Source organism: Musa acuminata, chromosome BXJ3-10 (genome assembly GCF_036884655.1).
Source record: "Musa acuminata AAA Group cultivar baxijiao chromosome BXJ3-10, Cavendish_Baxijiao_AAA, whole genome shotgun sequence".
Taxonomy (NCBI): domain Eukaryota; kingdom Viridiplantae; phylum Streptophyta; class Magnoliopsida; order Zingiberales; family Musaceae; genus Musa; species Musa acuminata.
The window spans coordinates 28,070,943-28,187,512 of NC_088358.1; the positions used below are offsets into that span (position 1 = coordinate 28,070,943).

The 116,570-nt window shown below is 40.7% G+C and overlaps 20 protein-coding genes, 1 non-coding gene and 1 pseudogene across 36 annotated transcripts; 10 read left to right on the forward strand and 12 right to left on the reverse strand.

The window, feature by feature from the left end:
- Positions 1-1,322: 1,322 nt before the first annotated feature.
- LOC135583991 (subtilisin-like protease SBT1.8) lies at positions 1,323-4,400 on the forward strand. Of its 3 annotated transcripts, none has more exons than XM_065170749.1 (3): positions 1,323-3,164; positions 3,260-3,930; positions 4,013-4,400. In XM_065170749.1, exons 1-2 carry the CDS (start codon positions 1,526-1,528, stop codon positions 3,922-3,924), a joined length of 2,304 nt encoding a protein of 767 aa, XP_065026821.1. In that variant the 5' UTR covers positions 1,323-1,525; the 3' UTR covers positions 3,925-3,930; positions 4,013-4,400. The 3 variants fall into 3 exon arrangements, with proteins under 3 accessions (XP_065026821.1, XP_065026822.1, XP_065026820.1); XM_065170750.1 differs by having other exon boundaries at positions 4,027-4,400; XM_065170748.1 differs by having other exon boundaries at positions 1,324-3,164; positions 3,260-4,400.
- Positions 4,401-4,541: 141 nt separating this feature from the next.
- On the reverse strand, positions 4,542-14,893 carry LOC135650984 (exportin-T-like). 5 transcript variants are annotated; one of them, XM_065170745.1, is made up of 15 exons: positions 12,989-14,893; positions 12,801-12,896; positions 12,625-12,714; positions 12,379-12,483; positions 11,748-11,807; positions 11,486-11,548; positions 11,313-11,408; positions 8,705-8,869; positions 7,865-8,038; positions 7,538-7,603; positions 7,328-7,426; positions 6,394-6,540; positions 5,882-6,061; positions 5,737-5,787; positions 4,542-4,735 (listed from the first exon to the last, which is right to left on the reverse strand). In XM_065170745.1, exons 1-13 carry the CDS (start codon positions 14,666-14,668, stop codon positions 5,972-5,974), a joined length of 2,931 nt encoding a protein of 976 aa, XP_065026817.1. In that variant the 5' UTR covers positions 14,669-14,893; the 3' UTR covers positions 4,542-4,735; positions 5,737-5,787; positions 5,882-5,971. The 5 variants fall into 5 exon arrangements, with proteins under 5 accessions (XP_065026817.1, XP_065026814.1, XP_065026818.1 ...); XM_065170742.1 differs by having other exon boundaries at positions 5,882-6,064; positions 12,989-14,892; XM_065170744.1 differs by lacking the exon at positions 4,542-4,735 and adding an exon at positions 5,471-5,609 and having other exon boundaries at positions 5,882-6,064; positions 12,989-14,892.
- A 2,050-nt stretch (positions 14,894-16,943) lies between these two features.
- LOC103968515 (uncharacterized) lies at positions 16,944-25,363 on the reverse strand. Its single transcript, XM_009381763.3, has 15 exons — positions 25,029-25,363; positions 24,623-24,886; positions 24,363-24,487; positions 23,733-23,946; positions 23,340-23,462; positions 23,005-23,261; positions 20,652-20,759; positions 19,537-19,678; positions 19,304-19,466; positions 18,642-18,799; positions 18,089-18,412; positions 17,894-17,968; positions 17,611-17,680; positions 17,372-17,529; positions 16,944-17,266 (listed from the first exon to the last, which is right to left on the reverse strand). The coding sequence occupies exons 1-15, from the start codon at positions 25,302-25,304 to the stop codon at positions 17,117-17,119; spliced, it is 2,607 nt and encodes an 868-aa protein (XP_009380038.2). The 5' UTR covers positions 25,305-25,363; the 3' UTR covers positions 16,944-17,116.
- Positions 25,364-26,338: 975 nt separating this feature from the next.
- LOC135651236 (protein NODULATION SIGNALING PATHWAY 1-like) lies at positions 26,339-28,406 on the reverse strand. The gene has a single exon (XM_065171180.1). It carries the CDS (start codon positions 28,068-28,070, stop codon positions 26,475-26,477), a length of 1,596 nt encoding a protein of 531 aa, XP_065027252.1. The 5' UTR covers positions 28,071-28,406; the 3' UTR covers positions 26,339-26,474.
- Positions 28,407-33,339: 4,933 nt separating this feature from the next.
- Positions 33,340-34,223, forward strand: LOC135651239 (uncharacterized). The gene has a single exon (XM_065171182.1). It carries the CDS (start codon positions 33,407-33,409, stop codon positions 34,025-34,027), a length of 621 nt encoding a protein of 206 aa, XP_065027254.1. The 5' UTR covers positions 33,340-33,406; the 3' UTR covers positions 34,028-34,223.
- A 36-nt stretch (positions 34,224-34,259) lies between these two features.
- Positions 34,260-39,156, reverse strand: LOC135651237 (GCN5-related N-acetyltransferase 6, chloroplastic-like). The gene is made up of 9 exons (XM_065171181.1): positions 38,919-39,156; positions 38,417-38,684; positions 38,263-38,315; positions 38,106-38,142; positions 36,636-36,701; positions 35,047-35,151; positions 34,810-34,963; positions 34,581-34,657; positions 34,260-34,505 (listed from the first exon to the last, which is right to left on the reverse strand). Exons 1-9 carry the CDS (start codon positions 39,017-39,019, stop codon positions 34,422-34,424), a joined length of 945 nt encoding a protein of 314 aa, XP_065027253.1. The 5' UTR covers positions 39,020-39,156; the 3' UTR covers positions 34,260-34,421.
- Positions 39,157-41,899: 2,743 nt separating this feature from the next.
- Positions 41,900-42,669, forward strand: LOC135650896 (uncharacterized). Its single transcript, XM_065170568.1, has 2 exons — positions 41,900-42,185; positions 42,267-42,669. Exons 1-2 carry the CDS (start codon positions 42,015-42,017, stop codon positions 42,342-42,344), a joined length of 249 nt encoding a protein of 82 aa, XP_065026640.1. The 5' UTR covers positions 41,900-42,014; the 3' UTR covers positions 42,345-42,669.
- Positions 42,670-43,568: 899 nt separating this feature from the next.
- Positions 43,569-47,294, forward strand: LOC135586090 (uncharacterized). The gene has a single exon (XM_065170567.1). It carries the CDS (start codon positions 44,750-44,752, stop codon positions 45,062-45,064), a length of 315 nt encoding a protein of 104 aa, XP_065026639.1. The 5' UTR covers positions 43,569-44,749; the 3' UTR covers positions 45,065-47,294.
- A 503-nt stretch (positions 47,295-47,797) lies between these two features.
- On the forward strand, positions 47,798-49,257 carry LOC135650636 (transcription factor MYB1-like). The gene is made up of 3 exons (XM_065170127.1): positions 47,798-47,992; positions 48,064-48,193; positions 48,447-49,257. The coding sequence occupies exons 1-3, from the start codon at positions 47,860-47,862 to the stop codon at positions 49,018-49,020; spliced, it is 837 nt and encodes a 278-aa protein (XP_065026199.1). The 5' UTR covers positions 47,798-47,859; the 3' UTR covers positions 49,021-49,257.
- Positions 49,258-50,576: 1,319 nt separating this feature from the next.
- On the reverse strand, positions 50,577-55,567 carry LOC135650857 (stress-response A/B barrel domain-containing protein UP3-like). The gene is made up of 2 exons (XM_065170493.1): positions 54,742-55,567; positions 50,577-50,867 (listed from the first exon to the last, which is right to left on the reverse strand). The coding sequence occupies exon 1, from the start codon at positions 55,418-55,420 to the stop codon at positions 54,761-54,763; it is 660 nt and encodes a 219-aa protein (XP_065026565.1). The 5' UTR covers positions 55,421-55,567; the 3' UTR covers positions 50,577-50,867; positions 54,742-54,760.
- Positions 55,568-57,501: 1,934 nt separating this feature from the next.
- On the reverse strand, positions 57,502-58,945 carry LOC135650858 (protein ELF4-LIKE 3-like). 4 transcript variants are annotated; one of them, XM_065170496.1, is made up of 3 exons: positions 58,813-58,875; positions 58,545-58,620; positions 57,502-58,001 (listed from the first exon to the last, which is right to left on the reverse strand). In XM_065170496.1, exon 3 carries the CDS (start codon positions 57,955-57,957, stop codon positions 57,628-57,630), a length of 330 nt encoding a protein of 109 aa, XP_065026568.1. In that variant the 5' UTR covers positions 57,958-58,001; positions 58,545-58,620; positions 58,813-58,875; the 3' UTR covers positions 57,502-57,627. The 4 variants fall into 4 exon arrangements, with proteins under 4 accessions (XP_065026568.1, XP_065026566.1, XP_065026567.1 ...); XM_065170494.1 differs by having other exon boundaries at positions 58,779-58,840; XM_065170495.1 differs by lacking the exon at positions 58,545-58,620 and having other exon boundaries at positions 58,813-58,945.
- Positions 58,946-58,962: 17 nt separating this feature from the next.
- On the reverse strand, positions 58,963-63,605 carry LOC135650856 (uncharacterized protein At2g37660, chloroplastic-like). 6 transcript variants are annotated; one of them, XR_010501645.1, is made up of 10 exons: positions 63,377-63,604; positions 62,834-62,917; positions 62,688-62,746; positions 61,802-61,897; positions 61,588-61,668; positions 60,633-60,695; positions 60,360-60,533; positions 59,817-59,912; positions 59,346-59,471; positions 58,963-59,101 (listed from the first exon to the last, which is right to left on the reverse strand). XR_010501645.1 is itself a non-coding variant. In XM_065170491.1 (9 exons), the coding sequence occupies exons 1-8, from the start codon at positions 63,561-63,563 to the stop codon at positions 59,825-59,827; spliced, it is 861 nt and encodes a 286-aa protein (XP_065026563.1). In that variant the 5' UTR covers positions 63,564-63,605; the 3' UTR covers positions 59,195-59,471; positions 59,817-59,824. The 6 variants fall into 6 exon arrangements, 3 of the variants coding, with proteins under 3 accessions (XP_065026563.1, XP_065026562.1, XP_065026564.1); XM_065170491.1 differs by lacking the exon at positions 58,963-59,101 and having other exon boundaries at positions 59,195-59,471; positions 59,817-59,941; positions 63,377-63,605; XM_065170490.1 differs by lacking the exon at positions 58,963-59,101 and having other exon boundaries at positions 59,195-59,471.
- A 12,598-nt stretch (positions 63,606-76,203) lies between these two features.
- On the forward strand, positions 76,204-77,877 carry LOC103968526 (protein BIG GRAIN 1-like). The gene has a single exon (XM_009381776.3). It carries the CDS (start codon positions 76,577-76,579, stop codon positions 77,609-77,611), a length of 1,035 nt encoding a protein of 344 aa, XP_009380051.2. The 5' UTR covers positions 76,204-76,576; the 3' UTR covers positions 77,612-77,877.
- A 1,507-nt stretch (positions 77,878-79,384) lies between these two features.
- Positions 79,385-80,203, reverse strand: LOC135651447 (uncharacterized). Its single transcript, XM_065171519.1, has 3 exons — positions 79,819-80,203; positions 79,489-79,742; positions 79,385-79,405 (listed from the first exon to the last, which is right to left on the reverse strand). The coding sequence occupies exons 1-3, from the start codon at positions 80,201-80,203 to the stop codon at positions 79,385-79,387; spliced, it is 660 nt and encodes a 219-aa protein (XP_065027591.1).
- A 3,210-nt stretch (positions 80,204-83,413) lies between these two features.
- LOC135651612 (zinc finger protein 8-like) lies at positions 83,414-85,187 on the forward strand. Its single transcript, XM_065171825.1, has one exon. It carries the CDS (start codon positions 84,043-84,045, stop codon positions 84,859-84,861), a length of 819 nt encoding a protein of 272 aa, XP_065027897.1. The 5' UTR covers positions 83,414-84,042; the 3' UTR covers positions 84,862-85,187.
- A 548-nt stretch (positions 85,188-85,735) lies between these two features.
- Positions 85,736-88,410, reverse strand: LOC135651611 (pentatricopeptide repeat-containing protein At4g21065-like). The gene is made up of 2 exons (XM_065171824.1): positions 87,647-88,410; positions 85,736-86,841 (listed from the first exon to the last, which is right to left on the reverse strand). The coding sequence occupies exons 1-2, from the start codon at positions 88,192-88,194 to the stop codon at positions 85,992-85,994; spliced, it is 1,398 nt and encodes a 465-aa protein (XP_065027896.1). The 5' UTR covers positions 88,195-88,410; the 3' UTR covers positions 85,736-85,991.
- Positions 88,411-88,659: 249 nt separating this feature from the next.
- LOC103968529 (uncharacterized) lies at positions 88,660-89,404 on the reverse strand. Its single transcript, XM_065171826.1, has one exon. The coding sequence runs from the start codon at positions 89,347-89,349 to the stop codon at positions 88,909-88,911; it is 441 nt and encodes a 146-aa protein (XP_065027898.1). The 5' UTR covers positions 89,350-89,404; the 3' UTR covers positions 88,660-88,908.
- Positions 89,405-92,343: 2,939 nt separating this feature from the next.
- Positions 92,344-96,846, forward strand: LOC135651682 (uncharacterized). 2 transcript variants are annotated; one of them, XR_010501907.1, is made up of 2 exons: positions 92,344-93,176; positions 96,616-96,846. XR_010501907.1 is itself a non-coding variant. In XM_065171980.1 (2 exons), the coding sequence occupies exon 1, from the start codon at positions 92,503-92,505 to the stop codon at positions 93,121-93,123; it is 621 nt and encodes a 206-aa protein (XP_065028052.1). In that variant the 5' UTR covers positions 92,345-92,502; the 3' UTR covers positions 93,124-93,144; positions 96,616-96,846. The 2 variants fall into 2 exon arrangements, 1 of the variants encoding a protein (XP_065028052.1); XM_065171980.1 differs by having other exon boundaries at positions 92,345-93,144.
- LOC103969795 (metal tolerance protein 4-like) lies at positions 96,615-102,901 on the reverse strand (annotated as a pseudogene).
- On the reverse strand, positions 102,760-102,841 carry TRNAS-GCU (transfer RNA serine (anticodon GCU)). Its single transcript has one exon. It is a non-coding gene; the product is annotated as a tRNA-Ser (tRNA).
- Positions 102,902-103,350: 449 nt separating the features above from the next.
- Positions 103,351-103,950, forward strand: LOC103968531 (uncharacterized). The gene has a single exon (XM_009381782.3). It carries the CDS (start codon positions 103,401-103,403, stop codon positions 103,674-103,676), a length of 276 nt encoding a protein of 91 aa, XP_009380057.1. The 5' UTR covers positions 103,351-103,400; the 3' UTR covers positions 103,677-103,950.
- Positions 103,951-104,679: 729 nt separating this feature from the next.
- On the forward strand, positions 104,680-109,612 carry LOC103968532 (transmembrane 9 superfamily member 3). Its single transcript, XM_009381783.3, has 7 exons — positions 104,680-105,036; positions 105,596-105,636; positions 105,728-106,310; positions 106,645-106,782; positions 106,980-107,136; positions 107,377-107,861; positions 109,141-109,612. Exons 1-7 carry the CDS (start codon positions 104,897-104,899, stop codon positions 109,358-109,360), a joined length of 1,764 nt encoding a protein of 587 aa, XP_009380058.1. The 5' UTR covers positions 104,680-104,896; the 3' UTR covers positions 109,361-109,612.
- Positions 109,613-116,570: the final 6,958 nt, after the last annotated feature.

Consider the following 116,570-nt stretch of genomic DNA (forward strand, 5'->3'; position numbering starts at 1 on the left):
AATGACGCCACCTTGGAACGATCGAAGCTTAAATCACATCATAAATAGCTTTCACGTATTGCATGTTTGTCGAGTAAGAAGGTGAGACTCTCAAAATGCATGAGGTCTAAAACAACACTGCCATTGAGGAGGGCATGCAAATTATATTGCAATGGGGCCATGGAATGGAATGTGTGTTTTGGGATCTAACAAATAGGCCACGAGACCAAAATTAAATGACTGTAAAATGATATGCTTTTTTGCTTGTAATTACTTAATTTATTTTATTTTCTGAAAAAAAATGAAGGAAACTTTTTGTGAATAAAAATATGAGAATAGAAATACTCTATGAGTGAAAAAAGAATAAAATGAGACTTTTAAATACAGTTAAAGTAAACGAATTCTCGAAAAAAATTCTCTTTTTAGGTTTTTTTTTTCCTTAAGAGGTATCCGTTTCCATATTTTCCAATTGATGTTTCTTTTTGTCATATTTCTCATAATATCCTCTAATTAGAGGCGTAAACAACTTTTGTCATTTTTGATAGACCCATCGATAGAATGATTTAATCGGGTAAAATTTCTAGTTATAATATTTTTGAATAAACTCAGTGCTTTGAAAACACTATATGCCTATTCAAAAACATTGATATAAAAAATCACCCTATTAAATTATTATTTACTATTTTTGTTTGTGAGATGATTTCTATCGAGTGTTGACGTAATTCATCTCAATTATAATATTTTTGAATAGATTTATAGCGTTTCGACGAAGGTATTAAAAATATTATAAATATAATTAGCGGTATAATCTTATACATGGAGGATTGAGTCGATTTTTGGGTGTCATCTCCGACTCTCTTAATTTATTTTAGTGGTTATGACAAATGGAAGAAGAGAAAAAAGAATATTTCTTAAAAAAAAGGAAAAAAAAAAGAGAGAAACATTTCCCAATATTCTTTCTAATTGGAAAGTTCCACCGCGTGGATGGATCTATCCATACAAGTCCGTACACGGAAAAGGAGAGGAAGAGCTGACACCCTTGGGTTCAAAATCTTCCCTCCACGAAGGCTAAATCTTTAATACGATCTAGAAATGCGTATCCAACAAAACAAAATCCAAGAAGAAGTTGACGGAACGGAGGAGGACGTCTGCAGATTATATATTGTTAGGTGCGAAGGGATTAATAAGGAGACAAAACAAAAGAAAGAAAAAGCTCATTACCCGACATGGGTCAGTCGAGTGTGTGTGTTTGTGAAGCTGTCCCCTCCTTTTGTTTATCCGTTTGAATCCATTCAAAAGCTCTTCCTCTGCTTGCCCTGCGGCACTCCTCTGTGACTGTGAGCAGCGCAGATCGCCACCACGACATCAGCACCAATATTGCCTCTCTCTCTCTCTCTCTCTCTCTCTCTCTCTCACTCTCTCTCTCACTCACTCACTCACCTTTTTCCGCCTATATTATTTGAAACACGGCAGCCTTCCTTCCACCTCATGGAGACTTCATAGAGAACAACTGAGCGTCTTGCTTCCACCTTCGGTAACGAGGAGTATGGCAAGTGTTACGGCGTTAGTGATGCTGTTCTTGGCTTGTGCCGGAGGTTTGGTTTGCGGCAACCAGACCTACATCGTGTACATGAACCCGGCCCACCGGCCGGCAGTCCACCCGAGCCACGCCGACTGGTACGCTGCGCACCTTCAGTCTCTGGACATCGACCCCGGCCGCCACCTACTCTATACCTACTCCGACGCCCTCCACGGCTTCGCGGCCTCCCTGCTGCCGCACCACCTCGACCTCCTCCGCCGCTCCCCCGCCGTAGTCCAACTCCACCCCGACCCTGTACTCACCCTGCACACCACCCGCTCCCCGCAGTTTCTTGGTCTCGCACCCGACGCCTCCTCCTCGGCGACCGTTCCCCGCCCCATACAGGCCGTCGAGGCTGCCTCCCGCGACGTCTTCATCGCCGTCCTCGATACCGGCGTATGGCCGGAGGTTCCGAGCTTCTCTGCCGCCGCCGGCCTCCCCGAGGTCCCCTCCCGGTGGCGCGGCGCTTGCGAGGCCGGCGTCGACTTCTCCCCCTCGCTCTGCAACCGCAAGCTCGTTGGGGCCAGGAGCTTCTCCCGGGGCTTCCGAGCTGCTGCTGCGGTTGCCGGAGACGGCACCGTGCGGGGGAAGCCCAACGAGTACGACTCGCCGCGGGACCGGGACGGGCATGGGACGCACACGGCGTCGACGGCCGCTGGCTCCGCCGTGGCCAACGCTAGCCTCCTCGGGTACGCAACCGGCACCGCCCGGGGCATGGCGATTGCCGCTCGCGTCGCCGCCTACAAGGTCTGCTGGGCCTCCGGGTGCTTCGGTTCTGACATCCTCGCCGGGATCGACACTGCCATCTCCGACGGCGCCGACATCCTCTCCCTCTCCCTCGGCGGCGGTTCCACCCCCTACTTCCGCGACACGATCGCCATCGGCGCCTTCGCCGCCGCAGAGCGCGGCATCTTCGTCTCCTGCTCCGCCGGCAACAGCGGCCCCGGCCCCGCCACCCTCGCGAACGGCGCCCCGTGGATCGCCACCGTGGGCGCCGGCACCCTAGATCGCGATTTCCCGGCGACCGCCCGCCTCGGCAACGGCGCGCGGTACACAGGAGTCTCGCTGTACAGTGGGAAGGGGATGGGGAAGAAGCTGGTCCCTGCGGTGTACGGCGGCGGGAGCAGCAACGCGAGCAAGCTGTGCCTCGCGGGCACGCTGGACCCCGCGCGCGTGCGGGGAAAGCTGGTGCTTTGCGACCGCGGGGTGAGCGCCCGCGTGGAAAAGGGGGCGGTGGTGAAGGCCGCCGGAGGAGCGGGGATGATACTGGCGAACACGGCAGCCAACGGGGAGGAGCTGGTGGCGGACAGCCATCTGCTGCCGGCAGTAGCAGTGGGGAAGAAGGAAGGGGATCTGATTCGGCAGTACGTCACCACCAACCCGAGACCAAGGGGAGCGTTGAGCTTCGGGGGGACGGTGCTGGGGGTGCGGCCGTCGCCGGTGGTGGCGGCATTCAGCTCAAGAGGGCCAAATCCGGTGTCGCCGCAGATACTGAAGCCGGATTTCATCGGGCCGGGGGTGAACATATTGGCAGGGTGGTCGGGATCGATCGGGCCGACCGGGCTGCTCAAGGATGGCCGGAGGACCCAATTCAACATCATGTCGGGTATGTGTTTGCTCTGTGAGTCATATCTGCTAGCTTTAGAATGAGTGTATGCTGATCATAACTTTCTCTCGTGGTTGTCGATCTTATTCATGTAGGAACATCGATGTCATGCCCACACATCAGTGGAGTTGCTGCATTGCTGAAGGGTGCGCACCCTAACTGGAGTCCTGCTGCCATCAAGTCGGCCCTCATGACGACTTCATACGTCCTCGACAACACCAATTCTCCCCTTCGCGATGCTGCCGGTGGGTCATACGCCACCCCGTTCGCTTACGGTGCGGGCCATGTGGATCCACAGAGAGCCCTCTCCCCGGGCCTCGTCTACGACATCACGGCAGACGATTACATCGCTTTCCTCTGCTCCCTGAACTACACCATCCCACACATCCAGGCCATCACGAAGAGGCCTAACGTGACCACCTGCTCGCGGCGGTTTTCAGATCCTGGCAACCTGAACTACCCATCCTTCTCGGTTGTGTTCGCGAAGAAATGGAGAGTGGTGAAGTACCGAAGAGAGCTGACGAATGTTGGCTCGGCGTCGTCAACCTATGAAGCGAAGGTAAGCGGGCCTGGTGGTGTTGCTGTGACGGTGAAGCCGGCGAAGCTTATGTTCAAACACGTCAATCAGAAGCTCAAGTACAGTGTTACGTTTGCGTCGAAGGAAAGAGGGAGGTCAGCCGGCACGGCATTTGGTTGGATCACTTGGAGCAACAAGCAGCACAAAGTGCGAAGTCCCGTAGCCTATACATGGAAGATGTGAACGATGGTTAGAAATTGTTCTCCTTCCTTTTGTGGTCTGAATCGTTCAATGGAATCTTTCCTGCTCCAATTCAACCTAATCTCTGCAGAAAATTCGATTCAGGGCGGTGATGTAGAATAGAATCTGGGCTTTTACCATTCATCGGCTTCCTCTGCTGGGAGACGTCAAGCTGTTCTGGCAGATACAGAGAACCTGACTTAAGGCTCTTAGGGGTTTTCTTTACTTGTGTTTGTGGTTTTAACAAGAATCAAGAGTCTGGAGAGTTTCAACATGCCATCTTTGCAAGAAGGATTGGTGGTTTGAGTTGGGTGTTCGGTAGGCATAAAATTATCTTACAATCATTCTTATCTGAGCCTCTCGTTCGCTAGTGTTGGATGTCACTGTTGGTCGAGCATAGTGCAAACATGTCGAGCTGCGGTGTTCGGTAGGCATAAAATTATCTTACAATCATTCTTATCTGAGCCTCTCGTTCGCTAGTGTTGGATGTCACTGTTGGTCGAGCATAGTGCAAACATGTCGAGCTGCTTGCTGTGTTGTCTTTGAGGTACATCTGATCATATACATTATGATGTGACCAGAACAGTTACAGGAAGTGGATAAAGAGTCTCTTTTAAGGATATCCTCAACACATCCGGATGCAAATATTTATGGATACGAGACCAGAAAATAATGTGTGAACAAATTGACTCGAAAGAAAGGGTAGATATTAATGAAAAATAATTTACAGCATACATTATTGTTTATCTCAAAATTAAACAAATAGAATAGGACTCTTTTTCCTTCTTGAAGAAAGCATACCCGCAACATACACCTGCACACACAAAGAACCAAAGGCAAATGGTGCAATCCAATTTAGCAATCCGACAAAATGTTTAAAGGGGATGATCTAATGCTCATTATTAAATAAATATATTTATCGTAAGAGGCTCAAGAACAAACATCATTCCATGAGTTGTTAGGTACAGCAGAAAATGTCAGCAGTGGCATGGGATGTCTTATGAAGTCTTTATCAGATTAGTCTTATAGATACATCAGCATATATCTTGAAAAATATAAGCAAGTCGGAATTCTACACCTCTTAGGAAAGCCTTATTCAACAATGGTATGACATACAAAATGATCAAATCAGTCATCAAAGCAACTTTTTTGTTTGTGTTCACATGAAAATAAGATTCTAACAATCTTGCAATAGTTCCTACTCATGGTCTCTAGTTTTATTTTAAAAAATTGAAAATGGAAAATTTCAACCTTGCAAACAAAGCATCAGCGAAACTTGGATACAACAAATTTACCAAGCATCAATAAGTATTACATTGAGCACAAATTCTCACTTGAGCATCGTAAAGTTTTAGTCATCTCTTCAACTTGTTATTTTATATCTGCAATATCAGAATTATGTCATATGTTTCTCTATCAAAAAATTTAGGTATTGGCAGATTAGCATCCCAATATCAGGTCAAGGCAACTGCGTCAAGATCAAACTGACGTTTATCTCAGAGAGAGAGAGAGAGAGAGACAGAGAGAGGCAGCAGAACAGGACAGACTCTCAAAGGGAACTGCTTTTCTCATACAAACTCAAAGAACTATCATTCTTCTGATACATGATTAATATACATCTCCCAGAACATAACCAGTCTGTGTTTCAAAGGAAAATGACAGTGGCCAATGTTATGCAGGCATCAAATCTAAATAGGAGGCATCAATAAAGTATTTGTCAAACTGATGCAATCACATTTAGTAGAAATTTTAATGGAAAAAACAAAATAATCATAAATCATGGTTAGAAGTAAAAATAATGATGCCAAAGAATACCTTCTCAATCTTCGAAACATCCCGATGGTAATGTACATCAACAAAACTTTCCTGAAAGAATTAGTAACAATAACATAGGAAAGAAACCAAAAAAGAAAGAAAAGAATTAAAATGACACTGTATTAAGAAGAAATTTTCTGACTACCTGCATTTGACCAGCAGATCCTATAGAAAAAAATTATTAACCAATCTAACACGTTGACTCCATTTCAAGATGCCATCAAATATTGCAGTGCTATCTGAAAACAAGACTTCCATTTTGCTGCTGTCTCAAATTCTCAACAAGTAATTGATAAAATGATTTCAGAGCTTTGATATCATTGGCCTGCTGGAAAAGATTTGAGATATCAAGAAAGTCAATATAAGGAAGGTGTAGCAGCATCTGATGTTCCATCTAGTTAGACCTAATTATGTCCTAGAGCAGATGAAAAACCTGTTAGATGAACTACGTGTAGGAAAACGACAGGACAATACAAAATTTCTGACACAATTCTAGATAAATTGACGATTTCCATACATTACAGATCTGGATAATTCAATTTTGCTCAAAATTCTGCAATATCTTGTTAATCTTAGCTGGTAGTTTGTCAGATCAAAGACCTCAACAAACAATTAAAGATACTGCAGAAGAATAAGGCATTAGCATAGTTCTTGTACCTGCAACTTTTGATAGTATTGTTCTGTAAGTTCATGTGGGCAATGAGCTGCTTGGAGCCCTTTAGACACAAAATGGATAATGAAGTCACTACCCAACTTCTCGTACATAACCTTTTGGGCCAGCACAATTTCTCCAAAAAGAAGCAACTGTTGATGGAGGTATGTTGTTAAATAGTTTGTAGAGTAAACATCAAGAGAAAAGAAAACTGAGATGGGAGAGAGCCATTGAAACACTTTCTTCATGCCTAAAATACATTTAGAAGAGAAAAGGTCAAAGGGAGAGTTATACAGGCAAGGCTTGGCACGCCGATCAGCACAGATCATAACATGCTAGACAGGTACTAGAACATGCAATGAAAGTAATGTCAATAGTGCCGACGTACACCACACCCCAAATTTTGGCTTGTGCTAACCAACACGGTGCCCAACTAGCCCAGCATCATGAAACACAACCCATGCTGACCAATGTCCAGTAAGGCACTTGGTTATTAGAAAACAAATGGATAAGTAACATCACGGATAGACCTCCTTATTGGATCAGTGCAAATTTCTCTCAAATAAAAGTGTATATAGACAACTTAGATTATTCTCTCATTTGCAAAAAGAACCTTATGTTCTTAAGACCACTACCTTCTAGTGTATTTATAAATCTGCATGAAGAATTTCATGTTACTATATCACCTATGGGACAATGGTCAGTAGGGATTTGTAAAAAGCACAAGTATTGTAACAAGCCAAAGTTGTATGCTAGCACACAAGTATTATATACTGGAGGCCAGTGCGTGTCTAATTGCGAGCCTGATGGGGAATTTTTTTGTAGGAAAACTGCAGATCCATCTTGCATTGCAACTATGAAATACTAAAAAGTCATAAATGAATATTTCATGCATTAGCTGAGCATAAAGAGTAAAAGAAAAGGTATTGATGACTATACGGTATTTGCATCGTGGAATTCAAATGACTTATCAAGCACGCTGTACAAGCAGCAATCAGTTGCAAACTTCTCAATTATAAAGCTGCGGAATCCAGGAACCTGGAAATTTTTTTTAGCAAAAACCATTATCTGGAATCACAAACTTTGAAAAAAATGAAGAACACGTATTTGGTTAGTCATGATAAAAATGATTAATAGCAAGGAGAGTACCTTATCATCAACATTACAATTGGTGCACCAGTCTTTGATGAGCTTCATGAAGATTTGGACACACAACTGCCAAAATAAACATGAAGTAGGTGTCTTAGTTATTAGTTAATTTACTTTGCTATTTCGTTCTAAGAGCTAGGAAAAAGGGCGCCACAAGGCACCTAAACTCCATCCAGAGTGAGGTTTAAAACTTAACTTGAGCATCTTCTTACATAACCAAGAAAATTTGCAAGTTTCCTAGTTCTGAATTTAACATAACTCTATTACATTACCAACATAGAAGCTTGCAAGAAACAATAACTATGCACCGCAAAATATTTTCTGTACCTTCCTAAGAAGTACATCTTTGTGACCGCAAGCAGCTAGTAAAAGCAACTGCATTAGTGCATCCAAGTATCCTCTACAATTAGGGGCAAGGAAAACTGATGAAAGATTGTGGTTGGCCATCAAATGAAGAAAAGTATATAATATCCGTTGCAGTTCTTGAAGTTCACGCACTTCCTACAGAAGCCAAGTAGACATGGAATCAGGTACATAACCAATGGATCTTGTAATAATTATTATGTTTCATGGCAGCATTTAAAGTTGAGTCCCAAGAAATTACTAATCATGGGATTTCAATAACCATACACAATAATTAAATTCTTCATGTTTTAGTAGAAGAATAGTTCACGGAAGTAGGAAAGAAGTTTTTTAAGAGAGCACACTAGAGATGTACACCTATGAATACCACCTAAGCAGAGTTCACAAAATATCCAGCTAATAAGTTATCTCATTGACCAAAGCTTTGTTTTCTTTGCATGAGTCATTACTATCATAATAATGCTACTGTTATTTTGCTAACATCCTTAAAAAGCATCCTCTTTTTGTTCCTTTAATTCAAAAAATAAAAGCTCAGTCAACAATTCAATCTGCTTTTCCCACAAGTCTTAACCTGTATCAAAGACATTTGCCAAAAATATTTGAGTTCTGGCTCAAGTATTCACCAAAGTCATTCTTTCATTAAGTGCACATCACAAAGAAAGTATGATTAGGATCCAAGTCGGCCATAACTATCAGAAGGAAAATTTTCAGATCATTTTCATAATTGTAAAATCTCACAGCATTTGTACCAGAGAAATTAAGGGCATGCAGAAAGACCTTTGTAGAGGGTTTGAGCTTCCATACCTCCGTGTTGCATCCAGGGCCTGAAGGAAAGGCATCCTTTGAAAGTATCACAATCAGTCTACTAGCAACAGCAGGAAATATCTCTTCTAGTATGCTCTCTACAGAAGTACTGAATTTGCTTATTAATTGATTGACTAAAACAAGAAAATCCACCATGTCCTTTGGCTGCAAATCATGAGCTAAAGCGTCAAAACAAAAGGAAATTCGCTGAAAGAACAATTAGCTTATAATTGTATGCTTCTGAATAAAAAAATAGCACCTTCATGGTGGAGGAAGAAAAAAATTCATAAATGACATCTTAAAAGGCATACCTATCCTTAAAAGTGGCATAAATATGTTTCACAAGTTAGTTATTAGAGGAAACCGTGTTACTTCAAATTATTTCATTAAAACCACAAATTTATGAACAGTCTTACATGTTTCCTGTGCATGATGACATTTATATCAATGAAACTGGTAAAACAGTCATATGTACTAATGGGCTTTGTTAATCAATTACAGGACCATTCACCAATGAACATCAATTCAAAATTTTCTTTTATGTGATTATTCACAAATTATCTAAAAGTATATTGCTAACTTAAAGATAATATTTATGCACACTAGAGAAAAACATGGTCGAGAATATTCAGAGATCAGAATGAGACTAAGAGACACCAAGTTAAGCAGGACAAAAATTTGGGTAAAGATCAAACTGATGGTCTCTAAACAACATTGTGTAAAATGAATTAGGAACAAATATAGGTAAAATGGAATCAAGATGGTCACAAAAACACTAATCTTTCAGTTTTCCATCCTTCTAAAAATGAAAAAGAACAACATTAGTGAGTATCCTACAACAGGATCAATTGTGAGTTCCAGATAAACATTTGATTGGTCCACTGACCAAAGCTGATTCTTCTGCACACTGCAATGATGACTTGATTCAACCCTTTGCTTTAGGTAAAAAATCTCAATAGGAAGGCTCCAGAGCTTGATAGATTTACTATTGAATTTTTCAAAAACATTAAAACTAGTTAGGCCATGATATCCTTGCCACTTTCCGAAGATCTTAAACCCAAAATATCTTCCCAACTCCATGGGGAAAGACCTTCCTCACTTTCATTATGAAAACTGAACCTATTAAAGATGACTTACTATATGTGTATCTCCCTTTAGTGTTACTTGTAAGCCTCTTGTCAAAAGTCATGGTCAGCAGATTAAAGATATACAAATGATTTATCAAGTCCTGCGCACAGGGAACTTGTGACAAGCACACAAATGTATGATTATTTTTTTCTTGCTTAAGAGGCAACACAGAGTTTATGAAATTATGAGTAAAAATGTGTAGTTTTTATCAATTTTTAATATGGAAAAGCCAGGTGAGACATATTCTATGGAACTCCTAGGTGGACATTATCAAATTTTGATATGGAAAAGGATTTTGATACCATTCCTATTATTTGTGTATGTTGTGCAAAAATTATTTTCATGAGAAGTTCATCAAATGGATTTACACGTGTCTCTTCAGTTTCCTATTGATGCCTGGTCAATGGTAATAGATTTGATTAGTTGAAAGCCAACAAGAAGTGTGCCATGGGGAACATACATGTAACACAATCAGGATTTAGTCTCATATCAAAAGCAGACAAATATTTAGATTTACTTATAAGGAGTTGATGGATAAACTATCACTAACTTAAGCATTTTAGACCAGTGGTTCAGGCTTAACAAGTTAATGGGTCACTCATCCTATTAGGTCGGATAATAATAATTCATATAAGAGTCGATCTAGTATTGGCCAAGACGAGGGACTCGAATAGGAAAGGCCTCCCTATGGACAGAGCCTCATAGTACTCCTCGTGAGCCACCTAGACCTCATATCCACCATATTATGATTTGATCTAGGCTATGTTGGTAGTCCCATTTCAGAAAGATTTGGATTGAGTCTAATAGATGTATTACCATTAACTTGATTTATGCATTTTAAGCTAGTAATTCAAACACAACAAATTAATGGGTAAGTTATCATATCAGGCTGGGTCATGACACCTTAGCCATTTTCCTGTTTAACATTGATGTCCAGCTTCTTAAGTCGGTGCAAGCACAAACATACAACAAGGTTTGTTGAGCTTCCTTTTGTTTAAGTTTACTTCTTTCATTTAAATATTACATAACACACATACTACATGCTTAAGCAAAATTTGAACCCTTGGCCTCATGACCGCACAGTGTGTTAAATACTGAGATGTCTCCTCAAGGACATCCTGTTATAGTTAAGCTATTGCAACCAAGAAGGAAGCTCAACAATTTTCATTTCTGAAATTTTCAGATGAAAGACAAAGGTTAAAATAGAACTTAGATAGACTATATAACAAGTTCTTCATTCAGAGTTAATCTAAAAGTCAAAAATGGAGAAAAGACAGCTGAAACATAGACATCACAAAATTTCTAGCATAAACCACTCAATGTAATGTGACACCAGTCTCCTAATCATACAAATAATATATGGAGTAACCTCAGAATAATAAATGAAAAGGAATAGTTGATCAAATTGAGTTACCCTGGATGCATCACCAAAGGCACAAGATACAGGCAAAAAAAGCAAAAGCTTGTGAGAAGAAGGTACCTCACTTTCCATGAGCAATTGCTTTAAAACAACCGGAAGACATGGAAAGATAGATCCTCCTAAAATATCAACCATGCGATGAATGAATGATGTAATCTGCATCCACGAATAATGTTACTGTACATTTCAGATACAAAAGGTATCGTGGAAGAAGAATGTATAAGATTTGTCACCTTATTTCGCAAAGTCTTAATGTTTGGAAATGCAGTTAGGATTTCCAAGACCCCACTTAATGCCTGCAACACAAAAAACAAGAGAACTCTTACATGTGTACATAAAACACAAAAAATATAAACTATTCATCTACCTTCAATCACATAAAAGCTTGCCATCTAAAGGAAACTGTCCTATATTATATAAATGCACTTGAAGGAAGCCATGCAAAATCAAAGAATATCTCATATATAAATCACCATGAAAGATAGCTCAACCGACCTGCTTAAACATAATTCCAATGGCCGGACAGATACTTGTGGCAAGTCGTGCATTGAATCCCTGTCCATAAACAATACACAAACATAAAGATAGGGAGTCACTTCCACAACAAATTGATGTTCTCAAGACGAACAAAAGATTGAAAAGATAGAAGACGAGAACATTGTACAATTATAAGTCAAGGGAATTGGATAGTGAACATTCACCAAATATACATAAATGACTAATAATACTTTAAAAGATGGCAGTTTCCAGACCCATTTGGCAGAAGTTTATTGTTTTACAGAAATGCTGCTTGAATTATTTTATTTCTTTTCTTAATGGTACTTCCATTGTTTTTAAAACTTTTAAGAGCAGTATTATCTATTTTTTTATAAACCAAGAAACCATCTTATTACCCAATAGATCCTGTCATAACTATAATTGGATAACAATTCTCCTCCAGATCATCAGATGCAATGTGTTCCTTTTTTTAATTCAATCAACTATAAGTTCTGATAATTAATAACTAAAAACAGAACAGAAATGACATTTTTATTACTTTTCTTAGAAACAACAAAAAGTAGGGATTATGTCAAACGGGCTCTTGATTTATCAGAGAGAGAACATATCAGCAAAGAAAAAGAGACACCTTGCTTAAAGCATTCAAAGCCATGATAATTTGCTGTAGGGTTAAAACTTTTCCTGAAGATTCTTCTAGCCCCTGTGCCTTGGAATCCAAAAGCACCTCATTGAGCTGATTAGACAAGCACAAGTAACAAGTCAACTTACTAATTATTCACCATATAAATGCTGAAGCAGTTATGAGAATCAGTAATCGAGGAAGAGAAGGCAATTGATGGGAAAAAAAGGAGAGACTCTCAAATTCCATCTTTACCTTTTGACAAAGAGGTCTGAGAAATGCTGCCACATAGTCAGATTGCTTTTCTGGGGATACATCTTCCATGCCAATCAATAATCCAATTGCCTAGGGCCCCCATCAAATTGAGGAATGATAATCAGTATACACTCAATGAAGTTGGAGCAAAAATATTTTGCATCACAAAGTAATACCTCAAATATCTGACTGCCATCTTCAGAACCTGAGCACTCAAAATTTTTAGAGCACCAATCTGAAGTTGTGAATTGAGTGATGGTATCCTGCAGTCCCTGTATCCAGATAGAACAAATACGATATACCACTTTGGGAAAGGAAAAAAATTATAAGCATATTCCATAAACAAATGGTAAAGGATGCATACTCTCAGAATCATATCCAAATATGGCACGAACTTAGATTTCATTAACTTGACAGCTCTCATGAAAAGATAACCAGCCCGTCTGCTCACATTGAGATTTGGATGGTGTATACCTCTCTGATCCAAGAATGCAGCCAGCACATAAGGTATGTACTGAGGATTATCCTGGACAAACTTCATAAACCTCATGACAGTCTCCAGGTAAATGAGTGCCACCATTCGATGAGAAAGGCAAGGAAATTGTGACGAAAGGAGTATTTGGACCAGCTCACGCAACAACCCACTACCAGTTCTCATTGCTTCTTCATTTACTGTCTCGCCTAACCGGTGGAACAAAGTAAACGTGGCTTCTACCTCCTCCACGCTAGCTTCCGAAGAGGACAGGGCCCTAATTAATAAATTTTGGATGAAATGCTGTGTGACATCAGGCGCAAGCCGGCAAATGCTACAGAAGAGCACAAGAAGGTCCTTCCGGCGTTCACCCATCTGGTCCTCCTCCTCCCTACCAATCTTATCTGGGATATCAAGATTATTCCTGTAGGCAGGATCATAGCATATCTGCACTCTAATAAATTCTAAGATATGACCAAGATACACTGCTTGTTTCTGCGAGGGTGTTCTCATGGTGGTGACATAAACCGATAGGAACTCAACCACATTACCCAATTCAACTTCCTCGCTTTCTTGCATCACATAGAACACTGAAGGCAAGGCCTCTTCGAGAAGTTCCACCGGAGATGAACTATCTATATCTGTCAAACCTAACTTCTTGCAACATTCTAAAACCTCAGCAGCATACCCAGTAACCAAATATGGAACCTTTATGACCAAATTCGGGTCAGCAAACACCAGGCTTACTGGTAGACTACGGAGAAGTGCGACCTTCTGGCGTGGATCCATCCTCTTCTGGAGGATGGCAAGAACACATCCAACGGCGGCAGCTCTCAGTTGCTCGATCGAGTCAGGTGCGAGAATGAGTTCAAAGAGGAGGGGGACGAATGCATCATTGGCAACAAGAGCGATGTCAATCCAAGTGACATACCGCCGCATGGTGTCAAGGGCTGCGGCGACGAGGAAAGTGTCCAAGGAATGGTAGAGGGACACGACATCGAACCAATGGCGGGCGATCTGGGGGACGCACTGCTGGCGCATGGCGTCCTTAACCCGCGTGGCGTCGGCGGCCTCCGCAAACGACCGCGGGTAGTCGAGGCTGAGGAGGTCATCGTCTAGGGCGATTAGGAGGCGGGCGAACATGTCGATTGAAGATGGGTCCGCTGAGGGGAGGCAGGGGAGGATGCGAAGGAAGGGGTCGGGCCACAGGGAAGGGTACTCGAGGCGGATGAGGGCGGCGAGGGTCTGGGCGAGCTTGTTCCTGAGGAAGGGAGGGGAGGCGGCGGGGAGGGGGCGGTCGGAGGCGAGGGAGAGGAGAGCGGAGCGGAGGATGGGGAGGTCGGCGGGGGGGATGGAAGAGTATCGGAGGCGAACAGCGTCGTGGAGGGCCTGGAGGCACCAAAAGTGGACGGGTACGAGGGAGGACCGGTGGAGGCGGTCGAGACAGAGGCGAAGGAGGGCGGAGAGGTCGGCTTTGGCATGGTCGCAGAAGGCCATGGCCTGGGCGCGTAAGGTCGGGTCAGCGGCGCCGGGCTCGTATACGAGGAGGATCGCCTTCTCGAGGTCGTCCATGGCGGCCCCTCCTCCTCTCCCGACGTCCGATCGGCAGTTCGATGTGTTAGTTCTTGATAGAGAGATCTGCAGCAGTAGTTTGTTTCTTCTTCTTCTCCTCTATAAATAGAGGGCGGAGAGAGAGGGATACACTTCGTTGCTGGGTTTTGCGGCAGAAACAGTTACCAGAGAGAGAGAGAGAGAGAGAAAGAGAGAGGGGGTGGTAGTGGCGGAGAAGAGAGAGGAGACAAGGGTTTTATCAATCAATATATCAATATATATATATATATATATATATATATATATATATATATATATATATATATATTCTTATGTTTTTCATATATTTACAGACTAGTGATAAAAGACCAATTACGATCTTTGGAAAAGTTGTTTTCGTTCATACACAATATATTTTATCTGAACAAAAAAATATTATAAATATTATAAATATAAATTATTATCAATGAATATGGACATAATTTATATTGCTATATTACATAAAAGTAATAAAAAAATTAATTATAATGTTTTAGAACGTCATTCTTTTTTTGTTAATATACAGAAAACATTATACAAAAACATTACAAATGGGTTACCAACTCATTTTTCTTATTCTTTCCAACGCATATATTTCCAATATTACCGAATTCTAATTCAAGATATATGCATTGCATATATGAACATATATTTTTCCATATAAAATCTTGTGTTAAGAGAAAAAAAACAACCATGACAAAAATATCATAAAAAGAAAATTACACTTATATGGAACTCATGGTAGGGTTGGACGTTGATAAATCAAAATAAACATGATAAATCCAATAAAAATATTTGTGTTGAAGGTCATAAATACTAAATATAACCCCTTCCATGCCTTACCAAAAGAGATGTGATAAATACTATTAAATTCACTCACGATATGGACTAGATCATGTTATGATATGGATTGATCCATCCATTTGCACCAATGCATTGTATGGATCCATTCATATATGCGAAACTATTCCATTGAGACTAAGGGATATTTTAAGATTATGAAAAAAATTATTGGAAAAAATTAAAAAAAATAAAATGATCTTATAACAATAACATGATTATATATATATATATATATGCAAATCAAACATTAATTGTCAAAATATTCCGTCTTGTAAGTTAATGACTTTGAAGATTCATTCCATAAATTTAAAGTGTCAGTGTATTTATGACAGTATATAAATATTGAATCGTTGTAACTCAAACATTTTATGCATTGATTGACACTTAAAATGTATAATTTATTAGGTAATCGCATACATCATCGTCATTATCCTCACATGTGCCATTTAACTATGATTAGTTGTGGTTTAGAACAAGACTTAACATCCTATAAATAAAAACCTAAAAGGGTAATAATTTTTATTATGCAAAGAAAACTATTCATTGAACATATCAATGTTGTGTTTAATTTTTCCTTAATCATTATCCATTCAAACATCTATATTTTTTTTAATTTCATATTGGTTATATTTTCAACTTATTGGCTAAATGGTTAAATTTATTATTTATATTATAACTAAATTACTTTTTACCTGTAATTAATACTTGAATAAATTTTTTGGGTATTACACTCAATTACAAAATCAAATTCATTTTTGGCTTGATTTTGCAAACAAGTATAAGACCTATAATTTGGCATATTTTTATAGTGATGTATAATAAAATTGTCATCATTGAATCGATTTAAATGCTAACTTCTATCAGGACAGCTATTGACGTTAGAGAAAATGGAATGAATTGTTTCACTTTCATAACTATAAAAATCGTTCATCATATTAATAGTATCTAAATATATGAGATAATTTATAATTAACCATAAAATATAATCTAATGCTACAGTTACAATAATTGACACATGTATATTCTCTAGCTTTAAGTATTTCTTCAATCCTAATTTTGGTTGTGTTAATTAAGTGTAGTGCAGATATTGATGTTGTTTCCATAACTTACCACTCCATGATTTCAACATCTATAGGAAATTAAGCTTGATGAAAGTTTTGGATCACAGCAATGGGAGAGAGACAATTTTATATGATCCGAAAAGAAAGAATACGATAATATCTTTCGCAAAATAAACCAAAAGGTGAAAAACAAATATTTATGATCAACTAAGCCTAAGTCTAAGAAAGCGGAATAAGGTTTGACCCTGTTCATGGGAATTACATAAATATCTCATTCTAAAAATAAAAAAAAATGAAACAATTAAAATTTTTTTGGAGATTGAAACAGTTGACAGTTTTTCTAAGATTGGATGCAGTTACTAATTCATGATCTGTCATGTACAACATGAAAACTTCATTCTCGATTCTAAGCTCTGCCAAATGCATGTTTTACTAAGTAGTTTCATGTAACATCATTCACCCATTCACTTGCTTCGATGACACTCAATTGAAAATGTTTCCTTTGCCGGTGAACAAAATGGCAAAGTTAGAGTGGTGTTACATGTGCGGTCTCGCCAAGAAAGAGGCACTCGAAGACAGTATTGAAGAAATCACGTCCTCGGAAGATGCCCCCATTTCCCACAATAGCTTCGGTATCGTACTTGCATGCTCTGCCACAGTCTGGGCAATATGTCACCTGCATTTTGATGAGTGATTCAATGTGTTTACAGTTCTAAATCTCGAGATTAGTGTCGTTGCTGAGTCAATCAGGTGTATATGTCAGCTAAATGAATAGGATTACCTCCAGAAGTTTTGGCTTGAATAAATGATCAAGCATGACATCCACCCCATACATGGCTCTCGATTGTGGATTATGCATCTCTGGATGAACCGCTGCAGCTGAGTCAAACACAGATCGGATCATATCTTGGATTCCTTGATGGATTGTTTGCCAATTCACTACAGAAGGGGACACTATATTAGCGCTTAATTTTAAAGTGCAATGTAGAGATTGCAATAGAAAAAAGAATAACAATCAACCTAGATGTTCCTCTTCAAACTCCCTAACAAATTCTGGTGTATTCATGTGATTCAGTCTTCCCCTGTAGTTCTGAAGATGCACAATGTAAAGTATCATCAATGGTCTCAAAGTCTACATTTGCAACAGATCCATCAATTATATGACAAAATCCACTACAAAAAGAAATGCTTCGAAAGAGTAAACTTCACGACATGAATTGATAAATTTCTCTAGTTGATTGGGGTTGTTTTTGGCTATCACAAGATTGTGACAGTGCCTTTGCAAATAGGAGAGTAAAATTACCATCACAGTGAAGTGAGTTTCATACTCAAAAAGGCTGCTTTTCTCCAGAGTGTATGGATTGTTTGCTAGCCTGACCTGAAAGAATCAATAAATTGTTATATCTGTGAAAGGCTGAATTTATCAGAAGCTGGAAGATATCAAGAACAACTATGGGATCATTGCTCTAATAAATAGCCAAGGGAATTCACAGCGTACCCAAAACACATCAAAAAGAAATATCTGTACAGGATCCATACTGCGAACCAATACGATGTAGCGAAGATCAAACTTCCTCCCTTTGAATAATGCAGGGTGCTCAATATACTTTTGGCATATCTTAGGACCAGTCTCCATAAGTCTGATGATTGCAGATAAATCTTCAGTAACTGTTGTGTCGATTGTTCTTGCCATGTTCCATGGTTTCAGAATCCATAAATTGTTAAGTGCATCTTGTTTCCGGACAAAATAGTCACCAATGAGTTGAGATAACTGTGTTTCTAAGTTATAAGTAGGCTGAAGCCATTCAGGTCTCCCCTGTGCCTGTGTACATGGACGGTGAGTGAGAACAAATTCACACAAAATTCTGTGAGCAAACTTGACAATCTTTTTGTTTGGGTTAACATATGCATTGGAATACAACTTCATTGCAACCAGTGCAATTTAGCATTGAATCAAGAAACAATGAGATGGTCATTAGATAGGCAGCCTCGAGGATATGGTATATAAAATACTGGAAGATGCATAAGCTCTGAAGGAAGAGTTTGCATACCTTAAGGATTGTCTCTGCCAAATGATGTTTCATGACAAGGCAAGCTTCGAAAGGGAATTGGTTTGTGTAATGAAGATCAGTTAGTTCAAGGGCTTTCTTCACTTCTGGATCCACTTGCATGCTTGTCCAGATAATATCAGCATCCTTTGGATTTGTTACTGAAGATAAAATACACTTTAAGCTAAAAATAAATATGTAAGATGAATCTATGAATGCCACAACAAGAACAGAGTCTTGCATGCTGGATGTTCTACACGCAATTGCATTGCCAGTATGACAACTTTGGAGGAACGAGTGCAAAGATCAACATTTTTACCTATGACCTTTCACCAAAGGAGTTTGGATGTGAAATCAGGTCTCATAAAGGGCAAAGGAAAAGATTGTGTTAGATAAAGGAGAGGACTTTGTCTGGATTGCTCCAAATCCTAGTGCAGCTAAGGGAAGCTCTTTATAAACCAGAAGCAATTACAATTCCAGATCCCATTTCAGGCTAGTTGATATAATAATACAAAAGATTATAATTTCCAAAGGACGCAAATAGCATGATTAGAGTTATTCAATCTATTAATTCATCGACAACATCTCCATAAGAAAAATCCAGAGAAAGTCCTGCAGACTACAGAGAAGCAGAAGTATAGAGAGATAATTGCACACATACTTACTAAGAACAAATTTAGGGTGCGTCAAAAACTCTTCTACGTGTGGTATATCAGTATAGACTTGGAGTGTATGCCTGTCATGTTGAAGAATACTTCTAGATATAGGGGCCTCTTTAGGAGCAGGAAGACTTCTTGATGCAAGCTGCTGCTGGTATTTTTTGAATTCCTATGGAGGAAATTGAAGTGATAAGCCGTGTCCGAATAGTTTTTGCATTAGCAAAGAAGAAATAAAATACCTGAATAAAATAATTTTCTGGTGTATCGAACCAAGCTGTAAGCCTTGCGGAGCGTTGTTTATCCTCTCCGACACCAAACAAGAAATCACGAGTGCATTCTTCCCCATGATGGACATCCTGAATTGGCCACAGCACTGAAAAACTGAAAATAACTTCCCTTGAGTGTTAACAGGTTTTCAAGTGTTGCCAACATCTATAACAGGAAGCAACAAGCCCAACTTAAAACCAAATGAGACGCATTTCATGTCAATCCTTTTTGCCTCTATTTTCTTGAGTGAGGAAGGACTTAAATTCCAGTACACTAGTCTGTATATTACCCAATTAGTACAAAATCTTGTCTCAAAAAATAATTATAGAAATACAAGGTGACAACAAAATATTGCTACATTTATGCATTTACTAAAATAAGAAAACAATCCAAACTGCCTCACGTCTCATCATCTTGCTGTTATATGAAAAACAACTCTTATAGCTGTCATTCAATCTTGCAAAGCAACATAGCACTCCTTTTCTATTACTGAATTGGTATATGAGGATATCTTGTCTTTCTTTTTTTATTTTCTTTTTTAAGTTGTCAATAAGGAAGTCATCTTATACAGAATAACCTTTTTAAGAAGTGAACCATCATAACTACTTGTCTGCATGAACCATGAAAATATCTTTGGCGAATGTTGCTCGCAAAGTTATCGAATAGAACAAGAACATCTTAGAAATGAGATAAAATGATCCATCAATATAGCACAATCCATCTCCATAATAATAAGATTAATAGCAAAGTAAAATACCATACGAGGACAGGGACATATGTGGAAAAGTTGAACATGTATATCCAAAAATACTTGTCACCCTCAACCTTAGAGCAGAAGAACATGCAAAGCAACTAAAGGAACACAAACAGAAGCATATTAAATATTCAAAAGTAAAAATATTAGAACACATCTTTATGATATAAGATTAAAAGCATGTTTAAAAACCCATATAGGAACAGAAACATATGTGGAATAGTTGCATATACATATCAGAATCCTTGCCACCCTCTATCTCGTAGCATAAGAACATGCAAAGCAACAAAAGGAACACAAACAGAAGAAAATTAAATATTCAAAATCAATTACCTTACAGCTGATGCCAGTTTCCCATCAGGCATAAAAAGAAAAGGAGCCACCCTGAAATTCGCATCATCACTGTGACGTAAAGCAGAACCCAACTCATCCATGACATACCTAAATATTTAAGGGAACTATTAACAGCTATCAAGGTAACAATTAATCCGTAATAAACACTTGCACATACATGCTACTACCAATGAAAGTACCAATATGCTGCCAAAGAAAAGGAGAAACAAAATAAGTTGCTTAAAATGGAAAACATGTTAAACCAATCCAATCTAAGTTTTGCACCAATTCAAAGGGATTCGGTTGGCATTTCTTCTTTGGGCACCTAATGTAGACATGGAAGATGCCTTAGTTTCCATCCTTTGAGGTTCATGACAACATTGAAGAGTGTCATCAGTGCAATGAACAGAAGGAAGCCCATCTCCCCTCTAATCCTTAAGATCCTGTCAACTGCCAACAAGGAGGATAGACCAAAGAAGAGTAAAATTGGAAGGAAGTTGAAGAAAATGTTTTCTCAGAGATGTCAATTCTTTCAGAACAATTCAATTCAAATCCAAAGTCCAGCAGCTGATCCTGATCATAATTTTGAATTTAGAACTGTGGAGGAAATAAGGCAGAATGAACAGGATAGACATCTACAGGAATGGATTAGTGAATATTTGGTTGAATGGAGCAGGGATCTTATAGAACAGGGACCAATAAGTAGGTGAGGAAAGAGTGTATGAGTTATCATGGATAGTTGGTTGCTATTGGCGTAAACACCATGCAGACTATGAGATGCCTACAAAAAAGGGAGCTAAGAAATATTCGAGGTTGTACCATGACTACTGTAATACATCTAAGCAAAATAGTTAGATTACTAAGATATGCAAAACGTATTTTTCTAACTGCAGATACAATTCATGTTTTAAAAAATAACCCAACCATAGAATCAGGATTAAACATCCTGGAGCTGAAACACGTCAAAAGATTGGTATAATTTTTTATGAGCTAGAAAGAGCACAACACATTCTGCAAGATAATCTACAAATTAAATAGTAGAATAGCAGGAACAGAAAATAACAAATGTGTAGTAAAAAATTGTATGAAATAAGGTTCGTAATTTCATACCGTACTACAGTATTGAGCTCAGCTCGATACGATACAGTACGGTATGAGTGTACTGAGCGATACGCTCTCACATACCGCTCGGTATGTATACATACATGTATACATGTATACATACATGTATACATGTATACATACATGTATACATGTATACATACATGTATACATGTATACATACATGTATACATATATACATATATATATATATATATATATATGTATATATAATAATAATAAAGTTTAAAAAATGAAAAAAGGGCGACATCCTCGAGGTGGTGCCACCTCGTTTTCTTCTCCTCGCGAGCTTCTCCCCACGTGGATGAGGAGAAGTCACAGACGATGCCGAGGCCTCATCACCTCAAACGTGGAGGTGACATCTCATCTGTAGCGTCCAACGAGGGAGAGCGACGACAGATCAAGATCGTCAAGGGAGAGCAGCACCGGATCTCTAGGTTTTCCCTTTTCTTCTCCCTCTTCTTCCTTCTCCCTCAACTAATACCGCTCGGTAGCGGACGGCGACAGTCGAAATCAACCGTTACCGACCGATTTCAAGTGATAACGAGGCGGAAACAGCCTCAATCGACAGTACCACCCGATAGCGGGCGATCCGCGTACCTGTATGTGGGCGGACCGGTACGTACTGCCTGGTACAAACGGTATCATTCGAAATTAAAATTCTTCGTATGCAATAGCTTTTAGAAGTCATACGATAAATATAGACGATATAGAATAAACTATGGAGTAAAATAAAATCATGAAATAGTACATTTGTGAATTTAAGATAAAAACATTATCTACATAAAATTAGTAACAAAGGATTTTAAGAGTAAATACATCATGAAAATATCATAATAGTAATCAAGGATTTAAAATGTCAATTACAAATTTAAAATAAGTTGAAAAGTCAGACTAAACAACTATAAAGTTTTCCAAAACCAAATATTATGATCCATTTCATTCAATCAAACTGATGTGATCAGATACAACAGCAACAACGACAGCAACAACAAAAAAGCTGCAAGTCCCATCCGTTTGGGGTCGACTATATGAATCTTTTGTTGTCATTGAGATCTATAAAAAACTTAATTAAGTTAAGAGTGATCTGATCTTGATTTTATTTTTTTGATTGACTGATATCATTTCCAATCATACTTTTTTAAAATCTAGGGACAGTTCTATACCAAATTGACAATAAGTATAAGATCAAACTGAAAACATCAGAGCAATACATAAAAATTATGCATACCAAACTGGTGTTTCATCAATCTTTTCTTCATCAGCAAGTCTATATGTCATCAAATATAACCACATTGCCCCAATAACCCTATCAGGAAGAGTTTCTGAAGGTGCCCATTCTGGTAAACGCGGTTGGAGTGCGGAATCAATAACATGTTTACCAGTTTCAGTTATAACTGATGCACTAACACCATTTAGAAAAGACAGGTTAGGAAGATATTCCAGAATTTGTAACGCACTGTTTCCAAGAGGACCAGGTATATCAACCTGCAAGGTAGCATATGAAAGTGTTCCAAAGTATGCAGCCTTCAACATAAACTTAGAAACTAGTTTTATGGAAATTACCTCCAAAGTTTGCAAAGTAAAACTCTTTAGAAGTTGTAAAAGATCATTAACAGAAATCTGGTCTAGTTGATTTCCTCGGATATTCAAATGGGAAAGAGATGGCAACATGATTGGTGAAAAGGCCTGGAAAAATAAGGACATTAAAAAGATATTACATCTCACAGGAGTAAACTTCAGTTCGTTCAAGAGTAAAATCTGACATAGAAAGGACAGTTGAAAAGAATTAAATAGTCTCAGAAACTGCCCATAGCATAAGAAAATCAATTCAAGAGTAACTAGCATATCCAGATGATCTCTTCTTTAGAAGCATCATCCTTCTAGTATTCATCTGACCAAATTGACAAAACTACAAAAAAGAAAGAGAAATTGCACCAATTTTATTCCTTGACCTACCTTCGGCAGGCACCGGACACATCTATTTGAAAGATCGAGTGTGGTAATACTCGCCAATGAACCACTACACTCTGACAAACAACCTGGATTATCTGCCCCCAAAATGCTGCCACAAAAGCCTAATGCCCATTCGCCAAAATTGCTAGTAAAACATGAGTTGTAGATTTCCAGTCCAGGAATACCATCAAGAATCGATTTAGAAATCCTGTCACCACTGAAAATGCATTATACACATCAGTCAATTACTAGAAGAAAAGGGGTGTTGATGCAAGAAATTGGCAACAAAAATCCTAGAGCTAGAACAGTTTCATCGGAAAAAATCAACTTCCAAAATATTTCCTATTAAATAGAGCTTTATCGCTATCAATGAATCATAGAACCATTGATTCTTTTATTTTGTAGAGTAGAAGGACATCACTATAATAGATGGAAAGCAAATGAGATAATGTGCTTACATATGCTACTCCTGCTCATATTACTGAAGAATCTCAGGAGGCAACAACACACTAAAGATGAAGAGCAAATAAGAGCTAAAGACACCCTCATCTGCCAAATGAGACAACATCAACTAGCTTGATGTTCTGAAGCTTGCAGGGCTGCAAGAAAAAGTTAAAGACACTCAAAACTTACCAATCTCGCAGAGCACGATTATCATTCAACCAGATTGCCTTTAACCTTCTGCATTTTGTGACTTCCTGAATAATTGTTTCTGCATCCTCGAGTTTGTTACCCCAGAGATTAAGAGAAACCAGGTTCTGTTGTAAGGTAAATAATTAATATGATAAGTACAATATAGTGCATGATATAGCGTCTCTTTAATCATTCTTAGGTTGTTTGCTCAGAAAATATAAGCACATTGACGACGGCAGTGTTCATGAGGTGCTACCAACCGGAAACTTAGTAGACAATTCTAGAGACTTCAGCATCTCATCGTCGATGCCCAACTCCTCCAGCTCCAACCAAGTTGCAGCATCCACTCCTCTCTCCTTCACTTTGTCCATCTCCTTTAGCAAGATTTCCAACACATTGTCCAGGCTTCCACTCTTCTCCTCCTCTTGGGTTTCTGACTCCGGATTTTCATCGTTGGATTTCAGATCAAGATCGACGCACATCAACGTTGCCATTCTCTCAGCTAATCCGGGAACCTCCCTCAGCTGTAAAAACCATCCAAGATTCAATTTTTTTATCCAATTAATCGATCAAAGAAGCAAAAAGACCATCAAAAGGATGCTCCAATGCCGAATTTACCCTAAACCTAACGTTAGATATGGTTCATTTTATTGCTCGAGCTCTCACCTGTTGGAGAGCGTCGGAAAGGCGAAATGACCATGCGTGATCGACAAGGAAAACGTTCGACTCCTTCCCGAGGAAGTCAGCCGAGAGGAGGAGGCGGCGCTGGCGGCCTCCCTCGCATGGCTCGATGGAGAAGAAGTCGCCGCCGTCGAAGGTTTCGCTAGAGAGCTTGCGGAAGAGCTGGCGGTAGAGCGGCAGTGGGACGCCGGAGGCAGCGAGTAGAATCCCGTGGACCTTGACGAAGTCGTCGAAGTCCCGGATTACAGCAGAAGCGGACATGGCGGCGGAAGCGGCGTCGGCAAACGGTGGATTTGTCGCGAACTTTGCGTGCGAGAAGCGGGGCAAAGGTTTTGGTATGTCGTTGCGAAGAGAACCATGAGATCGGACGGCTGTGAAGCTCCGACAAGCTTAATCCTTGATCGTTGATTCATGCTAGGCTATGGCTGTAATGTGGTCAGCCAAGCTTTGATACCGGGTAGAATTTGAGTTACGTGGTATCGGGTGGAATTGAGGTCAGATCCATCCAGATCCGAGTCCGACATGCTTATGGGTCGGATATTTTGGAACACTTCCTCGCATAAGTCTTCTCATCTTTATTTCTGGTAAGCTTTTTGTCTTGATGATGGAGTTCGACGCTCTAAAACAATGTAATGATATATTATAAATGTAATATAAATTCTCATTTTTGGATATGTTATGGGAGACTGATTTGATTGGCTATCGTTGTTTTATCGATACCTTAGTAATACTAGATCATTAGCTTGGTAATATATAATGACACTTTAGCTCCTAATAATAGATAAAACTGAGATATTTTGATTTTTAACGGATGAAATAATAAATAAATCCATGATTTCTCAATCCAACAATCGAATAAATTACACAACCATAATTATACATTCGATTCCTCTTGTCACAATTCAATTCTCTATAGTTCCTCACCAGGCTATAAAATATGTGGTCCAATAAAGATTTTGGACACGATATTACTCGGATTGATGATGGATTGCATTACGAATTTTTAGCAATCAATTGGCTAAAATTAAGTGCATGACCTAAGCTCCTAAAAGTCGTTATTCTAACATCAATCGTCGATATTAAAGTCATGTGGCGAGCCATTCATTAATCATGGCCTTAGAAATAAGCTGCACAATAGCGATGCCACGGTTAGGAGGGGTAGTCTCAGTAGGTTAAGCTGATTCGAATTCGATAGTTATTCGAACTAAAGATGGATCCCTAAATATAACATCGAGCCTAATTGAACATGGAGAACTACGGCACATGGTCTGGGCCACATTATGTACATCGAGCCACATTTGTATTTTTGGGACAGCTTCTATCGCTTCATCTGCCCTCCAGCGTCGAAACAACGCGCTCCATTTTCCGTGCTAAGAGATCACCAGTCGGACGGTCACGATCCGATCGATTGTTCATCACAGCGCTAATTTTTTAGTTTCTCCTGTGAGGCTTCCACAGGGAACAGAAGGACACCGGGTGCCCCTTCCACCGCAGCCCCACCGCCGCCTCCGCCGGCGCCGCCCTCATCTCCCAGTTCCCGTCGTACTTCCGCAGGAGAGCCCTCCCGGCATCTAGCGCCTCCTCCCCGAATGCCTCCTCTCGGAACCCCACCGCAGCCATCCTCTCCCGCCACAGATCTCGCCCTTCGGCCGCCGCCGCCTCAGCCGTCGTCTCCAGAAACCTCGCTGCCTCCCCCTCCAACACCCGCCTCTCAGCGCTCTCCCTCCCCTTGAACGCCGCGCTCGTCGAGTCAAGGAACCTCCACAGCAGCTCTGCGTTCCTCGCGAACCCAGCCGGGAACCCTACTTCGCCGCCGCCGCCGCCGTCGATCTCGCTCAGGACCACGAGGTCGGGTTCTAATTCCCGTATCGATCGGAGGAACGCTGTGCGATCGTCGGCGCTGCCATGGCCCGCCCGGAATTGGACGCAGACGACTAGGGTCTCGCCGACGGTGAGAGCCACGGACCCCGCGCCGAGATCTTCGGTGTGGTCGATCCGTAGGTTGAGATCGATCGACCTGGCGTAGCGGAGGAGGTGGGACTGGAAGTCGTACCCTGGCGGCGCCACGGAGAATGGTCCGGGAGGCGCCGCCCCGCCGGCGACAGCGAGGCGGACGAGTTTCGGCGCGCCGCCGGGGTTGCGAGCCAGCGCGTCGAGGAGCGTTGGCCACTGGACGCCGTGGGAAACCCCGATGTCGACCACGTGGAGAGACCTAGCGTGGCGGCTGGGGTCGAGTGTCATGGTTTGGAAGATGGACGCGTTGGCGAGAGCGCTGGGGAACGCGAACCAGGGGCTGACCTCGTGGAACTTGATAATCGCTGATCGGAAGAGCTTCGGTTCCGTCGTGGCGAAGGTGGCGGCGGAGGTGCCACCGCGGTCGGGGATGGCGATCCCTGCAGCGGAGGTATGGTTGGAGAGGGCGCGCAGGCCGTGGGCCGCGAGCCGGTGATTGGCATCGCCGGAGAATGATTGGAGCTCTCGGAGGACGCAAAACAAGTGTCGGACCCTCGAGATGTTTGCTGCTTCGATGGCGGCAGCGCATGGATTCAGCAATTGCTCAGCCCATCTCACTTCCTTGCTCACGCCATTGCTTGAGCTTCCCGCGTTCCCTTTTCCATGGCCCTTCCTCCCTGTCGCCGCTGGCTTCTTGTTTGCTTCACCTTCCTCCTCAAATCCTCCATCACCTTCGATGGCAATCCTCTGACGGTTTTGGTGTGTTGGGTTCTTGTTCGGAGTGGTTGGGTTCGTCGATAATTTCCTCTTCTTGGAGAATTCAGCTTGAGGAAGTAATGGAGAGTTATTAGACGTGGCGAGAGTGGAGACCAAAGGATTGTGTATCATGTTGGCCTGGTCCTCTTCTTGAGTCCACCATTCATAGTTGGTGATTTGATCGGCAGTGTTTCCAGCGTACGAATCATCGAGGAAGGAGGAGAGGAAGGACACAGAATCCTCCAACCAGTCCAGAACATGATGGTGGTGGTGGCGATTGGGTGAGAGGTTTGGGTCTGGTCCTCCCTCGAAGGTCATGGTGGATCAGAGGTATAATACACAGCGAGACCTGGGGGTCTTTAAGCATTGACTTCAAAGAGTAAGCAAGGAAAACTAGAGGAAGTTGAGAACCATAGTAGGGCGGGGAAGATGGGGAAGAAAGTGAGCTGCAGGAGACAAAACAGAGGAGGATGGATTGCCAGACAGTTCAAAGGTTTTGGATATTGACTTCACAAAGTTGGAGAAAGAAGTGGGGGCTTTAGAATGGGATGGAGAAGATAAGAGTGGTTAAGGATATGAGAGAGATGGGATAGACAATGGCATGGAAGTTCACAAAGTTGAAGGGGTTTTGAGCATTGACCAAGCAAGAGGTGGGAAAGGGAGATGGATGCTTGGAGTCTGCATTGTTAGTCCATCAGATTTGTATTGTGACTGAATCTTATAAAATGGAGATGAGATGGTAGGAAGGGCGGTGGATTCAAATATTTTAAGTTTGTGAATGTTGTTTGTCATTGGAGTGCAGGCTTTGTACTTTGCTGCATTTATATTAGAGAGTGTGAAAGAGATGGCTGTTGGTTGTTAGTCTGTATGGAAATTCATCACTTGTTCCCATCTGTATTATATGTGTGAATGATTGAGATCCAAATGACAACAGGAGAAAGAAAGCATAATATTTTTGTGCACAGAGGATGAGATTTAGGTCTGGATCAACAATTAAATATTGAAGGCCTTTTCCTATTGGATATAGGCTGGTGAATACAAAAAACGAAGTTCAACATGTGTCATTTACTGGTTGGTCAAGAGTGGAGATGCCCTGCACTAGCTGGACTCATGGTTAGATCCAGGAGTCCTTTGATTATGGTTTTGGCTGCCATTACAGCACCTTCTAGTATTCGTGAATCAAAATTTTATCATGGAAGCAGGAAAAATTGTAGTTCTTGACCATTATGTTCTTGGTTTCCTTAGTGAAAATCTGCTGTCTGTCTTTAGATGGTATGTGCCCTTATGGCTGTTGACTATAATAAAGAAGTCGATGAATGTATGCCCTGTCGGCTTGTCAGAATTACTTCCGGTGGAGCTCGTAATATAGGCTTTTACTACGGTTTGGGTGCTCTTATTATGCTGAAGAAATTCCTCCAAGTGAACCCCTAATGCTGTATCCTAAACAGACACTGCAAAGGTCCCTTTTCTATATTTGAATCGGCTAAACTTTTATATGTTGATTGTCTTTTACTTGGGCTTTTGGCATCTTGTGTCTGCAAAAGGTCTAAATGGCTTCTGGGGTTTTGGTATCATATAAGGAAGTAAAGCTTATATATTTTCAGAAATTTTAGCATTTTTAGATGAGCAATGCATTAACATTTGTGAATTGACCCAAGAAATGACACTGCTCATCTTAATCTGTGGATCATAAAGGGAGAAGATGCCATTCACCTGCAGATCTGAGTCATTTCTAAGACTCTAAAAAATAATTTAGCGCTACAACAAATATTCATATTACATTATCCTCCTTATTGAGTGTTTATTGGATCCCTATTCCAAAATTACTTACTGGTACTATTGTTATTATATAATTGTTGTTGCCATTAACAGCAGCAGAATTGTGATTGTTGTTATTATTGAGGACTTTCTGTTGTTCTATGAATCCGCTTATTTTTTAGTGTCTCCAATTATTCTTACAATTGCTTCATGCTAACATGTCTCATGAAGACCTAGCCGTTTCCCATAATGTTCCTTTACTATTTTGCATGGCTTTATACTCAGCTTCTCAATTAGTTTATTCTTGATAGTTTTATCTATAATGTTATGTTCCATTATATTCTATTGTTTGTAATCTTGTGCTTTCTTGTTCTATAAACTTAACCAAGGGTAACAAACAAGATGCTGGCTAAGGTAGAAAACGAGTAGCCCAACATGTTATATAGAGTAAACAGGAATTTCATGTCCGTGCTTGACATGAGTGATGATTCAAAGCATAAATTTGAGAAACAAGTTTATCAGTTTCTCTCTGCTTATTGGTTAGGTTGATCATATTTGTAGTGTTTAGTCAATATCTAGGTTGAATTACTGGGCAGACAAATTGAACTGCAATTTCTTGGATGACCACACTGTAAACTGACATAGAAAAAAGATGTCTGCTAATCATCTCAAATTGTTGTTTCATGAACAAGGCTGATTTCTAACCAAAGACACTTGGATTTGATATGAAAGAAAGTTCTTCCAATAATCTTTATGAAGCCAGTCTTAAATCTCAATGGTCAAATAGATGGTCTTGGATGAAGAGATGGCTCAAGTATGAAAGATCATAATGTGTGGCAGTCCAAATTGCTTTTAATGCATTGGTTTCATCAGAAAACAAGGATGGTTATAGCCAATAGCTTGCAGTCGAACATAAGGAACTCCTTTTCTTTTGTTTTTTAAACATACAGACAACTCAATAATACCATTTCTCAAGAAGCTTTAGAGGCATATCTCTTTGTGTGCGTGTGTGTGTGTGTTTTTTTATTTATTTTTAGTTTGGCATTGTAGCAAGCTAGAGCTAAAATAGTTATCATTGTTTTTCTCAGTGATGTTAGAGAAGGTTAGGAAATGCATGACAGACAAGGGAAGCTTTAACCTATTCCTAATTATCTAAACAAGAAAATAACTAATGGCTATTAGGTGAGCGGAGATCATCAAGATATGCCTCTAAGAAAACCTTATAAATATAGAAAAATACAATTTGCCACTCTCTCATCTTTCCTGTTTAGGATGCCAGTTGCCTTCTTGTTCATTTGACAGTATTATCTGCAAGAAAACAAATTACTTGATTAGGTACTAGAAACATTCAATCTTTATTTAAAATCATAAAAAAGACTGGATAATTAATTGGGTATAGAAGAAAATGTAGCAAGTACTAGAACCTTTTCGACCATTTTCTCAATCATTCTCTTTTGTTGTGGATAGGAAAGTTATGTATTTCTTTCTTAATTTCTATATAATTGTGAAACATTTCTAGACAAATATACTAATAATTTTATATATATTCACCAAATCTGATGGGCCTTTGCCTTGGTTTTCTTTTACCTATTACTATTATAATTTACTCCTTTGTCATCTGAAGTTGATTGCAAGTGACCTGCCCTTATCAATAGAGTATCTTTGTTAAAATAGTGCACTAGTCCAACTTCATACCTATTATATATTGAAACTTCCAGTGGCTTCTGCTTTCCACTTTCACTTGCATTGTCTAAACCCCTAATCATGTAGCAGTGAGCTCAGCATGCATGCTCAGGATGATATGACCCTTTCTTTGTGTAGTTTTCCTTTTGTAAAATAGGCTTCTATATTTTTATCATCTCGAATGAGCTGAGCATGTTAGCACCTGATTTACTGTAATCACGCAAGTAGTTATGGTATTAATTTGGTTATCACTTTCAAATCTTACTCCAGGGAATCTGCAAATAGTAGTCAAACCTTAATTTTTGAAATGTACTAAACAAATGTTAAAATATATACTTATGGTTGATGACCTATTTCTGGGACTTGAATGGTTGACAAGGGATGGAAGTATGATGCGGACTCTATAATTCTTTTATTATATTATTTCAAACTTTTAAAGATTGATCTAGTTGTACCTGCTATGATTAATAGTGTCACAATTGACTCTACCAGTTCAGGTCTACATTCTAAGATATGCAGTTTATCTGAGATTTTTGGCTGTTGATTTAGATGCTTGCCTGAAATGCATCTTAAAACTTTGTGTTCTATACTTCAAACTTCGCAGAGATTTAGATTTTTTATGATCTAAATTCTCCATCTGGGATCCATTTATGGGCCACATTGAGTTTGAGTAGCACTTTCCTTTCGCATACAAATGCATCAAAAGTTAAATTTAGATGTAGAGGCAATTTGCAATATGTACACGTTAAATATTCCAATCAGTCATTGCACTTTTGTAACTACGAACACATGTAGGGGGCATTTGGTTGCCTGCAACTGAAAATTTCTGTAAATAACACTTGCAGGTAGAAGCAAAATCTGCAAGGAGTAACTGCTGGCACAGCTGTTTGGATACATGCATATCAAGTTGCTACTCGTGGTTGCAAGTTGCAACTAAGGTAGAAGACATGCTATCCAAACTGGAAGATTGACTGGCCAGAACAGCTGGGGCTGTTCTGCTATGATAAATGGTAACTTTGAGTCTGCATGATTTCAAAGAATTGGCAGGAGATGATAATGTATGCCTTTAGTATTTTTGTGTTTGATTGTGTCACTGGATTGCGGAACTTACTCTCTTTGCCGTAGACTAGTATCTTGATTTGGCAGGGATAAACTATTGTGCCGACAGGGTATATGGCAGGTAGATATGCTTTTCATGGGGCCCTGAGGGAATAGAGAAAAAAGGTATATGCTACATTGTTCTGGTATTTGTAGGTGGCTAATAAATTCGTGCTTTGGTGAACAATTATTATGTAGATGTGTGTTTGTACCTATGTCTGAATACGTCTAGGTACAGATGGATGTTGTTTCAATTAGCTTGTGGGTCGCTCTTGATGGTTGATGCTAATCAAGTTTTCAGGATTGTGTTCTCTGCTTCACAAATTGCTGACAAATATTTATGGTGCTCTAGAAGTTGTGCATGATAATGGTGGGAGGGGGATCCACTACCATCGGGAAGGGGACTGTAAGATGAGAGGCTCTTTGTTCCTCGTCTCTTCCAAGAAGATGAGTTCCACCATGCAGCCCAGGTACAGATTCAAAGTTCTCTCCCAAAGATAACATGGTCATCCTGATGACCTATGATCCTCATGTGTCTGCTCTATGAGAGAGTAGGAGAATTGGTTTGAGGATACAAAACATTAGGCTTTGCCTTATAATATTTACCTAGCAAGATTTCAAATATAAGTTGGATTGGCATGTATCGATTGGTATTTGTTGGCCCAACAAAGTAGCAAAACCTGTATATGATTCGGAAGGAGCTCTGTGTTTGTACTCTTAGTAAGCTCCTCTTAGTTATCGTTATAGTTAAATTTTTATGTTATGTTGTTTAAGATTCGTATGTGTCTGTCTATCCTAAATGGTTATAGGATAATTATCATACGATTTTATTGTTGTTGTTGTTATTGTTTAATATTCTTTTGTGATGGATTCGAGTTAAGTTAAAACTGTGTTACAGCCGATCCAGTGACAGTTATTTGAACTATGATTCCCGCTCATCCTTGTTTAAACTTCCGCTGTTCTGACAAGGCAAAAAGGAGACAACAAAAGACAAATAAAACCTAGCCGTTAAGCTGACGCTCCAACGTTCGCAAACTAACTGATAAATTGCCACTTCCAAATCCCCTTAATGCATCGAGAAGAAGAAGAAGAAAGCAGCACAGGGGTGGAGAGAAATGGTCTGTGACATGAAGCTTAGGAGCTCCTCCTCGCTCCCGAACCTCCTCCTCTCCTCCCTGAACCTCCTCCTCCTCGTCCTCGCCTCCGCGTCCTTCGCTCCCGTCTTCCTGCTCAGGACTTCCCCAACCTCCTCCGGCTGGGCCCTCTTCACGGTCTCCTCCACCACCGTCCTCTCCTCCCTGCTGGGCTTCTTCTCCCAGCTGACCCGCCTCTGCTTCGTCACCCACGTCTCCTTCATCCTCGCTTCCTCTGTCGGTCAGTCGCTCAGCTTCCTCGCCCTTTTCCTCCGGCCCGAGCCCAGCCTGCGGCTGTTGGGCTCAGACAGGAGCAGGAAGGAGCAGAGGGTACTGATGAAGGTGGAGGAGGCTCTGCTGCTTGGGATGTTCCTGGTGCAGTCGCTGGCGCTAGTCTCGGCCTGCGCGGTGCAGCGGTGGTGGCTGCGGCAGTACGAGGAGGTGGAGGCCGAGAGGGAGGCGTCGGCAAGGAAGAGGAGCCGGAGGATGGCTCGCGTGCACGAGGAGGCCATCGCCAACGCGGAGGCCGTGGCGAGGGAGTTGGAGGAGAAGACGAGGAGGAGCAAGGAAGGGCGGTGGGCGAAGAACGACTTCGAGGGATGAGGAAGAGAGGCTTAACGTATTGTAGATTGTGTTTGATGCAATCGAGCCTTTGGTTTGGTTGATCACTATGGGGTGGCCACCAAATGCAAAGTTCCAGCATTGCGTTTCTACATAGTGTCCTATATATATATTGGTTTTCTCCTTCATGTTTGTGCTCTTATATGTTGCATTGTTACGATATAAACTGATTCATTCAGAGAGCTCAAGTTCCAAAATGCAGGATTCACTCAGATGAAAAAAGAAGGCTAAACTTGATTCCATGAAAACAAAGGATGCCACTATGTGTAGACAAAATACAACAAGTAGCAGTATTTTTCTGTCAAACTATACTTGATTCCATGAATACAAAAGATTCACAGCTTGTGTTGAAGCTGACTTTTAAGAACATAGGAAGTCAACTGCTGGAATCAGATTTAACCTTCAAGCACAGTAAGTGCTTGTCGTCTGCCAGTAAATGAGGAACAGCCTTTTTGACCATCTGCGGTGGCATAAAGTAATGTTAAGTCAGGAGATGATTCAAGCTATCTTTGCAGTTAGAATTAGGATAAGATACCTGAAATCCTATTCGATCATAGAGTTTCTGAGCCCCCGTGTTGTTCTTGTGCACATGTACAAATATCCTGTGGGTACCTAACACAGCAAAGCTCGGGTAAGCAAGCACACTATAAACATGAAGACTGGCCTGTCATGTATAAGCATCCTTCTTCAACCATGACCACAGTTTCACAAGGACTAAATACACCTTTTGGCATAAAAACACTGAATAGAAGGTTGTGTTTTACCATATGAAACGGCTGCATCAATAGCTAATAATAACATGTTTGTCGCAATGCCTTGTCGACGAGCATGCTTGGCAACACATAAGTTTGCGACATATGCATATCTTGGTTGATCTGCTCGGTAGAAATTGGAGGAAGCTGGTGGCTTCAAGCACTCCTGATTAAAATTTAATTCTTGAGTTTTGGGAGAGAAATGAAAAAAAAAAACTGATGAAAAAAGGGATTGAACATGTTGCATACTCCAGGAAATGTCTCTCCACAAAGAAGCTGTCGTACGCTCAAATCCAAGGTCCCAACTATGCTCTTCAACACAGTCCGCTTGACATTTTTCTCATCCTTCCTTATCTGAAAATTTTAAACACAAAAACAAAACAAATTTGAAGATGTGATCATTTGCAAAAGCCATTTCTAACAAAACACCCGTAGAAGTTGACAAAGTCATTTGTAAAAGGTAATATAGTCTCTCAAAAAAATTCCTGAATATTAGATGACAGGAACAGGATAAGTCCAAAAACTATATAACACATATCTCCTGTATATCGATTAAAAGTTTTTGCAGATTTAATAATTTCAAGTAATTCTCTGCCCAAGGAGAAGCTCATCAGTTTTCATGAGAATAGTCAATTTTTATTATGTGGATCAGGAATAGTTTTGTGCGGAGTAATGTCTAGCCCAGAATTTGCTAGAATTATTCCAGTGGCCCTCCTATGATGAACAAAGAAGGATCCTACATAAGACAACATGGATGCGGATCTCCTCGTATGGCAGTGATCCAACTAATGATTTTGATACCAGTAGGACAGCTACAATCATGGTAGCTGCGCTGAAGTTGGCGTGCATATCACCATTTCTTACATGAAGTTGGCTGAAGCCATTTGCAAAAGATAATAGTCTCCTAAAAATTTTCCTGAATACCAGATGACAGAAACAAATAATTCCAAAAAATGGCATAAATTCCAGAATTAAGGACCGCTTCCAACACATTAAGGTTCTTTCTTTCCTAAAGTCCTAACTATAAAAGGATCCTCATCTTAGTTATCAAAGTTAGAAATATCAGCAACAGAACTTCAAATTAGCCATATTATCTCAATCTTAACAAGAAATCTAGTGAGAAACAATCGAGAAACTGATTCCCCAATATGCCAAGAATATTGGGTCATCATGCAATCTTTATCTGCATATTGTAGTAAATTTACATCATGGATGTCCGGTGGTTTCTTTTGCTTATCATCTTCATGCATAGATAAAAATCTGTATTATGAACAATAGCATGCACCAATGAAATTAATGCACAGAGATCTCATACTTTAGTTCATGGCACCATCCTCCAACTTCATTGTTTGCTCTTCATTACAAAATTATCTTGTCAAAGAAGAAAATAAGCTTCTCTATAGGAATGATGATTAAATAGCTTCATAATCTATAGATCAGTACTTGTCAAGGTAGAACTGGAATTTTTATTCTCATTATAAGGTCTTCACATGTTGTTAATGTTGAAAATTTTCATCTCAGGAAAATTTTGAAGGAGAGATTAATTATTAGATCAACTAGATCGGCCGTCTCATCATTTAGCATTGTTGTATGATCAATAATACAGACAACTTCCTATAAAGAAGTTCGGTTTCCTTTCACATTATTGCTACTTAGCTAGTTCATTCTCTTTCACCAAGAATTCATACATTCAACTAATGAAACAAAGTACCTCAGAAACCAACATAAAATTTCTTGTGATACAAGTCATATAAGTCGATCATAGTCGTAAACTAAACCGTAACAAGACATAATGCCTGCAAATCAAACAGCAAGTACTACATAAATTTTGCATATACCGCAACAATGCAGACACACTTCTCTGCATGCTGCCTACCGCATCTCTTCTTTAAAGCATTAAATTCCTGCATCAGATTGCATATGAGGTTGCACATTCACTTTATTATACAGCAACATAAAGATTATAAAAAACAAAACATATCGCATGGTATATCGAAAGCCTCAAGTCATTCAAGGAAATATATCTATGTATGGAAAGTTTGGTTAACTTGTTGAAGGAACTTGATAACCTAGTACCTAAATTCATATATGTGCATATGCTCATAACTATCCATGTTAGTCAAGCTTTGGATATATCGTTATGTCAGGTACCTCATTACTAATTAACTTATAGGTTATGAACTTGTTACATAATTAGACTTTTTTTCTTCCAAAAGCAACTCCACTCCATCACAAAACGTTAAAATGGGCTTTATTGTTTTTCTAAAAATGTGTTTTGTTCATTCAATATCAAAGATAAATAATTTCATTAATGTTCTTCTAGTAACAAGTCCTATCTTGGACAACAGGTGGAAGTGTAAATATTGATATTTCCTTTTCCTATGTGTCCACTAGTCTTATTTTGCTCCCTTCTTAAGACAAAACACCTTAACTTCATAATTTCTCTGTGATACTCAAAACATCCTTTTTTTTTTGCTAATTTACCAGAAAAATGAGTTTATTAAGAATTAGTGAAAACGATTGCAAAAAAATCCCAAAACCATCAAGCTCAAAAATTCAAACATGCATCAGGGATTGAGCCAACCCAAATATGGTAATCCTGATTCACCAGTCCAAAACTGGCATGCTAATTTGCTTCGTAATTAGCTTTCCCAAACATGTTGGCCATCAACAACCATGATCCACAAAGAAAAGATAATCACTCGATATGGTACCTTTTTTTTTTGTCTAAATGACGGAAAAGAAAACACACAAGCCTTGTTCCCAAAAGCATGTTGTTGGTTTTATCTCAAGATTCATGTGCCTCTTCGTATATGACACATTGTACAAAAAGGTTTTATTGGTCTGTTTCTTGGAATCAAGACTTGACAAAATAATCAACAATCATTAGGAAAGGCAACAAGAAATTACCTAAAAGTCAACGAGACCACTTCGAGTGAATTTTAGTAACAATAAGGCTCATTTATTTGTTTCTATATGTAACATTTGTTGCTTTTAGTACCAAACTTTTCTAAGATTCAATTATGGCAAGATTTATACATGCTAAGAATGGATTTCTTTTAATACAAGGCAAGACATGTACATCAATTGAGATCACATTTCAGGAATTTTTAGCCACAGTGGATGCATCGAGCTTCTTTATTCAGAGCCGCATTGTACTACTTCTTTATAACCATCCTAAACTTAGATTCTCTGTTACAACTTTCCTTAATTTTTGTATGTTTAAAATAGGTCTATCTTTTCACTGCAAAGGTATCTGCAACAGTTTACAAAGATGTCACATACATCCATGGTAAAATATTTCATACCTGATCAGCAAATTGGCGTTTGTAAGTCTCAACGTAGCTACATTAACACATTGAAATATCCAAAATTAGTGATATCAATCGCATTCTCCCATTCTTTTCCTCAAAAAAGGAAAAGAAGAGAAAGAACGAAGTTAATATTGGATGTGGATTTGCTAACCGAACATCTGAGCGATCCTCCCATTGACTCTCTGCCCTTAGCCATGCCGCCGTCTATCGTGAAGAAGTACCAAAAGTAGTAATAATGATGATGGTGATGATTTCAAGAAAGCAAAAGAGTTCCAATCTATCCTACAACCAAAGCTTGAGATTACCCAAAGTTCTTCATCAAGAAGGGCCTCCCGTGCAACAAAACGCCCAAAGGCCCGTCTGTGCTCGCAAGAGAATTCTTCATCCGAAGGCTGCAGACGGTCGAACCGAAGGTTTGATCCATTGGAAGAGGCCTCGATTCGAGGAATTCTCGGCGCCAGGTTAGGCTGACTGGAAGATGTCTCAAGCTGAGGGAATCTTGGGGCCGGACGAAGCTCAACGGAAACGCCTTTATCCTCTTCGGCCTCCGAGGATGTCGCCGACCCATCTTTCCTACAAATTCAACTCGAAAATTAACCCCCCAGAAAGAAACATAAACTCTCTTTTTTAAAGAAACTGATAAGAAGATCCCACTTTTACGAGAAAATCGATTTTAACTCCAAAAAGAAATGTGAAAAAAGGCGAACCCAATTCTGTTTCTTAGTTCCAAGAAGAGCGCAGACAGAGCAGGAAAGGTCGTGGTTTTAGGTCTATATTCTTGAGAGATGGAAGAAGGAATCTACTCACGTGGCGGCGGAGGCGAGTCTTTTCAGGGGTTTGCGTCGATCTTGGACGCGCAAGAACTGAATCCGCCGGAGACCCGACGACGGAGTGGCCACCGCCGCCATCGCCTCGCAAAGGGAAAGAACGCTCTGAGTAGCAATCTTAGTCCAGCGAGAGAGAGAGAAAGGGAGTCGTGAGCTACGGACGCAAAGAGAGAGGCAGGACGGTGGAAGAGAGGTTGAGAGACAGTTGTGTTGATGGTTGAGTTGGGTAAGGAGAAAAAGGCAGCTGCTCTCTTTCTCGCCCTTTTCCTCCTCCTGTTGAATGAATGAGCCTCCACAATTATCCATTTGTTTTTTTTTTCTCTAACTTTAATTACTATTAAACTTATTTTTCCCAAATTTATTTTTTTAATTAAATATTAATATATTTTTTTATATTTTATATATAATATTTTTTATAAAAAATAAATAAAATAAAAATAAGATAATAAAAAAGTATATGAGTCTGAGTCTGAGTTCAGAAAGCAATGTAGTCATAAACAAGTAATGTTCTTTTTCATGTTAGTGAGGCTGATATAAGAGAGTAATATCACCCTCATTAATTTTATTTTTTTATTAAATTTAAATAATATTGAGTTATAACTATAGAATTTAAAATATATATATTTATTATAACATTTCTATTAGTTCCACATCGGAAATAAGCAAGATTAAGACTGACTTATAAAGATATAAATAACACTATTATTATCTTAAATATTTTAATTAATAATTTAAATCAAATAAAGTATCAATTAATTCATTCGGACCATAACATTTATAATTTAGATTCTAAAAATTAGTAATAAAAAAATTATGTCAGCAATTTAAGAATAGATGGAAAGCAAATTAGCATGCAAAAAGGTATGAGGTCGTACGTGAGGAAAGCAGCGGCGATGCTTCCTCGGTGCGTGATGGCAACACACAAACACACAGTTAATCTTGCTTTGTTCGCATCACAGAAGCCAAGCAAGTCGACGGTTTCGCTTTTTAGTTAACCTCTTGTGGAATGAATGATCCACGAAGCGCCATTAATTTTGTCCTTTTTATTGTTATTATTACTTTATTTACTTATTTATTATTGTTATTATTAAGAATTCCGTTTTGGCAATCAGTTAGTCGTTGGACTAAATCTTCAGATAAATTTTTTCTAAGATAAGAGTATATCATACGAAGAATTTTTCCATAATAACTTTATTTGATTAATATTTTTCTAGTTCGATGATAAGTGGTATTGATATGTTAATTGCCTGACACATCGATAACTTGAGTTCGAACTCACTTATTATTTGATATCGAGGAGACGAGATTTGACAAATAATCGTATAAAGAATATATTACGAGTGTATCTAATATTAGAATAGCCATTTGGTTGATGAGATGTTTAGCAAGATATGACATAATTCTCGAATTGCTTACCTGTTAAATTATCTAATCGATTAGTGAAAATGAGATTTAATTTTGGTGATTTTTACCGTTTATTTTTTATTAAAATGATGAAAGATAAAGGTGAGATTTTGATCCATGAATTTGCTATTGAGATACCAAATAAATCAGATTTTTAAAGAAAAATGTAGAATGAAAATCCAAACACTCAATTTGAGTCGGACATATCAATTTTTTAATATATAAAATTATAAGATGTGATTTTGAATCTCAATAGTCAGATATGTCATCGTCAATAACCTAAAAGTTAATTATATATCATTAATATTTCTGAAAAGAAAACCTTAATACCAAAAGTTATAAGGATAGTTTAGATTAGGAACTAAATCTCAATCCAATCTTTGGTGGGACCAATCCAATCTAATCCATTTGGCGTGTCGATCACACAAATCCGATCCACCGATAGGTGAGGAATAATGTTATTAGCTATAAATGGGATAACATGATCCAACTCGACCCTCCTAATTATCGAATTTGCTCTGACCTTCTCATCACATAAACCGGATTTTGGATCACTGGGTTGACTTGTTTCATTCCAAAAAGTAAAAGTTACTCTCATTCCACCTCAGCTTGACCAGCGCAGAACTGCCTTCAAATCACCACCCATTGTTTGGGTCAACAAGAGCACATGAAAAGTCCACGGCTATAAGGACCTCAAAAAGATTCCTTTTGTTATGATATTAGATACAATATCGAAGGATTATGTTCTTTTTTTATGATATTTAGAAAAATATTTTGCTAAATATATTTAAGAAAAAAAGATGTAGAATAATTTAACTATATATTATATAATATTTTAGATTAATTTGGCAACCCTTACAAATTATTAAGCATAAAATTTAATATAATATTATTAAAAAATATTATTGATGTCTAAATTAGTCTGATGTGATTCGAATTCGAGGTGTCACTTGCATGAGGATTCGATCTTTAGTAATCTTATATCTCCAAATATAGATTTGGATAGTTCGAAAAAAAAAAGTCTCTCCCTTATTTAAAATATATTTTTATATCTTAAGAAATAAGAAGAAATATATTTTTATATCTTAATAGATGAGAAGAAAGTTTAGATTTTTTTTTTTCATAAAGAAATAGAATAAAACTTATGATTATATTCCTTGTTAATAAATAAGAAGTTTATATTTCGTCATATTGAATATTCATTCACAGTGGATAGAGAGTCATTTGAATTTTATAAAAAATATATATTTTATTTTTCTTATTTGTAGATGGTAGATTTTCTACCAAATATTTATATAAAAATATATTTATCGTTTTTAAAACTTTAATCCATCTAAATATATTTTTTTATCGATTTAAATATGGCTGTCATTTTATTATTTAGTGGCTGAATCAGCCGTGGAAACTCGCACACGGGCGTCGGGAGCGGACAACATCACCCCTGGAAATGATCATTGGTGATTCAGCCATCCTAAGTAGGGGTTTCCTATTCTAATTATAGAATGAAGTTAATATTGTCACGCGTTGGAAACCAATTTGGGACAAAAAGTAACTAAATTAGAACGCGTCGTGTTACCTTTTTGGCGTGTTTTGCTGACCGTCGGTGTCCGAAAGCCGCCGATCCTTCGTGTTGACCTTCCCGGTGGGTCGGCGTGGGGGAACACAGTAGACGATGTGCCCTTTGCGTTTCATCCTCGTGTTCCTCTCCGCCGCCCTCGCCGGGTTCCTCGCCTGGAAATCGATCCGTTCCTCTCCTCCCTCCCTGGTCTCCGATGATTCCCACGAGATCGACACCCCCCGTGGCGACTCCTCCATCAAAGCCCGAATCTTTCGAGCTGGAAAGGTAGGATTTCTCAACCAGTATTCTACCTTTTTCGTTTGGAGGGGATAGAGGCTTGTTACCATGATGATTTCTCGCGAACAGGCGATTGAGAATGGGTTCTGGGTGTTTCTTGACATGGCCAGCGGGCGGTACTTGTGGAGGGCGATGAAAGAAAGGTGAGAAGTTGGGCGTACTCGATGATTTGGGGGTTTTTTTTCCGGAGTAATTGTTCCTTCTCGTGTTGAATTCGAACAGTGTTCCGTGAATCGGGCTGTAATCTTGTTGTTGCGTGCTAGAATTCGTTTGAAATTGTGGATTTTTGGTTCCAGTGGTTGTTGATTGAGATGTGTCGATTATGTCGTATCCACGTTGATTTAGATGTTATACACAGAGCATTGATGTATCAAACGATTGTTTGATTTGGTTATGTCACGGCACTTCTTCCACAGTGAGTATGAACAATCTGCTAAATGGAATTACCAGTTTAATTGTCTTCTTTTACTTATGTGATGTAATCTTCGTATAAGAATGAGTATCATCTTGTACTACTGGCGTACTTTTTAGTCTGTCATAATTCATCAATTAGAATCTGGTCATACTGATTGATAACATCAGCAACAAACATGACAAGAAAATAATAGAGGAGAAATGAGCATGATGATCGAAGGCATATACAAGTGAGTTGGTTCAATATGGTACAGCAAGAAGGATTAGCAACCCTGTGCAGCTATATGCCTACACACTCGAGAAAGATTTCATGAAGCCAAATCCATTGGGAAGCAAATTTGAGAGGTCCATACGGTCAACATGCCCAAGATTCTATCTTTGTTTCTCGATAGACTTTAAAGAGGCATCATTGGCTTCCTCTTTCGGTGATCAAGGTATCCAGAGAAATATTTTAGGGCACCTCCCCGCTTCTCTTTTTTGGCAGAGAATCAAAGAATCTAGGATGATTGTGTTGATTATCTTTTGCTTTATAGTAGATTTGATGTCTTGTGAAATAAAAGTGACAGGCTAAAAGTAGTGTACATAGAGTCCAGCCAGTGTTTTGATGAAACTTTTGTCGTGTTGAACTTAGAGGTTGGTGATTTGGTTGCTAAAATCAGTCATCTTTTTCTTTTTATTTTACGTTTAGTTTGACGACAATTACTATACGATTTCAAAGGTTCATTACTCGTATATGCTATAGGAGGTGTGATTTTTGTGGCTTCAATATATTCCTGGCAAGCTTCTATTTTGGACTTTTCAAATTATAATTCAATCTGATTTGAGAACATTTAAAACTCTGGTCGGTAAAAATTGCTTGCCGGTCGGTTTATCTTGATTTTCGTTTGAATTGTGTACACATTGAAGACAATGGGAGTTAGAACTTAACTATCATTTCGTTTAGTCTGAATGTTTTATTTGGATTGTGCACACATCGAGTATTTTGGGGTCGAATGATAACGACTTTGAAACTCTTCATAGAATTTAAGCTAGGAAAATATAGGGACAGATTGGTTGATTTTAGGTTGATCCATGACAATGTACAGCTGAAATCCATGTGTTGAGTTGAAATTTCATTCATAAGCCAACATGAACATCAGAACCCCATGGGCGATGTCGAACATGCGGTTTACGTTCGTCCTAAACGAATCGTAGCTCCTCCAGTAATTGCTTGCCGTTTTTTGATGTGAAAAATGATTTCCATATCAAGATCATATCTGACTGTTTCTGTGTGAACTATCAAGCTAAGGCTTGAGGAACAATGCCACATATCTGTGTGAACTTTTATGAAATATTTACTGATATTATCTGTGGAGAAAGATGATCCTGTTTTGTTGTGTGTCTCATATGATGTCAATTAAATTGCCACTAAGCAAGACTTTTGATGGTATCATTTGGAGATAAATGACAGGCATGGAATGAGTGATTCCAACCTTCTAACTTACACTTGTTTTCTAGTGCATGGTAAGTGATGCTTGAAGACCTTTAGGGAAAGGATGATGTCAAAAGATAACAATCGAAAGAATTGGGATGCTTGTGCTTGGTTGAGGCACATGCCCTCCAGAAACCATGAACTGGCAATTTAGCATCATGTCCATGCCTTGATACACTTTCTTCTGGAAAATATTTGTAGCTTCAGTCTCTAGATTCTAGCAAGCTGTTGTTGCCACTAGCCTATTGATGATAGCTAACAGATTGCCCTATCAAAGTTGCAATAAACTACATACAATATGATCAAGCATCCTTGACAGTCAAGTTCTTTTTGATTTTTTATGCATTGCACAGGAGGATAGTGAAGTTGATTTCTAGTTGACTTGCAGAGTAGATGAGGTAATTGGCGATCATTTGCATTTCAGATTGCTTTTGTGGGGGTTTCCTCCCCACTCGGTGAAGCATCAGATTCCACCAAACGCTCATTCATTTGGTTCATGCAGAACAATCTTTTTCACACAACTGTATTAGTAGTCCTCGAGAATAGATTCTCATCTGTTCCAAGATAAAAAAAGAAGGTGCTCGTATTATCTTTAGGGGATTCCTTTGCTCGGTGGCATAAATGCACCAAGGGAGGCCCGGTTGCACGGCCCCAAGAAAGCAGCTGCATGGGGGGGTCGTCTTCTTCCACTCAGAGACTTGTTGTCATCACGGTGGGGCTTCTCGCCGTGCTGTCGCCGCTGTACGTGGGCAGGAGAGGGCGGGACGAGCCGGACGACGGCGGTGGCGGTGGAGCCCTGTCGCTGTGGCTCCTGCTCCTGCTACTGGTCTTCGTCATCAACCTTACGTGCTGCGCCGACCGCAGGATCATGAGGTTTGACCCCTATTGGATCCATAGATTTGGAGGGTCTTCGTGTGGGATCATTGTGCTACTTCTGGTTCTTGGAGTTGTGCTCAGGTGCAAGGCTTCGCTGGGCGGTTGATCTGGATGCCATCGATGGAAGCAATTTTTTGTGGAGGTGTCGATGTCTTGCTCGTTGATGATGTCGAGTGCGGTTTAATGTTGGGATTTGACATTTTGTCAACCCCATGAATCCACTGTCCATTACTCAGCTGAATGAGGAAGCGAGATTAGTGGAAGAGAGGCTTCAATCTTTTCCTATTTAAGATGTAAAAAAATAGACATTATTTTTTTAATTGCAAGCATATGAACACTAATTCATATCTTTTTTGGTTGAAATTGTTAGTGATTTAAGCTAAATATTATCGGGAAAAGGATTATTTAATAGTTTGAGGAAGATATAATTAGGAAAGAACGACTGATCACTACAGAGAGTCCCACCCAACGTCATGGCGAACACCGCACATCCGAAGCTCCTCGCTCTTCTCTACGCTTCCACTGACACTCCGGGTGGAGGATTTCTGGGGACTTGTTGATGCAGTCGATGATGACCCTACCAACGAAGATTCATCCAAGAGCTTCTCCGAAACTTGCATGGCATCGGAGCATCGCTTCTCCTGTGGGCAGACAATTATAGGGTTCCTCACGAGTCTTTTGGCGGAAAGCTGCCGCAGGGACTAATTCTCGACCAGCAAAACAGCCCCACAAGTACAAGTAGGCAAGAGAGACGAGTGATGCGTGCAGCATCGGCATGGTCAATGGTCGGTCTCCCCAGTTCTATCTAATTGCTCGAGGGCAGAGGAAGCAGTGGTCCATGATTGGGTTGGCTTTTGGGTCAGCATCTGCTCTCCACTGGACGGGTCCAGCCTGAGGAATATAATCCTTAGCTCTCGTCAATGAAACGATGCTGCTTGCGAGTGACTGCAGTCTCGCTTCCACTTTGTCTTCAGCTTTCATGGTGTGGGGCATGTCTGCGGCTCTGTGTTGCAGGCCTGCCTTTTTCTGGCTCCCATGTACGGGATCACAGCCTGTGATGCTTGCCCTCCTTTGTGGCCGATGATCTTCTGTTTCACGGAAATGGGAGTGCTGTTGGGCTGCAGCAGTCCCTGCTGCGTTCCTCTGCTTCGGATTTGACAGAGGTAGATGATGGATTAACATTTAGTTCTGGGTCAGATCCATTGTCCTTGTTGGGGGTTGATAGTCAAACCCATCACAAGAACTCCTGCAAACCATCAGATCGTTGATTCTGCCTATGCCCGTGACTCTTTCCTGCAGAGAAGTGTGTTTAATGTTCCATGGAGAGAAATAGATACGATTAAACGCCTTTCCAGTGGCGTTGGGCCGACGAGTTCCTCTCTATTCTCTGAGCTCGTCGCTTCCTTGTCCGGACGGCAAAAGTTGGAGGAAGAGCTTCCCAAAACAGCGGCAGATCATTTAGCGAGGAAACGGGAGGGGAGCAGCTACCGCAGCCTCCGGTCCAAAAGGGAACACCTGCAATTCCCTTGTGCTATTCCTTTTCAAGTGTTGACAGCGCTGTACGTGCGTCTGTTTTCAGAAGGAAGATCATGTCATTGTTCTAATGAGTTCAGCATCACACATGGCTTCCGATGCATCAGAGCCCGAATTCATGTGCAGGCAGGCCAGTCACCGTGGATCATCAATATTAATTGGCCTCCGCAAACATGAGTGTCGCCTTCTGCTTCTCACAGACAAAATGGAAGAAGAAGAAGAAGAAGAAGAAGAAGAAGAGGATATGGAACAAGCTGAAGCACCTGTTCAAATGTTCTTGCCTTCATGATGTAGGCTGACACTTGTCCATGGTTACCATGGATTTCCTTGCACCTTCACACAAACAGCTGCAACCATGAACCGGTAATCAACGATGGCTCGAACAAGCGGACAGAAACAGGGGCAGGGGATTTGGTGCTTTCTCCATGGACCAATCTCCAGCGAGAGAGATGCAGATTCCGGGTGCGCAAACGATGGGCCAAATGGGTCCCGACCATTCATGTCGTCGAGCAAGCAGATCTAGAGCGCCATGGCTGCCGTCCCCGCCACGTCTCGGAGGAGCGGCTGCCGTCCCAAATTGGATCGCAACCCGCATCCGACAACTTATCGGATCCTCGGTTCGGATCTAAGTCGAGAATCCAATTTGCATGTGTTCGTTGTTTACTGGACATGCACGTGAGTGAAATATGTAGGATTATACGCCCCTTAAACTATGGATTTGTAGGAAACATAACATTATAGCATGACTTGCCATTGTAATCCGTACCTTATTTATTGGTAACACATCCTTTTATCTTTTCTCACCCTTCTTCTTCTCTTTCCTTTACTTGGGAAAGAAAAAGGTGACAGATAGGAATGAGATTTTGAAACACAAAGAGAACAATGACAGTTACTTATACGATCACATTTACAGATTACAATATGAGACAATTTCGAGCTGAGTTGAGGAAGCATAGCCAAGTCACATCATGCCACATTTGCAAATGCCTTGTAACATCAATCGAAGAGCTTTACACTATCATACGTAAAACTAGTTTGTCACTATGTATGACTTGTGTTCTTTTAGAAGTCTTTAGTATGGAGGGTTTTATCAAATGAGGTTATACTAATTGATTTTAATTGGGAAAAATATTTTAGATAAAAATCAATTAGGAGGATCATTTGTTAAAAGCCGAATAATAAAGAAGATACTCTATTTCTTTTCAGCTTTCGCTAACTACCTGTCAAACATCCCACGTCAAAGCAGCCTTGGAAGCTATAAAGGGCCATCATTCTCCACTTCCGGTTCACACCTAAGGCCTTGAGAGAGAGAGAGAGAGCGAGAGAGAGAGAGAGCGAGAGAGAGAGAGAGAGAGCGAGCGAGAGAGAATGGGAAGGAAGCCTTGTTGTTCAAAGGAGGGGCTCAACCGAGGTGCATGGACTGCAAACGAAGACAAGATCCTTGTCACCTACATCTCAACTCACGGAACAACCAAATGGGGATCTCTTCCCAAGAGAGCTGGTGAGACTTACCTACTCACTGCCCTTGCTCTCAATTAAGTTCAACGGTGCATGGCTGCCATGGGGTTGCAGGCTTGAAGCGATGCGGGAAGAGCTGCCGGCTCCGGTGGCTCAACTACCTGCGGCCTGGGATCAAGAGGGGGAACATATCGGACGACGAGGAGGAACTCATCATCAGACTTCACAAGCTCCTTGGCAACAGGTCAGTTAACTTTTGCGGAGAGTAATTACGGTAGCGTAGCCGTCCATCGTTACTGTGTCTTTAACATGCGGGCGATCGAGGCTCCAATAACTATTATCATCTGATACGGTTCGTGTACTTGCATTAAAAACCAGCTCATTTGATTTCGAGGCTAATTCTAGCTAGATCGAGATGGTCAACTCTGTTGGATCCTTGATCTGTGGTTTTCTTGAGCTTGTTCTGGACACGTTCTTTCTTGAATGGGGGACCGTAGATGGTCTCTAATCGCAGGAAGACTGCCAGGGCGAACGGACAATGAGATCAAGAACTACTGGAACACCACCTTGGTGAAGAGACTGCAAGGTGGGTCGTCACAGCTCCCGAGTAATCCAAGCCCCGCCACAGCCCAATCCAAAGGGAAAGACACGGCGGTCGCCACGCCGCCGCCGGTGACCGGCTCGAAGGTGATCCAGACCAAGGCATTAAGGTGCACCACGGCGTTCTTCGGCCAAGATACAGCCTGCATGCCTCCGCGCTTGGCGCCAGAAGAATCCGATGGCTGCTCCAAGATCTCTCCATTTGGCTCTTCTCTGGACGTGGTTGCAGCCTTCCCTTCAAGCTCGGATGCTTGGAAAGAGAGAGACGACGGCGTTCAAGTCGAGAACCCTGAATCAAAAGAAGCCGATGACGCCGCGAACATGGGCTTCTATCCAGACGACTTGATGTCCCTCGATGGAGCACTGATTGGAAACTGGATGGAGAAGGACCAGTTTCAGCAAGACAGCATGTTAGATGTCAAGCTTTTGGCTTCCATCTTAGAAGCTGACGAACAGGGGTATTGGAGCTGAGCAAAGGAGTCACCATCTCCAGTTTGCAGCGTAAGCTTTCTACATCGGGTGGCGAAACAGGGACAAAACATAACCTTGCTGCTGGTACAATACTGGAGCTGGAAGTGTAGGTACAAAGCAATCACGTGTGGTTGTTTCATCTTCAATCTCGAACGCTTTGTGCTTCGCTGTAGCAATAAGCCGCAAGAATTGTTCTCATGTTTCACCAAAGAATTAGCTCTCCTAGCAACAGTCATAGCTGCCCTAAACACACCGATGATGGTAAGCTAATAATTTAAATGGGGCACAAGAATTTGAAGCCATCACTTTGTCTATCGAATATATTTGTCGGAAGGGTGCTTGTAATCATAGCACTCCACATCCACAACATAAAGTGGAGGAAAGCAAAAGGGAATACCCACCTGAAGAAGACGGCACGAATGAGTGCATTCATGACTTTGGATTGTTGCGAGGCGGAAAACACATATATGGGAGGAGAAAGAGGGAGAGATTTCACGTAAACAGACGGCGCAAACAAATGCGAGGCAGAGAACAGTGCAGTGTATTTTTCCTGTATCTGCCTCCTCAATTATTGTCGTGAAGATGACTACGAAACTAGCAGAAAGCAAATGTGCCCTTTATGTGCAATTATATCCAAAAAGCACTGTAGTTTGGATTCATTAGGCAGTAAAATTTCAGCCTTAAAATTATACCCACATGAATCGTGGACAATAGAACATTATATTGAATCCCAGGCAGTGTCAGCTTTCCAATAATTGAAGTGCAGTCGCAGAAAGTAGAAGAGATTTTATCCACAATGGAAGCCATGCACATGGGATCCTCAGCAAAATTAATAGGGTACATGGGAAGAGTCTGCAGGCAGGATGATGACAACGGGAGCCTTTACAGCGTGAGCCTGTGCGGCCTAACCTTCCATGGACGAGTAGACGCAAATTGTGAGCTGCCCAAGCAGAAGTTTAGGTGCATTCTGTGTGTGTGCGGTCGAGTGATCGGAGTCGAATTTTAGATAAACCGGCTCACACGAACCGGTCCATTTTTCATCAAGATTAAAGCCCACTCTCTCTCTATGATTATGATGATGATTATTATTGCAGTAAATATAAGATGGAGATTTTGTTGTCCCATTTCTGTCTGTCTTTATCCTCTCCCTCGAGGTTATGTTTTATATTTTATGTTTATTATTACTGTGTGCCAAAATATATTTTTAATCATTGCTCTGATGATTTCTTGGCCTTTCATTGCAATCTTGCAGCAAAAAGGAAAAATCCTAGATTTGTTATATACGTCATTTTGAGGAAATTTTTATAGAGACATTAATTATACAATTTAAATTTGTTAAACTTTAGCATTTAATGTTTTACAATTGTATCACTTATGTTATATAAAAATAATTTCCAATATTATATTTCCGAATATGTAATTGAGTATTTTTATTTTTATTTTTACTAAACCTATGGTTGGATCCATACTAAAATCATCACCACCTGTGTCATCATTATCATTTTCATACATCAACTGTCTCATTAAATACAATATATATATAAATGATCAAATAATAAATGATAAATTCAGCATGTAAGCTTTTATATATACCATGATATGTTACAAAAGCTTGCCTGCACTAACAAGTGTGCATAAGACACCACTTGTTCGTGTTTTTATGTATCCACTTAATTCATTCACCTCAATAGATGGGCAAAGAAATCAAAATAGCTTATTAATGATACTTTGTTCACCATCTTGGACTTGCAGCATTGTTTGGCTTGTCACAGACACATGATTCAAGGATTGATCATATGATCCACATACAGTCAGTCCACCCGAAGCCTGGTATGACCATGGAGAACCTGCAAAAGGAACGTGCCATGAAACTTGGTTAAAATTCTTGGCAGACTCTCACAGTTTGGCACATCTTAAGATTTTTAAATGGTTAATTCAGAACAACTGAACAACATTTAGTTATTGATAAAAGCATATAAACTTTTCGGTAGAAAGAGGATATCAAGACGGAAGTAGTCCAGAAAAAAAGGAGCATTCTATCCATTGAAAAGAACCCGAAAAGGTCAAAAAGAAAGCAGCAGGTGAATTCTGCACTCTTGCTTATGTCAGATAAACAAACAAACAAACTGAAGATTTCAACTTAATAGCTATGTGCATATTTCCAGCTGCGACAATCGATGAGGAAAATCGAGAACCAACAGCTCCTGCGAATAATGTAGGATGGAGGACACAGCACCAAGGAAACGATAATATTTTTTTCCATGAGCTTGTGTGCACAGAGATGTCGGAAAGACTTCATATGAAAGATGCATCGAGACTCTGTTGAAGAATTCTTGTCATTGGAGATCAGATCATCTTCTGGTTAACAATAGGCCCTGAAAGAAGATAGGCCAAACTAAACCTCTTTAGATTGGTTGTTACCAAATTCCTATGCCCATCTGAATCCAGATGCCGGAGGTATTGGTTGAATTCAGCCAATACCCTTTCAGTTTTCTGATCATGGTTAATCTCAGAAACAACGTTAGATGCAAGGTCTCACATGCAAGACATAACAAGACCTACTGTTTATTCCATAAATTAATGTAAATATCAAGATTTATCGTGTGCATGTAGTTGTGGGACGTGACACACCACACATGAACTTACAAACCATATGTGATCCTTTCTCCAAGATCGAGGATCAATACATTAGATAAATACAATTTTATATTTGTCCTACACATTCTCTTGATTGTCAACCACCTGATGATACCCTTCTATTATCAAGCTCAAGTTCTACGCATAGCAGAAAAGAGCAAATGGATACTGAAGTGGGTTGGAAGGATCTAGCCATTAACATCTTCCTTTCAGAAGGTCTTGTATCGTGAGAGATGGACGATGTTCCAGATGGGAGAAACAAAAGGGTGAAGGACACCTACCCTTTGCATTTTCTTCATCGGAAGATGCAAATCAGAAAATAGAAAGTGACTCGTTACAGCTCGTAGTGGTGTTGCCCCTAGAGAAAAGCAGGAATAGATCGTGGGTGATTGACGACATCATTATAGTTGCATGGAGGACAGACAGCTTTCAAAACCAATAGGACACAATATACAAAGTTACAGACATTGATTGGTGTGGTTTTTCAAGGATAAGAAATCTCATGGAATTAAGACCAACCCCATGCTAAGCTGCCATGCCTTTACAGTTAATAGGTTAAAAAATGCTAGTAGTGAAATAGCATTAGTTGAAACATTTGCCATATGGATCCTACAATGTATTAATAAAAAGTAGCATTAAGGTCGATTCATTTGTTGTGTCAGCTAGTAAATGTCCAAATAACTTCTAAAGACTAGCAGCAGCGAGAAACTCAGAATACAACAATAAGCCATGAAGTCCCAGTTATATGAGTGTGAGGTTGACAAGCTACATGGATCTTTTCCTATCATTGAACTCAGCTAAAAGTAACATCACTATTCAAACTAAGAGTCACTGACAAATTTATGCAAAGATATGCATGCACGTAAAAGGATAGCACATTAGAACAAAGGTAGAGTTGCTGCATTGCTATGCATGGATTCATAAGCTGCAAGGATATATAACCCTCATAGATAATGCATTAGAGAGAGTCTTATGCAATTTATTGCTCTTCTATTTAACACATCAGCAGCCCAAGTAATTGCTAATTGGCATTTTTAAACAATCCCCTATTCTCCAACCTATTGTTCCCATTTATTTCTCCCATTCCAAAACTCTTCCAACTTGAGCACTGCTCTCCCCACCCTCTCAGCACTTTTCCTATGCATCCTCTCAAACTTTTCCCTAAAGTCTGTTCCGACCAACTACAATCAATTACCAACTTTATCTTGCCCTCTAATCCCACCATCTTGTAGCCCTTGAAAGATGCTATTGATGGCCTATAAACTAACATCAAAAGTTCATTGCCATTTGGTGAATCTAAATTCATGACATCTAAATTCAATAGCCCTTGAAAGATGCTATTGATGGCCTCTAATCCCACCATTTTGTAGCCCTTGAAAGATGCTATTGATGGCCTCTAATCCCACCATCTTGTAGCCCTTGAAAGATGCTATTGATGGCCTATAACTAACATCAAAAGTTCATCGCCATTTGGTGAATCTAAATTCATGACCACATAAAGCTAGTGGAACATGAACCACCCCCATGTCCCATAATGCACAAATCACTGGCAAAACCAAGCAGAGATCCCCAATAGTTGCAGGCAGTCCTTCCCCAGATCAATGGCAAAAGAAGACCCACGTAGTGACCCAGGCAATGAGAACGAGCATTATGATGTTCGCCAAAGAAATAATTATGCTCAAAGAGTCTTCAAAAATTAGAAATTTCCAGAATGTTTCCATCCAATGCACGTTAGAGTATAAAATAACTCAATAGTTAGAACTATTAACCTACCTCAAATCCATCATCTTGACTTAACCAAACAAATCAGGAATTTGCAATAAGGCTGATTTGCTAGCTCATACATAGTTTGGCCGATGACATTGAAAAGTTTACCCAAATGGTCAGGACATTACAACTTCTTGTTATTGTTGCTGGTAAAAAATAAAACTTGAAAATATTGAAAAGTAAAAAAGAAAAACTTCCAACTTATTGAGAGCTGCAGAGCACTAACTAGGCAGAAGTTGACAGTACTGAAGAGCGTGAGAAGAGAAAACGAGGCATTTGCACCTGTTTGAACAAGCCAATTAGTCACTGTCTATTCAATCCACCCGAAGCAACACCTAAGGGATAAATTGAACAATTTGTAGGCTGCCCATGCACTGATTGAAAAACTTGGGCCACATATCAAAAGGTTAATAGCGTCTTAGTTATCTCAGCAAGTGTCAGCTTGTGCCCTTAACATCATTACCTGCAGTCGTCGTTACTAATGAGAAGTATTATTACCAACTTAGACCAATTTTGCCACATGTTTTATGGAACATGAACCAAGTCCAAAGTCATATAGGACTCGACTTCCAAGAAGAGTAGAAACAGATAGAATAGTTCATGCCTTGATACACATCAAGTGACCTATCCATTGTCGACCTATGCATCTTATGCAAGAGCAAAGAGTTTCTCTCTCTCTTTCTTTCTCTTTCAAATGTTTTCAGTCAGGTGGGCTATAAGAGCACACTACTGGTTGAAAGGTATATCAAACAACATCTTTCTCAGTACGAAAGCTCTTCCTCTCACAGATCTTCATCTTTGTAGCAGAGTAGTGACATTGAAGATTAGTGCAACACTCTTCACAAAGCTTCTCCTTCTTTGTGAAGATCATTATAATCAAATCTTGAAGTCTTATCCACCTAGTTTTTAATGAGAACCTCCAGATCAGCAAAATCTAATCAAAGTGACAGAACACAACCAAAAAGAAGATACCACAATTTTTTATACAAAAATGCAGGATTCAACATACGAAAGTAGCTGATGTTAGTACAAGAAAAATGAAACAGATTATGCATACAGAAGTAGTTCATGATAGTAAGTTCTTTACCAAATTATTCCTGGAAAATCTAAGAAGCAAATGACATTATTTCTTCGTGAAATTAAATGTAGATCAGCTGCCAGGAACTGATTTAAATCCTCCAATCTTCAACTTCAATCCAATAGCTAACATTTACAAATCGTTGCAATATATAGAGAGCACTCGCTCCAGCACGCCAATTTACAAAGAAACCTATGAATTGTGAAAACAAGTAGTAGTCATGGGAGTTTGGAGTGAACCTCTTTGGAAGAAGAACCATCAAAGGGTAGCAGCAGGCGGTGGTGGCACCTCGAAATCAACAACAATGAAGCTCTCCAGAAGCGGCCGCACCTTCTCCTTCACCGACTCCACCAAGTCCTTCTCTCCCGCATCCATCGCCTCAAGCTCCTCCAGGTCGCGAAACACCGCCAGAAGTCCCACACCGTATCCCTTCGCCCGAGCCGGTGAGAAATTCTCTCCGTAGGTCACCTGCGTCACCGCCGCCGGCGCCGACAACTTAACCTGCGCCAGCGTCGCCGTTAGCTCCGCCGTGGCCCCCTCTTTCGGCTTCGCGAGGGTCAGCCGCATCGCCGACCCAGGGGGCGCCGCCGTCGGGCTGTCAAGGTCGGCGACCCAGTCCATGGCCATGATATCCTCGCAGACGGGGAGGACGTTCTCCGCGACGACGGCCACATGGGATGGGTGGGTAGAGTAGGCAGCGAGGTCGGCCTTGGAGCGGTAGCGACTGTGGAGGAGGTGCGTGAACCCGGTGGCGGATCGGTGGGGGCGCGGGAGCACGGGGCCGGCGGCGAGGTGCGCGACGACGTCGAGGGAGGCGAGGGATCGCAGGTTGGAGACCATGGCGTCGACCTTGGACGGGTCAGTGGAGTCGCGGACCTTGAAGAGGACGACGTGCTCGATAGTGGCGGCGGCGGCCATGGAAGCGGCGGCGGAGGTGGAGGAAGAGAACGATAGCGTCGCGGCGGGGCGGGGCGGGGCGACGGGGAGATGAGAATAGGGAACGAAGGGAAGAGGAGAAGAGGGCTTTGAGGGATGAGGGAGAGTAGTGGAGATAGACGACGGTTCTTAGACACGACATCTCCCTCTAGTTTTCTTGCTCCTCCATCGACTGGTAATCGTCGCCGTTGGACTTTCGTTTGACGGCTCACGTTGATGCTTAGATGCTCTGCCGGATTAAGTTACTGTCAATAAAGGTTAATTCCGATCAGTTCTGGTGGTACTGCAGAACAGTGTTGTTTAATGTGGGGGCGACGAGTTGAACCAAACCTGCCGAATCAAGCGGACCGGTTCGACCCCGATAGGCTCGGCCCGTTGTAGTTAGTTAACAAGTTTGAGGGTGACGACGTGCGGAATCTTTCGCCCGGACCGGTTCGGAGGCCATAGGTCCGGCCCACTAGATTGGTGGGCCGGGTCGAGATAGCATTACAAAATTTTGACCACCGGTCAAACAGTATTCGAGTTATTTATTTTCGGCCCTGAGAAAAATACTAACATGATTTAGGCCCTGTAGAGTGGGATTGTCTGTATCATCAAACACCAGGAAAAGTCTTTTGTCCAAATGGATGAGGCAGATTCCAATAAAACCAAGCTATTAGAAGAGTGAAATGAGTGCAGCAGGATATTCGACTCGAATGAGAGAGAACACAATAGAAGCTATTTTTTAGTTTTCACTTTATGAAGACCATTTTGTTCATTTATTTTTCAGAAAAAAATCAATTAAAAATATAAAAAAGATGCAAATAATTACATAGAAAAAAACTTTCCAATGTTGAAGATGATAAATGCAATATTATTATAGTAGTTGAAAGCAAACATAGGAGGAAAAATAGGATAACAGCTAATAACCACCACACAAAACTTTGGGTTGAGGGGACGGAGATGATCTTTGTGTTCTTGCAATAATTTGATGCGCTGGTAATCGGTATAGGACTTGCGCTGCACTGGCATGGCACGGAACACATGTCCTCCACAAAGGGGATCTGGACATGGCTTTGTCCTTGACACTTTGGTTTCTTCTGCAGTAGCTGCCAGGGGTCCTAAAGGCACCAAATGCCGTGTAAGACAGATGAGTAAAAATGCCATTTGGAAGCTGAAAGAAGATGATTGGGAGGATGAAGCTTTGGTACAAAACATTGTTATTTGTAGCGGGATACACGAGTCGACGCTATCGATTTGATATGACACCATTAAGAGGAGACCGAGAGCATGTTCTTTTTGGCGAGTCACACATACCTAACAAGACATAACTGGATCGAAAGGCCTTCACCATGGTCTATCTGATACGTTCTTCCCTACCCACTGTCATCCCTAAAGTTTGGTCAAAGCAGCACTCGATGAGCTAACAGGGGACCATACATACTTTTCATCAATGCAACATCTTTTGTTTCTTATTCCAAATACAAGTTGTCAGCAGGTAAACCACTGGATAAGCTTCCAAAGCATGCATGGTTAGCAGCCATGGATTGGATCTGACCCATCTCATTCTTAAAAACTCGGCATCTGAGCAGGGAAGGAGCCAATGGAGGGAGATGACCCCATGTGGCTCTTCCTCCCGGCCGGTTCCTGTAGAACAAGCAGTATCAGAGAGCTTCCGGTCCACCTAGGAACAGCTGGCAAATCATCTTAGAGCAGACATGGGTAGAAGAGATAAGCACTGCTGCAGCTTTCAGCATCCAATCCCTTTGTCCTCTTCCTTGGCATCACTGATATGTACACCTACTTCGGCTATACTGTTGTATGCCTCCCTTGTTTCTGTGAACTTTACATGTTTGCACCTCCAGCCAAAGAATATACAGGTGACTGCCACCCAGCTAGAACAAACAAGTGGTCAGAAAAGCTCATCTACTCTCTTGTGAGATTCCATAGCTGTGCCGACTACGATTGGAAGCCAAACAAATGTCTAAAAGGCATCTACAGGATCAAAAGATGTCTTCGGCTACATGGAGGCTTTGATACTATTTGCAAGAGAAATGCACATCAGAGCAGAAAGAAAAAGAAGACACAGCAATTAGAGAAGATTAGACTGACTATTCCGGAGCACAGACAAACAGCTTTGCATCACATAAATGAGGGAGGAGATGAGTGACACAGTGATGAAAACAATGCAAGCAAATCTTATGTCATTCCTAGCCGGGCCGGTTCCTCTTGTTGCCGGGCTTCCCCTCGGAGTCGCCCTCCGACGAGGCTTCCATGGACCGGGTGAAGGAGAGTGACAGGTCAGCGTAGAGGTCGACGACGCGCCGGATGTTGTTGTTGAGCTCTCTGATCAGGCCGACGTTGCGGCTGAGGTTGTCGGGGATCTTCGACTCATGGTTCTGATTGATCTCGTTGATCAACAGCCTGTTCTGATCCAAGATACGCTGGACCTGAAGAAAGCTCTTCTGGAAGGTCTGGAGGACTTTGCCGTCCACTTGGGTTCCATTGCCAAGCCCCGAGAAGCTATCGCCTTCCATCATCACCTCCCTCGTCACCCCTCGAACGAGATCAGAAGACAAAGGACCTGCAGATAAATCATATCAAGAGCAGCAAAAACAAGGGAATAAAAGGCTAACATAACAACAAGTAGGCGGGCAGGGACGAACATGCAAAGCAAGCAATGAATCTCTGGGTTGAAAGAAAGCACCTTTTGGTAGGAACAGGAGACTGCTATGAGCTCATACGGAAAGAATTCTGATCTAAGTCAGGATACTGTTTGGTTCATTCAACCTCACCTCTACAGTGACCAAGCCAAGGAGAACTAGGAAGGACGAAACCATTGAAGACATGGCGAGGATCGAGGAAGAGAGAGAAGGAGAGGAATCTCTTGGAAAGTTGTCAGGCGTTAGTAGGCATGAGAGACAAGGATTGTAAGGAAATCATGGCCTCAGTAGCTCCTTTTCAGAAAGAAAAGCGAGATCGGATGGATGGCGTGGTTCTTTTCATGTGATGGCATACAAAAAAAAACTGATCCAATTCCCCTAGAAAAGCTTTCTACAAAATCCATGTCGCAAATCTCACATTGAATCAATCAATACAAGAAACAAAACAAGAAGGAAAGGAAAACCTCATAGACGAACGACCGATCAAGTTGGACAGCAAAAGGAACCTTCCATAGTACAATAAAGCTTTCAGAGCGGTTCCTGAAACGGCAACCATGATCACAAACCACTGAGAGCAAAGGAGAGAAGCAAAAAAAGATCGAATTTTGACACCGGATTCTTCACAATCCCCTCGAACATCACAATCAAACCTAATCAAGGAAAGAACTTTACGCTACAAAACGCATAAGAAGACAGACCTTTGTGCTGCCAGATTGATATGGAGATGGATACCTTGGAGATGCGGCAAGGGCGGAAGGGGGGAAGGAGGAACAATTAGGCAGGAAATGATCTGCTGCGGGAGACGACAACCACTTAGGCGATGCTCCTCTCGGCTTCGCTGGTCTCCGCTCCGAGTCGGTCCATCGACGACTGGGATCGCCCGCTGAATCTAATGTTGACTCGAATGGGAGATTCCACTTCTGCTGTCTATTTCCATGGTTAAGTGGGAGGCCGAGGGTCTTCTTCTGATGAAGAGTGGTGGCGACATGGGTTTACCGTCATGAGAACAATGCCGCTTCTCCTAGAAAATAATAAATACTAAAGAATCACTAGCTTGTGATCACATAATTTATGTCAATCACAGGATTTAACAAAGTGGATTGAGTCATGTCAATTAAGCTAAGAATCGTTCTTATATATCCATCCAAACAGTATTTGCCGCATCACATACAGAATGCATGACATCGATTACAATATTAGTTAACAAACAAATCGTGTAATTGAATTTTCAGAATCTTAATTTAGATATTACAAGAATCATTCACCATTAGTTCAACAGGAACAGGTGGATTCTTTCTTCTGCTCACTGTGACTCCTCACTCTTCAGCAGTCCCAATAAACTCAGCGAACTTTTCCTTCCAATCTCGTACCTTTTCCTCGCCGTTTACCACCTACACAGAAAAAGACTAGTAAATTTAATTACTGCTAATGTAGAAAATTCATATGGTGTGGTTATGATTGTTGTTTTCAACATCTTTCATGTCCACAAAGAATAATGAGTAATTCTATCACTTCTTACAAGTAATCAAGAGAGAGCAGGAGATAAAAAGAAGAAGAAAAAATCTTGTAGACTGGCTCTGTAAGCACCATCAGTGGCTTCAAAAGCTTACAAGGGCATGTAAGGCTCTTGGATTTGGAGCTAAAAGGAGAGAGACTGAAAGAGCAGTAGGTAAACTGATACAACCCAAAAATTTGCATTTGGAAAGGTGAAGCTTCTGCTAGCAATTCTAACCTACCTCGAAAATTAGTCCTTCCTCTGGCAGTGAATCAAGTGCCTCCACACAAACGGCTGCTGCATCCTCTTTGCTGAGTCTTCCCTTTGCTGCAGCACCCTAACACAAAAATACAAAACAATATGCTTCTGCGCGAGGATGAGTTATTTTCTCAAAAATTATGTGGGAAGTCAGCCTCATGGATCACATGTTCCGGATGCAAGTCTCAACATGATCACTGAAATCAATGCAAAATTATACACCATAGAGTCCAGGTACCTTTTTTTTTATGATGGAAGTGCAAGTTTATTAGCATGCTGCATATCGAACAATTACGGCTATATTCTGTCATTTCTTTTCTTCATGGTCCATCTGATGATTACATTTATTTCTTCGGTCACTGGATGGAGAGACCTAAAAAGCAACCTGTTCCAGCTTGACATTTGTATGAGAGGAGCAGTGTTGCAGTGAAAGTTTGAGGAGAGACGAGAGAGATGACTCTGTTATCATTATGTCTCAAGCATGAACCATTGTCTACGATAATTAACTCAAATTGTCCTGATGTACCTTTGAAAAGCTGAATCCTTGCTTGCCACCAGGACTATCTTGCAGTAAGCCAGCTCTAATTATTGTGTATGGGATGCCAGACGCAATCACGGTTTCTTCATCTCTCTCTGCCAGTTTTCTGGCCTTGCTATTCATAACTGCTTGAATTCCGCTGCTGCCTCTATAAAATGCCAACTGCAGTCTGGTCAAAACTCACAGTGAAGATGGTGACAAGACAGAATGCATGAGCATGTACTTCATTAAGAGAAATATGAATGTGGGTAAACTAAGAACCTGAGATAGAAGAACAATGTGCTGCGCACCCTTTGTTCGCCCTATGTCAGAGAAGAAGCCATCCTGCAAAATAAGAAGAGTATGGCAAAAATTTTAGTTTAGGTTATCAAACATCAACATACAATATCAACCAAGTGATGTCAAATATGTATAAAATCATATAAATTATAGAACTAGTTACACCATCTAGGATCTGATTGGTACTGCACCCTTTTTAAGTTTCACCATGCTTCTTGCATCATTCAGGTAATGTTCTTCAGATGAACTAATAGGACCATAACTTCTAACATACCGGGCTTCGGTCTTAGTGGTCAGTGGCCATAATAGGGAGAGATTTTGTATCTAAATTTTGTGGCACTGGCTCTTCAGTATTTTAAAATGAATTATATATACCTAGTGGGTGTGTCCCCCTCAGATTCTTGAAAAAACAGGATATAGTAACTCCATCACATGCAGATTTGATAATGCTCAAGATAAATTGGTTAAACGTGCAGGGATCAGCATTGCTCTCGAGGAATATATAAGTCAACTACTATTCTTCAACTTAAACCAACTTTTGATGAATATTTGCTATGAAAGATACATAAATTATCCTGTTCTGTACAGAATTGTTAATGTTGGAGCCATATTATTCCTCCTGAGGTTAAATGACTATTTAACAACTTATATGAGGATTTTGCTTTGTGCTGAATTCGACCTTCAACAGTCAAATAAAAGCATAACATCTGATGCAAAGTAGAGTCAAAATACGTGACAGGAAAAATCTCTACATTGCAATGTATTTACACAGACTTTACAAATAATCTCAGACATTGGAAGTGACATAATAATTCACATGAAGAATATCTAGAAGTTGTCTGTAGATGCATTGTGCTTTCAGGAAACCTTGCTAACATAACATTCTAGTCACAGCACAAATGATTTGAAATCAACATATAAAGCTGGATTTACATACATTTGATGCACAAATTATTGCTCGAACACCTCTCAGAGCATTTGTCAGAAAGGTCTTGTCATTTAAATCTCCAACCATTGTCTACACAATGCAATCAATAAAACAGTACAATGTTAAAAACACAGAAGTGTCTTTTGTATGTCAACAGAAAGGGAAGTGTTCAGTACATGACTTCTGAAGGAAAAAACGCTACCATGAGCATGCAGGTGCTCACCTCAACATAAGTTCCAAAAGCATCAATAGCAGCTCGCTTATCCTTGACTAGTGCTTTTATCCGAGCACGTTTAAGAATCAATGATAGAATTACCATCTGATTAAAGCATATCATGAGATAACAAGTAACATGAAGAAATAATACATTGCAGCATGCTTATATGCAATTAGTACAACTCCAGATGTGAAATTAATTATTCTTACGTGCTTGTTGCAGCATCAATATTGGACCTTGATTTTAAACAAAGATTTAAATTATGATTTGTGCAAGGGACTGGATATGAAATAAAATTTTTTGATAGTTCAGGTTAGATGCCTTCTGCCACTAAGATTGTTCATGAGTGTGCTATAAAAATATTACATGGACCATAATATTGGTCTGGATTTCAATGAAGTAATTCATGCAAAACAAAGAAAGACCATATTCCTTCTGCCAGTTCTGAGTCTTGTGGATGCAAAATCTTAGATTAAGAACAAAGAAGTTGGGCACGAAGAAACATAGATGTAGTCAGATCAGCACTGGCCACAGACATCTTTCTCATAGTATCTTGATAAAGAATTTCAATGCTTCCAAGAGCTATTTAATTCCTCCTGTTGCAATTTCATTTTGAAGAGCCAGTGCAGTATTTATTCGTCTTTGATCCAGTAGGAGTATCTCTTTATAAAAAAAAAACGAAAAAATTTGATGGCTATCATGGAAAAGAATTTCTTTTTTGGAAATTGCACACACAAATCATCTAATCGAGGTATGAAAATTCAGGACACTCAAACTAAGTGACTCTGGTCAATGGTTACTTTCGAAACATTAAGCATCATTACGTTTGAGTATGATACATAATCATGTTTGGATAAAGAGCTAAAATTCTTTTCATGTTAGAAAGGCCGACCTGACCAATTTCACTTTCACCATCAGTTACCAGCACAGCATCTCGTGCTTCATCGATTTCTGGTAGCAATCAAGGAAACAGAGGAATGAAGTTCATCACAAATTTAACAGTAACAAAATGCCACAAGATGTACTAGTTCATGTGACCTGAAGATTCATCCTCATTCTCAAGACCACCATCCTTTGGAAGTAGTTCAGGTGCTCCATACCACTTCCTCAACTTAGGTCCACCTACATATGAGTTCATTTTTCTTTCCAAATTATAAGTGCATAGATATGCCATCTACTAAACAGATCTAGACACGGGAACTTATAAACCATCGATATATTTATGACCATTCAGATAACAGGGTTTATTGTGTACACCCAAATGACAAAATAAGTCAATCTTAAATAACAAGACATATTAATATCTCAACAATAAAACAAACGCGATTGCCATAACTCTGCAGAGCATCTAATTTCACCTTTGATCTGCGAAAACACACTTCGCACCGTCTAAACTATGGCACGACTGAACTAGCCAATAAAGTTGGTGAACACTTGGAAAAGCTATTGGCTGATTCGCTTTTCTAGTAATTCACACAAATCGAAGATCAAAATGATATTTATAAGACCATTTGTCAGGAGATCTATGCAGTGCAGGCTAAGATAACCGAAGAACGGCGGAGGGGATGCAGCGTGTCTCACCTTCTATGTAGTCGAGGAGTTGGTCCATGAAGCTGGTCTCCTTCTTCTTGGAGCAGCGGCAGCGAAGCGGAGAAGCGGTCCTCCTTTGCAGCGAGGAGAACAGCTGCGAATAGCACAGTAGAGATGGAGCGACAGGGTGGGTCGGGAAAGAAGATGGTGGCTTGGAGAGACGAAGAGCCACCGCCATCGGAGCGTGCGTGGAGATGAGGCGGGGAGAGGAGAACAGAATAATAACACCACGGAGGAGATTGGGTTGGGAAATTGTATATTACCATAATGCCCATCATCTTCGACATCAATTAACCCGTAAACACTTTACGAAGAATTCCTCGGAAACCGTCCGTTCCCATTTTCTATTAATCTCAGCCGTCCGACGTTTCCATTAATAACTGAATAAAAATGTTGATTTAAGGAAATCATACGGACGATCGAGATTAACAGATAAAGTGCGATGGACGGTAATGAAGGGTCTTTCCGTAAGCCACGGCACAACATCTGGTTATGTGAGCGGGTCAGCAGAAGGGGAGTTCGAAACTCCGGGCGGGCTTATAAATTAGGTTTTTATGAGAGGGAGGGGAGCGGCGGCGTTACTGATATCTTTCTTCCTCCGCCATGAGCGCGAGCCTCTAATCCTGCGAAGCGTGTCTTATTATTCTTCTTCTTCTTCATGTCCGGTTCTTTTCTTATCATCTCCCTTCGATTGAGCTTTTCTTGCGTTGCTAAGCTTTTGGCCCTTCGAAATGGTGGGTTCTTGAAAGCTATGGAACGTTGATCCGTTAGGGTTTTTCCGTTGCTGATGATCGAATTCTTGGATTGAAAGAGCGGCAGCGATCCAATCTTTTCCCGACTCGACCATGAACAGGCAGGGCAAGCCTCCAATCTTGCGAAGTCTTGTCTTTCGTGTGGGGTTTTTTTCTGTCCTCTCTATTACTGAGCTTTTCTTGTCTTGATAAGATTTGGCTCTTCTAAAATGGTGGATCTAAAGGAGAGTGGCGCTTCAAAGCTATGGAATCATCTTCCATACACGTCTTTTTCGTTGCTGATGATCGAACGCCAAATGTGTTGGATTTGAAGAGCGGCGTGAATTCAATGTCTTCTTGGCCCCTCCATGAGCAGATCTAGCGAGCTTCATGTTTTACAAATCAAGTTTTCTTTTCCACGTCAGGTTTCTATTACCCATCTCTTCTTAATCGAGCTTTCTTGTCTTAGTTCTTTCGGCTCTTAAAATGATGGTGACCCTGTAAGTGTAAAGGTTCTTGAAAGCTTTTCTTTGCTGATGTTCACATAGAGCTTTTCATTGCTGACAATCAAATGTCAAATGTTGTGGATTTGAAGTGCAGTGGCAATGCAGTCTACTTCTTCCTCCACCATGCTCTATCGGGTGAGCTTCTATTCTTCCGAAGCAAGTCGTCTTATCTCAACATCTCCTTTTGGTTAAGCTTTTCTGTTTTGAGAAGTTTTTGGCTCTTCAAGAATGGTGTCCCTAGACACGATTCTCGAAAAGATTTGCAATCATTTCCAAACGGGGCATTTTAGTTGCTGATGGTCAAATGTCAAATGTTTTGGATTTGAAGAGCAGCAGCGATCCATTCTCTTTCTTCCTCTATCATGAGCAGGCTGGGCGAATCTCAAGTCTTGCGAAGAAAGTTTTCAATTTCATGTCAGATTCTGTTCTTTCTGTTTTTCTTCAAATGAGTTTCTATTGACTTGATAAGTTTTGGTTCTCTTAAATGAGGAACGATTCTTGAAAGCTATGGAATCAGTTCCAAATAGAGATTTTTCATTGCTGAGATTGAATGCTAGATCTTTTGAATCAAAAGATTTTCTACCATTCTACATAATATCTGTCATTGTTGAAGTGTGTAAAGTTGGTTCAACTTTTGAATCAAACCAAAGGCCCATGATCCTGATTCTTGGATGTTGATCTTGATTAGATCTTGTAGGTAATATCCATCTTTGATTTTGCTGACCACATTGATGTGTTGGGATGTGATGGCCAACATGGCATCAAGCAATTATGGATGTGGTTAGTCCAATTAGATTGTTTTAGTTATAAGAGGATGTTTCTTAATTGCTTGTGAAGCTCAATGTAACATCCCTGATTAGTCCCACATCGAAAGTGGGCAAGACTAAGATTGACTTATAAGGGTCTGATGAGTGTACTATTATCAACTTCAGCTTAAGCATTTTGGTCAGTGGTTTAGACCAAACGAAGTTGATAGGTCAGTTAGCCTATCAGGCCCGAGTCATAATATTTGGTATCAGAGCCGACCTAGCATTTGGGCATGGTGAGGGGGCTCGAGTAGGAAAGGGCTACCCGTAGACGGAGTCAGAGGACTCGTCATGACGTGGAGCCACCACTGGGCTACGCCTCACATGCACTATGCTAGGGTTTGATCTGGGTTATGTTGGGGCTTGACGAGGACGTCAAGCCTTTGAGTGGGGGTGATTGTAACACCCCTGATTAGTCCCACATCGAAAGTGAATAAGATTAAGATTGGCTTATAAGGGTCTGATGAGTGTACTACTATCAACTTCAGCTTAAGCATTTTGGTCAATGGTTTAGACCAAACGAAGTTGATAGGCCAGTTAGCTTATCAAGCCCGAGTCATAATACTCACCTATTTATGTGAGATTGGGACAAGATTGATGACTTGGTGAAAGACACTCAAGAAGAAACCATTGATTACAGAGTTTTTATAAGAGGCAGGGTCCAAAAATACTCCATGGCCCCCTTTAATTCACATGCCATATGAGCAGGTTGTCCGGTGAGTCCCTGTGCCTATATTTATTCATTTTGCATCTCCTTTTCTCATCAATTTTGTGGTCCTTTTTTTCTTGTGACATTGAATTGCCTTTTTTGATTGGGTTGACAGATTCATGGATAAGAACTGTTTTTAGTGATGTTACATAATTTAGTAATTTAGAAAAAAAAAAATGAATAAGTGTTCTCATCTTCTACTGTGTTTGTACTCGGTGTAGTTCCTTCTCTAAATCCAACATATCACATGGCTTTCTAAGGGAGAAAAATCAGACAAAGAAAATATTGCTGAATGCAGAGCTAAACTAGCCGAAGTTAAGTCAATACAGCGAGATTTGATGATGGGCTTCTTCTTTAGAAAGGGTCTGGGCTTTCTCGATGCATCATGTGTCTTGGTATGTCATGTGGAAGGACATGGTTCTTTATCTTCTTTCAGAAATATTAACCATGGCTTCCCATGTCTCATTGAAAACAGTGGATTTGCTGCATTTGCTTCTGTGAAAACCTGATAACTGCCACAGCCAAATCAATATTCTTTCATTTTTGTTTAATAGTTGACTCAGTTATTGATTAAGATGCTTTTACTATTTAACTTACATATAAAAGTGTCTGAAGACCTGCACTTTCATTTATTGCTATGAGTTGTTTAGTCTGGACAAGTATGTAATTCAGTAATTTTCCAATGCATGCTTAAATTTCTTGGGTACTATACACTCAAAAGTTGGATCATAAATGTTGTTTATCCTTTTTCTTGATCATTTTTGGCTTGTTAAGACAGTTGGGTCTAGATATGGAACGCTGGATTCACTTGAAAGGTACGAGATTATGTCAAGCGTAGCTCTTGTTCCCTCGTTGTTCAAAAGGTGTTCATTTTTATCAACTTTAAGGTAATTCTTGATACTGCATGCTGTTCCAACTTGTAACATTTGTCATACCTTTTGTGGATCTCTTGTAGATAAATCAATTTTAATTCTTTGGTGCTACATGTCATCTTTACAGCAGGTCGGTTCCCCATACCGATACTGTGTCTGAGGATGACAAGATTTTTTAACCCTTCCATGCATCCATCCACAGTAGATACACACTATTCTACTGCTTACTTTTCTGGAGGGATATATTTGTAAGAATGTATAGTGCCTTCCTGGATGGTTTGTCACAATCCTTCAATGGCTTGAGCATTATTGGATGTTTGAATTTGAGAAACATTAAAGAAAAAAAAATTCTAACATGAAACACTGTAGTTGTTGAGGTTCTATTGTGTTAATGGTGGTGTTGTTGTTAAGCTTCTCTTATTATCTGCAAACAGAAGCCTCATTGTCTGGGGTGTCATCAACAGTTTGTCTTGCCACAACCCTTCCTGGGAAATATGAGCAACTTGTCCGACGTTTCTCTGGCTTATATCAATCAAACATGATATTTGTTTACTTGTAGTAGCAGATACTTGAAGTAATATTCACAATGCAACTTTTTTAATTCTTTTCATTACTTTTGTCTTTTAGGAACATGTCTTAATTGGAACAGATTACAAACAGTATTGATTACAACATTGATGTGCTGCAGAGTTACTGAACAGATTGCAAACAGTGTGCAGAATTTCTGAGCCGAAAGGTTTGCATTGTTTGTCTGCATGATTCACATGTCACATGTCAACAGTGGAGTCTGTAGTTAATTGTAATTCGGTAACATCTACACCTACTATAAGATGAAATTTTGGGGAAAAAAAGGGAGGCGAAATAAAGGAAAAAAATTGTGGCTCAATGCATGAGGCTTCCACTGATGTATAGTGTGGGGTGGGTGTCGCTAAAATTATACATGTGAAGCGGCTGATCTGTGTACTCGTGCAAATTTAGATATATTATCAATAATGCTTGAATACTTGTGCAGTTTTGCAGCACTAGCATACAGTAATGCTCGAGTCTAGACATGAAGTATTTGGTTTATTATTTTGTTGAGAGCATCAAGTAGATTCCAATATGGATTGTAGTACGTCTAGACATGTGTGATTGAATTATGTGCCCACTGAAATGCTAGAGAAGATAAGTTTGCAGTTGGTAATACTATTATCATTTGTTTGCTTACATTGACATGACAGAGCACTCATCATGAGTATTGAAGTTGGCTACAATTTTCATAGGACTATCAAAATGTCCATGACTACTGTTCACACTCCGGCTGATATGAGGAGGGCTGCCCATTTTTTGATGAGCTACACACCGCAGAAATAAGTTCCGACGGTGATAGAAAACTGCAGACTGGTAACGACAGTGCAGAATGTGAATTGAAAGAGGAAGAAACCGAGGCAGTACCTGAGGTGGTCCTTTTGCCTTGAACAGGTACCAATATTTGTGATCAGATAGTATGACTAGTAAATGATTCTTATGCATCAATGAACTCATTCATTTTTACTTCCTCTTTTTAGTGCCCTGTCTAATATCTTCAGCTTTCTCAATCTTGTGTACTGCATAGATGAACCAGCAAGTATCACTCATGGTTACAAAGTCTGTTGGGAAGGTCCTTCTAGTTCCATGTTTTCCAATTTATGTATATATACATATGTGCATGTATATATACATGTGTATATATATATATATACATATACATATACACATATATATATATACATATACATATATATATATACATATATATATATATATATATATATATATATATATATATATATATATATATATATTACATAGATTTTTTGCCATCATCCTATCATGACTTGATATGTAGATTTGGAAACAATAAATTGGGCTGATCTATCACATCATCACAAATCACAACATGACATTTTTTTTTCCCTATTGAGACTTACGCATGGATTCCAACCGTGTAAAACAACGAGTTGTCAATTCCATCACGTCATCATAAATCACAATAGAAGATATTTTTGAATTATTAATACTTTTTAAAAAATATTTTTTAATAGTAAATGATATGATGAGAGTTGAATTACTCCGAACTTATATTTGCTTAAAAGAGTCAGACAAATTAGATGCCATGAATATTATTATCAAGAAAATAAAGGATATTATTATTAAGAAAATAAAGGATAATGGAATCAATACAAGCCCTACAACATGTTGGTGGATGTCATGTATTAGAATAATTGCTCAGAAAATATAGAAATACTGAAATAGGTGATCGAAATGGGCGAGAAAGTGACGAAGGGTCTAGAGGGACCTATCTATAAAAAATTAAGTGTCGATTAGAATGAAGGTGGACTCATATGAGTGACATAGTGCCGTAGAGATGGATCTACTCATCGCGAAAAAAGGGGCACAAATATGAGACGACGGATAGTAGAGTCATGGGCTTGATAGCACCATGGTACCGTAGAGACAAAACTTATGTAGAGTCATCGATCACTTGCTCTTATGGAGCGAGAGCACTTGGTTATGAAAGAGGCCGAGGAGGTGAAAAATGTAGAGGCAAACTTCAAGTACCGATACAAGGCTGAAGGGCAGAGGCCGAAGAACTTCGTCAAGTTGGTGTCAACGGGCTTCTCATCAAAATAACTGAAAGTGAGGGACTTCGGATCAATGCAAGAGTGCTCAACTAAGGAACGAAGTAGGCAGTGTTGAATCTCAAATTTTGATGATGAAATTATTATTAGACTAAATATGTTTTTGAGATAAGTTTTGTCGAAAATATTTTGATCACGAATTTTGATCATCAAAGGGCCAACTATCGAGCAGAAGAGTCAGACGTTGCATTGAAAAATTATTATGTCGAAAATTAGACGTCGAGCTAAAGAATTGATCGACGTATTGGAGATTGGACTTCGTGCTATAGATTCGAGCATCGTACCGGAAGGATCAAATATTGTGCTAAAAGATTGAATGTCGTGGGAAAATCGGCATGCCAATGGAATAAGCGATATGTTGAAGAAAAGGATGATGTGCCGAAGGTTCGAACGAAGTGTTAGAAGAACATACTATATGCAAGAATAACATACATGTTGAAAGCTTCGTTCATGTGTCGTATGCGTGGTTGATTCATCGTAGTCCTGATCAAGGTCATTATAGGTCAATTTCAATTAGTATTGGGTTGAAATCATGCCAACTTATTAAGGAAACCATTGGACTTGAACCAAGGCCGAATTGGGCATGTCAGCAGACTAAATCAGTGGCCTAAATCAAGCATGAGCAGTGGTACCACATGAGTTAGTCGAAAAGCACTATTTATACTTTTTTAACATTTATGATGGTGGTACCGCATATACCGACATTAGTACTACCTGGGCTAGCGATAATATCGCTAAAGCTATTGGTTGTGATGATAGTACCACTTGTACCTCAAAATTTCGAAGATTTAAATTTTTGACTCAATTTTTGAAGCCTTTTAGACATATAAATACTCCACTTAGGCTTGATTGATAGAGTATCTATTTTTGAGAAAAAAAAGTATTGTAAACTTTCATTTTAAGTATAGCTTTAGTCTCTCATCTTCTTGAATTTGTTATAATTTTAAATTGTAAAATATGAGAGATCTTATGTAAAAAGAAAGTGTGAAGGTTATCTCCTTAGCCTAAAAAAAGATAAAATTTAACAAGAGTAGTTGATCTTCACATGTTGGAAAGAAGATCGACATTGAAAGTCGATGATTTCGAGAGAAAAGGAATAAGGAGTGAACGTAAGTCGGGAAGACCGAACCACTATAAATTGATGTCTCTCTTTACTTGCAACTTAAACTTTATCAATTGAGTTTACAAAACTTATTGATTTATCAATTGAATTTTAAAATCGATTAAAAATATTATTGCACTAATTCAAATCCCCCTTCCCCCCTCCTTAGTATCATTAAGATCCTAACAAGCAGTATACGATGTTGTACTTTTTCTACTCAAAGGAGTAGACAAGAGAGATGATGGAGAAAACAGTTCAATCTCAAAGGCAACCAAATAGACTTGTTGTAAGTCGGGTGAAATTTTGCTCTTTTAAAGCAATATTTTTTGCATTACAGAAGTTTGATGACAGTAAGAAAGTAAATCATAATAGCTAACTTAACATAAGGAGTGTAAACACTTTGGGTGCTTCGAAAGTGTGAGAAAAGTAGACGAATGCTAATAACCAGTTGGATGCATGGAGTACAACCCTCGAGGAGGCATGCGAATTGGAGGAACATTTGTCTTCTCAACTCTTAAGAGAATGGACGAAATCAAGTACCCTAGTTCTCTTATTTATATAACAGAGGAGCTCTAGATATGTTTAAAGACCATTTGAAGAAAGTAGAAGACAATAGTTATCAAATTCTCACTAATGATGATCGATTCTACTGAGTACTAATTGTTCGCTTTATTTCTCAATAGAATGTCAATCGAAAGTGGAAGTGATGTGAACATACCTAAAGGTGACAACTAAGTGGAAGAGAAATTGATAGGCAAATTTTACTAAGGAAAGACTTTAAAAACTTTAAAGTCTGTGAATCGATGCTCATTAAAGCTCCTACAAGCATTCACCGAGTTCAAGAAACATGAGACGTTTAAAAGACTAGCGCAACAATGTCTTTTCCTTTATCTAAAGGATCCGTAGAAACTAACAAAGATCGGTATAACTCGACTGACCCCACACCAAAGTCAAAGTCATTGGCAAGTTGAAACAACGTATCAGATCAAATTTTAACTACTCAATAATAATAATGGTGGATAATTGAGAGCCAAGAGGCATATCGTAACTAGAGCAGAAGATTAAAGATTCAACAAAAGCGAGGAGATGCAACGTTCGCAAAGGCTCCGATGATGACGACGAAGGAATAAGTTGGGACGAATATCACAGACAAAGCTGTAGATAGAGTGTTCGATATAATGCTCGTGTTTGTCCATGTCTTTTAATTTTGTTCATGCTTTATATAGCATATAAGGGCTTGTAGTAAGTTTGACGGTCCCATTTTGGTTTGCTTTTATAGTCTTTTTAGGTTTGTAAATGTAAATTGTGTATAGTTATCACATAGAGGCAAAACTACCCAGAAATAAGCTATCTAAGCAGCTATTTTGAGGGTTTTTTAGCTCCGTAAAGTGATGCGAAGTGTTACCCAACATAGCACCCAAGAGCTATCCAAGTGGCACATGGTTAGATTAGGCTTTAGGATAATGTCTGGGGTTGATTCGTTATTTTATTTCATAATAGTATCACGTGGATATTTATGAAGACTTTTGACTGTGATAGACTACCCTAGACCCTTTGTCGCACAACCGTTCAGAGCTTGCAAAGTCTATATTTGTAATTTGTATTACATATTAAGTGTTTGTTAAAAGAACTACTTATGGATCCCGAGTTAAGCACTTCTTCTAATATGTCTTCTCTTTTGTATATCATTAAAAAATCATAAGAGGTTTTGGGGAGACTTGACCCTTTGCAGATGGATACATAAGGATACCACATGATTCAAGTAAAATCAACTAAGTTTGTGATACATCAACCTATGAAAATATGAAAGATCCGGTGTCGTTGGAGCTCCTAATCATACTAATAATTATGTCATATCTCTAGTGTAAAACTTTGTTTTACAATAAAACTTAATAAGAGAAGTCCACAAAGTAGATGCATAACTTTAAGAAAAGAATTGGCTATGAGAGTTGAGCACTTAGTCCTAACTCCAACCCCATTGGTTGTCGATAGACTGCTTGAGTTGCTCTAACGATGAGAGAGAGCACACGGATTCCTCTCATCCTTGATGGTTTTCCTCGTTAGTGATCGCTTGTTAGATCGTTGTGTGTTGTTGGTTGCTTCATATTGTGCACAAGATTTAGAGTCGGACTATGTCGGATTGTCTCAATAATTGACGATGGACATTTGGGGCAAACAAAAATAATAACGAGGAGGGTGTCCGTCATGAAAACAAAAACAATTTATGATCGTTATCGGGAAATAATAAAGTTGTGCAACAAAAATTGTTATAAGCGATTTATGGTCCCCTTATCTTTTGTGCTTCCGTGTTCTGTCTCTCCTTGAATTTGACCAGCATCAGTAGCATTGAAGTCTCTTGAAGCTGTTGATCTATCCTTGCGTAAAAACTTTTCTTTCGGGTTTCCAACAGAAAAAGAAAAGAAGGTTACTATCAAATGTGGGGTACTTTTATGAACATGCATTTGATCACTCTTTCAACTACTTATATGGCATGAACATTTTAGGTTTGCTGAAGTGCTACCGCTCACACAAATGCATATGAACTTTAAAATGTGGTTGCTTTACTAATATTTACTACACACATAATTCCAGCACTTCACAAGTGTCTTGAGATAATTGATTTAGTGCAAATAAATTTTTTAGGATTCTCGCAACAGAAATTCGTCCCCTCCTAAATGTTTGGTTGTCGACATCATCAATTTCCGTCTTTGTTATATTTCATGTGTTTTTTCTTCTTTTTTCCATCTTTGTCTTGCTTTATCGGATGAGGCATATTTGTCACTTAATTTTGTCACTTCGAAATAGCACACAATAATATAGTTTTGTTCATTAGGAAGTGTCAATTGGGAAAACTTATTAGGAATGTTGAATGTATAAGGAATGGGTTTATATCCTTTTTAGTTTACACTCGTTTCTCTCACTCTCTCACTCTCTCTTTCTCTCTCTATGTGTTACTAGGGATAAAAACTAAGTAGCAAATTTAAATCGATAGGGTGACAGAATGCCATCTCGCATGCCATATTGTGATGCGATATGCAATGCCTTGCATCGTTCTATGTTGTGGGGGCGATTCCAAGCAAAAAACAAAGAAGGGAAAAAAAAGAACGAGAAATAAACTTTGGATGAGTGGCTGGGGAGGGACCATTGCAAGCTTAATTTTGGCTGCATCGGATCTGGTGAAGGTGCAACCTTAAAAAGACGACCCAACCCCATGCAAGAAAGCGACAGCAATGCTCACCGAGAACGGAGAAAGAAGCCAACCACTAAAGGCTAAAAGCTAAACAAAGAGAGACTGAGAGAGGCATTGAAAGGACCTCACGGGATTCCCATCCATGTCAATCCCACATGAATTAAAGGCCACCCTCGAAGCAGTAAAGATGAGAGAGAGAGAGAGAGAGAGAGAGGATTCCTCCATGATGTGATCTCAACCATCAATCCTCTCAGGTTCAGAACACAAGGAAGAAGATATGAGAGAGAGAGAGAGAGAGAGGGTGGGGTGGGGGGGGGGGGGGGGGACTGAGGGCCAGAGACGTAAGTACCCAACCCTCCTCCCAAGGAGAGACCGAATCACACCGAAGCAAAGAGAAAGAGAGATGCACGTGGGCTGAGTTCACGCGTGCCAGGCGGTGTCAGGGAAAGAGGGCCTTTAAAGTTGGGAACCAGCAGGTGCAGTGCATTGTTACTATTTTTCTTCTCCCGTTGGATCCTCATCGTCTCCTTGCTTTCTTGCGGATCCAGAAACGGGTCGGATCTCGATGCAACATTATGATCCGACTCGTATAATAAAAAAAAGACCCCCAAAACTAAACATAGTGAAATTGCAGTTTAGAAGCAAATCGGGTTCGGATCTGAAGTAATCGGGAATTGGGTCCGAAGCATTTGCGGTCGTCCTGGGACGGAGGACAAAAGCAAAATGGAAGAAGAGAAAAGAAGGTAGGCGCTGTCTCCTTCATCCTTTACCTCTGCCCTCATTCTTCGGGATCGCCTAGCTTTTGTTCTTGTCTCCCTGCCCCTCTCTGTTGCTTCTCTGTCATCCCTCCTTTTCCCTCTCTGCCTTCCCCTCTCTGCTCCCACAACAGTATGCTTTTAGTTCAAGGTGAAGGAAAAGCAAGACAGCCAGGGGGAAACTGAGAGACGAGTCCTTTTTCACTTCCCCTCTCTCTCTCTCTCCATGCATTACATGTTCTGGTGTCGAGGCTCAGTTTCTGGGACCATGTATTTGATGGATTCTAAAGGTTTTATTTTGCTTTCTACGACGGACTGCTAAGAAAGAAGAGTTCATCAAGCAATTGTTAGTCTTTAGGTACCAGTCCAGCTTGGATAGTTTGGAGTCTCCATAGACACCACTTGCGTAGTACTGTACTCTAATCCCACTGAAAAGCTGGAAGCAGTTGCTTATGTCTGCTTATAGTTAAGGGTGGAGTGTCGCCTCAATTAGTGTATGCTTAAACACACGAGGTACAACTCTGCAAGCAGTACTTGGGTACTCCAGATATATGATTTGCACGCTCGTCGGCACTCATCTGCGACAGCAATGTGCAAACAAAGGGTATCTAAAGAGTGCCCACTTTGCTGGTTTTTTTTTCTAATGTTCGATATCCGATCATGCTTTAGCCTCACACGATCTCATGTCTCTCTCACGCTAAACCTGGTGAAGACAGCACACTCCGCTGCCTCAGAAACTTACTTCCTCTTCCCCAATTCAAAATTCCTCTGGACCATCCTACGCTCTCACGGCCTACCATTAGTGCATCACTTGCCACCATTCATTCCCTGACCCCTTTTTTGCCCCCATGCGTGTTCTCATAGTTTAATCATCTCCAACCGAAGCTTAGTAGTAGGTGGTCAAGCGTTCGCCAAATTGGATATTTGGTTACGAGTAATAATGATGATGGAAAGTTAATATTGATTGTTTTTGTCGGGTCAGGTGATGTGAATGGTCCCCCGGCGGTAGCGTGTGGTCAAATCGTTCACCACGGCACTCGATAACGGGGCACCTTCGGCCCCCAAAAGCGACTCCGACCAAATGCAGGTCGAACACTGAAAGAAAAAGGTTACGGGCATTGTACTGACCTGTGTGAGCACGATCGACCGCGGCACAAACATCTTGAGTGCAACATGACGAGGAGGCGAGTCCACCACTGTTTAGCCCGGTTGGTTGCTCCTGCGCTGTTGTATGACCACTTTGATGATGGACTCTTCGTTGCTTTCCTGTGCAGGATACATCTGCATCGTGAGCAATTAATCCAACCATATATGTCACTTTTAAAAACAAAAAAATGATTCTATGATCCCATATCCCACGCAACACAACCATATATGTCTAATTAATCCAATCGTTTTGGTGTTGCCATAATATGGCAATGCAGAAATAGATTGATTCGTTTCCTCTACTACATTCGAAGGTTGGGGGAGGGATCATCGGCGTACCTGTCTTACGTGACGAGGAGCACGGAAAAATCTGGAGGAGGAAAAGGGTCGTTCATCACGGATCACACGGACGTGGACGACCGGGCCCCGAACCAAAAGAGCGAATGATAGAATTGCCACGTCAGCATGTACTCGCGCGTGAATCGTCCTAAAAAAGGCGTGCTGTGAGCGAGTGATCGCCACACCACCGCCCACCTTTCTCGTCTTGCTTTGTTCTGCTCTTCATCAATGGCGCTTCCCACTCGTCTTGCCTTTGCCTTTACCCCCTCCCTCTCTCTCTAGTCTCTTCATCGGCTCCTCGCGTGTAAAAAGAGAACATAGAGATAAGACCCCAGGGAAGAACAGGTGTTGGTGTTCTTGACGCTATCTACCGTAATGGAAGAGAGGTGGGCGAGGGGCAGAAATAGGAGCGGTCACCAGAATCCCTCCTTCTCCTCCACCCTCCTCGACGCTATCTACCGCTCCATCGATGAGTCCGACGGCGGTGGCGCCACCCACGCTCCTATCATCGTCCCGAAGCGCCCTCCGCCGCTCCTGCGGCCCCCGGTGGACCGGCGAACCGCAGGGGCGGCAGACGAGAGGGCGGCAACCCGTCGCCGCCCGTTTGTGCCCATCTCCACCTCTAGCTCCTCCGAAAAGTCCAGCTACGGCGGCTTCTCCTCCTCCTCTGAGCCCGACTCGGCGGCGACCCGGCTCAGGCCAATCCGGACTGCCGGGCCGCCGATCCGTTCGGCCCCTCCTCCGCCCGCGGCGGCGTCGTTCGACCGCCACGAGGAGGATGAAAAGAAAAAGAAGAAGAAGACGAGCTCGATCCGCGGCAGGCTTCGGGACATGAAAAGTTCCAGGTCGGCGGCACCGGCTTCGCCTGGGGCTCGCCTTGCTGGCTTCCTCGGCTCTCTATTGTCGGCGGTGTCGGGGACCCCGAGAAGGCCGACGTCCACCGCAAGCGGATGCGACGACTCCGCCTGCTCCACGGCGTCGTCCCACTCGCGATCGTGCCTCGTCAAGAAGCCGTCGACGAGGGAGCGAGCTCCTCCAGCGGAGGGGGGGAAGCGATCGGTGAGGTTCTATCCGGTGAGCGTGATCGTCGACGAGGACCTGCGGCCGTGCGGGCATAAGAGCGTTTACGAGGCGGATCGGGCAGCGGAGACATCGTCGCGGCGGCCATCGTCGGCTGCAATGGAAGCGAGGAGGAGGGTGGAGGAGCTCCTGAGAGGGATGGAGGAGGAGGAAGAAGAAGAAGAAGAGGAGACGAGCGATTCGAGCTCCGATCTGTTCGAGTTGGAGAATCTGACGGTTATCGGAATGGCAGGGGGAGCAGTGCACAGTGATGAGCTTCCCGTGTACGAAACCACCCACCTCGACACGAATCGCTCCTTTTCGCAATCTCAACGCTTCCTTAAAATATAAGGTGGTGTTTTATGATAAGAGGGCTTGAGCGTTTGCCGTTGGTCTGTTTTGGCTTCTCACTGTTACATAGTGCTTTCTGGGGGTTAAGTGGGGATTAATCACATATATCTCTGGTTTATGTCATCGTTATCTGATCCCTCTTTGTAGGATTTATTTTGGTTTTGTAGCTGTCAGCCAATAAAATCTAAATTAACCATATGTATATGTAGATCCAATCATTGTACATATGGAGGCGGCCTCTACTAGAATACAATCCGCTTCATACATTTCACCTATGTATGCGTGGTGTTTTTACCATATAAGACAGTCGATGGTCGGGGCACATCGAGACGCCAAGGGCGAACATTGTGGACCACTGATGGATGTCGCTCGCACCCATGGGGACCATGATGGGATTCGGTGTGCCGCCAGACCCACCAACCCGTGCCCATGGCTGCGTGCATCGCCACGAATCCAACACATCGAACTACATGGAATAATGATTGGGCGAGTGCGACCCAGGGGCAGACACACACACATATTTCCGGGGCCCCACCAACGATACCTTGCCTATGGATACAGAGATTGCCAAGCGCAGCCTGCTATGCTACATCTATAATTGGCATGGACCACAAGCCCGCACCCAAACAAAGGGGCATGTGCTTATGCACTATAATATCTGCTTCTCGGTACATGTCCCTCTAAGCCTACGAACCCTATCTATCTTTTCATGCATTCATGGGAATATTTCTTTATAGGTTCAGCCTGCACTCAATCATCACAGTCGATGAGTTGGTACATGAATGCATGGGTCATGAGAATCTCGTATGATCATTCCTATGATCAACCTTGTGTTAATTCGTCAGGCTGCTTTTTGAGGTGTCCGTAGCTATAAGTGGTCTCTGTCCCCGGGCAACAGTTATCTTAATCTGAGAATGATTTGATGAGCTTCCAAGGTTCCAACCTGGGAATTATCATCTATTGATTAACCATGACCACTGGCTTAGTCAAATTTATTCACATCATTCCAAAGGAATTTATTTGGGCCTTGTCATGTAGTCTTAGGCCCATTTACAGGTCAACACCAATCATCTCTGCTTCGCTGAGCTCTTCTGGTGTTAGTTACATGATAATATGTGAAGATTTCGCGCCAAGCTTGTGGCCAAGTGTGCTTCCATCGATCTCTGCAGGCGGTACAAGTATTGCAGGACCGACATTGTTCGAGGAAGGCCTTTGGTCGGGCCACCTCATGATGTGGAGATGAACCTCCTCCATCTCCTCGATGGCGGCCGCAAGCCTTTCTTTGATGCTCGTGTGATCGCAGCACACGATGCGCCCGTCGGAGGAGACCTCGGTGGGGAGGACTCCTTTCCCTTGCAGTCGAGAGACGATGACCAGGTGCCCTGTCTTGCTGGCATCACCGCAGAGGTTGCCGAGCCCGGCGCGATCGGCTGCTGAGCCTTTGAAAACGGAGCTGATGCAGATGAAGCCCTGCGCAAACGGTTGTGCATCAGGTGTTCGGCCTCGTGATTGATGAGGTCAGATTTAGTACCTCCTCGGTTCTCTTGATGTCCATTCCGAATCTTCTCTCACCTTCCTCGGGTGCAAGCACCACCGGCACCTCCGCGATGCCCGGCAGGAACCAGAGTCGGATCGCTTGCAGTAGCTCGACCGTGGAGGTATGCTTCGGACTCTGCTGCTTGAGCCAACTCATTTCTTTCCAAGAACTCTGGCAATTGCCTCCGTCAGAAGATGCAGCCTTTTGCTTAAGCATTGATTCGACATGCATTAGAGTTAAACATTATGGAAAAAGAACTAGAATGTAGTGCATGTTTGGTGTTCACTCCATCTATTACTTGCAAGAGAGTAGAGAAAGAGAGAGACAGAGAGGAGCTAACGATTTGCTCTGTTTGGATGTTGACGAAGACGAGAGGAGCTCCGGAGGAGACGGTAGATGAGAACCAAGCCATGGATCGCGTCATGGTGGCCTCGAAGTTGCGCTCGCTGGGGAAAGGCATGAAGAGGATGGAGCTAATCAGAGTGGAATGGCGGTCCGGCAAGTAGGTTTCCACCTTCTTCTTCCAGTCGTAGCTCACGCTTTTCTTCCTGACGAACCCGATGCCATCCACGTTAACCACCGTTCTGCTCATTTCTGCATGGGTGCATGCAACGGTACTGCATGAGTCATGATCTAAGTGCATGAAGTGATAAGGCTTCGTTTAGCTCACCCTGAAGCTCCGCGCACCGCTCCAGAGTGAGATCGCCGAGCACCGCGACGTGGCGGTCGTCACGGGCGGCCATCACGGTGAAACGGCGATAGAGCTTGTGGCCGCGGTAGGGGATGACACGGGCGCGAAGGTCCAGCAGGCTGCTGCCTCTCTGGACCTTGATCCAGACCGACTCGGACCGGCGTCCCAGCCGACCGAGAACGGAGCTGATCTCCGACCGGCTCTTGGGGGAGGCAAAAATGGGGCTTTCCTCGTCGTCGTCGTCGTCGGCAGGCGCGACCCCCTTGACGATGTCACCGGGGAGTGGCATGGAGTCGTCCCACTCCTCAGAAGGCATCCCTGCTTCGACTCGTTTGACGCCAACCACCGTCCCATTGCCGCCCATCTGCGGAACAGCGACACCACCAACGGCTGCAATCTCTGATCTCTTCGATGTCTAAGAAGCCACTGCCGAATCGGTAATATAAATGCATCAGTCGACGTCAACGTTCGTGAGGAAAGAGGAGATGGGTCTGTGATAACAAGGACGCTGTTCCTATAGCGCCATAGCAGGCCTTGACAAGTCAAACACGAACAATTAGCTACGTCAACACCAATCTTCTTCACACGGCCCTCAAGCGTTTGAGTTGGGCTCGCATTCCTTCTTCCCTCTTCAAACCCAACATGTTCCTCCACAGTGTCAGGGATCGAGTTGGTGGTCGTCTGCAACGCTCGTGGTCCTCCTCTGCCGCATCAAATTGCTAAAGATGAACTGGGTTGCGACCACATGAATTCCTCTACTTCAATGAGCTCATGGAGCTCTTCGTATATGCCAAGCGAATAGCATCATAATGGTAGGTTGTTGAGATGGAGTAATGCTTCCTAGTTTGCCGATACACAGTACATGAATGAATTAAAGGCAAAATTGTTCTTCTCTCACTAATTTAATTCTCCATCTGTAAGTCGATGTGACCTCCTTTTTTGTCCTTTGGACGACTCGTCTCGTACTTCACCCATCTAAATTTTACTGTCACGCATATAACACATCCATACGTACATATATATGAATATGTGGCTGTCGTAGGATCATCGTGTCCTGCTCGTGTCCTAGCGATGCACCGATGTGGTCTCCCTCGAAGTCATAAATGATGCAGCTCGACCTGAACCATCATGCTTTCATCCATGAAGTCGTCGTCTTGCTTCCCTTGGAAGTACTGAGTGCAGGAAATAATGGGTGACAAAGATTGATCGATGGCCTTGAAGCAGACTGTAAGATGAGGTCGCACATCACGGTGTGGAGAAGAAACCGAAGGCTCGCAGGGTTCGATTACCGTCGTCTCTCCTGAAAAGACTTGTGGTGATGGTAGAGGACTAAGTCCAAGGAAAAGAATGATCCAAATAGATCATGTGTGGAAGAACGATGGAACACTTGGCCATCAAGTGGTAGATTTATGTGGTTTTCTTCTTACAATGACTGACATGGGAAATTCGACAGTGAATTATCTGTATATGATGGTGATGATGGGACCTGAGCCAATTCCTCCCCTTTTCTTTCGCCAAAAAGTGTTTTTTGCTTGATTTGTGATGGCACAGATTAAGAGTTATTTGCAGTAGGAATTGACATCGACGATAAGGTAGCTGACGTGCTGTATGTTATCGCATTGGGTTCTTTGTGTTTGACAAAATGCAACTTTCGCTTGAAGCAATGGTGGTGTGATTGGGTGAACCAAACTTGATTTCATCATTGTCTTTGTCATCGTGAACCAAACGTTTCATCAAAGTCTAATCACAGGTCACAAGATGTCTTACCCTGTGATGGCTACATGAACCAGAGGAAGACCAACTAGGAAATGCCGAGGATCCATCAGCTAGCCAGCCATGAGAGGAGCTGCTCCATCCACCCTCCCTCCCGCCCTCACTGACATCCACATCACATGTGAAAGGAGGCACCCCACGTCCCTTCCTTTTTCTTTTCTGGCTTCTTTCAGAAGGCACTGCGATTTCTTTGAAGATGAGTTCAGCTTTGAGATCCCACCCTTCGGTGGTCCTCAGCTGAAATCTTCCTTCCCACAGTTCTGTCACTTCACGCCTCGAGAAGACCACCAAAGCCCTTTGAGAGCATAACATGCAGCAGCCATCATCTTCCTCTTCTTCTTCTTCTTCTTCTTCTTCTTCTTCAAGGGTCGAGTTCAATAATTGATGCAAATGTCACTGTCGTGCCATGCTGCGAATGGCTGCTGTATTCTTCAGCCATAATCTACGGAGACCGCATTACATCATTTGAAGTTCCTCAGGTTAATATCCCTACCGTTGATCGATCCAGCACTTGAAATTACATGATCATGGAGTACTCTACGACCTCAAACAGAACTGGACAGGCAAGAAGACGTAATGATCTAACTTTAGATTCGAAATGTTCTCCGTGGTCACGAACGTTTTGACCAAGTGCAAGGCAATTATTATTAGAGGAAGGACATGTATGGAGTGCATTTGAGCGCATTAAGGCGGCTTTTACGCGATCAGCGACAGGTTAGTCCGTACTCTCCCATCCAAACCAATCCAATCCGAAGAGGGGGACAAAACATGTACATCCTATAAAGAGGGATAAAATTGCTTGCATGAGTTGATCATCCTCTTCAGACATGTCATGGATAGAAATGAGATCTTTTGTTGTTCGGAAGCATACAGATAGAACGAGGTGGAATGGTCCATGAACAGTGGTGGTTGTATTGTGTTATTAAGGCATAACTTAGGATGTGCCATAGTGTCACTTTCACGTGGTGGGGTATTTGAGAGACACAGAAGGAGACTTCTTTACGAGAGGTCCCCCTGGAGGGGCAAATGAGGTTTCAGGGCTACACGTCCATTTCACAAACCCAAGGCAGTGCAGATGAGGATAAATTAGAACAGTGAAGAGGGAGCATGAAGACTTGGGAGAAGGAATAGTTACAGCATGGGCCAGCAGGCATGCATGAATAAAGCAGACCTCTGCTGCTGGCACGCCAGAGAGAGAATTAAACTCATATCAATACTATCGTCTCCATGTATATCTTCAAACACAGATAGATTTCTGCGGAGAAGGCCAAGGCTGGGCCTTTGCATCACCATAACTATGGCCATTGTTGGTTATTTGGTAATTAACCAGAGTTGTTCACACAATTAATCACCAAATGCTGTCTTGACCACTGCCAAAGCCATACTCTGCAACACCAGTCACCAGATATAAAGAAGAAACAGCTATCAAGAGGCTCCACAGCAGCCAGCGGCTAATGGAGTATCACATAACGCAGATACAGAGAAAGAGAGACCCCCACCATGAGAGCTGGTTGTGTACCTGTCGTCCGCCTTGACTGCCGTTTACACATTCACGATATATATATATATATATATATATATATGTATATACATATGTATGTATGTATGTATGTATATATATATACATATGTATGTATGTATGTATATATATATACATATGTATGTATGTATATATATATATATATATATATATATACATACATATATATATATATATATATATATATATATATATATATACATATATATATATATATATATATATATAGCATGAAAGATGAATGATGAAGAGATTGGCAGAGGATGTGTGGTGATGTGATGGTGTTGTTGGAGCGGTACTTGGTTGTCAATTGACGAGCCAAAACCCACCGCCAGCAGCACCAGCAACAGCTGCTGCAGCTATCGTCAGTCGTCTCCACAAAAGGAGCCTGCAGCCCCAATTGTCTAGCCTCCTCAACCTCGTGCAGAGAAAGGGTGATGTAGATGACCAGCAGATCACTCTCAACATCCAAACACCAGGACCAAAGCGATCGCAGCAGGTCTAGGGAAAAAAGTAGCTATTTCCGTTACCCACCCCCCCCCCTCCCCCTCTCTCTCTCTCTCTCTCTCTCTCTCTCTCTCTCTCTTCTTCTTCTTCATCACTTGCAGCGCGTCCGGTGAAGAGAGAATGTCCTCTCCACTGACGCGTTCTTCTGTTGCTCTACATGGTGTCTATCCAAACTCTTTTTTGCCGTCCTTTCCTTCTGTCTCGATCTCTCTGCCTCTCCCTTAGACACAGAACCTGATTACAGTAGTCTTCGAGCCTTAAGACCAGGAGGGGAACGAGAGAGAGAGAGAAGAGGAGCAGAAGAGCATAATCTGCTTCCGCAGCCTCTTTTCTACGTAGGAGACAGTTGCCTGCACTGGCTAAGTCCACAAGATAAGGCAAAGATGAACGAGCGCAGCGAGGGACGCGACTTCATGAGTGTGGACTCCTTCTCGCAGCTCCCGTTCATCCGCCCGGTCCCCAAGCCTTCCTCCTCCTCCTCCTCCTCCACCTCCGGCATCCGACTGTTTGGCATCGAAGTCCCTCACCATCCCACCAACGAAGAGGACAACACCGAAAAAGACCACACCACCACCGTGAACGGCGGAGGTGAGAGCGCACGCAAGTTCGAGTGCCACTACTGCTATCGCCAATTTCCGACATCGCAAGCGCTCGGCGGGCACCAAAACGCCCACAAGCGCGAGCGCCAGCACGCGAAGCGGGTTCACATCCAGTCCGCCGCCCTGGCCGCGATCCACCACGGTCCGGCAGCCATCGACGGCCATCATCTCTACGGCTTTTTTAATTACCACCAACCATTCGGCCCGGTGTTACCCGCAGCCGCCCACTTCGCTGTCGACTCTCCTTCGACGCCGCACTACCCTGCATGCCACGCCACTAGCGCCGCCAGTGGTAGCTTCGGTGGTTGTTTCTACGGCGGGCTTGGTTCGGCGGCTCAACCCATCAACGGCAGCCCGTTGCCGGGACTCTGGAAGGCCCCTGGGGTCGTGCATGGCAGCGCGAGCGTGGGGTTAGTCCATGGGGACTCTCCGATGCCTTCACCTACGACAAGACGAGATCAAGAGCCAAGAATCGAGGGAATTGGAGGCATTATCTCAGATGGCAACGATCGTGGTGCTTCTTCCGCATCTTCCAAAAGCCAATTTGCTTACCAGCTGATGCCCGGCGTGAAGGAGAACGTGAGTTTGGATTTGCACCTGTGATCAGTAACACTCTTGTGGGATTTCGGATGATACTATGGCTTTGTTCTTCCTTAGTTTCTTTCGTCATGTTGTGGTGTTGCCCAGAGAAGTGGCCATCCTTTTATCGTCAGGCAAAGGAAAAAGAAAGAACAGGAATTCTATCTCTCATTTGGACAACACAATGCATCAAGAATTTTCACTGTGAATCTATAAACATATGATCTGCAATAGTGTTGCTCACTCTGTAGATTTTGATCCCTGCAATCTTCAATCTTTGACTATATCCATGTAACTCTTTATTATTTGTCGATCCTTGTCTCAGGGAGTACCATTCCTGTTGCTTGTGAGTTTTCCAACTCTCTAATTACCTCTCTGAAAGGTATCTTTGCGACATATTGTTCATTTAGAGGATTCCAAGTAGTGAATTATATCACATAGTAAACGACCTACATGTGCTCTTCTTGAATGAGCTTCTACTTGCACCTGTAATTATTGACAGGAACACTGAGATGCCAATGATTCCTTAATAGTTGATGACATTAGCTAGTTGTCTACTGAGAAAACAAGTCCATGAGACACAAGTGGCATACTCTGTTAGCATATGACTGACTGCATTGGTTCAGGAGCTGCAATGAGCTATACATATTGTCACCTTTGTACATGTGAGGTGAAAACAGTATCTTCATTCCTAACTTCTATTCCTTCTGCAAAAAGTGAAGCATGTAATGATCAAAGGCTACTTGCTTTCTTCAAAATGCATGAGGATCCTGACAATGGAACAATTGCTCATCAAAGCTCCAGTATTAGCTCAGTGCAGAAGGGTTCATGTGCCTTTCATTTCTCATGTTGCCCTGAAGAAATTATTCATTTGTTTGATACTGTAAGACACCTGACATGAAAATAATGAAGTAATTCGATGATGTTAATTTGATTTTGTACAACGTATCGAATATACTTCTTGCATACTTGATCAGTATGACAATCTATATAGTTCTACATCGACAAATTTCAGCTCTTGTATACATTACAAGCCCAAAAATTGCAGAGAAGACATTTAACAAATTCTAGCAGAAGTTATTTGTCACTATAGATCTTTCCTTCATTTTTCCTATCTATCATAGACAAATAGGAAGCTATTCACATACTCATTATCATCCAGAAGTTTCCAATAATTCCCACTCTGGGACTTCTGCATTCCCTTCCACCCAACTGCAGGCCGGAACCTTCTTCAAACCTTTCTTTGAGATGTTGCTTCTTAACTCGGCCACATCGTTCCATTTTCCAGATAATGCAGACATATTGGCAGCAATCACGTAGTTTGATCCTACGTCAGGCTCCTCTTCCAGCAGAAGCTTCAGCAAGTCGTCACCGATATCAAAAGATTTGCCGCTTTTCCTGCAAGCTCCGAGAAAGGACCTCAATATGACATTATTTGGAGTAATCGACATGTTCTTAATGAACTCATAAGCAGTTTCTAGTAAACCTGCTCGGCCAAACAAATCAACCATGCAACCATAGTGCTCAATTGTTGGCTTGATATGAAACTCATTTACCATTCTAGAAAACATTGTTTGGCCTACATCTACCATACCGAGGTGGCTGCAAGCACATAAAATGACGGAGAATATTGTACTGTCTGGTCGTACACCACTAGCTTCCATCTGGGAGAATAGATCAATTGCTTTTTCCCATTGGCCATGATCAACGAACCCTGCAATCATAATTGTCCATGACTGCAAGTCCTGCTCTTGCAAGGATTTGAAAACTTGGAAGGCTTCTTCTAAGAGCCCACATTTAGCATACATGCTGACTAGAGCAGCACCCAGGGCAACATCCAATTTGATGTTGTTAACCACTATGTATGAGTGAATTGCTCGTCCTGTACACGGACTAGCCAAATAACTGGAAGCTGAAAGTAGGCTTATTAGAGTAACTGAGTTAGGTTTAACATTTGCTGATCTCATTTCCAAAAATACCATTAGAGCTTCAACAGGATGGCCGCTGTAAATTAAATAGAACATCAAGGATCAGAATTTGTCACAACTATTGTGAAAAAGAAAAAAGACAGGGATAAACAAAAAACAAGAATAGAGGTTTATAGGAATTGCGAGATAAAGCATAGGAAGCATCTAGGAAAATAATGCATGTCAAATGCTACATATGCTTCATCCAATCTTAGGTGGGGGATCAAAAGAGAACTAAAAACAATATGACGCTGAAACTCCATGATATCATTGAATCAAAACAAAGGTGCTTACTGGATGGCTAAAGACACCATTGTCTCACACCTATAAATTGGGACAGGGCTCTGTCCATGTATCTGAACTCACCGATCGAAAAAAGCCTTTTAGTTCTAATCGACTCAAAGAAAATATGCATCAATTGTATGATTCACATAAACTATGCCCTTTGAGATCAAAACATATCTCACCGAATGACCCATAACTTGTACCAAAACTTAGTCTACATAAGAACTAACTGAAATTAAATTACATCAAGCATGCATCTCCCTGAAGAGATGCATCCACTGAATGACCATAATCTGATTATGCCTTTGGTTGTCGTATAGAAATATGTTATATTTTGAAGAGTGTTGATGGAAATATCCTCTTTGTATCCTCGAATACAAATACTTTCACAAACATAAATTCTTAATTACGATTTTATCTTCAAAAGAAATTATCAGGTTTAACCCTGATAATATGATATGTCACCCGGTATGGATTTCGCCCATCATCGACCGGTTATAAAAATAATAGTTCAGGAACTTTAATCAAAGCGAAGGTTGAATAAAGAGCATACCTACCAAGCAAGATATCCTTGGATCATGGAGCTCCATGTGACGACGTCCCTAACACCCATTTCGTCGAACACTTCACGAGCGCATTTGGACACCCCGCAACAAGCATACATGTGCAGAAGAGTATTCCCAACGTATAAATCCAAGAAAAACCCGGCCTTTAAGACCACCCCATGAACCATCTCACCGACTCGCAGCACGGAAGCACGGCCGCACGCCCTGAGAACAAACGGATAGGATAAGTTGTCAGGGCGCCCGTTCCCTGCACGTCGGAGGGCTGAAAAGAGGTGGATGGCTTCTTGGGGGGAATCGGAATCGGCGTAGGCTCGGATAAGGGAATTCCAAGCGAAGAGAGGAGGAGGAGAGGCGAGGTTGGAGAGGACGGAGCGGGCGTGGGCCAGGGAGAAAGGGCAGAGGGAGGAGATGAGCTTGGAAGCGACGGATGGGCGGTGGTCGAGAGCGGCTTTAAGGATGAGCGAGTGGAGTTGAAGGAGGTGGAGGAGGGAGGAGGACCGTCGGAAGAGGGAGGAGAGGTGGCGGGAAGACCATAGCATCTTTTGGATGGGTTGGGAAATGACAGACGAGAGGTTCAAACAATAGAACGAGAGGAGTCAATGGACCCGATAACCCGGTTATTCAATATGAATCCGATCGCAACAGGACGCCGATCCTTCATCTATATGATCTTGTTAATAACCTCGATTCGAAGCTATTCGGATCCAGCATGATGCAGACCCGGACCCTGGAGGCCAAATCAAAACAAAAAACGGGTTATCGGGTTTTCTCTTCTCCCCACAGGTTTTCTATTCTTCTCTCTCGGAAACAATGGTCTCCCTCCCCTGTTTCAAACCAATGTCCTCTTCTTCATCATCATAGCTGTTTCCCAGTGGGTTCAGAGCATCCAAAAGTGCATGTTGGAGTATGAGCGAACAATATTCAATCATATCTTTGCATCTTTTGCTTTTGTTCTTGTTTGTATGACAGGCTAATTTAATCTTAGATTGAATATTACAATGCAATTGGAAATAGCATATCGCTTTATATCCCACCAATTTATTCCATTCGCCTCTTTCTTCGAAACACAAAACGGACTGACATGACCGACACCATCTGACGGTCGATAGTAACACGCACAACAACAGTAATAAAAGGCCCACGACACGTGGGGACCGGACGGCGAATAAACGTGGCTGCTTTCTTTTATTGTGGTCGAGATATTTAGTCGAAGAAGACGACGATGGAAAGGAGGGGACGGCAACGGGGTGGGGTCATTTGCCGGACGCCGCGGCTTTGGTCTTGGCGGCCTCGAGGTCGATGGCCTGCTGGAGGAGGTTGGAGCCTTGGTCGTCGTCCTCGAGCACGATCTGGAGGGGGAAGTCGCCGAGACCGTCGGCGATGGCGAGGAGGATGCGCCGCATCTCGGAGCGGAACTCGTCGCGGTCGACGGTGCCGCTGCGGTCCAGGTCGAACTGATCGAAGATGGAGTTGTATAGGGCGGCGACCTCGGCCGGTGGGGTGACCACGTCGACCCCGAAGTGGGTCTCCAGGAGGCGGAAGGTCTCGAGGGCGCGCCGCAGCTCGGCGCGGGAGAGGACGCCGTCCCCGTTGAGGTCCAGCGCCGCGAACCGCTCGTCCACGCTCCGGTTGAAGACCTCCTCGTCCCCTACGAACGCCCGCACCGTCGACCCGTCCAATATCACTACCCCCATCTCTCTCTCTCTCTCTCTCTCTGATCGCAGACTCCCACTCAGACACACAAGCAGCGATTTAATTGTGTTGTATATGGTTTGTGCTTATCCATGGGATCTTTCGAGGATGGATGTTTGCAATTACGATAGCGCCACTAGTGGTCGAGGCTTTGGTGTAGGGTGCAGAGAATGACTTGGTCAACCGTGTACACGGAATATTGCCACCGTCCATATGGCGCTGAGATTCGTGTCGCAGCATACAAGTGAAAGGGATAATCAATCGAAGCTTATGAAACGACCAATTTAATAGAGAAATCATAATACTGTCAATATGCAACAGGCGAAGGTAATTGAAGAGACTGACTGGGTAGAAGCGATCAAGTCAACGCAATGGTACAACGTACTTGATCGCTCTGTTCAGATTTGAACTGCAGAATTGATAGCGTGGAAGAGTTTGGCTCGAAGACTCGGTTTCTATATTAATCTGTATGAAAATTGAGGTTAAATAAGATTCTCGATGTCATCTATCCAAACAAATCAATAGCCAATAGGAGTGGGTGCCTTATGTAATTTTATTTTATTACAAGTTAACGAGTGAAAATATTTTACGATAAAAATGAAATGTTTCACGATCGCCTAATTATTGACCCGATCCTCCTAGTGGTACTGTCACATGTAGAGTTATAATTTAAGGAGAATATTTTCTGAAGTTTTTATTTTATAGTTAAAATGCTAAGCGAAAAAATCCCAACAGTCCTAATGATCATCTCATGTCAAAATCCTGAAGGTTTTGATTCTGCGAATTGAACATGTTGTAATGGTTTCACTTCAAATTTGTGTGTCATTCACAAACCAGAAATATCTCCTCGGTGGTTTGAGTGGATTTCATAATCTACCCGAGTTATGTCCTAACATTTGCTTACTCATCGCATAGTTAATTCACTGGGAATACATTCGGACGATGTAGAAACACTGAACTACATACCTCTTCTCTCTAAAATGTATTAAGTAATTGTTTGCTCGTATCAAATCCAAGACTTGTGTCCTAATCAAACAGGGAGAGTACCGTCAACCATAAGTCGACCCAATTCAATCTAAACTCGAGGGCATAAGGATATCCGAGAAACTCACGTGACAGTCTTATGAGACTGTTGTTGGGGCACCAAGATATCTAAAATGACTCCATGGTGATTTTTAGGGGGCTTTTGAGTGTCCGAGGTGGAATCTAGTTGTTCGGTAGATTCAAGGTCAACTACGAAAGAGAGTTTTCTGACCCGACCCTTCGATACTCAAGTTAATTCTGGAATAGTATATACTGTAAAGAGGTTATTTGGAGAGGAATTCGACCTCTATGGAGCCATCTTCCTGATCTCGATGTCACCCCCAATCTCGAGATCAAGGTTTCCTTTTTCTCGTTCGTCGACAAGCTGCTCTCACTTTACGTGGCACATAACATACGCAGACTCCGCGTTGCCTTCTTCTGCGAAGACGTCTCACAAGTCCAGTGTCTAGATTCGATTTGCATTCGGACGTCATGTCCAAGAACTGGAGCTGGAGCTGTGTCCCCTTGACATTAGTACCCCGATGCTCTCTTTAACTCTCCTTTCTTGCACTTATTTGAAATCACTCGAGCTCCAATACTTCGACATCAACCTCGTTGAGCTCCCTTGGTTTCAGTCCCTTGAACTGGTTAGCCTCAGTTACGTCAGTTGTGATGGTGCAGTGATCGGTGACCTGATCTCGGGCTCGCCTCGTCTCGCGATTCTAGATATCCGGCGTTGCGAAGTGAAAGGCGATCTTGATATCATCGATTTCAGGGGTCAGCTCGAGTGGCTAGGGGTTGGCTTGTGCAGCGATAAAGGAGTTCTTGATTCCAAGGTCGAGATAGCTGCTCCAAACCATAAGTTCTTGGACATCGCTAACTATATGCCTCGAGCTAGTTTTCGCTTGCGCTGCCCCTCTCTTTTCTCTGCGGCATTCGAGTTCGAAGATATGCTCTACGTTGGCAGCGACCTTTTTTGGTACCTGAAGTTGGTGCAGTTACTTGGTGATGTTGCTCATGCTGAAAGTGTCAGCCTCTGCACTTGGTGCATCGAGGTACGTTGGCAATGATGACCATCGGTATTCGAGTATACTATTCATCAGAACTATCACGTATCACAGTCAAGTCTTCCATATAGGCTGACACAAAGTTTACAGGTTTTCTTGGAATGGAAGGCAGAACAAACAAGAGCATCAAGGTTTGACGCCGAACATCTCATCTTAAGCACTTCGATCAGAAAAAAGGAGCTCCTTGGAATTGCTCAATTCCTAAACAAGTTCCATAAAATCGACACTTTGTCAGTAATCATCAACCCAAGGCCAGAGAGCACGGTAAGCATGCATTTAGTCAGCGAACTTTTAGTTTTTCGACTACAAAGAGTATTGTGGGGGCTGATAGTTTTGGATGTGCTTCGCAGCCAAACTATTTGATACCTGGGTCTGACGATCAAGAATACTGGAAGCTGGAGGAGCTCCTTCCTCCTGGTGTTCCGCATCTGAGAACAATCGATGTTCACAATTTCGTCGAAGCTGAAAATGTCGATATTGGAGACGTCCGGAGGATGGAGGAGAACACATTCTTCCAGCCACGGGGAAATGAGATCAAGTTCGTGGAATTCTTGCCTAGAAATTGCAAGAAATTGCGGAGCATGACCATCAGAAGCACCGTATGGAACGAGTTATGTGCGCCACGAGTGAACTTTCCGAGAGGTTCTCCTGATGCTCATATGGAGGTGAAAATGATTATATAGGATTTAACCCAAGCCATGCACGCGGCCCATCACGTGCGGGCCGGAGTGGGGTGGTTGGCCCACCATGGGATGGAGAGGTTCTGATCTGGCGTAGCCTGCTTGGGTGAGAGCAGGGGATCCCCATAACAACCCATCATTAGTACATCACGAAGCCTTCCCACATCCTTAGTTGGTAGTTGGACTTATTTGCCCTCGTCTTCCTCGAAGTCGGCGCTCCAAGAAACGAATTCTTGTTAGGCTTTTTGGGGAGGAGAAACCCAAACCTGATCCCGCAAGTGGAGTTGCTGGCGGCCCGAGTCGCCCCAGATCTCCGCCTCTTCTCCCATCTCAACAACCCCCTCTTGAGACCTCCGCACGTCGGTGGTGGTGGTTGGGGCCGGCCATGGCGGCGTCTTCGGCCCTCTCGTCCTTTCGCTACGCCGATAGCCTCGTGGTGGTCGGCATCTCCGTCTGCACGGCCTTCCTCTGCGAGGCCATCTCTTGGCTCCTGATCTACCGCACATCTACATACAAATCCCTTCGCTCCTCCATCGACAAGGCCTCCAAGAAGCTCGACACCATGAAGTCCACCTCCGCCTCATCCTCCTCCAAGAAACCCTCGTCCTCCTCGTCCTTGTCGTCGTCGTCGTCGTCTTCGTCTCGGGCCAAGAAGATGGATCGCGTGGAGACCAGCCTCAAGGACGCTACCCGCGAACTCTCCCTCTCCAAGTTCAAGTCCGGCGCCGTCGTCGCTGCCGTCCTCTTCGTCGTCTTCGGCCTCCTCAATTCCCTATTCGAGGGCCGCGTGGTGGCTAAGCTACCCTTCGCTCCCATCCCGCTGGTCCTCAAGATGAGCCACCGCGGTCTGCCCGGGACCGATCCCACCGACTGCTCCATGGTGTTCCTGTACTTCCTCTGCTCTATAAGCATCCGGACCAATCTGCAGAAGTTCTTGGGTTTTGCGCCCCCAAGAGGCGCGGCCGGTGCTGGGCTCTTCCCGATGCCCGATCCCAAAGCTAGCTGATTGTCTGATCCGAAGATTGAGGTGCGGACCGTGCCCCCGAGGCATCAAATTTGGTGAAATTGCTTCTCCTCATGGTTTTCTTGAAATTTGATTGTTCTTGCTTGATGTGTCTTGTGGCATTATTTCGATGAATCTTGGATGTGACTTTTAAATAATCACTTTTTGTGTATGTGCCAGCGATCTATTCTTGTAGCTTTTGCTCACTGTAGAATTTACCAATAATTTATCTGTGCATTGTTCACTTAATGATATTTTGCAGAAGTCTTTTCACGCTAGTGCCCCATATAGATTCTTTTATTTGGATTTTGTATCCTTTTTCTTTCATGCCTGCGGACCAAACGTATGATGTGATAGGGCTGTGTTGTTTTGAGAATTAAGAGAACAATAATAAAGAAGGCTACATCAATAGAAGACTACATGGATTTATTATTTTGGTTATCCTGAACAATTAAGATAGGGGTCTAGCATTGTGCAAACTGTGGTTTCAAATACCGGTGGGACTGGTATAGATGGTAAATATTGATCTCATCAGGAATGGTACATTAGTTCACTATCTTCCGGTTCTCGTTTTTATTATTTTTCAGTGATACTGGATGTTTCAGGTTGATTTACCACTGGAAACGATAACCATACTGATCTGACAAAGTATCAGTTTGGTATTAAACGAAGATATAAAGCCATGATGTGAACTACATTTAGTACGCTTGGTCTGACTGGAATTGTTACCGGATTGAGTTGTAAAACTGTGACACAAACTATATTAGCACATTTTGTGCTATAATAGAATGATATACAGGTACTCGATGGGCATGAAATTCTAAACACCTGGTTACATCTCTAGTTATATTCCATAAGTTTCATAGTTGCTGAACTTGTTTCTTTAATGACAAAGATATGTCAACCAACTCTGTCCATGTCCTATTGTTCAAGAATACAATAAGTTTGTATTTCTTCTAGTTCAGGAGTCTGCTGGTTTTTGAAAAGTTACTCAATAGAAGACCAAACGTTCCTGCCATTTGAGATTAATGGGTACTCTTCCATCATCAGACTCTGCCTATGGTCCAAAAAGCGAGATCAGTTATCTTCTAACGGACACCTGTTAGTTACATTTTACAAGTGTTGAGTATTTCAACGTAGTGGGACTCTTATTGGGGTGCTTATATCTTTTAACTTTTTTTTATGGCCGTGTATTGCTTTGTATCTTGTGGTCATATCTTTCTTAATGATAGCCTGATTGTCCATTTGACCACTGTTTTTTATCCATGTTTCATTGATCTTGAGCTTTTCCACTTCTCGCCTCTAGTTTCAACTGATTTCTCTCTTCCTCGTTCTTTATTTTTTTGACTGCATAGACTCCATTGACATACAAGTGCAACACTCCTCTTCAATCCTTCACAATGAGATCATCATTTAGATTGCTAGTTGCAGTTGGTTGTTGGATATGTTAGATCTTGAGAATTGAATAACTTGGTAGATAAAGGTAGAATTACTATAGTTACTGCAGGTGCTTAGCTTGACACCTATATAGTAAAAGCTCACAAGACATCAAGGATTTATGTATTGTTGCTTGCTTGGAAATATATGTGCATATACAAATATTACATTTGTATATGTGGATTTATGTATTGTTGTTTGAATATAGTAAATACATTTATATATTTCTTACGTAAAAATATTAATGATACATATCGTACCCCTGTTATCTAGCATTTATGAGTTTAATTGTTGTAACCTACTGTATATGTTCCTAGTGTTTCTAGATGTCCATCCTCCTAGTATAAAAATCTAGAAAATATTATCATATTAATTTTTTGATGGCATCTGTGTATTATCTGACTCAAAAATTGTGAAATGACTTGCATTGCATCTGTTATCCCATTACTGCATAGGCACTTAGGCTATCATTTATGTTTTAGACTAGATTTCTCACTTGAACTACATAACATGGTTGACAACTATGTTCCTGTATCTTCTATTCTCCATTAAAAAGGCTGATCATAGGTGGGTGAAAAACACATCTCATGTACAATAAGTAGCCTACTTTTCCATGCGCTATGTCTTTTTACCTCTTCTTCTTGCTGAAATTTAAGTGAGGGAAGCCATTGATGTACAATATACTGATGGATTTTGATAAATACTTTGTGTCTGCTTCTATGTAATTTGCCTGTGGATGCTTAGTAGTAATCCTATCTGTAGCTCTTGTGTACAGTTATTCAAACTTGAATGTGTCATCAGTAAAGTAGACCATATGAGTTTCATCTGAAATATGCTTTGTAGGACCATAAACAACAATGCAAAAGGTGATGGCTTAAAGCTATCCCATGCAGCCATATCATAATTGAGGACTCATTTTTCTTTTAAAAGACTCTCGTTCTGCAATTAAGAAATTAGAGTTTATTAGTTGAAACTTGATATTGATGGCTCCTATAGTGAAACGGTATGAAACTGGCGGTATGTACCGGTACGTGGACCACCCTCATTTCGGGCAGCCCTGTCCAATCGAGTAAAAAAAAGAAACGAAAATAGTTGTGGGGTCCATCCAACTCGGTAGCAGCGTTCGCAAGCCCTCTTCTCATGTTCAACGTTGTTTCCACTGTAGCTGGTTCGCAATGCCACTGTTGCTGTCATTGCCGTTGCATTCGTTCTTCGTCTCAGGTACCCTCCCACCTCTTCTCCTTCTCTTCTTTTTTCTTCCTTGTCCTCCACCATTTCTTCTTCTTCTTCTTCATCTTTTTTTATTCTTCCTCCACCACTTCCTGTTCTTCCTTCTTGTTCCTCCTCTTCCTCCACCCATGCTCTTCTTCTTGTCCTTTTTGAAACGCCGATACGTACCGATGGTTCGACACTCTTGCACCGATATTGACTGGTGTACTAGTTCAACCATATCACCGAAATGGGTCCAGTACTTGAAACAACAATCCTTGGTTATGACCTCATGGTTGAGTGGGTTGCTTCAAAGTTTGGTCAGATAAAGGATAGCTACATAATAGGGCTAAACTCTTTTTTTTGTTGTTCGCCATTAGTAAATGTATATTCTAAGTGGAGCATTGAGGTTAAAGTTTTCTGGATTATACAATCTGATGCTGCATGCTTAGATTGGGTTTTCTGTTACTGTTGGCATTCTTTTACTGCTTGTCTGCTGCTTCTGCTTGGATGGGTCCTGGTCCACCACAGGAAGTCAGTTGTTTCATGACAATTGGAAGCTAGCATTATTGCATCATAAACTACTGCATTCTGATGGATGGTGACAAATTTCCAAAATCTTGTTGGAAGTTATCAAAAATAGATACTTTGGCATAGAAGTTTCTTTGGTCTAGTCATGTGTAGTTGTGATTCTTTGTGGGTTGAAGAAGTGTTTTTTTGTTAAAAAAACTTTAAACAAATCTCGGCTGGTGTTTTTTTGTTAAAAAAATAGATACTTGCTTGTTAGTGTTTTGATTGTTGCGATCTCTTGCAATTGCACTAACAATTGATATTTGCTATCATTTGCAGTCTATCGTCGAATTCTTGAGAAGGCGCATCATAGTGAGGTTATGGAGGATGGTTCTTTCTAGGTAACTCAGGAATAATATTTTGGAAGTTAAAAAGGACCTCAGACAATTTTAGTGCTTTGCTGACAAGTTAAAGGAGCTTCCACTGGTAAAAGGATTGTGCTGTATGGTCATTATTATTTTGGTGAAACTTGATGAATTTGGTAATAACCTATTATGGTGATTGAGAGCCTGGGAACAAGTTTTCCGTGCTGCAACTAGCAGTGACAATTCACAGATTTTTCATCATTAATTTAGATTTTTCATCACATTACAGCTTTAACAAGAAATCTCTATAATTATGATATCATCCTGGTAAGTTACTCCAAAGAAATAATTCTTTGTGGGGGGGGGGAGCGTGGTGGGGGTTTTCAAGGTTGGCTCCTGGGCAGCTTGACATGAATAGAGTGTTCGGGTTTGTGGTCGCATTCAAAATCAAGATGCACAAATGCTCGTTCAACCTCTGCAAGTTCCTCGATCCTTATCTGCAGGGTTTCTCCAATTGCGTGGCTACGATGTGAAACACCTTCTTTATATTAATGAATGAGAAAGCAAATTATTAATAGTTGACGTACCTTCTCTCCATGCAAAAATTGATGTCGCTTTCTTTGAGATGATAACAGAAGAAGGAACCGACTAACCTCCACAAAGTAAAGGACTCCAAACTCGGACGGTATCAACAAGATAAGTTAATTTCTGTAGCATTTCCTGTGGAGCCGACTGACCAACCAGTGAGACTGCAATCGAGAAAAAATACGCAGCACCCAAATTAGCCAAAGATTTTTAAATACACTCAAAATGGACGACACGTCAAGACATCAGTGGTCACATAATGTACTATTTGATTAACCCGTGCATATCTTTTTTGCCTATCGTCTCTCTCTCTCTCTCTCTCTCTCTCTCTCTGTGTTTCAATATTCCAGGAAAAAAAAAAATTTCAATATGGCAAATCTCACCGTGAACATCCAAATATATATGGTAATCTCAACCTAACGTCATGAGTTGTCAAATCCAATAAGCTTCAACATTAAGTAGCAGGAGGAAGAGGAAGAAGACTAACATATAATGCCAGATATGACAGTAAAAGACGTTAAAGCAACTCCTGCAAAAGTATCAATATGATGTAACTGCTGTTTGTGCAAAAGAAATTGATGAGATGGTTAGGAAAGGGCAAAACCTGCGTTCTCCCAGACGGTTCCAGACTAATTTATAATCGTATAGATTGCAAGAACGATAGCCCCAGCAGGATCAATCCACCTGTAGAATTTATCACCAAGAATAGCAGCAGCCAGACCAAGAACATTGGTCACGACATCATAGTAATGGTCCTGCGTATCAAAAAGCCATTGAAGTCAACTTGATGCTTCATATGTCAACAAAACTAAACAGCAAAACCACCAAGAAACAACAGCTGAACCTTAGCATAGGCACGGACAATCTTGTTCCCTGAGGTCCTGCAGTAAAGCCACAGAGCTAGCTTTACAAAAGTGGCAGACAACATGATCGAATACAACAGTTGTACTGAGGTCATGTTGTCAGACGCCTCCTTCTCAATCAACCGTTCGAGGGCTTGAATAAAAACTTGAAATCCTGATGGAAACAATTTAGGTAGCAATGAACATCCTGACAAAGAAAATATATGTAGAAATATAATTTTTCTCCCATCTTGTAGTAATTTCTATCATTTTTTTTTCTTCTATTATAATGTTTTGATTCAATTTTACATTAAAAATAAATAAAAACTTAAATTAACTTATAAAATCTGATAAATATATTATTATTAAAATTTGATTTAATTCTACCTGAAAAATACACAAAGACTTACATCAATTGATGTAAAGGATCCAATGAATGTATTATTAGTATTAAATATCTTGATTAAATATTTTAGGCTACTTAGACATCTACAACCAAACATCTGTATGGAATGTCATCCTACCCAACATCTACTACCTACAGAGGTAGTAACCAGCTTGGTAGATTTCTGATGCATACATCCATCGTTCCTTGTACATCTATGGACCATACACTCTAGTCTTTTTCTCTGGTCATGAACAGCACCAAAAAAAAAAGTCCAACTTAGATTTCGTGGCAAGGGGCAGTCATATCAGACTGTCAACTAGCAAATTCCAGGTCAAAACACAAGAATGTCAAGAATTCCAAAGCCAGCGGTCACACAAGAACTTCATAAATCAGATTCCAAGGGTCAATCACAAGAATGTCATATCGTTAATTCAAAAGTCAAATCTGAGGAAAGAGATATACCTAGAGTAGCCATGACAGCAGCAAATATAACGATACCAACTGGTCGTACGCGCAATTTGCCAATCGGGTACTTGGTATAAGTTTATGTTCTTCATCGAGAGGTGAGTAAACCAGAGGATGCCACCCGCCATAAGATCCAGCAGTGAATCAAGCGTCGAAGCAGCAATAGCTATGGATCCACTTTGTACTGTAGGATAAATCTGCAGCCATGACCCAATTCAGTTTGCTAATCGCACAACACACCCTCTAAACTAGCATGCCAAAATCTGAGACATCAGGCTATGAGAATTAATCACCTTAAATCCCAAGAGGGCAAGATTTGCATAGTTGGAGATCTTCATGGCAAACTCACTCTGTTCTTGCTCTTCAAGTTCCAGAGCTTCATCAACTACGCTAGGCACGTTTAATGACTCAATTTCCTCGAAGGATCTCAGGGTTACGAACTGTTTCTCGTATTCTTTCTCCCCTGGAATTAAAACAGGGAAAAGCGTCTTCACCACGATCACAGACTTATCTTTCTTCAGCAAAAGAGGGGAACTCTCAAATGCCAGTTGACGGAGAAATCAAGATTGATCAAATCTGAACACCATCACACATTGTCAAGAACAAGAGCATAATATGATATAGAGGATTCAGTTGGGGAATTTTGATTCAAGATTCGAAAGGAAACTAAGAACATAATATGATTTAGAGGATTCAGTTGGGGAATTTTGATTCAAGATTCGAAAGGAAAACAACAGAAAAGATTCCATAGATTGCCTGTCAACTTCTACAAGAACTCGAAATAATACGTAAATCATATAACAGAATGCGAAACCAATTAGAAAAACAAGAAAGACAGATCAATGTAAAGAAAGAGGAATTAATTTCAACAAATTATACCATCAAAAAAGGGGCGGGGGGGTGTGTGGGAGTGGGGTGGTGTCACGGGCGAAGGGGCTCAAGTCAGCCACAGGTGACATAGAATGGGCGAGAAAGACGGCTGGAATCACTTATCAGATCATTCAACAGCATTTACACCGAAAGAGAATGCGATCGTTAGGCAATCTGAGGGGATTGTGGTTGAGGATGACACGAACCTTCGATGAGGTCTTTGGTGAGGGAGACGTCGATGTCGAAGGGCCTCTCGGGGTCGCCCCACCTTCTCCGGCAGCCTTGCAACGAACTCGACCCTCATCGAGTTCACCGAGTTCTTGCGCGGCACCCGGGAGGCAACTGCCTCCCCGTTCCGATCCCCGCCCACCACTAGCAGCGGCGCCCTCACCTCCTCTCCCGCCCTCCCATCCTCCCCTCCCCCCATGATCCCTCTCCCTCTCCCTCTTCTTGATGACCAAGGATCCAGAATACCAGAGGCGAGAGGGCGCCAAGGAGGAGAAGGGTTAGGGTAGATACGTAGGGGTATAGATAGCGCTCACCATCTCACCGACGTATGCAACGCGAGCCGTTTCTTTGCTACCGTCACGCTAACTTCCTCCGATCCTTCTCTCTCTGTTCCACTTAATCTGGAAACGCCACTTCTCCACTTGTTATCGAAATCTCAAGTAGGTCCCATCGAAGATGCAGAATTTGTTAGACCGATATCCTGATTCCGGGGGAATCTCAAAGATTCCTAATTATATATGTGTACCCGAAACATACATGTGTCGATATACGCCACAAATTTACTGGTGGCCTAATACTATTATAAAGGCAGACAAGAGGGATGATAATTAGCAGATTAATTGTGGCATGTAAAAGGTGTAGGAGGTGATTTTAGACTCCAATTGTGATGTGATGGAAACAAAGGAGGATGTTTATGGTTGATTGATCCCTTAAAAAGTTGATCTGACAAAAAATATGAGTTGCTTATTAAATGCAACTTTTTTTTGTATCATAATTGTTATTCCATCTTTCTGTCTTGTTTCAATTTATTTTATATAAAAATAAAAAGAAACAGGTGGACGGTGGAGATCAAAGAGGGGAGTGGAATGGATTGTTTTGATGGAATTATAAAGGATAGTCTCCATGGAAATTACATTCCTATTTATCTGTGGAGGCACTAAAATTATACAACTGGCTGTGACCTGCTCACCAAAGATTCACAACATTATCCACAAAGATCTCACAAGTTGTGTGATGTTTCTCCTGTGTTTGTGTGTGTGTGTGGAAGGATTCAATTCGATCATGCATGCATTCCAAGTAAATAGCCATTCTTACTTTGATCTCTCTCATGGCCAAGCAGGACCAAGAACACATCAGGACCAGTTTCTTTTGGAACTGAGTTAATGTTTGATGGATGCATCAATGCATCTATCTCTCACACCTCTCTGTTCTTCCTGTTGACAATAAATAAGAAGAGGAAACAGAGTGAGTGGTGAAGGTTGGGTTTAACTTTTAAATATTGTGGAAAGAGGACATCGACAAACTGACATTAATATCAGAAAGCCACATCTGTCTGTAAAAGATAGCCACCGGCAGATAAGAGCCCCACAGCATACATTGAGCTTATCCTATCTAGAGGATATACCCCAACAAAAAAAATATATCTATATGATCCACAAGAATAATAATATACAAGTAAATGGGGTTCAATTCTAACCTCCTGTTCATGATGATTAAGGTCAGGAAGAATCAACATATGAATCAATTACTTCATAAGATTTAGAGAGTGAGCAATCTTATTTTCGAGATAATTTATTATTATTATTTTGATGAAGGATAAGTGATGAAGATGATATTTAAATTCAAGATTTTATGATAAATTATCGAAATCTTTCCCAGCTGACACTCTTTTGAAACTTAGATAGTAAGCCATCAGTTTTGCTGATGCTGATGCAGTTTATTAGACTTCTTTGAATATTTTCCTTGTTAATTCATGGCTGGGTTCGAAGAGAAGATTGTAAGGCAACGTGTAGAAGAAAGGCTCATTAAATGTAGGGGTTGTGTCAAATTAAGATCTCATTTTGCATGAAAGATTTTATTTTATATAGTCTTCTTCATTGTTGTCTGTTCTACTCCACCTAATCTGTGATCAAAGTGTAAAAAGTGGATGTCATAAAGTTGACATTAAATTCATCCTAAAAATCTTAGATTACTCTGTTTTATCAAAACTTTCGATAGCAAGTCATGCTAAGTGCGAGATTAATTGAAGTACGCAAAGATTCAAAGATATATTTATCACCCTCAATCCGAGATGTGAAATGGTTAGTCAAAGAAAAAAGAGCAATTTTGACAGCAGAATTTGCTCGATCGGATTCCATCTAAAGGTCTTTTTTTATTTAATCTCAAAATGAAGCAGAATACTGACCAAGATTTGATGCAATCCCCCACCGAGAAGATTGGAGGCGACCGAGCAAGGCGGTGGTGTGTGTAATTGCTCAAAAATCGCCTACAAGAGGAAGAAAGAAAGAGAATGAAGACGGAGCGATAATTAGGGCTTCTTTCTGATCCGGCAAGAGACGTGAAGAAAGCGATAGAAAGCCAGAGGAGGAGAGTGAGCCAATTTGCTCTCCTAGAAATGGGGCAATTTGCTCTCCTAGGGTGAGCAATTTTGACAGCAGAATTTGCTCGATCGGATTCCATCTAAAGGTCTTTTTTTCTTTAATCTCAAAATGAAGCAGAATACTGACCAAGATTTGATGCAATCCCCCACCGAGAAGATTGGAGGCGACCGAGCAAGGCGGTGGTGTGTGTAATTGCTCAAAAATCGCCTACAAAAGGAAGAAAGAAAGAGAATGAAGACGGAGCTATAATTAGGGCTTCTTTCTGATCCGGCAGGAAACGTGAAGAAAGCGATAGGAAGCCAGAGGAGGAGAGTGAGCCAATTTGCTCTCCCAGAAATGGGGCAAAATATAGTTATAATCGTCGCCTGAGAGATTCGAACTCTCGCGGGGAAACCCCATGTACTTAGCAGGCACACGCCTTAACCACTCGGCCAAAGCGACGATGGTGTTTGTTTATCTTTTAAATATATTATGGTATATAAATCTATTACAACGCAGCGCGATCAGACTTCCTCCACAAGGAATTGTAGCATTATTTCTTGCAAGCCGAACCATAGTTCTACTTCGCTGAGAAGGAGGAGACTTGGTAGAAGAAGAACAACCAACCTTCGACTACGGAGGAAGCAGCAGCGAAGTCTCCACGTAATGCTTTCTCTGTTGTAAACCATGGAGAGACCACATAAGAAGTTGCAGAATACTTGTCATACGCTTACGACCACGTGCACTTCTCCGTCGCAGATGCCGTGCACGTTTTAATGTTGGGACTCCCATCACACAACCTAATCCGCGTCTGCCGCCGCTCGCCACAATGATTTCTTGCCGTCAATGTCTCAAAATGGCTGACTCATTCCATATCCACGCATCGGATAACTATGACTGCTATCGTGGCAGTCAAAGAATTGACTGTCACACCCATTATATAACGAGGTTGGTTGGATCCTCTTGACTTACCTCGCATTTCTGCAACCCTTCTTCCTGGACAATTGTTTTGATCACGAGCATGACGATCGCTATGGATGGTGTGAGCGATGTGCTGATGAAGGTGGTGGTGTTTGCGGTAGTTCAAGCTCTGGTGTACCTCATCCTCACCAAGTCCTCCAATGTCTTCTCCGCTAATCAGAAGCTGAGGTCTCTCAGCTTCCGGCCGGCCCGTTCGGTGAGCGTCCGCCGCTTGCTGGCCTTGCTCTCCGACATGCCTCCCGGCGGTGAGACCTCGCCCTCATCCTCGTCGAGGTCTCTCGCGGATGATTCATCGTGGACCGACCGCAAAGGTTGATACAATCCTGGGGGAGATGAAGATAAGTTTTCGACGACACAAACAACCGAGATTTACTATGATGATGATGATGATGATGATGGATCTAGTGGATTTACGACGAGATTGTTGCTGCTGTAATTATGATTCATTCCTGTGCTTCTACTGATCAGATGCCAGATTATAGGCCACTGTTTGGAGATTGTTTTATTACTTTTGTATCTTTGTTGAATGTCACTTGAAATTATGGTCGATTTCTAATCTTTCGATCTTAACTATTTGTTGAATTGGTCAAGAGGAACCCCTATTCTTTATGCCAGCTTTTGGATTTTGGCTTCGAAGTTACAGACATTAGAGCATACACTTGCTTGGGAAGGCCTATTTGCAGCAACAGGGACGCATCACCTTTCTGATCGATCTATCATCAACAAGATGAGAGGTTTCCTTAGAGAAGTAGGTCAAACAACTTATGTTAAGGCTTGGATGATTACAACGGCGAATTCTACTTAATAATCCTAAACATTTGGAACAGGTCATCGGCTTTGTCACCTTTCTTTTTGCATCGACTTGCAGTCATTAAGATAAAGAACATTTTGTTTGTGCTCTCTTGGTTAATATATTTTTGTCGATATACCCTCTCCGATACTCGCCTTGTAGTTTCACCAAATGATGGCCGAATTGGGTGGACCCCTGACCATCCACCAAGTCCGTACTTGGAGTTGCGGTCGGTATGTAAATGATTTGGGTGGGAGAAGGCTGATAAAGAAGACGAAGGAATTCGCATCCGTTACTGTACGGCACGCATCCGGACGCTTGATCTACGTCCACCACATGCTATGATCCACGCCAGGACTGATGGACGGCAGGATTTCCACACATGTATGTTAAAATTAGTTTTATAAAACTACAAATTAATATATTAAACGAAAAAGAATTCTATATATATATATATATATGCGAAAGAACCCTTTTCAAACTTTCAATTGCAAGTACGTCCATAAAGAGACGACCGACGCTTCAATGTCAAACGCACTCAGTACTCACCTCAACTCGATCAATTACGAAGGGAGACCGTCCGTCGGCCTCCGTCTTGTTCATTTTCTCTCTTAGGATAACCCACGACGGGCGATTCTTTCTAGGGTTCTGCTCCCCGTCGTCCCCATTTCTTCCTCCCCTTCCTCCCTTTGGAGCGGACTTTGAGCGCTCCGAACGCGAGAGGTGGGGACTGGGGCGGCTAGGCGATGGATCTGATCCGGGTGACGGCGCTGCTGCTGTGCTTCGGGGTCACTGGCGTCGTGTCGGACGCCTCCGACCACCGCTACAAGCAGGGGGACCCCGTCCCTTTGTACGCTAACAAGGTCGGCCCTTTCCACAACCCTAGGTGAGATTTCCTCTGCCTCCCTTCCTTTGTCTCACATTTTCTCCTGTTCCGACCGGTGCTTGAGATGTTCCGTGGGTATAAACGCTCCCGTCGTCCAAGAGTTGCCGACTCTTTGTCGTCTCGGGACGTGACTTGTGTTGAGTTAGATGTTACTTGTGTCAGATCTGTGAAAGACTGTTCATTTATGAGACTTTGAATCTCGATTTATGTTGAATAGGTCATAATTGTATACACGTATCACTCTTCTAGCTTCATGTTCTCTTTATATGTTTTTCACAATCCAGCGTTGTGGTGAGGAGATTTTATTGGCAGAACAAATGCTTTCTTTGTTCTGTATATCCATAATGTAAGAAGAAAGTAACATTTAGTCCTGCATACGGGAACAAGCTCTGGAAAAAATTGCTGAAAATTTTAAAGATGGGATCGTATCGTCTGCAGAATGAAGGATGCTTTATTACAGCCTTGAGACACTTCTAGATGCATGAGTTATTAAACTCAATCCTTTTTGCTTATTGTTTTCTTTAGACCTTATGCTTATGTTGATTTTATTTCATTGTAGCGAGACATATCGGTACTTTGATCTGCCCTTCTGTGTTCCAGGTTGGTATCCGGGTTTTGGAGTTTACCTATCCATCTCATTCATGCTGTTCTACATTTGTCTCTGTTGATTTTATCCTCATGTTGTAAACAGAGCATGTAACTGAGAAAAAAGAAGCACTTGGTGAAGTTCTGAATGGGGACCGTCTTGTTGAAGCCCCATACAAGCTGGACTTCCGCGTCGATCGTGACTCTGAACCGCTTTGCAAGAAGAAGCTCACGAAAGAAGATGTTGCCAAGTTCAGGAGCGCAGTCACTAAGGACTACTACTTCCAAATGTATTATGATGACCTCCCTATTTGGGGGTTCATAGGAAAAGTTGACAAAGAAAGGAAGGATCTGAGCGAGTACAAGTACTACCTCTACAGGCATATCCACTTTGATATCCTCTACAACAGTGACCATGTGATTGAGATTTCTGTGCACACAGATCCCAATTCTTTGGCAGACCTCACTGAGGACAAGGATATTGAAGCGAGTTTCTTTTATTCTGTCAAGTGGAAGGAGACAACCACACCATTTGAAAAGAGGATGAATAAATACTCCCAGACCTCTTCATTGCCTCATCATTTGGAGATTCATTGGTTCTCAATTATAAATTCATGTGTCACAGTTCTTCTCTTGACTGGATTTCTTGCCACAATTCTCATGCGAGTGCTGAAGAATGATTTTGTTAAGTAAGCTTCTGTTCAAACTCTTCTTTTTTTCACATTATGTGAATTAAACAAGAATTGCAGTTAAAAGATTGTATAATAAATTATAATTAGCTAAAGCATTGTTTGTAGGTATTCCCTAAGTATTGAAAAATTATATGTATTAGTTTTTGTGGGTTTTGCTTGATAGGTACTGTAGATAACTTATGATGTTTTAAGGATTTATTGACAGACACTCTATGTAATTTCCTAGATATTAAGTCATTCATTTAGAGGGGATTAACTTATGCTCTGTTTTCCTGTCTTTCATAGAGTCAAAACCATTTATGCGTTCATGTTTGTTGTGCTCTTGTTAAAGGTATGCCCATGATGAGGAGTCTGCTGAGGACCAAGAAGAGACAGGGTGGAAGTATATCCATGGTGATGTCTTCAGGTTTCCAAAGAATAAGTCACTGTTGGCTGCTTGTCTTGGTTCCGGAACCCAGTTATTTGCCCTGTGAGTAGTGTTCATGAAGTTTATCTTAATTAATTGAGGAAGAATAGAATCTACTTTGACCTTACCATCTGAAAATTTTCTTTCTTAGGGTGTTTTGATATTGTAGATTAACTGGCACATATATATTGAAATTTCTATGAAGATTTAAGTTTATTGTGTTTGAAATCAAAATAATTTACTTATTTTGACCTGTGCAGTACGGTGTTCATTTTTATTCTAGCACTTGTTGGGGTCTTTTACCCGTACAATCGTGGGGCACTTTTTACTGCTCTTGTGGTTGTCTATGCACTCACCTCTGGAATTGCTGGGTATACTGCATCCTCTTTCTATTGTCAACTTGAAGGGACGAATTGGGTACTTCTATTATCCTTGGCATTGTTTCTCTATTCTTCTTCTTTTATTTGTCAATGCCTGCATTTTGTTTGTGGCAGACTTTGCTGTATGATTTCGTCTTACTATTGGGCACTTTTAATCCATGCTTCAGAACATGCAATACACATGTTCATTAATATGTAAATTCCTCTTTTGTGGAATGTGCTTTTGTGGAATATGTAAATTGCTGGGTTGTACATTTCACCTTTATTGTATGTGCAGGTAAGGAATGTGCTTTTGACTGGATTCCTCTTTTGTGGGCCTCTGTTCCTTACATTCTGCTTCCTTAATACAGTCGCAATTGTGTATAGTGCTACTGCAGCACTACCATTTGGGACTATCGTTGTCATTGTTCTCATATGGACACTAGTCACTTCACCTTTGCTTGTTTTGGGTGGAATTGCTGGGAAGAATGGTAAAACAGAATTTCAAGCCCCTTGTCGTACAACAAAGTATCCTAGAGAGATCCCACTGTTACCCTGGTACCGGAGAACTATTCCACAGATGGCAATGGCTGGTTTCTTGCCTTTCAGCGCAATCTACATTGAACTTTACTACATATTTGCCAGTGTGTGGGGTCACAGGATTTACATCATATATAGCATTCTCTTTATAGTCTTCATCATCCTCCTCATTGTCACTGCTTTCATCACTGTGGCACTGACCTACTTTCAGCTAGCTTCTGAAGATCATGAATGGTGGTGGAGGTAAGCCATTCTTTTCTTCGCTTTAACTCCCTCAGCCAAATGTTCATGCCATTTGCATTCATAAAATCATGCACATGCTCACATTTTCTTTCAGAAATATTCCATGCTGCATAGTGCAATAGAAAGCACAAATCTTTCATTTTGTGTCTGTATCGGGAGTTGATTGAGGTTATGCTATTACATTAGCAACATTCTCTGTTCTCATTCCTGCTTCAGACAGGCTTGTATACACAAGTTGCACAGCCACCTGCTAACTGCTTAAAAAGGACTCTGTGAAAGTGCCATCACTTGGCATGGAAAAGAAGTTTCTAACCTTCAAATTATTTCATCGTATTAGTCATTAGTATTCTCCGAAAACTAAGTAATTCCAAAAATATAAGCTCGAAACTTATATGCTTCTTTCATTCTCTGATTTTGTTAAAAGAATAATGGATTTAGCAACACACTTCTCATTCTCTGTCTTAATTTGTCATCATTTTTATGTGGAGTTGCTTTGTTGGATTCTTATCATTCTGGTATCTCTGATGATCTCAATTTCACATGTTTGACAAGCTGAAATATTTCTCTACTTATATGAGTTTTCCTCTCATTCACGTGTTAATACTTGTATTGTTTTCGTGGAGCTGTTTTCTTCCCTTTTATTATTCTCATATATCTGCTGGTTTTTGTTTTTCTTTGCCTCTAAAGTTCCACTCAGTTACTATTCATGGAAAATTCAATAAAAGGGGTTTCTCTAGTGCAAAAGTCTTGTTACTGCAAAAGGGTTTATGTTGTTCCTGTTCTGAATTACCAGATAATTGTTTGGCTTCATTAATAAATGAAATATTACTATGTGAAATTTGTAGACATGGAATGTGTTGTTATCAGGTTTCAGCTGACCTTCTCTTTATTTACCAGGATAAAGATTTCTGGCATATTTCATCCCTTATCAAGGATGTTCTTGGTCCATCAGTGTCTTTTACCTAGTGACATATACACAGTCATCTGGATAATCGAGTTTATTTATATAGTTAGATAGTTTTTTGGCCTCTGGTTGGTATACATTACACAACAATATATTTTATTCTTGCAACTTTTACGTGCATATTATACATGTAAGACAAAGGAAATTATGATATCCAAGGTCAACTCTGAGTATATATAGCCTTTTGAAAATGTGCCCAAGTAAAACCACAGGTATAAATCAACAGTAGGCATATTTATGAGAAGTACTTTGGTGTAATACATACTTCAACCGTTGAAGTGGTCTAATTTAGCACATCTTCTTCTCCTGATGCAGGTCTTACCTATGCGGAGGATCAACCGGCCTATTTGTATATGGGTATTGCTTTTACTATTACTTTGCACGCTCAGACATGTCAGGGTTTATGCAGACATCTTTCTTTTTCGGGTACATGGCTTGCATCTGTTATGGGTTCTTCCTAATGCTTGGGATGGTTGGTTTCCGTGCTGCTTTGCTTTTCGTCCGCCACATATATCGATCCATCAAGTGTGAGTAGCTCATCGGTACCAGATCAGCTCGAGAAATGGTTGCATGCAGAATGCACCACTCGACATGCTGTCTTGTTCTGTGTGCAGTATGGAAGCAGCGCCGGTGAGTCTTAGATTAGGGAAGTTGTTCAAGAAATAGTCGGTCTGTTTAACCTTGCTCATCTTTCTTATTTTCAAAAAGATGTATCACATTATCTGCGACTCGGACAACTTTTTTTGTCACACATGGATGTCTAATGAAATCGGTGGCATTGGCTAAATAGTTGTTGGCAGGAACAACTTTCCACAAATTGGGATGAACCATTTCCTATAGAAAAATGATGGTATGGTTGCAGTAGATTGTATACATTGATTGACCCATTCATTTCATTTGAGGGTAGTTTCGTTCAGGTTTTTCTTTTTTATAGTTTACTTCTAATATTAATATTTATGGTCATGAGATTTATTTCTCCATTCATCCGCAAGATTTAATTTGGAGGAAAATTCATCCATGATTTTTACAGTCGGTTTGATGGTTTGGAAAAATTATTTGTTGCTCAATGAATTGATCCTCAATATATCCAAAGACATTAATCCAGTGGACAGTGTCGAACATAAAAAATTAAAAGAAAAACAATACGTATCACTCATACATGCAAGAGAATAGAGTCTTGTAACTTTTAAAACAACAAAAAATTTATTATATCATGTGATATGATATAATATCATATGACTGTGAACTTGAATTCAATAGTTATCATTAACAAATCTCAAATCCGATAAGACTATTGGATATAGAATTGTTTGATATCATTTACTCAGCAATAGAGAGAAAACACGTACTCTTGCAATCGAATCCAGACAAAGATCCAAACTCGGATAGGTACGTACATATTGATTGGATATATGAAATTTTAGACAACAGAGCTAAATAATCTGTCCAAAAATATATATAGAAAAAAGAAAGAAAATAGATCCAAACTCGAGGTTATATTTTGTGACAGCTCAAAATCTGTCAGAATATTAATGTTTTATTGAAAAGTAAGCCTTGCATCAGACTTAAAGCTGCTTGCCTTTTGTGTGTCGGTCAATGGTCGGATCGATAAACACCGGTCGAAATAACATTCCAAACTTTTGAGAATTTTGTTCGGTAAAATGTAGAGGGATTTTAAATCCGGTATTCATCCATAGATCGATCCATATGCATGACTTTAGCCCATTTCTTGTTGTTGTTTGACGAAGATTCATGAATACTAACTATTATATTGATGCAGAAGAAGAATTAGATGGAATGAGATATGACATACATATATTAAGAAGAATCCAAACAGATTGTGGGAGGAACTTTGGACGAATTTGGTTAGGCTATAAATCTCTTGCTAAAAAACGACAAGCACACTCTTTCACTAATTTAATTTTTGGTGGGACCAAAATGGAGGAGAAAATTTCATTAATGTCAAAGTATAAAGGATGGCCATCACATGGTCAACCCTTCCATCTCCTCACATCTATGAATCACACTGGATGGATCGTTTAAGCCCGATAAAAATCCAAAGTCGAACCGTTAACCCGAAAACATCAAAACAATCATATCCGATCGGATCCGACCAATCAAACGAACAAATGACTGAATAGATTTGACGGCCATTAGTAGTAAGTCATGGAGAACCAAGCAGTCACAATATACATATTAGAAAGGACGATCCAACACGAGAGGCCTCAAAAAAGTGATCTATAGATTTGATCGAGTGGATCGGGACTTGATCGGATCGATTTAGTTGCGGCAATTGAGAATAGAGAATAGTTCATGCATATACGGGAATAAAGTTATGCCAAACTACACTTCAAAACCACTTATAAAAGGGAAAGTAAGATTATCTTTTAGCAATTCGTAGTAAAAAACTATATCTTTGAGAGATTATCGTAGAGCATCCCCTCATTGGATCATTTTACGCTTACCTTTATCACGGAGGTGATGACAAGTTTGATAGGACAGAGGAGAGGAGAGACAACGTAGAATGATGATACAAGACGAAGGTGAAAGTGTGTTCGACGAAGGTCAGAAGTAAAATTATTATTTACGAAACAAGAAGTACTTTGTGAAAATTTTTAAAAATTACGGCGCATTGTGAGAATTTATCAAAGATAGATATTTTTTCTATATATATATATATATATATATATATATATATATGCAGGGCTTTCATTTGAGATATGCTTTTCTTTGTTTATGGAAGATTCATGTATATTGTATTGATATGAAAAATATTAGATGTGATGAGAACACTATATCAAAAAGATATCCCAACTGATTGTGGAATGAACCTTAATGAATTCAGTTTGACTATAAATAGCTTAACAAACCTACAACCATACACATCGTTTGTTCCTTTCCTTTCTCCTCTTAATCTCTTGCTTCTTTCTCATTTTTCTTCTCGGAGTGCTAATGTGTTTGTTGTTCGCCATCCATCACTAATCTTATCATGATGGGTAAGTTGGGATCAAAGCTTCGAGACAAAACTTATTTTTATCAATGTACAGGAGATGGCTACAATAGCATTAACACCGTATCTTGTCGTTTTTTTTTATAAGGTAGGAATGTTTTTCTTTTATCAATCCTTTTCACGTCTAAGTTTATTCTTTTATAGTTATTGTGATCTTGGAAAAACTCAAGTTGAATCTTTATTGTAGATAAAAGATATGAAAACGAAGGAGAGGAGCAAGAGAAGAGATACCATCGACGTACTCGCCACTACCTCGAGAATAAAAAAAAAAAGAAAAGAAAAGAAAAGGGAGAGATGTTAAGAAACCCTTTGGTTTCAAAACTTAGGTTCTTTTGAGTAAAGAATGGAGAAATAGTTAGAGAGAAAAGAAAATTATTGATGGAGCTAAAGTAAATCGTTTCAAAGGTTTTATTATGAGTGTTGTTGTATGACTATTGTATCGTTGATGTATTTTATATTTGTATCTCAATGAAATAGTGATAATAAAATATTGGTGGCTATGTTTTTTTTTTTTTTCCAATTTCATTATCATGACTAAAGATTTTGTTAGCTATGATGATAGCTTATGATTTTGCTTAATAGAGTTGTTTTAAGTTAAATAGTTTAGATGAACTATGTAATCCTCAATCAATCTATGTGCATGTTGTAATCCTCAATCAATCTATGAATTAAGGAATCTATGAATTAAGGATCAATTACTAATTTCTATGATATGTGTATGATTATAGCATATGATTGAATTTTTTTTTTCTCAAATCTATATAAATATGTATTAGTTCTCGGAATGAAATCATCCTTTCATATCAAATTTTTTCATTTTTCATAGTATCAAGATATTCTTACTTCAAGCAAGATTCCCTCTTCCTCGTTCTCTTTTTTTTATTATCCCATTATTACTTTCACTTTCTCACAAATCACTGATCAACAATTGAAGGCGGATAACACCTCTCCCTAATGATCTCTTCTACGTCTTGCCTCTTGCTAATCTACAACCAAAGCCGAACAACATCTCTCTCTATTGATCTCTTCTGCATTGTTGCTTATTGATCTATAACTAAAGACAAACAATATATCTCCCTATTGATCTCTTCTACCTTTTGATCGAGTAAAGGGATTTGGGAAAGAAGATATTGTCATCTTCTACACATTTTAAATCAAATCATCGGATGAGGATGAGGCCTCTGAAGCCATCTTTAGTGCTTCCCAACTCAGGTCTCCATAATTTATAATTTCATAGATCTGATCTCCTTTGTCAAATTAGAAAACTATTTGTGTCTCTTAGATATGATATCTTTTGTTAAATCACATCCTCCCTTATCAGATCAGATCTTCAACATTAGTTGATTTTGAATTTTTCTTATTGGATCATAGCATATTTTTAGTATGTCTTCCTCTTCTACATCTAATGCTCAATTATTTTATTTTTAGAAAATAATATTTCATCTAAACCTATAAAACTTATCTCAATCAAAGCAGTAACTCTAATATCTTTCAAACTCTATAAAAACGATAACTATGCATCTTGTAAGCATAATTTACCAATCTCTTCTTTGAAAATGATCTATTAGGCTATATCAATAATTCTCTTAGTTGTCCATAAGAAAAAATCCAAACACTAAGAGAACACATCCCATTAGCAAATCTCTTTGTATAAATTGTCTTTGGCTTATTTTATAAATCATTCAAATCTCAATCATTGACTTTATAGTACTTCTAATCTCTTTGTATAACACTGTAGTATATGTATGATCCAAATTACAATCCACCCTCTCTAATCGCTCTCACACTTGTATTCTAAGTCTTTTATCTACTCTGATAAAAATAATATAAGTATGAAGTACTATTACTAATTATACATAAAATTTAAATGTAATTATAGATTACTCGACTTTAATATATCATCCCTTGAGTGATGAAGAAGTTATTTTTCATATTCTTAATAGCCTAAGAGATGAATATAAGGAACTAACGATAGTAATTCGAGCATGTGACTCACTAGTGTCATTTGAAGAACTATATGATAAGTTAATTTATTATGAAATATATCTAAAATGAGAAGAGAGGAAGGCAAGACCAACTATCATATCTCAATTCAATTAAAAATCCATAAGAAAGAGCAATCAAAACAACATAAACTTAAATAAAGGATCGAACAAGATACTTCCTCGACACATGGGTAGCACATAGAGCCATAATCCTCTGTTCCACTATCAACTTTCCAACTACGGTAGTAACTTCAATCCAAACAACTTAGAAAATAGCTTCAATAATAACAATTAATAATTCTTTGATAAAATTGGACACAGTAAAAATTTATCGATCTTAACCTAAACTTACTACTACACTGAACTGGCTTCAAGCAAACATCATGACTACTCCGATTGCTCATCTAGGTAATTTGATTATTGACTTTGGTGTTTTCTGTTATATTACTTATGATATGTAACTTATTTATCCACATCACCTATGGAGGCAACGAAGACATTATCATTGATGACGGTAGTGGAATCCCTATTACTCACATTGGTTCCATAATATATAATTCACACACAAACATTTTTACACTCAATAGTATTTTATGTACATCTCACATCAAAAGGAATATTATTTTTATCTCTTAATTTTGCAAATAAAATAACACATCCAAACTCGTTTTTTTAAAAGATCTAAGCACGAGGGCATTCTTGGTTCGAGGCTAAAATAAATATCCAACATAATTCTTATTTTTTTAATTGTCACTTCTTGATCGAAGCTTCCTGTATCACTCAAAACGTAAATCAAACCATAAACACTATCAATTGGTTTCATCATCAAAATCCGAGATTCAATAGCATGTACACTAACTAAATGTTAATAATGCTTTCTTACAAGAAGCTTTATTTAAAGCTGTCTTTATGCAACAACCTCCTTACCTTATCCGTCCTCAATATCCAAGTTATGTTTATAAATTATAAGGAACTATTTATGAACTTTACCGAACTTCAAGAGCTTGGTATATAATCTTGGCTCATTTTATATATCAATCAGCTTTATCAACTCCAAATCTAATACCTTTTTATTCATATGATAACAAAAAAGATATATTATATATTTATTGGTCTATGTGAATGATATTATTATCATATATAATACTTTTATAGAGATTAAGTAAATCCTTAAGAAATTGGTAGATAGATCCTCCATAAAAAAACCTAGATACCTTAAGCTATTTTCTAAGAGTGGAAACAATATTCATATTTTTTGAACTTTTCCTTAAGCTATTTTTTTAGGAGCAGAAGCAATATTCATATTTTCTAAATTTTTTATTTTTTTAAAAAATTAAAATCTATTATCAAAGACGAATATGTAAAATACTAAATAAATCACTACCTTACTCTCCACTACTAAGTCACTCAAATTATATGATGAGAACCATACTACGAATCTTATACAGTAACAATAATATTTGGTTTCTTACAATATTTATCTTTTATAAATTATTATAATTGATATGTACTAAAATGTATTATGCGATATCTTAAGGAGACTCTTGAACATGGACTTATTCTTTATAAATATTTATCACTTCATCTCCATATCTTTGTTAATGTTGATTGGGCATGCATCAATGATGATAGAACATATATCAATCTATATTATCTTCCTTAGAACAAATATGATTAGTTGAAATTTCAATAAACACAATACAATCTCAAGATCAACTATTAAAGTTGAATATTAAGTCATCACCACTATCGTTATAAAATTCAATCGGGTCACCAATCTATTATACAAAGTTACATCACATCATCACATCATAATCCACTTTCATCATAATCCACTTTTATAATATATTGTGATACTATTGGTACCACCTATGTATGTTCTAACATGATATTCCACTCTCGCATAAAATACATTAGAATCAACCTTCACTTTGTTAGAGATTAAGTTGTTAGATATCAACTACGTATTTATGTGATAACATCTCATGTTTATATTTTTGACAAACAAGTAGACTCTTTTACAAAACTTATCGCTTGAAGGATATTTCAGTTGCATCAGTCCAAGATTAATATCTTTGTTAGAATCTCAATCTTGCGAGGGTATGATAGAAGATAAGATAGAGATAAATATGAAATGATAATTTTACATTTCTAATCCTCAATCAATTTATGATTTGAGGATCAATCACTATGATATATGTGCATGATTTGAGTACAAGAAAATTTTCTCTTTCGAATCTATATAAATATATTTTATCTCAATGAATAAAATTATTATTTTATAATAAAATTATTAATTTATCAAAAATAGCATCCTCAATGTTGATATCATATCATACCAACGTACATATTTTGTAGGATGAAATAGTGAATAAAAGCATCCGCTAACTCTGATCTGTCGTTTCCTTTTCATCATTAAGCATTGTGCATGCAAATAGTGGGAGATCATGATTGTGCTTCCGGAATCGGAGATGGAGTTGTTGAAGCCAAATGATTTAGATGCTTCTTCTTCTGGACATAAAATAATTCGGTGGTCCAAAGGAAAAGACCTCCTGCAAACACATCTCCAAAGTGTTTTGTCCACTCAATTTGGTCGGTCCTCAATTCTCGGATAGTCCCGTAAGAATATTACTGTTCATAATGCTTGATCGAGACTCGGAGAGACCACAGTACATATGGGGAAGAACTATTAACATTCTTACAAGTAAAACCCACCATGTCCCGGGAAGAGACCTCCCACCGGTAGCAGC

What these genes read in the sequence shown, in the direction of transcription:
- LOC135583991 (XM_065170749.1), top strand. Translation starts at nt 1,526, where the DNA reads ATGGCAAGTGTTACGGCGTTAGTGATGCTGTTCTTGGCTTGTGCCGGA. An exon ending in CCAATTCAACATCATGTCGG is followed by an intron (nt 3,165 to 3,259) that starts GTATGTGTTTGC and finishes TTATTCATGTAG; the next exon opens with GAACATCGATGTCATGCCCA.
- LOC135650984 (XM_065170742.1), bottom strand. Translation starts at nt 14,668, where the DNA reads ATGGACGACCTCGAGAAGGCGATCCTCCTCGTATACGAGCCCGGCGCC. An exon ending in ATTTGGATATGATTCTGAGA is followed by an intron (nt 12,897 to 12,988) that starts GTATGCATCCTT and finishes ATCTGGATACAG; the next exon opens with GGACTGCAGGATACCATCAC. An exon ending in ATTGTAATGTTGATGATAAG is followed by an intron (nt 7,427 to 7,537) that starts GTACTCTCCTTG and finishes AAAAATTTCCAG; the next exon opens with GTTCCTGGATTCCGCAGCTT.
- LOC103968515 (XM_009381763.3), bottom strand. Translation starts at nt 25,304, where the DNA reads ATGTCCGCTTCTGCTGTAATCCGGGACTTCGACGACTTCGTCAAGGTC. An exon ending in TTACTTTGCAAACTTTGGAG is followed by an intron (nt 23,262 to 23,339) that starts GTAATTTCCATA and finishes GCTACCTTGCAG; the next exon opens with GTTGATATACCTGGTCCTCT. An exon ending in TGGCAGAGACAATCCTTAAG is followed by an intron (nt 18,413 to 18,641) that starts GTATGCAAACTC and finishes CCATGTACACAG; the next exon opens with GCACAGGGGAGACCTGAATG.
- LOC135651236 (XM_065171180.1), bottom strand. Translation starts at nt 28,070, where the DNA reads ATGACCTTCGAGGGAGGACCAGACCCAAACCTCTCACCCAATCGCCAC.
- LOC135651239 (XM_065171182.1), top strand. Translation starts at nt 33,407, where the DNA reads ATGGTCTGTGACATGAAGCTTAGGAGCTCCTCCTCGCTCCCGAACCTC.
- LOC135651237 (XM_065171181.1), bottom strand. Translation starts at nt 39,019, where the DNA reads ATGGCGGCGGTGGCCACTCCGTCGTCGGGTCTCCGGCGGATTCAGTTC. An exon ending in GAGGATCGCTCAGATGTTCG is followed by an intron (nt 38,143 to 38,262) that starts GTTAGCAAATCC and finishes GTGTTAATGTAG; the next exon opens with CTACGTTGAGACTTACAAAC. An exon ending in AACGCCAATTTGCTGATCAG is followed by an intron (nt 36,702 to 38,105) that starts GTATGAAATATT and finishes AATCTGATGCAG; the next exon opens with GAATTTAATGCTTTAAAGAA.
- LOC135650896 (XM_065170568.1), top strand. Translation starts at nt 42,015, where the DNA reads ATGTGCCCTTTGCGTTTCATCCTCGTGTTCCTCTCCGCCGCCCTCGCC. An exon ending in GAATCTTTCGAGCTGGAAAG is followed by an intron (nt 42,186 to 42,266) that starts GTAGGATTTCTC and finishes TCTCGCGAACAG; the next exon opens with GCGATTGAGAATGGGTTCTG.
- LOC135586090 (XM_065170567.1), top strand. Translation starts at nt 44,750, where the DNA reads ATGGGGGGGTCGTCTTCTTCCACTCAGAGACTTGTTGTCATCACGGTG.
- LOC135650636 (XM_065170127.1), top strand. Translation starts at nt 47,860, where the DNA reads ATGGGAAGGAAGCCTTGTTGTTCAAAGGAGGGGCTCAACCGAGGTGCA. An exon ending in ATCTCTTCCCAAGAGAGCTG is followed by an intron (nt 47,993 to 48,063) that starts GTGAGACTTACC and finishes ATGGGGTTGCAG; the next exon opens with GCTTGAAGCGATGCGGGAAG. An exon ending in CACAAGCTCCTTGGCAACAG is followed by an intron (nt 48,194 to 48,446) that starts GTCAGTTAACTT and finishes GGGGGACCGTAG; the next exon opens with ATGGTCTCTAATCGCAGGAA.
- LOC135650857 (XM_065170493.1), bottom strand. Translation starts at nt 55,420, where the DNA reads ATGGCCGCCGCCGCCACTATCGAGCACGTCGTCCTCTTCAAGGTCCGC.
- LOC135650858 (XM_065170495.1), bottom strand. Translation starts at nt 57,957, where the DNA reads ATGATGGAAGGCGATAGCTTCTCGGGGCTTGGCAATGGAACCCAAGTG.
- LOC135650856 (XM_065170490.1), bottom strand. Translation starts at nt 63,563, where the DNA reads ATGGCGGTGGCTCTTCGTCTCTCCAAGCCACCATCTTCTTTCCCGACC. An exon ending in CTTTTGGAACTTATGTTGAG is followed by an intron (nt 61,669 to 61,801) that starts GTGAGCACCTGC and finishes TGCATTGTGTAG; the next exon opens with ACAATGGTTGGAGATTTAAA. An exon ending in ACATTGTTCTTCTATCTCAG is followed by an intron (nt 60,534 to 60,632) that starts GTTCTTAGTTTA and finishes ACCAGACTGCAG; the next exon opens with TTGGCATTTTATAGAGGCAG.
- LOC103968526 (XM_009381776.3), top strand. Translation starts at nt 76,577, where the DNA reads ATGGAAGAGAGGTGGGCGAGGGGCAGAAATAGGAGCGGTCACCAGAAT.
- LOC135651447 (XM_065171519.1), bottom strand. Translation starts at nt 80,203, where the DNA reads ATGGGCGGCAATGGGACGGTGGTTGGCGTCAAACGAGTCGAAGCAGGG. An exon ending in GCGGTGCGCGGAGCTTCAGG is followed by an intron (nt 79,743 to 79,818) that starts GTGAGCTAAACG and finishes GCACCCATGCAG; the next exon opens with AAATGAGCAGAACGGTGGTT. An exon ending in ACATCCAAACAGAGCAAATC is followed by an intron (nt 79,406 to 79,488) that starts GTTAGCTCCTCT and finishes ACTACATTCTAG; the next exon opens with TTCTTTTTCCATAATGTTTA.
- LOC135651612 (XM_065171825.1), top strand. Translation starts at nt 84,043, where the DNA reads ATGAACGAGCGCAGCGAGGGACGCGACTTCATGAGTGTGGACTCCTTC.
- LOC135651611 (XM_065171824.1), bottom strand. Translation starts at nt 88,194, where the DNA reads ATGCTATGGTCTTCCCGCCACCTCTCCTCCCTCTTCCGACGGTCCTCC. An exon ending in ATCCAAGGATATCTTGCTTG is followed by an intron (nt 86,842 to 87,646) that starts GTAGGTATGCTC and finishes TTTAATTTACAG; the next exon opens with CGGCCATCCTGTTGAAGCTC.
- LOC103968529 (XM_065171826.1), bottom strand. Translation starts at nt 89,349, where the DNA reads ATGGGGGTAGTGATATTGGACGGGTCGACGGTGCGGGCGTTCGTAGGG.
- LOC135651682 (XM_065171980.1), top strand. Translation starts at nt 92,503, where the DNA reads ATGGCGGCGTCTTCGGCCCTCTCGTCCTTTCGCTACGCCGATAGCCTC.
- LOC103968531 (XM_009381782.3), top strand. Translation starts at nt 103,401, where the DNA reads ATGACGATCGCTATGGATGGTGTGAGCGATGTGCTGATGAAGGTGGTG.
- LOC103968532 (XM_009381783.3), top strand. Translation starts at nt 104,897, where the DNA reads ATGGATCTGATCCGGGTGACGGCGCTGCTGCTGTGCTTCGGGGTCACT. An exon ending in GGAACCCAGTTATTTGCCCT is followed by an intron (nt 106,783 to 106,979) that starts GTGAGTAGTGTT and finishes TGACCTGTGCAG; the next exon opens with TACGGTGTTCATTTTTATTC. An exon ending in AACTTGAAGGGACGAATTGG is followed by an intron (nt 107,137 to 107,376) that starts GTACTTCTATTA and finishes TTGTATGTGCAG; the next exon opens with GTAAGGAATGTGCTTTTGAC.